Source organism: Mustelus asterias, chromosome 31 (assembly GCF_964213995.1).
Source record: "Mustelus asterias chromosome 31, sMusAst1.hap1.1, whole genome shotgun sequence".
Taxonomy (NCBI): Eukaryota; Metazoa; Chordata; class Chondrichthyes; order Carcharhiniformes; family Triakidae; genus Mustelus; species Mustelus asterias.
The window spans coordinates 3477008-3619268 of record NC_135831.1 but is presented as its reverse complement, the minus strand read 5'-3'; the positions used below and the strand labels follow the sequence as shown (position 1 = coordinate 3619268).

Below are 142261 nucleotides of genomic sequence, written 5' to 3'. Positions count from 1 at the left end.
GCGCTGCCGTTTAAAATAGTTCCTGAGTGAAGTTGCGATGTCTGTGTTCCTCTCCAGGTTGCGGAAGACCTCTCGCCAAAGAAACCTCAGGGAAGTGCTCGTGGAGAAAGCCCGCCGTTTAGACAAGCCCGTGGAACTCTCGGGGACGGGACAGGATTGGGTAAAGGAAGCTGTGATGTTTTACGTCGGAACTTTGCAAACAGGGCCAGAGTTAACTCCTGTAGAAACTTACTCAACTCGTACTTGTTCCCGAAGCGAGTGCATGATTTACACTCGGCTGCATTTCCTCCGCCTCCAGCCACGTTTCCACATCGTGGCCCCTTCGTCCTGCTATTTCTTTTCCCCTGTTCCAGCTTTCCCTTCAATGCCATTTATCTCAACCGCTCCTTATGGTCGCGGGCCCCACGTTCTCTCTGGGTAAAGGAGTCCCTTCAGGAATTCCTTTTTGGGTCCATGATGTGGGGGAGACGGGATCAGGATATTAAAAATGAACGGCCTTCTCCTGCTTCTATTTTCTACGATTCCATTAGTTACAGTCCGATATTTGTCTCTCTCTCTCTCTTCCCCCACCGCCGTTTCGAATGTCCCCGTCGGTGGAAAGGATTTCTCGAACTTTTTAAAATGGCTGCCATTTCTGTCAGCCAACAGCCAGTGCTAACATACTCGTCTCTGAATCTGAAGAGCTTGGGCTACAGAGTCCTGAGCGCAAAGTCTATCGTAGCGCAGGTCCCCTCCGCCCCGCCCCCACCCCCCGCCAAGAATCCATTCAGCCCATCGAGTCTGCACCGACCGCAGTCCCACCCAGGCCCTATCCCCGTAACCCCACGTATTAACCCGCTAATGTCCCTGAAACAAGGGGGCAATTTAGCACGGTTTCTTCCCACAGTCCAAACATGCTCTTTAGTGTCCAAAGATGTGTAGGTTAGGTGGATTGGCCATGCTAAATTGCCCCTTAGTGTCCAAAGATGTGTAGGTTAGGGGGATTGGCCATGCTAAATTGCCCCTTCGTGTCCAAAGATGTGCAGGTTAGGTGGATTGGCCATGTTAAATTGCCCCTTAGTGTCCAAAGATGTGCAGGTTAGGTGGATTGGCCATGTTAAATTGCCCCTTAGTGTCCAAAGATGTGCAGGTTAGATGGATTGGCCATGCTAAATTGCCACTTAGTGTCCAAAGATGTGCAGGTTAGGTGGATTGGCCATGTTAAATTGCTCCTTAGTGTCCAAAGATATGTAGGTTAGGTGGATTGGCCATGCTAAATTGCCCCTTAGTGTCCAAAGATGTGCAGGTTAGGTGGATTGGCCGTGCTGAATTGCCCTTAGTGTCCAAAGATGTGCAGGTTAGGTGGATTGGCCATGCTAAATTGCCCCTTAGTGTCCAGAGATGTGCAGGTTAGATGTATTGACCATGATCAATGTGCTGCTATGGGAATTGGGCAAGGATGTGGGCCGAGGTCAAGGTGCAGCCTTGATGGGCCGAATGGCTACCTTCTGCGCTGTAGGGATTCTGTGGATTTTTGTGAGGCTGCGAGGATTGAAATACTTCTCGGTGCCCTGGCAGGGAGGGCGTGACCCTCTGCCGGTCTGCACCTTCTAACGCAGGGAGATCGGTGAGCAAAAGTGGAGGACATCGCACCTGACGTCAAATCTTTAGACCGGGGGGAAAATATCATCGGAACGCTGAGCGCCGTACACTGGGCCTCGAGAATTGGAAGCAAAAAGTTTGTCTGCAACCGCGAGCTCGAACTTGTGCTTAATTTTTTTTTTAACTTAAATCCTCTTTGTTTGGGTAAATCGTTACCCTCCGAGAGGCTTGATGAGAAGTGACAGGTGCCAGTGTTGCATGTAACGCGGGATCAACTGAGCCTTAGTGTGGCCAGGTTTTCTGCGTCGCCGATTGGCTCAGGAACTGGGTGCGGCCAGGTCGTTGGAGCGTGTAATCGACCGCTGAGCCCCGAGGGGCCGTGCGACCGCATTTTAGGTTCGATAGAATGCGATGAGAACACGCGCTGGTCGGGCAAGGCACTTTATCCAAGGAGGATCGAGCTTGGGTTTGTTTTTTTCAGCGTCAAATCTGTTGCGAAATCAGGTTCCTCTGAGCAGGGTTAAGGCTGAAGCAGGATGCTGAGTATTACAACCCTCTCCTCTTCCTGATGTTTGCCGTGGGTGGAATAAGAATTAGGATTCCGCGCACTGACTGGAGGCTGTTTTTTGATGATTGCAGTGAGTGAGGTACCAGCTGGGATTCCGTGCGGCGATCGGAGCCTTGCCTGCGAAGCAATGTCTGGGAGACAGGAAGCGGAGGCTGCTCGACGCCCCGAGGAGGAAGCACCTCGTGGGGCTGGCGGCCACGAGGGCGCCTCGTGTCCTGGGAGCCCGCCCCCAGGATCTGAGCGGGGCGAGGCCCACCGCGGCCTGGCGAAGGAGCTGGCGAACGGAGAGGGGAGGCCGGCTCTGAGTCCCGGCGTGGCTGTCAGCCAGGAGGAAATCTCCTCCTCGCTCGGTGGAGCAAGAGGAAATGGAGAGTGCGTGGTGGAATGCGTGCAGTGCCCTGGGGGAACTGGAGCAGTCCTGACTGACGTGGCGACTGCAGCCGGCCCAGACAATGCCAGACCCGTCGCAGACGCAAGGCACCGTGAGAATGCCTCGCCGATTAAACGGGTAAATGAAAATGGGCTGGCCGGGCAGACGTCGCCAGCCTCCGAGATCAAAGCCGGGAGGACAGACGACCTCGGATCGCCAGCCTCCGAGATCAAAGCCGGGAGGACAGACGACCTCGGATCGCCAGCCTCCGAGATGGAAGCCGCGGCGACGAACCCTCCCGCCTCGCCCCTCCCTGACCCCGATTCTGGAGCAACCGGCCCACCCTCGGAGCTTCAGCCCGGAGGGACGGGTCTTCCTGGGTCGGGCGTCTTGGAGACGGGAGCTACGGGGACGGAGCTTCCCGGGTCAGCCGTGCCGGAAGCTGGAGGGACAGGCTTTCCTGGATCCTTCGTCTCGGAGGCCGTCGGCGAAGGGGCACACCTTCCGGGGGTGACCGTCTCCGAGACTGACGGAAGGGCAACCCTTCTCGCTTCCAAGCCGGAATCCGGAGAGGCAAATGGTCCGATGCCGGCCGTCTCGGGAAGCGAGCGCCCTCCGTCTTTGAACTTGGGACAGGGCCAGAAAATGGCAAATGCGGAAGGTCCGTGCGCGTCCCCGCAAGAACCTGCGCCTGGAAGCGTAGCGGCGTCAGTCACTTGCAGTTTAGAAAATGGGGGAGCTTCGCTGCCTCTAACTTCAGCCGAGTGCGCCGTTCGCGAACTGGAGGGAGCAGGAACTGATTTGGAATCCCTGGAGGAACCCTCCATCGGTACGGGAGCGACTGAAGCTTTAGATACCCGCGAGGACTCTGTGGCCCTTCCACCAGCGGGACGCGCGGAAGAGCAGACGGGCGCTCCGGCCAGTGAGCGCCGGGGCGCCAGCCTCGAAGCAGAGGGGGACACGGTAGGGGATCCCTCTCGAGTAGGAGAGCGGGACGGGAATGCCGAGTCGGAAGGCGCCCGGCCGGGAGTGCCCGCTTCCATTCCGACGGGAGAGCGGGCCACCCCAGCCGGGACGGGCGACGTGGCTGTCACGCCCGCTCCCTCGGCAGACCAGGCGGGGCCCGGGGACCCGGAGACCCACAGGCGATCGAGGCGGCGGAGGAGGAGAGGGAGGAAGTCCTGTTCCAGTGTCGAGGCAGACTGTGAATCGAGGGGTGCTGACGTTACGTCATCAGACCAGGGCCTCCAGGCCGCGGAGATGACGATCCCAGCGCCCCCTGTTGGTGTGGTACAGACCCCTCATAATGGAGTGAAGGAACCGTGGAGTGATGTTAGAGCAGGCGACAGCTACTCAGAGCGTGAGAAGATGATAGTGGGCTGTAATCACTCTGAAAGTAAGGATATTTTAACACCCCCAGTCAGTTTTGATTTTGACACCCAGAAATGTTGATTCAACTTTTGAAAATTTAGATTTTAACACACACCGATAGAAGAACAAGTCAACCATTCAACCCCTCAAGCTTGCCCCACTGTTCAGTAAGATCATAAGAACTAGGAGCAGGAGTAGGCCATCTAGCCCCTCGAGCCTGCCCCGCCATTCAATAAGATCATGGCTGATCTGAAGTGGATCAGTTCCACTTACCCGCCTGATCCCTATAACCCCTAATTCCCTTACCGATCAGGAATCCATCTATCCGTGATTTAAACATATTCAACGAGGTAGCCTCCACCGCTTCAGTGGGCAGAGAATTCCAGAGATTCACCACCCTCTGAGAGAAGAAGTTCCTCCTCAACTCTGTCCTAAACTGACCCCCCTTTATTTTGAGGCTGTGCCCTCTGGTTCTGGCTTCCTTTCTAAGTGGAAAGAATCTCTCCACCTCTACCCTATCCAGCCCCTTCATTATCTTATAGGTCTCTCTAAGATCCCCCCTCAGCCTTCTAAATTCCAACGAGTACAAACCCAATCTGCTCAGTCTCTCCCCATAATCAACACCCCTCATCTCCGGTATCAACCTGGTGAACCTTCTCTGCACTCCCTCCAAGGCCAATATATCCTTCCGCAAATAAGGGGACCAATACTGCACACAGTATTCCAGCTGCGGCCTCACCAATGCCCTGTACAGATGCTGATCCTTCACCTCAACTGTCCTTTCCTATCTGATCCCTATATCCCTTATTAATCTAAACATCTTCCATGCATTCCAGTTTAAAGTTTATTTATTACTCACAAATAAGGCTTACATTAACACTGCAATGAAGTTATTGTGAAAATGCCTTGTTGTCGCCCACACTCCGGCGCCTGTTCGGGTTACACTGAGGGAGAATTTAGCACGGCCAATGCACCCCTAACCTGCACGTTTTTCCGAGGGAAACTGGGAGGGAACCGGAGCACCCGGAGGAAACCCACGCAGACACGGGGGAGAACGTGCAAACTCCACACAGACAGTGACCCAAGCCGGGAATCAAACCCAGGTCCCTGGCGCTGTGAGGCAGCAGTGCTAACCATTGTGCTACCGTGTCGCCCCTCCTATATCCCTTATTATTCAGCTATTAATCTAAACACTTTTCAAGCTTCCAGTTTAAAATTTATTTATTCGTGTTGCAAGTCGGCTTACATTCACACTGCAATGAAGTTACTGTGAAATTCCCCTCGTCGCCACACTCCGGTGCCTGTTCGGGTCGATGCACCCTAACCTGCACGTCTTTGGAGTGTGGGAGGAAACCGGAGCACCCGGAGGAAACCCACGCAGACACGGGGGGAGAACGTGCAGACTCCGCACAGACAGTGACCCAAGCCGGGAATCGAACCCAGGTCCCTGGTGCTGAGAGGCAGCAGTGCTAACCCACTGTGCCATCGTGCCTCCCTTCAAACAAGAACAGGAGTCGACTCTGAATTGATCCAGCAATTTCTCTCTCTCTCGTAGACTTTAGGTACCAACTCACACTTAAAACAGTTGCAACTCAACTATTTTACTGAACTTTAACTCTCAACCGAAAAAGTTTTATAGTTTGTTTATTAGTCACAAGTAAGGCTTACATTAACACTGCAATGAAAATCCCCAAGTCGTCCAGCCCCTGTTCGGGTAACACTGAGGGAGAATTTAGCACGGCCAATGCACCCTAACCAGCAAGTCTTCCAGACTGTGGGAGGAAACTGGAGCACCCGGAGGAAACCCACGCAGACACGGGGGGGAGCTCCACACAGACAGTGACCCAAGCCGGGAATCGAACCAGGGTCCCTGGCGCTGTGAGGCAGCATTGCTAACCCGCTGTGCCATCGAACCGCCTAACAACAACTTCACTGAACTTAAACTCTTTACTAAACTTCTACTTTACTGAACATCATTTACTGAATTTTAACTCTTAACTCAACATTAACTTTAATCATTTAACTGAAAATAAATACCACCAGGTTTAGGAAAACCTTGACCAAGAAATATTCCCGATCTATCTCCTCTCTCTGAAGATTTCTTCAGGGCACACGACTGACGATGGTTAATCACTGCAGCGTTGTCGTTGGCAAACCAAGGACTGCGCATGTCTTTCAGAGGCTTCCAGAAGATTCTCTGCCATCCGGCCAATCGTGCAACCAGAAACCGGTCACATGGCTTAAATCCAAATGAAATTACTGGTGCACGACGCCATTATGCTTAGTTTTGATTGTATGTCCCTCACATAACGGGAATAAAATTGGATGCCATCGTGTCTACTCAAAAGTAAACGGCTTCCCTTATTTGGTCAACACAGGAAACTTCAGGCCACAGTTTCCAGACCAGGTCCCTGACTCAGTAACTTTGCCTGCATCTGGTTGTAACTATGAGTTGACCAAAAATCCCAGCATGCTTAACTCTCAGCCAGGATAGCCCTTTCAAAGCCGCTATTGTTGTTAAGTCATTGTTGTAATCATTCTTTCTTTATTTCCTTCGCAACCAAAAACCTTATCGATCCTTTGCCTTGTGCGTATACAATAACTGGACATCCACAACTTGTTGGGATAGTGGATGTCAAAGCTTCACAATCCTTTGAGTGGAGGAGTTGGGGGTGGGGAGAGAGGAATCTCCTTATCTCAGGCCTAAACGACCAACCTTTTTTAACCTGTGACCATGCGGCCTGTTTCTAGGCTCTCCAGCTGCGGGGAGCACGTCCTCCCAGCGTCTCCTCGGTTTTTCTTTTCTTGATTTGGAGTTTCAACGGGATCACATCTCTTCTGAACTCCAGAGACTACAGGCTCGATCTCTCCTCGTAGGACGGTCCTGTCATCCCAAAAAATTAACCCAGTGAGCCTTGATTGTGCTCCCTCTAAAATCAAGTATACCCCACTTGAAGCTGACCAGAGATGCACAGGCCACTCGAGGCGTGGCCTCACCATAGCCGCTGTATACCGACAGCAAGTCTTGCTTTTGATTCTTTTCCAAACCCTCTCCGTGCAATTGAGGCTTGCAAACTATTTTCCTTCCTACTTAGAATCATAGAATCCCTACATTGCAGATGGAGGCCATTCGGCCCGTAACACCTGTACAAACAACAATCCCACCCAGGCCCTGCCCCTATGTATTTGTCCTGCTAATCCCCTGACACAAAGGGGCAATTTAGCATGGCCAATCTACCCAACCCGCACATCTTTGGACACTAGGGGGCAGTTTAGCACGGCCAATCCACCTAACCTGCACATCTTTAGACACTAAGGGGCAATTTAGCATGGCCAATCCACCCAACCGGCACATCTTTGGACACTAAGGTTCAATTTAGCATGGCCAATCCACCTAACCTGCACATCTTTGGACACTAAGGTTCAATTTAGCATGGCCAATCCACCTAACCTGCACATCTTTGGACACTAAGGGGCAATTTAGCATGGCCAATCCACCTAACCTGCACATCTTTGGACACTAAGGTTCAATTTAGCATGGCCAATCCACCTAACCTGCACATCTTTGGACACTAAGGGGCAATTTAGCATGGCCAATCCACCTAACCCGTACATCTTTGGACACTAAGGTTCAATTTAGCATGGCCAATCCACCTAACCCGTACATCTTTGGACACTAAGGTTCAATTTAGCATGGCCAATCCACCTAACCCGCACATCTTTGGACACTAAGGGGCAATTTAGCATGGCCAATCCACCCTAACCTACACATCTTTGGGACACTAAGGGGCAATTTAGCATGGCCAATCCACCCAACCGGCACATCTTTGGACACTAAGGTTCAATTTAGCATGGCCAATCCACCTAACCCACACATCTTTGGACACTAAGGGGCAATTTAGCATGGCCAATCCACCTAACCTGCACATCTTTGGACACTAAGGGGCAATTTAGCATGGCCAATCCACCTAACCCGCACATCTTTGGACACTAAGGGGCAATTCAGCAGGGCCAATCCTGATCCATGTTGGCCCTTCCAGATAATGCAATCCGGTGGGTGAAAACACCGCCATTAAAATCTTCAGCGAGCGTAGAATATTTCCAAGTTAACGTCTACATACTATCACATCCCCGCTGTTTATTGTCAGTGTGCTGTGTAGTGGGGTCCCGTGGTGCGCTGCTCAAGGATTGCAGTTTGAATTACTTCAGTGAATTACTTTGTTTTCCATCTTTTTGTGTCCAGAAGCCGGGCAGTCAGAGGTGGACATAGAAGAAGACATCAGTGCGATGTGTCTTAAAGTGGACAAGGAGACCTGTGAAGTGATGGGAAAGCAGGAAATGGACAAGGTAAAGGGCCTAAAACGTGTTCGGTTCGCAACTGTATTTGCACTGTTAATAGAATCATAGAAGCCCGACAGTGCACACAGAGGCCATTCGGTCCATCGAGCCTACACTGACTACAATTCCACCCAAGCCCTATTGCCATAACCCTGGACGTTTATCCTAGCTAGTCCCCCCAACAGTAAGTGCCAATTTAGCATGGCCAATGCACCTAACCCGCACATCTTTGGACACTAAGGGGCAATTTATCATGGCCAATGCACCTAACCTGCACATCTTTGGACACTAAGGTGCAATTTAGCATGGCCAATCCACCTAACCTACAGATTGTACGATGGATAGAAACTGGAGTATCCGGCGGAAACCCACGCAGACACGGGGAGAACACGCAAACTCCACACAGACGGTGACCCAAGCCGGGAATTGAACCCGAGTCCCTGGCGCTATGAAGCAGCAGTGCTAACCACTGTGCCACCCTTCTGTTCTGATGTGAAATGCTCATTCCTAGGTATTGGTAACCAAAATCCTTTTTCTCTCTCACGTTTCTTTTTTCCTTCCTTCTCCACTCTCTCTGCCTCCCAGTCCCCACCCCTCCCAATGGCCTTGCCCCATCTCCCAAATCCATTCTGCCCCTCCTTGGGGCGGCACAGTGGTTAGCACTGCTGTCTCACAGCGCCGGGGTCCCGGGTTCGATTCACGTATCTGCGTGGGTTTCCTCCGGGTGCTCCGAGTTCCTCCCACAGTCCAAAGATGTGCAGGTTAGGTGGATTGGCCATGCTAAATTGCCCCTTCGTGTCCAAAGATGTGCGGGTTAGGTGGATTGGCCATGCTAAATTGTCCCTTGTTGTCCAAAGATGTGCGGGTTAGGTGGATTGGCCATGCTAAATTGTCCCTTGTTGTCCAAAGATGTGCTGGTTAGATGGATTGGCCATGCTAAATTGTCCCTTAGTGTCCAAAGATGTGCGGGTTAGGTGGATTGGCCATGCTAAATTGCCCCTTAGTGTCCAGAGATGTGCGGGTTAGGTGGATTGGCCATGCTAAATTGTCCCTTGTTGTCCAAAGATGTGCTGGTTAGATGGATTGGCCATGCTAAATTGCCCCTTAGTGTCCAGGGATGTGCGGGTTAGGTGGATTGGCCATGCTAAATTGCCCCTTAGTGTCCAGAGATGTGCGGGTTAGGTGGATTGGCCGTGCTAAATTGCCCCTTAGTGTCCAGGGATGTGCGGGTTAGGTGGATTGGCCATGCTAAATTGCCCCTTAGTGTCCAGAGATGTGCGGGTTAGGTGGATTGGCCATGCTAAATTGCCCCTTAGTGTCCAGGGATGTGCGGGTTAGGTGGATTGGCCATGCTAAATTGCCCCTTAGTGTCAAGGGGATTGGCAAGAGTAAATGCATAGGGTTTTGGGGATGGGGCCTGGGTGGGATTGTGGTCGGTGCAGACTCGATGGGCCGAATGGCCGCCTTCTGCACTGCAGGGATTCTTCACCTACTGCCTCTTCCACTCAGCTAATCTTTGCCCTTTGTCCCCATCGCCCTCTGTGGACAACCTTGTGCGCCAATAACATTTACCCAAACCTTTTTTGTTTGGTGGATTCATGAGTTCTCAAAATGACTTTTCTTTCCACTCTGCCTGTCTTGGCTTCAAGGCAGCGACGCAAGAAGCTGCTGAGGAAGTTGGAGGGGGGAATGACCAGGCTGAAGACGCTGCAACGAAACCGGAGCAGAAAGTGGAGGAACAGAATATGAAGGAACGTGAAAAGACACCCAAGCCAGGTAACCGAGCAGGTGTTGGGGGCTTTGGGAAGCTACTCCAAAGCAGGTCCACGTGTGGGGTGGGTGGCTGATTTCCACTTGCGTTTTTCCATTTTCTTCAGCTGTTTTTTGTTGTTCGTTCATGGAATCCCTTTAGTGTGGAAGGAGGCCATTCGGCCCATCGAGTCTGCACCGACCACAATCCCACCCAGGCCCTATTCCCTCCCGAAAGCTTTCGGCCTTACTTTCCTTCAGGAAGCCCCTGAAAAAACTCACCTCGTCTGATCATTGGTCCCAACATCTCATCAAGACTGAAGTGTCACGTTTTGTGTTAACATGTGAAGTGCGGGGAAACAGATTTAAGTTCCAGGTGTTGGGGGAGCGCCAGGGAAATTGGGAGCAATTAGTCACTCTCCGTCGGAATCCCCTTCCCCTGAAAGTCCTAACCTCACATATATACCCTGAGAACCCTCCTGACACGAAGGGTCAATTTAGCACGGACAATCAACCCAACCCACGCATCTTTCGGACTGTGGGAGGAAACCGGAGCGCCCGGAGGAAACCCACGCAGACACGGGGAGAATGTGCAGACTCCACACAGACGGTCACCCAAGCCGGGAATCGAACCCGGGTCCCTGGCGTCGTGAGGCAGCCGTGCTGACCACTGTGCCACCGTGCCGCATTCGTGGGACATGGGCGTCACTGGTTAGGCCAGCATTTATTGCCCATCTCCAGCTGCCCCTTGAGAAGGTGGTGGGGGAGCCGCCATCTTGAATCGCTGCAGTCCACCTGCTGTGGGTTGACCCACAATGCCGTTAGGGAGGGAACTCCAGGATTTTGACCCAGCGACTGCGAAGGAACGGCCGATATATTCCCAAGTCAGGACGGTGAGTGGTAACTTGCAGGTGGTGGTGTTCCCAGGTATCTGCTGCCCTTGTCTTTCTCAATGGAAGTGGTCATGGGATTGGAAGGAGCTGTCTAAGGATCTTTGGTGAATTGCTGCAGTACATCTTGTAGATGGTACACGTGGTTGCGTCGGTGGTGGAGGGAGTGAGTGTTTGTGGATGGGGTGCCAATCAAGCGGGGCTGCTTTGTCCTGGATGGTGTCGAGCTTCTCGAGTGTTGTTGGGAGCCGCGCTCATCCAGGCAAGAGGGGAATATTCCATCCCACTCCTGACTTGTGCCATGTATGTGGATGGTAATGCCACTAGGTGAAGGCCTCGTGGTATTATCGCTAGAATATTAATCCGCAAACTCAGCTAATGTTCTGGGGACCCGGGTTCGAATCCCGCCACGGCAGATGGTAGAATTTGAATTCAATTTTTAAAAAATCTGGAATTAAGACCATAAAACTATTGTCGATTATTGGGAAAACCCATCTGGTTCACTAATGTCTTTTAGGGAAGGAAATCTGCCATCCTTACCTGGTCTGGCCTCCATATGGATTCAACCCCGCAGCAATTTGGTTGACTCTCAACTGCCCTCTGGCAACTAGGGATGGGCGATCGATGCTGGCCCAGCCAGCGATGCCCATGTCCCACGAATAAATCATAACACCCCTGGCCCCTGTGTGCTTGATAATTACTTTCCTAAAGATAGCATTGGCGTTCAGGGGAAGGGGATTCCTAGGAAGAGTCAGTCATTGCTCTCAGTGTCCCTTGTGCTCCTCCAACACTTCGAACTTAAACCTGTTTCGCCGCATTTCACACGATAAAACAAAATGTGACACTTCAGCCAGAGGAAATATTGGGTCCAATGGTCAGACCCCGAGTCGAAGACGTGCATTTTTAGGAGCTTCATAAAAGGAGGATAGTGAGGCAGAAAGGTTTCGGCAGAGAATTCCAGAGAGTCGGACCCAGGTAACTGATAGCGGGAGGGTGGCACGGTGGTTAGCACTGCTGCCTCACAGCGCCGGACACCCAGGTTCAATGCCCAGCTCAGCACTGTTTGTGTGGAGTCTGCACATTCTCCCCATGTCTGCGTGGGTTTCCTCCGGGAGTTCCGGTTTCCTCCCACAGTCCAAAATGTGTAGGTTAAGTGGATTGGCCATGCTAAATTCCCCTTAGTGTCCAAAGATGTGCGGGTTAGATGGATTGGCCATGCTAAATTGCCCCTTAGTGTCCAAAGATGTGCGGGTTAGATGGATTGGCCATGCTAAATTGCCCCTTAGTGTCCAAAGATGTGCGGGTTAGATGGATTGGCCATGCTAAATTGCCCCTTAGTGTCCAAAGATGTGCGGGTTAGGTGGATTGGCCATGCTAAATTCCCCTTAGTGTCCAAAGATGTGCGGGTTAGGTGGATTGGCCATGCTAAATTGCCCCTTAGTGTCCAAAGATGTGCAGGTTAGATGGATTGGCCATGCTAAATTGCCCCTTAGTGTCCAAAGATATGGTTAGGTGGATTGGCCATGCTAAATTGCCCCTTAGTGTCCAAAGATGTGTAGGTCAGGTGGATTGGCCATGCTACATGTCTCTCAGCATCCAAAGTTTTTAAAAAGTTTTTTATTTATTAGACATAAGTAAGGCTTATATTAACACAGCAATGAAGTTACTGTGAAAAATTCCCCTCGTCGCCACAGTCCGGCGCCTGTTCGGGTCAGTACACCCTCACCTAGGGCGGCACGGTAGCACAGTGGTTAGCACTGCTGTTTCACAGCTCCAAGGACCTGGGTTCGATTCCCGGCTTGGGTCACTGTCTGTGTGGAGTTTGCACATTCTCCCCGTGTCTGCGTGGATTTCCTCCGGGTGCTCCGGTTTCCTCCCACAGTCCAAAGATGTGCGGGTTAGGTGGATTGGCCATGCTAAAATTGTCCCTTAGTGTCCTGAGATGCGTAGATTAGAGAGATTAGCGGGTACAATATGGAGGGATATGGGGGTAGGGCCGGGGTGGGATTGTGGTCAGTGCAGACTCGATGGGCCGAATGGCCTCTTTCTGCACTGTAGGGTTTCTATGATGTGGAGATGCCGGCGTTGGACTGGGGTCGGCACAGTACGAAGTCTCACAACACCAGGTTAAAGTCCAACAGGTTTATTTGGTAGCAAATACCATAAGCCTTCGAAGCAATGCTCCTTCGTCAGATGGAGTGGTCGGAGAACAGAGACCACTCCATCTGACGAAGGAGCATTGCTCCGAAAGCTTATGGTATTTGCTACCAAATAAACCTGTTGGACTTTAACCTGGTGTTGTGAGACTTCTTACTGGGTTTCTATGAACCAGTGCGTCTTTCAGAATGTGGGATGTGCGGGTTGGATGGACTGACCATGCTAAATTTCCCCTTAGTGTCCAAAGATGTGCAAATTAGGGGGATTAGCGGGGTAAATGCATGGGGTTACGGGGATGGGGCAGAGGGGAGGATCTGGGTAAGATGCTCAGTCGGAGAGTTGGTGCAGACCTGATGGGCCGAACGGCCTCATCCTGCGCTGGGAGGGAGCGGTTAGAATCGGGGATGCGGTAGAAGCCGGGACGGGTGTACAAGTTACGGTGTGAGCAGAAAAGGGAGTCCTCGGGCTTGTGCTGACAGATGTGTCGACTGATGTTCTTGTGTTTACCCTGTTCCCTCCCCGAACAGCGCATCACCTGATAGTGAGTAACCTGGATACTGTGAGGAATTTTGCAGAGCTGCAAATTGCGATCATCAGCTTCTTCATGGTGAGGAGGCTACTGGTCACTTCCATCAGGATGAAGAAATCCAGGTACGGCTCTGCCTGTCACCGTCATTCAGATAATGTGTCTCTTTCCACTTGTATCTGTTTCTTTATTCCCTCTACTTATTAGTACCCGGAGTGTCGCAGCTTCCTCGCTGGTTATTTTACTTTTAATGACAATCCAGCAGTGTTTTAGAATCATAGAAATCCCGACTGTGCTGAAAGAGGCCATTGGGCCCATCTAGTCTGCACCCAGGCCCTATCCCCATGCATTTACCCTAGCTAGTCCCCCTGACTCTAAGGGGCAATTTAGCATGGCCAATCCATCTAACCTACACATCTTTGGACACGAAGGGACAATTTAGCATGGCCAATCCACCTAACCTGCACATCTTTGGACACTAAGGGACAATTTAGCACGGCCAATCCACCTAACCTACACATCTTTGGACACTAAGGGACAATTTAGCATGGCCAATCCACCTAACCTACACATCTTTGGACACTAAGGGACAATTTAGCACGGCCAATCCACCTAACTTGCACATCTTTGGACACTAAGGGGCAATTTAGCATGGCCAATCCACCTAACTTGCACATCTTTGGACACTAAGGGGCAATTTAGCACGGCCAATCCACTTAACCCGCACATCTTTGGACACTAAGGGGCAATTTAGCACGGCCAATCCACCTAACTTGCACATCTTTGGACACTAAGGGGCAATTTAGCACGGCCAATCCACTTAACCCGCACATCTTTGGACACTAAGGGGCAATTTAGCACGGCCAATCCACCTAACTTGCACATCTTTGGACACTAAGGGGCAATTTAGCATGGCCAATCCACCTAACCTGCACGTCTTTGGACACTAAGGGGCAATTTAGCACAGCCAATCCACCTAACTTGCACGTCTTTGGACACTAAGGGGCAATTTAGCATGGCCAATCCACCTAACCTGCACATCTTTGGACAGAGGGGCAATTTAGCATGGCCAATCCACCTAATCTGCACATCTTTGGACACTAAGGGGCAATTTAGCATGGCCAATCCACCTAACCTGCACATCTTTGGACACTAAGGGGCAATTTAGCATGGCCAATCCACCTAACCTGCACATCTTTGGACTTTATTTGTTTGTTTGTCACCTGTTGTCGCCACACTCCGGCGCCTGTTCGGGTAACACTGAGGGCGAATTTAGCACGGCCAATGCACCCTAACCTGCACGTCTTTGGACTGTGGGAGGAAACCGGAGCACCCAGAGGAATCCCACGCAGACACTGGGAGAACGTGCAAACTCCACACAGACAGTGACCCAAGCCGGGAATCGAACCCGGGTTCCTGCAGGTGTGAGGCAGCAGTGAATCATAGAAGCCCTACAGTGCAGAAGGAGGCCATTCGGCCCATCGAGTCCGCACCGACCACAGTCCCACCCAGGCCCTACCCCCACATATTTTACCCGCTAATCCCTCTAACCGACACATCCCAGGACTCTAAGGGGCAATTTTTTAACCTGGCCAATCAACCTAACCCGCACATCTTTGGACTGTGGGAGGAAACCGGAGCACCCGGAGGAAACCCACGCAGACACGAGGAGAATGTGCAAACTCCACACAGACAGTGACCCGAGCCGGGAATCGAACCCGGGACCCTGGAGCTGTGCTACCGTGCCGCCCCGTGGCTAACCACTGTGCCGCCACTAAGGGGCAACTTGGCATGGCCAATCCACCGAACCGGCACATCTTTGGACATGAAGGGGCAACCTAGCATGGCCAATCCACCTAACCTACACATCTTTGGACACTAATTGGCAATTTAGCATGGCCAATCCACCTAACCTGCACATCTTTGGACACTACCTTGAATTCTGTGTTTCTTTTCGCTCTTCTCCACACCAGAAAACGTGGCTACGTAACCTTTCCCTCCCGGAAGGATGTCACCAGAGCGCTGAAGTACAACGGGGAACCGTTACTGGGCCGTGCCCTGCGCTTACGCAGACCGCAGAAGATTTCAAAACCCATGGCAAGTAAGTTGAGAGCCTGCCTGCTGCCTGAATTGCGTGCAGTCTGGTCCCCGGGAGTTATGATGTGGAGATGCCGGCGTTGGACTGGGGTAAACACAGTAAGGAGTCTAACAACACCGGGTTAAAGTCCCAACAGGTTTATTTGGTAGCAAACCAGAGATCTCCCACTCACCTGACGAAGGGGCAGCGCTCCGAAAGCTAGTGGTGTTTGCTACCAAATAAACCTGTTGGGACTTTAACCTGGCGTTGTTAGACTTCTTACAGCGTTTACCCCGGGAGTTAAGCATTGAGAATAAATGCATTGATTTCTTTTAAAAGTCATCGAGGGTGAGGGAACTAAAGCTGCAGGAGACTGAGGAGGAATTCACGATTCTGTCCTTCTCCAAGAAGAGGGAGGTCCAGAAAACATGTGCGTGGCTGCGTTTGGAATCTGTCAGGACGGTGCTGGAGTTGACAAACGCGTGTTGGAATTTGGTGGGCAGATTATGTGAGCCGCTGTTCCTCTTGTTGTGGGTCCCTGTAGACCGGGGCTCAGTGGGTAACTTCTCAGTAGCCCAGTCCCATCACGCAGTGGGGAAGCCCAGCGATTCCATTCAGCCCACAAACCTGGCCTGCTATCCAGTCTCATCGCTATCATTTGATTTCATCTGATTTATTATTGTCCCATGTATTGGGATACAGTGAAAAGTATTGTTTCTTGCACGCTATACAGACAAAGCATACCGTTCATAGAGTACATAGGGGAGAAGGATTTGATTTATTATTGTCACATGTTTGAGATACAGTGAAAAATATTGTTTCTTGTGCACTATACAGGCAAATTCCATTAATTCCCACGATTAATTCCATTAATTCCCACGATTAATTCCATTAATTCCCACCAGCAAAAAAAAATTCTACCACTGAGGCACTTTGGACATTTTGCATTGCTGCGTCTCCCCAGATTTCAAACTCTTGACATCCAGCCTTCCTTAATGTATCACAGCTTGGTGTGGCTCTGACCAAGTCTGCAAGATACTGCAAAGGGTTGTGAACATAGCCCAGTTCATCACGCAAACCAGCCTCCCATCCATTGACTCTGTCTACACTTCCCGCTGCCTCGGGAAAAGCAGCCAGCATAATCAAGGACCCCCCACGCACCCCGGACATACTAGCCTGAATTCTACCAGCACAATCTAGGTTCACTGGATTGTTTCCAGAGATGAGGGGTTTATCATATGAAGAGAGATTGAACGGTTTAGGCCTATACTCTGGAAGGGCGGTGGCACAGCGGTTGGCACTGCTGCCTCACAGTGCCGGGGACCTGGGTTCAATTCCTGGCTTGGGTCATTGTGTGGAGTTTCCATGTTCTCCCCGTGTCTGCGTGGGTTTCCTCCGGGTGCTCCGGTTTCCTCCCACAGCCCAAAGATGTGCAGGTTAGGTGGATTGGCCGTGATAAATTGCCCCTTAGTGTCAGAGGGACTAGCTAGGGTAAGTGCTTGAGGTTATGGGGATAGGGCCTGGGTGGGATTGTAGTCGGTGCAGATTTGATGGGCCGAATGCCCTCCTTCCGCACTGTAGGGATTCTATGATTCTATGAATTTAGAAGAATGAGGGGATATCAGGATGATGAACGGTGTGGGTAAAGTAGACGTGAGCGGATGCTTCTGCTGGTGGAACATTCTAGGATAAGAGGTGATAGTCTTAGGATAAAATGTACCCGCCTCTACTACTGCCTCTGGCAGCTCATTCCAGACACTCGCCACCCTCAGTGTGGAAAAATTGCCTCTCTGGATCCTTTTGTATCTCTGCCCTCTCACCTTAAACCTATGCCCTCTAGTTTTAGACTCCCCTACCTTTGGGAAAAGATATTGACTATCTGGTTGATCTGTGCCCCTCATTATTTTATAGACCTCTATAAGGTCACCCCTCAACCTCCTACGCTCCAGAGAAAAAAGTCCCAGTCTATCCAACCTCTCCTTATAACGCAAACCATTAAGTCTCGGTAGCATCCTAGTAAATCTTTTCTGCACTCTTTCTAGTTTAATAATGTCCTTTCTGTAATAGGGTGACCAGAACTGTACAACTTGCGGGGCAACTGGACAAAGGCAGAACTTAAGAACATAAGAAATAGGAGCAGGAGTAGGCCATCTAGCCCCTCGAGCCTGCCCCGCCGTTCAATAAGATCATGGCTGATCTGAAGTGGATCAGTTCCACTTACCCGCCTGATCCCCATAACTCCTAATTCCCTTACCGATCAGGAATCCATCTATCCGTGATTTAAACATATTCAACGAGGTAGCCTCCACCACTTCAGTGGGCAGAGAATTCCAGAGATTCACCACCCTCTGAGAGAAGAAGTTCCTCCTCAACTCTGTCCTAAACTGACCCCCCCTTTATTTTGAGGCTGTGCCCTCGAGTTCTGGTTTCCTTTCTAAGTGGAAAGAATCTCTCCACTTCTACCCTACCCAGCCCCTTCACTATCTTATAGGCCTCTATAAGATCACCCCTCAGCCTTCTAAACTCCAACGAGTACAAACCTAATCCTCTCAATCTCTCTCCTCATAATCTACACCCCTCATCTCCGGTATCAACCTGGTGAACCCTCTCTGCACTCCCTCCAAGGCCAATATATCCTTCCGCAAATAAGGGGACCAAAACTGCACACAGTATTCCAGCTGCGGCCTCACCAATGCCTTGTACAGATGCAGCAGGGGGAATAGGGCCAGCTGAGTTACTGCTGCAGATAGCGAGCACAAGTCCATTGGGCCTAAAAGCCTACTCCCGTTCTGCTATCAATCTATAAGTCACAGCTGGAGTACGGTGTGCAGTTCTGGTCGCCACATTATAGGAAGGACTTGAACACGCTGGAGGGGGTGCAGAGGAGATTCACCAGGATGCTGCCTGGGATGGAGCATCTAAGTTATGAAAGAGAGGCTTGGGTTGTTTTCTCTGGAGCAGAGAAGACTGAGGGGGCGACCTGATCGAGGTGTTCAAGATTATGAGGGGCATGGACAGGGTGGATACAGAGCAGCCGTTCCCCTGAGTTGAAGGGTCAGTCACGAGGGGACACAAGTTAAAAGTGAGGGGTGGGAGGATTTGAGGAAAATCCTTTTTACCCAGAGGGTGGTGAGGGTCTGGAATGCGCTGCCTGGGAGGGTAGTGGAGGCGGGAGGCCTCACATCCTTTTAAAAGTACCCGGATGGGTACTTGGCACGCCGTAACATTCAAGGCGATGGGTCAAGTGCTGGCAAGTGGGATGAGCTGGGCCATGCGTCGGTGCAGACTCGATGGACCGAAGGGCCTCTTCTGCAGTGTGGGATTCCGTGAAGTCTAGTCTTCTCCTGACTCTGCTCTCGATGTTTCTCAGCTCTTTATCTTCTTTCCCCGTCAGCCCTTTTAACTAAGAAAAGCAACAAGGAGCTCGTGTCGCTACTGAGGAAGAAAAAGAAGAAAAGGCAGGCGCAAGGTGTGTACCCACCATTTTAAAGTTGGTAGCACAGTGGTTAGCACTGCTGCTTCACGGCTCCAGGGCCCTGGGTTCGAATCCCGGCTCGGGTCACTGTCTGTGTGGAGTTTGCACATTCTCCTCGTGTCTGCGTGGGTTTCCTCCGGGTGCTCCGGTTTCCTCCCACAGTCCAAAGATGTGCGGGTTAGGTGGATTGGCCGTGCTAAAATTGCCCCTTAGTGTCCTGAGATGCATAGGCTAGAGGGATTAGTGGGTAAAATATGTAGGGATATGGGGGTAGGGCCTGGGTGGGATTGTGGTTGGTGCAGACTCGATGGGCCGAATGGCCTCTTTCTGTACTGTAGGGTTTCTATGATTAGGGTCACAAGTCGGCTTACACTAACACTGCAGTGAGTCACCACACTCCGGCGCCTGTTCGGGTAACACTGAGGGAGAATTTAGCACGGACAATGCACCCTAACCAGCACGTCTTTCAGACTGTGGGAGGAAACCGGAGCACCCGGAGGAAACCATAATGTCTGACTTAATATGCAAACCAATTGGAAGTAATTACATTTTAATTATCTAGCTCTTCTTAGTTTGCACTCAGATTATACTTGTTTTCAATTATTTTTCTGGTCGCTCCTTCATCAGGTGAGTGCAGGGTTGTGTTCACAAACATACGTAGACACAAACTCAATTTACAAGATAAAGGTTGAAATGCGAGTCTTTACAGGTAATCAAGTCTTTACAGGTACAGCCAGTGTGAGTGGAGAGAGGGTTAAGCACAGGTTAAAGAGGTGTGAATTGTCCCTGTCGGGGAGAAATACTTCAGCAGTCACGGGCATTCAGCCTCTGATCTTCGGGTAAACCTTCTCCAAGGCGGCCTTCACGACAACGCAGAATCGCTGAGCGAAAACTGATAGCCAAGTTCCCCGCACCCGAGGACGGCCTCAACCGGGATCTTGGGTTCATGTCACACTATCTGTAACCCCCACGACTTGCCTGGATGTGCAAAATCTCACTAACTGTCCTGGCTGGAGACAATACACATCTCTTTAACCTGTGCTTCACCCTCTCTCCACTCACATTGTCTGTACCTGTAAAGACTTAACTACCTGTAAAGACTCGCATTCCAACCATTATCTTGTAAATTGAGTTTGTGTCTGTATATGCCCTGTTTGTGAACACAACTCCTCACTCACCTGACGAAGGAGTGAGACTCTGAAAGCTCGTGCTACCAAATAAACCTGTTGGACTTTTACCTGATGTTGTGAGACTTCTTACTGTCCTCCCCAGTCCAACACCGGCAACTCTACATCATTCTGGGGAGGGCCAGGACTATCTACCGAAGCAATTTTTCCTCCTCCCTTTCCCCCCTCCTTCCAGTCGCACGGTTGTGTACTTTTATAGGCAGCTTTGGTGTAAAGGAGCCACCGTCTGTCTTTCTCAGGCAGTGAGGAGTCCGAGGTTTGCAGCATGGAAACAGGCCCTTCAGCCCAACTTGTCCATGCCGCTCCTTTTTTTTTTTAACCACTTAGCTTGTCCCAATTTCCCCGCATTTGGCCCATATCCCTCCAAACCCACCTTACCCATGTAGACGCTTTTTAAAAGACAAAATTGTACCCGCCTCTGCTACTACCCCTGGCAGCTCGTTCCAGACACTCACCCCCCTCTGTGTGAAAAGATTGCCCCTCTGGACCTCTTTGTATCTCTCCCCTCTCACCGTAAACCATCTAGTTTTAAACTCCCCCACCTTTGGGAAAAGGTTGACTATCTAGCTGATCTGTGCCCCTCATTATTTTATAGACCTCTATAAGGTCACCCCTCAGCCTCCTACGCTCCAGAGGAAAAAGTCCAAGTCTATCCAGTCTCTCCTTATAACTCAATCCATCAAGTCCCGGTCGCATCCTAGTAAATCGTTTCTGCACTCTTTCTAGTTTAATATCCTTTCTATAATAGGGTGACCAGAACTGTACACAGTATTCCAAGTGTGGCCTTACCAATGTCTTGTACAACTTCAACAAGACGTCCCAACTCCTGTATTCAATGTTCTGAGGAGTACCCTGAAGTTCGGTTGGCCAATTTGCCAACAGCCCGCAAATCGAATGTCTTTGCCACTTAAAATGACCAAAACCAATCCTTTGCCCGATGCCAGATTCCGTCCCCGATTGGCGTTGAGTTTCCTGAGTGGCCCTGGTGGCACAACAGTTGGCCTTGATGCCCCTGGGCTAGTGAGGCGGTCGGGGTTTTGGCTCCTGGCAACCAACCAGCGACCTCCCCACTGCTGGCAAAACGTGCGCGGATGGCAGATGAGGGCAAAGTTGGGACTCACTCGGGATCTTCCTCACCGCCCTGACTTCTCTTAATCGTATATTTATTCCCCAAAAGCCAGAAAAACCGAGGAAGAGGGAGCATCTCCGCTTCAGAGGGAAAAGGAAAGAATCCAGGAAATAAGTAAGTAAAGAAATTCCCTCTTTTATATTGCTGGGGTGGCGGGGGGGGGGAAATTAAATTATGGGTGGCACAGTGGTTAGCACCCACTGCCTCACAGTGCCAGGGACCCAGGTTCAATTCCAGTCCCGGGTCACTGTCTGTGCGGAGTCTGCACCTAACCTGCACATCTTTGGACTGTGGGAGGAAACCGGAGCACCCGGAGGAAACCCACGCAGACACGGGGGGAGAACGTGCAGACTCTGCACAGACAGCGACCCAAGCCGGGAATCGAACCCGGGTCCCTGGCGCTGTGAGGCAGCAGTGCTAACCCACTGTGCCACCGAGGAGCAATGGGCAAGTGGACCCGGAATGCCCCTTGCCCTGCAGAATTGTCACAAAACCCATTCTTTCTTCCTCAGTGGCCAGCGAGAAAAGCGAAGAGGATGAGCAGGAGGACCAGATGCCTTTGACAAAGAGGAAAATTGCAGAGATATGTAAGTAAATAAAATAAAATTTTCCTTCCTCCCTTGGTGCCATCACCCGTATCCGGTCAGTGGACAAAGGAGGTTGGCAGCCAGCGGGGGGTTCCCAGACTCCTCTTGTACAGCTCTGCTCACGTCAACCAGACTCACCCAGTGACGGTCAGCTGTGTGTGCGGAGGCTGCCCAGCTACACCACTCTCAGTGAGCCCCCAAGTCAAAGCAAGACACCTGCAGGGGCTGGAAATCTGTAGTGAAGACCCAGAACGCTGAAAAAACTCAGCAGGTCTGGCAGCATTGGGGTGGCACAGTGGTTGGCACTGCTCCCTCAAGGTGCCAGGGACCCGTGTACGATTCCCAGCTTGGATCACTGTCTGTGCGCAGTTTGCACATTCTCCCCGTATCTGCGTGGGTTTCCTTTGGTTGCTCCGGTTTCCTCCCACAGTCCAAAGATGTGCAGGTTAGGTGGATTGGCCATGCTAAATTGCCCCTTAGTGTCCTAAGATGTGCGGGTTAGGTGGATTGGCCATGCTAAATTGCCCTTTAGTGCCCAAAGATGTGCAGGTTAGGTGGATTGGCCATGCTAAATTGCCCTTTAGTGCCCAAAGATGTGCAGGTTAGGGGGATTGGCTATGCTAAATTGCCCCTTAGTGTCCAAAGATGTGCAGGTTAGGTGGATTGGCCATGCTAAATTGCCCCTTAGTGTCCAAAGATGTGCAGGTTAGGTGGATTGGCCATGCTAAATTGCCCCTTAGTGTCCTAAGATGTGCAGGTCAGGTGGATTGGCCATGCTAAATTGCCCCTTAGTGTCCAAAGATGTGCAGGTTAAGTGGATTGGCCATGCTAAATTGCCCCTTAGTGTCCAAAGATGTGCAGGTTAGGTGGATTGGCCATGCTAAATTGCCCTTTAGTGCCCAAAGATGTGCAGGTTAGGGGGATTGGCCATGCTAAATTGTCCCTTAGTGTCCAAAGATGTGCAGGTTAGGGGGATTGGCCATGCTAAATTGCCCTTTAGTGCCCAAAGATGTGCAGGTTAGGTGGATTGGCTATGCTAAATTGCCCCTTAGTGTCCAAAGATGTGCAGGTTAGGGGGATTGGCTGTGCTAAATTGCCCCTTAGTGTCCAAAGATGTGCGGGTTAGGTGGATTGGCCGTGCTAAATTGTCCCTTAGTGTCAGGGGGATTAGCTTGGATAAATGCATGTGGTTATGGGGATAGAGAGTGGGTGAGATTGTGGTCGGTGCAAATACAATGGGCCGAATGGTCTCCTTCTGTACTGTAGGACTCTGTGATTCTACAGACGCTGCAAAGTCTCAGCAGGTCGGGTGGCACAGTGGGTTAGCACTGCTGCCTCACAGAGCCAGGGACCTCGGTTCGATTCCCGGTAGCACAGTGGTTAGCACTGCTGCCTCACAGAGCCAGGGACCCGGGTTCGATTCCCGGCAGCACGGTGGCACAGCGGGTTAGCACTGCTGCCTCACAGAGCCAGGGACCTCGGTTCGATTCCCGGTAGCACAGTGGTTAGCACTGCTGCCTCACAGAGCCAGGGACCCGGGTTCGATTCCCGGCAGCACGGTGGCACAGCGGGTTAGCACTGCTGCCTCACAGAGCCAGGGACCTGGGTTCGATTCCCGGCGGCACGGTGGCACAGCGGGTTAGCACTGCTGCCTCACAGAGCCAGGGACCCGGGTTCGATTCCCGGCTTGGGTCACTGTCTGTGCGGAGTCTGCACATTCTCCCCGTGTCTGCGTGGGTTTCCTCCGGGTGCTCCGGTTTCCTCCCACACCCCAAAGATGTGCGGGTTAGGTGGGATTGGCCATGCAACTATGCCACTTAGTGTCGGGGGGGGGGGGGGGGGGGGGATTAGCAGGGTAAATATGTGGGGTTACAGGGATAGGGACTGGGCTGGGATTGTGGTCGGTGCAGACTCGATGGGCCGAATGGCCGCCTCCCGCACTGTCGGGATTCTCTGATTTCTCTGAGCATCTGCGGAGGGAGCAACAGAGGTAACCTTTCAATGTCGCCTGAGTCGTCTTGAGAGTGGGAGGGGGTCAGAAATGCGATGGGCTTTGAAGAGAGGTGGTGCTGGGTAGTTGGAGTGAAATAGGTCAGGAATAGGTAGCACTTGTGGGGGGGCCGGGATTCGACAACCTTTAAACCCTTTCTCTTCCTGGATAGTCGCCCTAAGCGAGGAAAGAGAAGGGAACAGCGTCTCTCCGCCCCAGAAGAAGAAGAGGAGAAAGAAGAAGAAACAACAACAACTGGAGATGGGTGAGAAACTTGTCTCTAAGGCCTGAATTTTGTTTGGGGCCTGGGCCCTGTCACTAAGGTCCATTACTCCTTTGAGAAGGGAGTCAGCGGAGCCACTGAGACACCATACTCGGGCCAGTCCAGCCTGGCCCGAAGGGACACAGATTAGAGAGTGACTCAATGACAAAGCATTATTAAGGCTTGTGAATAATCTGCATGTTATTGGACATATTAGAGTGGCGCAGCGGGTTAGCGCCGCTGCCTCACAGCGCCGGGGACCTGGGTTCGATTCCCGGCTCGGGTCACTGTCTGTGTGGAGTTTGCACGTTCTCCCCCCCCCCCGTGTCTGCGTGGGTTTCCTCCGGGTGCTCCGGTTTCCTCCCACAGTCCAAAGATGTGCGGGTTAGGTGGATTGGCCATGCTAAATTGCCCCGTAGTGTCCAAAAATATGTAGATTAGGTGGATTGGCCGTGCTAAATTGCCCCTTCGTGTCCAAAGATGTGCAGGTTAGGTGGATTGGCCATGCTAAATTGCCCCTTCGTGTCCAAAGATGTGCAGGTTAGGTGGATTGGCCATGCTAAATTGCCCTTTAGTGTCCAAGGATGTGTAAGTTAGTGGATTGGCTATGCTAAATTGCCCCTTCGTGTCCAAAGATGTGTAGGTTAGGTGGATTGGCCATGCTAAATTGCCCCTTCGTGTCCAAAGATGTGTAGGTTAGGTGGATTGGCCATGGTAAATTGCCCTTTAGTATCCAAGGATGTGTAAGTTAGTGGATTGGCTATGCTAAATTGCCCCTTCGTGTCCAAAGATGTGCAGGTTAGGTGGATTGGCCGTGCTAAATTGCCCCGTAGTGTCCAAAGATGTGCAGGTTAGGTGGATTGGCCATGATAAATTGCCCCTTCGTGTCCAAAGATGTGCAGGTTAGGTGGATTGGCCATGCTAAATTGCCCCTTCGTGTCCAAAAATGTGCTGGTTAGGTGGATTGGCTGTGCTAAATTGCCCCTTAGTGTCCAAAGATGTGCAGGTTAGGTGGATTGGCCATGCTAAATTGCCCTTTAGCGTCAGGGGGATTAGTAGGGTAAATACATGTGGTTAGCAGCAACGGAGATTCACTAGGTTGATTCCTGAGTTGAGAGAGTTGGCTTATGAGGAGAGACTGAGTAGACTGGGGCTATACTTACTGGAATTCAGAAGAATGAGAGGAGATCTTATAGAAACATATAAGATTATGAAGGGAATAGAGAAGATAGAAGCAGGGAAGTTGCTTGCACTGCCGGCGTTGGACTGGGGTAAGCACAGTAAGAAGTCTCACAACACCAGGTTTATTTGATAGCACAAGCCACAAGCTTTCGGAGCGCTGCCCCTTCATCAGGTGAGTGGGAGTTCTGTTCGCAAACAGGGCATATAAAGACACAAACTCAATTTACAAAATAATGGTTGGAATGCGAGTCTTTACAGGTAATCCAGTCTTAAAGGTACAGACAATGTGAGTGGAGAGAGAGTTAAGCACAGGTTAAAGAGATGTGTATTGTCTCCAGCCAGGATAGTTAGTGAGATTTTGCAAACCCAGGCAAGTCGTGGGGGTTACAGATAGTGTGACATGAACCCAAGATCCCGGTTGAGGCCGTCCTCATGTGTGCGGAACCTGGCTATCAGTCTCTGCTCAGCGACTCTGCGTTGTCGTGTGTCGTGAAGGCCGCCTTGGAGAACGCTTACCCGAAGATCAGAGGCCGAATGCCCGTGACAGCTGAAGTGTTCCCCAACAGGAAGAGAATACTCCTGCCTGGTGATTGTCGAGCGGTGTTCATTCATCCGTTGTTAGCGTCTGCATGGTCTCCCAAATGTACCCTGCCTCGGGACATCCTTTCCTGCAGCGCATCAGGGGGGCATGACCTCAAAACAAGGGGGAGCCAATTTAGGACTGAGTTGAGGAGGAACTTCTTCACTCAAAGGGTTGTGGATCTGTGGAATTCCCTGCCCAGTGAAGCAGTTGAGGCTACCTCATTGAATGTTTTTAAGGCAAGGATAGATAGATTTTTGAACAGTAAAGGAATTAAGGGTTATGGTGAGTGGGCGGGTGAGTCCACGAAAAGATCAGCCATGATCTTATTGAATGGCGGAGCAGGCTCGAGGGGCCAGATGGTCGTCTACTGCTCCTAGTTCTTAGGTCTTTCGTGGTCTCTCTACTGGCTGAGTTCAGCTGAGGGACACCCTGGAAAATTCCTTTTGCAGTCACTGGGGCGGCACAGTGGTTAGCACTGCTGCCTCACCAGGGAACCGGGTTCGATTCCCGGGCGTGAGGTCACCGTCTCTGTGGAGTTTGCACGTTCTCCCCGTGTCTGCGTGGGTTTCCCCCCCCCCGCCCCCCCGGGTGCTCCGGTTTCCTCCCACAGTCCGAAAGACGTGTTGGTTAGAGGTGCGTTGACCCGAACAGGCGTCGGGAGTGTGGGGCGACTAGGGGGAATTTCGCATTGCAGCGTTAATGTCAGCCTTACTTGTGACACCGAATAAATAAACTTTAAACGTTGTTTCTATTTCAGAAGGTGGTTTGACCGAGGAGCTGGTCGAGGAGTGGTCACGAGTTGGCTCTGCTGTTCTTCTTCAGAAGAAGAAGAGGCCAAAGAATGAGGAAGAACGTAAGTAGATTGAACCTTTTCTTTTTGGGAAACACGAATTGTCTTCCTACTTGGTCTCTTCCTCCCCATGGGGTGGTGGGCCATTGGCAAGAAGGCTAAGGTCCAAGGCTCTGCCAGTGAAGGTCACTGTGCCCTCTGTGGTTACCCCATGAATGTCACTAAACTCTTCATTGTCTTTCTCATAGTTGTTTTAAGTCAGCAAGGAGCGGAGGAGGAGGAGGAGCACGCCGCCTGTCCAAAGAAGAAAAAGAAGCAAACATTAAGTATGTCGGAGAAAAGAGCAGAAGAATGATTTTCCCCCTCTCCTGCCGGGCAGAGAAACGCGATATCAGGCCGCGCTGAAGGATGCCATTTGGCCCCTCTTGACTGGCATCTCCTTTGAAAGAGTCCACCTGGTTCGAATCATAGAATCCCTCCAGGGCAGAAAGAGGCCATTCGGCCCATCAAGCCTGCACCAATAACTATCCCACCCATGCCCTATCCCACGTTATTTACCCTGCTAATCTCCCAGACACTAAGGGGCAATTTAGCATGGCCAATCCACCTAACCTGCACATCGTTGGACACAAAGGGGCAATTTAGCACGGCCAATCTACCTAACCCGCACATCTTTGGACGCTATGGGGCAATTTAGCATGGCCAATCCACCTAACCTGCACATCTTTGGACGCTATGGGGCAATTTAGCATGGCCAATCCACCTAACCCGTACATCTTTGGACACTAAGGGACAATTTAGCATGGCCAATCCACCTAACCCGCACATCTTTGGACGCTATGGGGCAATTTAGCATGGCCAATCCACCTAACCCGCACATCTTTGGACGCTATGGGGCAATTTAGCATGGCCAATCCACCTAACCTGCACATCTTTGGACGCTATGGGGCAATTTAGCATGGCCAATCCACCTAACCCGCACATCTTTGGACGCTATGGGGCAATTTAGCATGGCCAATCCACCTAACCTGCACATCTTTGGACACTAAGGGGCAATTTAGCATGGCCAATCCACCTAACCCGCACATCTTTGGACGTTATGGGGCAATTTAGCATGGCCAATCCACCTAACCCGCACATCTTTGGGCGCTATGGGGCAATTTAGCATGGCCAATCCACCTAACCCACACATCTTTGGACGCTATGGGGCAATTTAGCACGGCCAATCCGCCTAACCCGCACATCTTTGGACTGTGGGAGGAAACCGGAGCAACAGGAGGAAACCCACGCAGACACGGGGAGAATGTGCAGACTCCACACAGTGACCCAAGTTGGGAATCCAACCCGGGTCCCTGGCGCTGTGAGGCAGCAGTGCTAACCACCGTGCTGCCGAGTGAGTTAGTCCAGCATCTTCCCCCTTCAAGTAGTTGCCCAATTCCCTTATGAAAATTGACGTGAATCTGCATACACCGCTCTTTCAGACAGTGCATTCAATGAGAACATAAGCAATCGGGATAGATGGAGGCCATTCAGCCCACTCCACCATCAGTGGGATCGTGGCTGATCTAACAACGCCATTTTCCTGCACTGTCCCTCGCTATTTTTAATGTGCCGGTATCTATCAACCTGGAACGTACTTAGTGACTGAGCCTCCACAGCCCTCGGGGATAGAGAATTCCGAAGATTCGCCACCCTCTGTCCCTTTAGAAGAATAGAATCTCTACAGTGCAGAAGGAGGCCATTTGGCCCATCGAGCCTGCACTGACAAAAATCCCACCCACCCTTAACCCCATGCATTTGCCCTGCTAATTCCCCTGACACTAAGGGACACATCTTTGGACACTAGGACAATTTAGCAGGGCCAATCCAGCTAACCAGCACATCTTTAGACACTAAGGGGCAATTTGCCATGGCCAATCCACCTAACCTGTACATCTATGGCGTGTGGGAGAAACTGGAGCACCCGGAGGAAACCCACGCAGACACGGGGGGGGGGGAACGTGCAAACTCCACACAGACAGTGACCCAAGCCAGGAATCGAACCCGGGTCCTTGGCGCTGTGAGGCAGCAGTGCTAACCCACTGTGTCACGGTGCCGGTCTAGGAGGGCAAGTTGACTTGGTGCTACCTTGATGTTGAGACTGTTGAGCGGTGGTCTGTCCGCTGATTCTCGAACCTTCGTGCTTTGAAGCCTGCGCTCGGCGCCCTCTGCTCGCGCGCTCTCGTCCCAGGTGAGGCAAGCTGGCCAGTCTGCGCTGCACATTGGGCAATGCAACTCCCGGCTCGCACGGGGCACCGCTCCAGCTACCGCGTCTCCCCGGCAACGGCGCAAGGGTTTACCAAGCCCCTTTTGAGAACCGAATCGCAATGTTTCAAACAGTTTTAGGGTCGGGGGGGGCAGATAGAAAGAAACCTTTTCCTTTGGGGGAATCGAGGTCCTGACACTTGTGTTAATTTTTTCTTCCCCCAGGTTCCTGGTGTCTTTGCATCCAGAAAGTAAAGTCTCAGGCAGCTCTGTCTGAGCTGAAGAAAGTCATCGGTGATTTTCTCACTGGCAGATCGGTGGCCTACAAAAAGATTGCGCTCTTTCCTGACAGGTATGGCTTTGGACTGCCCTTGTTGTGGGTCCACTTTGTATTGCAACAGGGGGCGGAGTCACTGCCCCAGGGGGAAGTGTTTCACCTCCACCTCTTGTCACCAAGAATCAAACACTTCCAGATAACACACAGCACGGGGTTAGATACAGAGTAAAGCTCCCTCTACACTGTCCCCCATCAAACACTCCCAGGACAGGTACAGCACGGGGTTAGATACAGAGTAAAGCTCCCTCTACACTGTCCCCCATCAAACACTCCCAGGACAGGTACAGCACGGGGTTAGATACAGAGTAAAGCTCCCTCTACACTGTCCCCCATCAAACACTCCCAGGACAGGTACAGCACGGGGTTAGATACAGAGTAAAGCTCCCTCTACACTGTCCCCCATCAAACACTCCCAGGACAGGTACAGCACGGGGTTAGATACAGAGTAAAGCTCCCTCTACACTGTCCCCCATCAAACACTCCCAGGACAGGTACAGCACTGGGTTAGATAGAGAGTAAAGCTCCCTCTACACTGTCCCACCATCAAACACTCCCAGGACAGGTACAGCACGGGGTTAGATACAGAGTAAAGCTCCCTCTACACTGTCCCACCATCAAACACTCCCAGGACAGGTATAGCACGGGGTTAGATACAGAGTAAAGCTCCCTCTACACTGTCCCCATCAAACACTCCAGGACAGGTACAGCACGGGGTTAGATACAGAGTAAAGCTCCCTCTACACTGTCCCCATCAAACACTCCCAGGACAGGGACAGGTACAGCACGGGGTTAGATACGGAGTGAAGCTCTGGGTACACGTGTTTTACAATACAACATGCAGTTCTCCTAACTCAGGTGCAGGGTGGATGGAATCGCAGTTAAATTCCTTCACAAAGGGCTTCTTGAACGTGCTGCCCACAATTTAGCCCGGGGAAATGGAATCTTCAATGTCTACCTGAGCCAGTGCGACTGGTGGTGAGGGCCTGGCTTCAACATCCCAATGGACAGAAACAGCATGTCCAGTAATGGTCTGGAACATGGGGCGGGCCGGGTTGGGGGGGCGTTGGAAGGGGTTGAAACAAGTGAGAATGGTTACCAGAGGCAATACTGCTGCCTGCACAGTGCTTGGAAGCTTGCTTCGTCTGATTTCCAATGGGACCCCAATGACATTGAGGTGACTTGAACATCACCCCGTAAGTGCTTTGATTTTGAACTAGGGGGCATACCAGAATTAGGGGGGCATGGCCTTAAAACATGGGGGGGGCACACTTAGGACTGAGTTGAGGAGGAACTTCTTCACACAAAGGGTTGTGAATCTGTGGAATTCCCTGCCCAGTTGAGGCTACCTCATTGAATGTTTTTAAGGCATGAAGGGTAATGGTGAGCGGGTGGGTAAGTGGAGCTGAGTCCACGAAAAGATCAGCCATGATCTTATTGAATGGCGGAGCAGGTTCGAGGGGCCAGATGGCCGACTCCTGCTCCTAGTTCTTATGTTCTTATTTTGATTTGATTTATTGTTGTCACATGTATTGGGATACAGTGAAAAGTATTGTTTCTTGCGCGCTGCACAGACAAAGCATACCATTCATAGAGTACATAGGGGAGAAGGATTTGATTTATTATTGTCACATGTATTGGGATACAGTGAAAAGTATTGTTTCTTGCGCGCTATACAGACAAAGCATACCGTTCATAGAGAAGGAAAGGGAAGGATTGCAGAATGTAGTGTTACAGTCATAGCTAGGGTGTAGAGAAAGATCAACTTAGTGCGAGGTAGGTCCATTCAAAAGTCTGATGGCAGCAGGGAAGAAGCTGTTCTTGAGTCGGTTGGTGCGTGACCTCAGACTCTTGTGTCCTTGTTCCGACGGAAGAAGGTGGAAGAGAGAATGTCCGGGGTGTGTGGGGTCCTTAATTATGCTGGCTGCTTTTCCCGAGGCAGCGGGAAGTGTAGACAGAGTCAATGGATGGGAGGCTGGTTTGCGTGATGGACGACCCTTTGTAGTTCCTTGCAGTCTTGGGCAGAGCAGGAGCCCAGACCAAGCTGTGATACAACCAGAAAGGATGCTTTCTATGGTGCATCTGTAAAAGTTGGTGAGAGTCGTAGCTGACATGCCAAATTTCCTTAGTCTTCTGAGAAAGTTGGTGGGGCTTTCTTAACTATAGTGTCGGCATGAGGGGGGGGACCAGGACAGGTTGTTGGTGATCTGGACACCTAAAAACATGAAGCTCTCGACCATTTCTACTTCGTCCCCGTTGATGGAGAACATGCCCCTGTCTACACTCCGCTTCCCGAAGTCGATGACAACCTCCTTTGTTTTGTTGACATTGAGGGAGAGATTATTGTCGCTGCACCAGTTCACCAGATTCTCTATCTCTTCTGTAGCTTCATATATTGATGTCGAATTTGAGAGGGGGCATAGTTCCCTCCCAAAATACTTCCTCCGTAAGTACAATCCGTCAGTTGTGGTATAATTACAGGAAGGACGTAATGGGTGTGGAGAGAGTGCGGAGGAGGGTTACAAGAATGTTGCCCGGGTTGGAAACGTGTAGTTGCAAGGAGCGATTTGATAGGTCAGGGTTGGGGTTATTTTCATCGGAGCAAAGAATGCTGAGGCGTGACTTGATCGATACAAAACTGAGGGGAAGAGATAGACCGCAAGAAACTACGAAGCGCTGTGTCCATCACGCAAACCAGCCTCCCATCCATTGACTCCGTCTACACTTCCCGCTGCCTCAGGGAAAAGCAGCCGGCATAATTAAGGACCCCCACGCACCCCGGACATTCTCTCTTCCACCTTCTTCCGTCGGGAAAAAGATACAAAAGTCTGAGGTCACGCACCAACCGTCTCGAGAACAGCTTCTTCCCTGCTGCCGTCAGACTTTTGAATGGACCTACCTCGCATTAAGTTGATCTTTCTCTACACCCTAGCTATGATATTGTTTCTTGCACGCGATACAGACAAAGCATGCCGTTCATTGAGTACATAAGGGAGAAGGAAAAGAGAGGGTGCAGAATGTAGGGTTACAGTCACAGCTAGGGTGTAGAGAAAGATCAACTTCTTATAAGGTAGCTCCATTCAAAAAGCCTGATGGCAGCAGCTATATGCTTCCATAGAGTGTTCACACAGCAGGTGTGATCTTATATCTGAGCTTTCCACTTCTGCTCCTATCAGAATTGAACCCACGGGCCCTGCTTTGTTTAATAACCTCGATAGCCGCAGCACAGGGATGCTAAAGTTCCTTCAACGTCATTGGAGCCCCGTCTAATAATCGGACCTCCGTGTGTGTGTGGTGCATATCTTTTAAATGATGATCTGTGTAAATATGGACATAGCGGCTTGGGGTTATTTACGGATGGATTGATTAGTGTCTGGTTCTCTTTTAGCTGCACTGCTTGTGTGGAGTTCTACGGTGAGAATGATCTGAATGAAGCGTTACAGTTTGGCCTGAGCAAGATCCTCGGACAGACAGCGAGGTTCAGCAAAGTGGAGAAACTGGGAGCTTCGGTTGACGGTAAGTGGCCTTTTCTACTGTCTCTTCGACTCTCGACACACACGCATGCAACGCACATGCATGCACACGCACTCTGTGGCACATGCATGCCCACATGCCATGTGCATATATGCATGCCCGCAAGCCCCATGGCGCAAGCCTGCACATGCGTCCCACCCACTTGCAAGCTCACATGCCCGCGCGCATGCATGCCCAAGTGCATATGCATGTCCGCACGCCCCGTGGCGCATGCATGCACGTGCGTCCCACGCACATGCATGCTTGGATGCACGTGCATGCCCAAGCACCCTGCGCACATGCATGTCCACGCACCCTGCGCACGTGCCTGCCCCGGGCGCCCTGCGCACATGCCTGCCCCGGCGCCCCTCGGCGTGCGCCTGCCCCGCGGCACGTGCCTGCCCCGGGCGCCCCTCGGCGCGCGCCTGCCCCGGGCGCCCCTCGGCGCGTGCCTGCCCCGGGCGCCCCTCGGCGTGCGCCTGCCCCGGGCGCCCCGCTCTATTCTCTCCCCGCAGATGCTGCCGAACCTGCTGAGATTTTCCAGCAGTTTCTGTTCATGTTTCCGATTGCGGCGTCTGCGATGGTTGGCTCGTTTTGCTGCAACTTGTCGCGTCTGTTTGCCTTGCAGCGAGCGACCCTCGGACGCTGTGCGTGAAAAACCTTCCGAGTGAAGTCCGTGCCAGGGACCTTAAAAAGCTGCTCGAGGGAGTGACTGGCGTTTGGGTACAAGAGTGTCAGGAACTGGAGAAAAGGTACGTAACGCAGCGCGTGGCTGTGATCAGGGGCGCACTGCCTGAAAGAGGGGCCGGGCGCAGATTCCACCCTGACTTTCTAAAGGGAATTCGGTGAATCCTGAGAAAGGAATAATTTGCAAGGGTTCTGGAGAATGGGTTCGGGGGGGGTGGTGGGGCAGCTTAACTGGACATCTCAGTGGACCAAATGCCTTCCTCCTGCGCTGTGTGATTGTACGATGGATGCCTCGGGCCACAGGCGCGTCCCTTCCACGGACAAACCAAAAGAAGTAATGGTGACATACCAACAAACATAGGAGCAGAAGGAGGCCATTCAGCCCTTCGAGCCTGCTCCGCCATTCAATCAGATCATGGCTGATCTCTCCCTGCTCTCAAATCCACCTCTTCCCCAAATCCCCTTTCACCCGTTTCTCAATCAGAAATCTATCCATCTCCTTCTTGAAACCATTCGACGATTCGGACTCCACCGCGCTGTGGGGCAGCGAGTTCCACAAATTCACCCCACCCTCTGCGAGAAGTAGTTCCTCCTCATCTAAACATCTGGGGGGGGGCGAGTGGAATCGGCTGCCGTCAGTGGTGGTGGAGGCAAACTCAATAGGGACTTTTAAGAGACTCCTGGATGAGTACATGGGACTTAATAGGATGGAGGGTTATAGGTAGGCCTAGAAGGTAGGGATGTGTTCGGCACAACTTGTGGAGCCGAAGGGCCTGTTTTGTGCTGTAGTTTTTCTATGTTTCTATCTCAGTTTGAAATCTACCGCCTCTCCACCTATACCCTGTGACCTCTTGTTCCAGATTGCCCCACACGGGGGAAACATTTGGTCTACGTTTACTCTGATCAATCCCTTTTAGAATTTTACATCCCTCGATCAGATCCCCCGCTCATCCTTCTAAACTCCAGCGAGTATAAACCCAAATTGTTTAATCCCTCCTTGTACGTCAACCCCTTCCATTCCCGGAATCAATCTGGTGGAACCTCCTCTGAACTGCCTCCGATGCCACCCCATCCTTCCTCTAATAAGGAGACCAAAGCTGGATGCCGTACTCCAGATGTGGCCTCACCAACGATTGCAGTGACACTTCTCGGCCTGGGAGTGTGGTGGAGTAACGGGTTAAAATGAGGCTTTTGATGAGGAATCGACTTGTTACTGGAAAAGGACGAATGTGTGCAGGGAGAGGTGGGGGGCGGTGTTAATATCGAATGCTAGTGTATGATGGAGAAATAAAATATTAACTTTTTACCGTCATCGAGTTTATTCTGCTTCCAGTTCAGAGATGTAAACTCCTTGTGGTTTCCCCCATAACAACTGTCCATTTATACTCTTTGGAGAATCACAGAATACCATCTAGGAGGCCGTTCAGCCCATCGAGCTTACACCGGCAACTATCCCACCCCAGGCCCTATCCCCGTAACCGCATGTATTTCATAGAATCAGGAGGAGGCCATTCAGCCCATCAAGCTTACACAGACGACAAGCCCACCCCAGGCCCTATCCCCATAACCCCACGTATTTCACAGAATCCCTACAGTGCAGAAGGAGGCCATTCAGCCCATCGCGCCTGCACCGACCACAATCCCGCCCTATCTGTTAACTGGTGATGAAATATTCGGCGTGTATTAAATCTGATCCGTGGGGTCACGGTGAGTGAACGAACCCCATTCCAATCTTGTGGCCTGCTGCAATGAAGGAGGGCCTCTTGTGAGGCCCACTCATCAGTCCAGCCTGCCCACCGCGAGCCGGGGAAGACAAATCGCCTTTAAAAATTGGTGGCGGTGGGAGTCGAACCCGCTCTTCTGCAGAGACTGAAGCCTTGGGGCGCTAGGCCACGCGACCACTCCACCAGCCCTCTGACGCAACCCAGTAAACAGGTCGATTGTTGAGCGACTATTGAGGAAAGCCCACCACTCCCGTCTTGGCGAGAGGGCTCGGCGCGGTGGCAGAGCGGGTCAGCGCCGCTGCCTCACAGCGCCAGGGACCCAGGTTCAATTCCGGCCTTGGGTCACTGTCTGTGTGGAGTCTGCACGTTCTCCCCGTGTCTGCGTGGGTTTCCTCCGGATGCTCTGGTTTCCTCCCACAGTCCAAAAGATGTGCAGGTTAGGGGGATTGGCCATGCTAAATTGCCCCTTAGTGTCCAAAGATGTGCAGGTTAGGGGGATTGGCCATGCTAAATTGCCCCTTAGTGTCCAAAGATGTGCAGGTTAGGTGGATTGGCCATGCTAAATTGCCCCTTAGTGTCCAAAGATGTGCAGGTTAGGTGGATTGGCAATGCTAAATTGCCCCTTAGTGTCCAAAGATGTGCGGGTTAGGTGGATTGGCCATGCTAAATTGCCCCTTAGTGTCCAAAGATGTGCAGGTTAGGTGGATTGGCCATGCTAAATTGTCCCTTCGTGTCCAAAGATGTGGAGGTTAGGTGGATTGGCCATGCTAAATTGCCCCTTAGTGTCCAAAGATGTGCAGGTTAGGTGGATTGGCCATGCTAAATTGCCCCTGAGCATCAGAGGGACTAGGAGGGTAAGTATATGGCGTGCGGGGATAGGACCTGGGTGTGATTGTTGTGGCAGCAGACTCGATGGTCCAAGTGAACGGTGGCACAGTGGGTTAGCACTGCTGCCTCACAGCGCCAGGGACCCGGGTCCGATTCCCACCTTGAGTCACTGTTCGTGTGGACTCGAGTGAGTTTGCACCTTCTCCCCGTGTCTGCGTGGGTTTCCTCCGGACGCTCCGGTTTCCTCCCACAGTCCGAAAGACGCGCTGGTTAGGGTGCATTGACCCGAACATGCGCCGGAGTGTGGGCGACTAGGGTAATTTCACCGTAACTTCATTGCAGTGTTAATGTAAGCCTTGCTTGCGACTAATAAATAAACTTTAACTTTAAAATGGCCTCCTTCTGCACCATAGATTCTGAGAGAGACCACACAGGAAGCTCACAAACAGCAAAGACCGGCTTGTCCCAGAGTAATGACCCTGTAAATGCATTTCAGGAGCAAGTGATGGAGGGGAGGGTTCAACCTGAAGCTTCCAAAGAGTTAGGCAAAGCATGTTACATTTATATAACCCTCTCAATTAAACAGTGCCGCAGTTAACCGCGCGAACTGTCGCGGCAGGTCCAGCAACTCTGGTTTTTTTTTTTTGACATCTATCTCTCGTTGGTCAGGTTTGCTTACGTTACATTAGAAAGTGAGAAGGCCACAGCAAAGGCTCTAACTGAAAGTGGCGTCGAATGCAAAGGGGTGCCGATCCAGCTGGAGCGGGTAGGCCAGAGGAGAAAAGGTATGTCTGTGGATGCGCGTGTAGTCTGCAAGAGCAGTCCCATTCCCGATCCGTCCAGCACGCTTCCCCTCACCGCTGCAGCAGTTAAATGTAGCCTCCTTCGACTGGGAGTCGCTGGCACGTGCTCATCATGGCATGTGAGGAACTTCCGGACATCTCCCAGACCTGGAGAGAGCGCGCAGTGTTGGCAGAATTGTTGGTGGCTGCTTAGCCTTGTGGGACAGCTGTCCCTGTCCTGGGAGTGTTTGATGGGGGACAGTGTAGAGGGAGCTTTACTCTGTATCTAACCCCGTGCTGTACCTGTCCTGGGAGTGTTTGATGGGGGACAGTGTAGAGGGAGCTTTACTCTGTATCTAACCCCGTGCTGTACCTGCCCTGGGAGTGTTTGATGGGGACAGTGTAGAGGGAGCTTTACTCTATATCTAACCCCGTGCTGCACCTGTCCTGGGAGTGTTTGATGGGGACAGTGTCGAGGGAGCTTTACTCTGTATCTAACCCCGTGCTGTACTTGTCCTGGGAGTGTTTGATGGGGGACAGAGTAGAGGGAGCTTTACTCTGTATCTAACCCCGTGCTGTACCTGCCCTGGGAGTGTTTGATGGGGGACAGTGTAGAGGGAGCTTTACTCTATATCTAACCCCGTGCTGCACCTGTCCTGGGAGTGTTTGATGGGGACAGTGTAGAGGGAGCTTTACTCTGTATCTAACCCCGTGCTGTACCTGTCCTGGGAGTGTTTGATGGGGACAGTGTAGAGGCAGCTTTACTCTGTATCTAACCCCGTGCTGTACCTGTCCCGGGAATCATTGTTACACACTCTGGGTACTAATATCTCATGTATATCCCATTTTGTGTGTCTCGCCTGAAGAACAAAATGTACTCACAAAAAGTATGAAATATTGTTTCAGCAGAGGAGAGGAAGATCCTATTGATGGAAAACCTTCCTTACCTGCTGAGTAAGAAATATCTGAGATCTGTGTTCCCGAATGCTGAAGCTATCCGCATGTGGCAGAATAGCCAATCGCAAAGGTGAGTGAAACAGTTCACTTGTCAACAACAACTTGCATTTATAGAGCAACTTGCACTTGGTGTATCTTTGACAACATTATTATCATAGAATCCCAACAAAGTAAAGTAAAAGTAAAGTTTATTTATTAGTCACAAGTCGGTTTACATTAACACTGCAATGAAGTCACTGTGAAAATCCCCGTGTCCCCACACTCCGGCGCCTGTTTGGGTAACACTTAGGGAGAATTTAGCACAGCCAATGCACCCGAACCAGCACGTCTTTCAGACTGTGGGAGGAAACCGGAGCACCCGGAGGAAACCCATGCAGACACGGGGGGAGAACGTGCAGACTCCACACAGACAGTGACCCGAGCCGGGAATCGAACCCGGGTCCCTGGCGCTGTGAGGCCACCGAGGGACAGTGTAGCCGCTGGGCCGTCCCAGTGCAGAAGCAGGCCATTCGGCCCGTCGTGCCTGACTGATCAGGGGCCCGGGGTATCGGTCCCCAGACCGGCGGGGGCCGGGGAATCCCAGGGTCAGGGTTGGGGAGCAGCAGAGTTTGCTCTGAGCCCCAACAAAGAACAGTACAGCACAGGAAACAGGCCCTTCGGCCCTCCAAGCCTGTGCCGCTCCTTGGTCCAACTAGACCAATCGTTTGTATCCCTCCATTTCCCAGGCTGCTCATGTGACTATCCAGGGACGTGAGGGAACTTATTTTTCACTCATGTCGAGTTGTGATCCGGAACGTGCTGCCCGTCTGGGCTGTGGAAGCAAATCTTCAGAGAATTGGGTACATGAGGGGGGAAGGTGGTTCCATCATTGGACTGGTAATCCAGAGGCCCCAAGATCTGGGGACATGGGTTCGAATCCCACCATGGCAGAAGTTAAATTCGGTAAATAACATCTGGAATACAAAGCTCGTCTCCGTAAAGGTGACCATTGAAACTACCATTGACTGGTCGCAGAGGTTTTCAACATGGAAACAGGCCCTTCGGCCCAGCTTGTCCATGCTACCCCTTTTTTTTTTAAACCACTAAGCTAGTCCCAATTGCCCGCTTTTGGCCCAGCTTACCCATGTGACACTTTTTAAAAGACAAAATTGTACCCGCCTCCACTACTACCTCTGACAGCTTGTTCCAGACACTCTCCACCCTCTCTGTGTGAAAACATTGCTCCTCTGGACACTTTTGTATCTCTCCCCTCTCACCTTAAACCTATGCCCTCTAGTTTTAGACTCCCCTACCTTTGGGAAAAGCTATTGACTATCTAGCTGATCTGTGCCCCTCATTATTTTACAGATCGCTGTAAGATCACTCGCAAGTCTCCCTACACGCGAGGGAAAATAGTCCCACTCGATCCAGCCTCTCCTTATAACTCAATCCATCAAGAACCAATAGCATCCGAGTAATTCTTTTCTGTCTCTTTCTGGTTTAATAATATCCTTTCTATAATAGGGTGACCACTATTCCAAGTGTGGCCTTACCAATGTCTTGTACAACTTCAACAAGACGTCCCAACTCCTGTATTCGATGTTCTGACCGATGAAACCAAGCATGCCGAATGCCTTCTTCACCACTCTGTCCACCTGTGACTCCACTTTCAAGGAGCTATGAACCTGTACCCCTTCGATCTCTTTGTTCTCTAACTCTCCCCGACCATTAACTTGAGTAAGTTAAAAAACAGGTTGACTAATGTCCCCTTCAGGGAAGGAAATCTGCCGTCCTTACCCCGGTCTGGCCTACATGTGACTCCAGAGCCACAGCCAATGTGGTTGAGACTCAACCGCCCTCTGGAATGACACGAGTGACCTCGCCTCTCAGTTTAAGGGCATTTGGGGAATGGCAGCAAAGGCTCTTCTGATGGTGACGTCCCATGAAAGAATTATGTTCTATATCTTGGTTTCAGATAAAGCTCGGCACAACATCGTGGGCCGAAGGGCCTGTTCTGTGCTGTACTGTTCTAATTAAAAGCAAAGCTAGCAGGAGATTGGGGGGGCAAACTGACCGAATGGCCCTCAGTTGTTCTGTGCTGTATGCCTACTCACGCTGCAAGAGACTTGGGAAGGGGGAAACAGAGCAGATTTCTCCATGGCAAACTCCCCCCTGCTGTGTCTCATGACTTAATTTCTCATTTCCCCCAGGGTTACTTACGTGGGATACAAGACGGTGAGAGAAGCCAGGGTCGCGTTGAAGGAATTCCGAGAGAGGGGTTTTCCGGGGCTGGTCACTCGAGTGGCTTCGATGGAGGAGAGGAAAGCAAAGCCAGAATCCAAATCGGGCAGTCCTGGTAGGTACTGGGCCCACCCGTTGCCCAAGTAGTCGACTTGGGTACAATCGAAACTCGGCTCTGGGAGCACTCAAAACTTCCGGATAAATGCGAAGTGATGCATTTTGGAAGAAATAATGTAGGGAGGAGTTATACAATAAATGGCAGAGTTATCAGGAGTATAGAAACACAGAGGGACCTAGGTGTGCAAGTCCACAAATCCTTGAAGGTGGCAACACAGGTGGTGAAGAAGGCATATGGTATGCTTACCTTTATAGGACGGGGTATAGAGTATAAAAGCTGGAGTCTGATGATGCAGCTGTATAGAACGCTGGTTAGGCCACATTTGGAGTACTGCGTCCAGTTCTGGTCGCCGCGCTACCAGAAGGACGTGGAGGCGTTAGAGAGAGTGCAGAGAAGGTTTACCAGGATGTTGCCTGGTATGGAGGGTCTTAGCTATGAGGAGAGATTGGGTAAACTGGGGTTGTTCTCCCTGGAAAGACGGAGAATGAGGGGAGATCTAATAGAGGGGTACAAGATTATGAAGGGGATAGATAGGGTGAACGGTGGGAAGCTTTTTCCCAGATCAGAAGTGACGTTCACGAGGGGTCACGGGCTCAAGGTGAGAGGGGCGAAGTATAACTCAGATATTAGAGGGATGCTTTTTTACACAGAGGGTGGTGGGGGCCTGGAATGCGCTGCCAAGTAGGGTGGTGGAGGCAGGCACGCTGACATCGTTTAAGACTTACCTGGATAGTCACATGAGCAGCCTGGGAATGGAGGGATACAAACGATTGGTCTAGTTGGACCAAGGAGCGGCACAGGCTTGGAGGGCCGAAGGGCCTGTTTCCTGTGCTGTACTGTTCTTTGTTCTTTCTTCCAAGCTTTATTTCTTGCTGGCAAGGAGAGCGGACATTCAGCGCCATGCACAGCTTGGTGTTCTGTCGATTCGCACAGACAATTAGCTGTTATCGTTAAACACAGCAAGCGAGAAACGAGCAACTTTCCAACCCTTCACTTGCCTACATCGCCCACCAATCATAGCATAGCTTTTTTTCCCCCCCTTTCTTATCCAATAGAAAACCATCTCCTTCATGAAGAAAGAGTGTGGAAAAGATTTACCAGGATGCTACCGAGACTTGATGGTTTGACTTATAAGGAGAGGCTGGATAGACTGGGACCTTATTTTCCTTGGAGCGTAGGAGGCTGAGGGATGATCTTATAGAGGTCTATAAAATAATGCGGGGCACAGATCAGCTAGATATCTTTTCCCAAAGGTCGGGGAGTCTAAAACTAGAGGGCACAGGTTTAAGGGGAGAGATACAAAAGGGGCAATTTTGTCACACACAGGGTGGTGAGTGTCTGGAACAAGCTAAGTAAGAAGTTTAACAACACCAGGTTAAAGTCCAACAGGTTTATTTGGTAGCAAAAGCCACACAAGCTTTCGGAGCTCCAAGCCCCTTCTTCAGGTGAGTGGGAATTCTGTTCACAAACGGGGCATATAAAGACACAGACTCAATTTACATGAATAATGGTTGGAATGCGAATACTTGCAGCTAATCAAGTCTTTAAGAAACAAAACAACGTGAGTGGAGAGAGCATCAAGACAGGCTAAAGAGATGTGTATTGTCTCCAGACAAGACAGCCAGTGAAACTCTGCAGGTCCAGGCAACTGTGGGGGTTACAGATAGTGTGACATGAACCCAATATCCCGGTTGAGGCCGTCCTCGTGTGTGCGGAAGTTGGCTATCAGTTTCTGCTCAGCGACTCTGCGCTGTCGTGTGTCGCGAAGGCCGCCTTGGAGAACGCTTACCCGAATATCAGAGGCCGAATGCCCATGACCGCTGAAGTGCTCCCCAACAGGAAGAGAACAGTCTTGCCTGGCGATTGTCGAGCGGTTTCTTACTGTGTTTACCCCAGTCCAACGCCGGCATCTCAACATCATGGAACAAGCTGCCAGAGGTAGGAGTAGAGGCGGGTACAATTTTGTCTTTTAAGAAGCGTTTAGACAAGTTACATGGGTATAGAGGGATATGGGCCAAATGTGGGCAGTCCCAGCTAGTGGCCATACACTCCCAGTGGCGCCCACTGGCACTCCAGTTGCCAAGACCCCCAGGCACTCATCACCCACCGTCCCGCCACCCCCGGTGCCTCGGCTGAGGTCTTGGCCAAAACACAGCAGACAAAGAAAAAATGGGAAGGTCTTACTGGCTTATATTCTCTCGTTTCAGGTGCCGTTCGTTCCTTGTTTATGTGGGGCATGTCAAGCAACACTACGGTGAAGACATTGAAATCAGCCTTCAAGGAGGCTGTGGATGCCAGGATATCACAGCTCGCCTTCAAGCGGTAAGCACTCCTGGCCCATCATCAACTGTCCTGATTCGATCTGATTTACTATTGTCACATGGATTGGGATACAGTGAAAAGTATTGTTTCTTGCGCGCTATACAGACAAAGCATACCGTTCATAGAGTACATAGGGGAGAAGGATTTGATTTATTATTGTCACATGTATTGGGATACAGTGAAAAGTATTGTTTCTTGCGCACTATACAGACAAAGCATACCATTCATAGAGTACATAGGGGAGAAGGATTTGATTTATTATTGTCACATGTATTGGGATGCAGTGAAAAGTATTGTTTCTTGCCCGCTATGCAGACAAAGCATACCATTCATAGAGAAGGAAAGGAGAGGGTGCAGAATGTAGTGTTACAGTCATAGCTCGGGTGTAGAGAAAGATCAACTTAATGCGAGGTAGGTCCATTCAAAAGTCTGACAGCAGCAGGGAAGAAGCTGTTCTTGAGTCGGTTGGCACGTGACCTCAGACTTTTGTATCTGTTTCCTGACGGAAGAAGGTGGAAGAGAGAATATCCGGGGTGCGTGGGGGTCCTTGATTATGCTGGCTGCTTTTCCCGAGGCAGCGGGAAGTATAGACAGAGTCAATGGATGGGAGGCTGGTTTGCGTGATGGATTGGGCTACATTCACGACCTTTTGTAGTTCCTTGCGGTCTTGGGCAGAGCAGGAGCCCCAGACCAAGCTGTGATACAACCAGAAAGAATGCTTTCTATGGTGCATCTGTAAAAGTTGGTGAGAGTCGTAGCTGACATGCCAAGTTTCCTTAGTCTTCTGAGAAAGTAGAGGCGTTGGTGGGGCTTTCTTAACTATAGTGTCGGCATGGGGGGGGACCAGGACAGGTTGTTGGTGATCTGGACACCTAAAAGCTTGAAGCTCTCGACCCTTTCTACTTCGTCCCCAGGGGCATGTTCTCCTTTACACTTCCTGAAGTCGATGACAATCTCCTTCGTTTTGTTGACATTGAGGGAGAGATTATTGTTGCCGCACCAGTTCACCAGATTCTCTATCTCATTCCTGTACTCTGTCTCGTCATTGTTTGGGATCCGACCCACTACGGTGGTGTCATCAGCAAACTTGAAAATCGAATTGGAGGGGAATTTGGCCGCACGGTCATAGGTGTATAAGTAGTACAGTAGGGGGCTGAGAACACAGCCTTGTGGGGCACCGGTGTTGAGGATGATCGTGGAGGAGGTGTTGTTGCCTATCCTTACTGATTGTGGTCTGTGAGTGAGGAAGTTCAGGATCCAGTCGAGAGGGAGGAGCCGAGGCCCAGGCCTCGGAGTTTGGAGATGAGTTTCATGGGAATAATGGTGTTGAAGGCTGAGCTGTTGTCAATAAATAGGAGTCTGACAGAGGTGTCCTTGTTATCTAGGGTTGAGTGTCTGATGTGGAGAGCGGGGGTTTGAGGGTGGCACAGTGGTTAGCGTGGCCGGGGAGATGGGAGGGAGATGGGTTCGATAAGGAGACGGCCTTGAGTCACTGTCTGTGTGGAGTCTACACATTCCCCCCCCCCTCCCCCGTGTCTGCGTGGGTTTCCTCCCACAGTCTAAAAGACATGCTGGTTAGGTGCATGGACCCGGACAGGCGCCAGAGTGTGGCAACTAGGGGACTTCCACAGTAACTTCATTGCAGTGTGAATGTAAGCCTACTCATGACACTAATAAATAAACATTATCTGACCAGTGAGGGAACTCTGCGGAGGAGATTCTGCTGCGTCCCCCACACCACCTTGATGCCACCTGGTATAGAATTCCTCCAGTGCAGAAGGAGGCCATTCAGCCCATCAAGCCTGTACAATCCCAACCAGGCCCTATCCTCATAACCTGACGTTTTTACTCTGCTAGTCCCCTGACACTAAGGGTCAGTTTAGCGCGGCCAATCCACCCAACCAACGTACCTTTCGGACTGTGGGAGGGAACCGGAGCACCCGGAGGAAACCCACGCAGACACGGGGAGAAGGTGCAGACTCCGCACAGACAGTGACCCCCAAGCCGGGAATCGAACCCGGGTCCCTGGCGCTTGTGAGGCAGCAGCGCTAACCACCGTACCGTCTTGGAACTAAACCTGGGCAAATACGGCAGGCAGTATCCTCACAGAATGAGTAGAAACATTGAGGCCGAACATCGGGTATTGACGGAGTTGGTCTGTTTGCTTTGTAGATTTGCAGTTGTTGACTTCAGGACAGCAGAGGAGGCTATGAGAGCGAAGGAGGTGATGCAGTACCGGACAATAGATGGCCATAGGTTGAACATCTACTTTTCCAAATGCGGACTGGGAGAACAAGAGTCCGTGAGAAGCACCCATGTGACTTAATCGAAGGAGGTAGGCACCAACGCACAGAGGGACAGGCGAGCGACAGAACCAAACAGGAGAGACGGTGATGGGTGCATGGGGAGACCAAACCCCGAGGCCGACAATTATTGGCTGATCGATGGCGAAGTGGGAATGCGGGAGAGATTTGGGGCGGCAGTGGTTAGCACCGCTGCCTCTCAGTGCCAGGGATCCGGGTTTGATTCCGGCCTCGGGTGACTGCACTCACTCTCCCCCCCTCCCCCCTCGCTCGCCCCCTCCCCCCTCGCTCGCCCCCTCCCCCCTCGCTCGCCCCCTCCCCCCTCGCTTGCCCCCTCCCCCCTCGCTCGCCCCCTCCCCCCTCGCTCGCCCCCTCCCCCCTCGCTCGCCCCCTCCCCCCTCGCTCGCCCCCTCCCCCCTCGCTCGCCCCCTCCCCCCTCGCTCGCCCCCTCCCCCCTCGCTCGCCCCCTCCCCCCTCGCTCGCCCCCTCCCCCCTCGCTCGCCCCCTCCCCCCTCGCTCGCCCCCTCCCCCCTCGCTCGCCCCCTCCCCCCTCGCTCGCCCCCTCCCCCCTCGCTCGCCCCCTCCCCCCTCGCTCGCCCCCTCCCCCCTCGCTCGCCCCCTCCCCCCTCGCTCGCCCCCTCCCCCCTCGCTCGCCCCCTCCCCCCTCGCTCGCCCCCTCCCCCCTCGCTCGCCCCCTCCCCCCTCGCTCGCCCCCTCCCCCCTCGCTCGCCCCCTCCCCCCTCGCTCGCCCCCTCCCCCCTCGCTCGCCCCCTCCCCCCTCGCTCGCCCCCTCCCCCCTCGCTCGCCCCCTCCCCCCTCGCTCGCCCCCTCCCCCCTCGCTCGCCCCCTCCCCCCTCGCTCGCCCCCTCCCCCCTCGCTCGCCCCCTCCCCCCTCGCTCGCCCCCTCCCCCCTCGCTCGCCCCCTCCCCCCTCGCTCGCCCCCTCCCCCCTCGCTCGCCCCCTCCCCCCTCGCTCGCCCCCTCCCCCCTCGCTCGCCCCCTCCCCCCTCGCTCGCCCCCTCCCCCCTCGCTCGCCCCCTCCCCCCTCGCTCGCCCCCTCCCCCCTCGCTCGCCCCCTCCCCCCTCGCTCGCCCCCTCGCTCGCCCCCTCCCCCCTCGCTCGCCCCCTCCCCCCTCGCTCGCCCCCTCCCCCCTCGCTCGCCCCCTCCCCCCTCGCTCGCCCCCTCCCCCCTCGCTCGCCCCCTCCCCCCTCGCTCGCCCCCTCCCCCCTCGCTCGCCCCCTCCCCCCTCGCTCGCCCCCTCCCCCCTCGCTCGCCCCCTCCCCCCTCGCTCGCCCCCTCCCCCCTCGCTCGCCCCCTCCCCCCTCGCTCGCCCCCTCCCCCCTCGCTCGCCCCCTCCCCCCTCGCTCGCCCCCTCCCCCCTCGCTCGCCCCCTCCCCCCTCGCTCGCCCCCTCCCCCCTCGCTCGCCCCCTCCCCCCTCGCTCGCCCCCTCCCCCCTCGCTCGCCCCCTCCCCCCTCGCTCGCCCCCTCCCCCCTCGCTCGCCCCCTCCCCCCTCGCTCGCCCCCTCCCCCCTCGCTCGCCCCCTCCCCCCTCGCTCGCCCCCTCCCCCCTCGCTCGCCCCCTCCCCCCTCGCTCGCCCCCTCGCCCTGGCACCCCAGCCAGTTGGTGCCTGTATGAACACTGGTCCCACCCTTTGCGAAGAGTCTATTAGACAGTAGTTTGAACGCTGTGTGGATTGTGGATGTTTTTTTTTTGCTCAGTCCTTGTTTTGTTCTGTTTCAGACGGACCTGAATCGAACAGCTCCAGAACCATCGAGTAAAGACGGAGAGCGAAGGGCAAATGAACGTGGGTCGGGTTTTCAAATACCCAACCCTCCAGTTACATTTGTGCAGTTCCGTGTCTTTTATATCGCTCTGCGTCGGCAGCCGGAATTCCCCCATTTGTTTCATTTCAAATTCAGGCCCCAGATAATTAAGTTTTAAATTTGTATTTCTTTCTCTCTCACGTTTGTGCGCAGTCCAAATTTGCGTTTTTCTGTCGAGTGTTCCGCTCTCGCCCTTTTTAACGAGTGCTGTTTGCCAAACTGACCAGCAGGGAGTAGCGTCCACAGAGGGTGGGGGTGGGGGCAGCTTGTCGCTTAACTCGGAGACCGGGGACGGGTGGGAGACAGTGTTGGATTGGCTGCAAGACCGTTGTACTTCCAAACCTGCTCCATGGAGTGCCAGCTTGCGCGGGTCTGTGGGAGGATCTGCCTCATTGAAGAGGAACCACAAAGCATTCCATCTCTGACCGACGGTGGCACAGTGCTTAGTGCCGCTGCCTCACAGCGCCAGGGACCCGGGTTCGATTCCAGCCTCGAGTCACTGTCTGCACATTCTCTTCCCCACCCCGCCCCCGTGTCTGTGTGGGGTTCCTCTGAGTGCTCCTATTTCCTCCCACAGTCTGAAAGATGTGCTGTTTGAGTGCATTGGCCATGCCAAATTGCCCCTTAGTGTCCAAAGATGTGCAGGTTAGGTGGATTGGCCATGCTAAATTGCCCCTTAGTGTCCAAAGATGTGCAGGTTAGGTGGATTGGCCATGCTAAATTGCCTCTTAGTGTCCAAAGATGTGCAGGTTAGGTGGATTGGCCATGCTAAATTGCCCCTTAGTGTCCAAAGATGTGCAGGTTAGGGGGATTGGCCGTGCTAAATTGCCCCTTAGTGTCCAAAGATGTGCAGGTTAGGTGGATTGGCCGTGCTAAATTGTTCCTTAGTATCCAAAGATGTGCAGGTTAGGTGGATTGGCCGTGCTAAATTGCCCCTTAGTGTCCAAAGATGTGCAGGTTAGGTGGATTGGCCATGCTAAATTGCCCCTTCGTGTCCAAAGATGTGCAGGTTAGGTGGATTGGCCATGCTAAATTGCCCCTTCGTGTCCAAAGATGTGCAGGTTAGGTGGATTGGCCGTGCTAAATTGCCCCTTAGTGTCCAAAGATGTGCAGGTTAGGTGGATTGGCCGTGCTCAATTGCCCCTTCGTGTCCAAAGATGTGCAGGTTAGGTGGATTGGCCGTGCTAAATTGCCCCTTAGTGTCCAAAGATGTGCAGGTTAGGTGGATTGGCCGTGCTAAATTTGGAAACCCACGTGTCTGCGTGGGTTTCCTCCGGGTGCTCCGGTTTCCTCCCACAGTCCGAAAGAGCGCGCTGGTTAGCGTGCGTTGGCTAAATTCTCCCGCAGTGTTACCCGAACAGGCGCCGGAGTGTGGCGACGAGGGGGGGGGGGGGGGTTGGTCACAGCAACTTCATTGCGGCGTTAATGTCAGCCCAACTCGCGACACGGATAAAATAAACTCCAACCTAGTCAGGTGCCCCTGTGCGAGAAAGGCAGTGCAGTTGACGACGCATCACTCGGGTAAAATCGCAGAGAGTTCGGCAAATGCTCAGCAGGTCTGGCAGCATCTGCAAGAGGGGGGGTAGCACCCGGAGATGTTCACAGTGTTTCTCTCTCTGACTCCCTCTGCCACAGATGTTGCCTGACACACTCTGAGCGTTTGCCGCCTTCGACATTTTTATTTCGAATTTCGCTTTTAGATTTAACAGCCGAAGCTTGCGACCCCGAAACACCAGCTGAGGCCAATCATTGAAGAGTTTATTGCTTTGACTGCGTGTCATGGGTTTAATTAGTCGGAAGCCACTGCAGCACTGTGTTAGCCTGCTGCGAATCCACGTCAGTTCGGTTGGTGGCAAGTTTTAAACCTTTACAGGTGGTTGTCTCCAGGCCGACGGAAACGCATTTTAACATTTGTTACTTCCCCCATGTTGAACATGGGAGGGCTTGGGATTAAGAGTCATTGAGAGCCAGCACTAAAAGCTTTATAATCGGAGATGTATTTTTATGTGTCTGTTCTGAAAAGCGTGCAACCTGGATTAGAAATGCTTTTTTCGACCTGTTCATGGAGGTTTGATTAAAAAGTTGATAACGCATCTGTCTTTACTCTCTTCCTTTCCAACGAGCGGTTGTGCGGGCGATATCGGCGAGCGCAGCGGGTTAGCACCGCTGCCTCACGGGACCCGGGTTCGATTCCCGGCTTGGGGGTCACTGTCTGTGCGGAGTCTGCACACTCTCCCCGTGTCTGCGTGGGTTTCCTCCGGGTGCTCCAGTTTCCTCCCACAGTCCGAAAGACGTGCTGGTTAGAGTGCACTGTCCGTGCTAAATTCTCCCTCGGTGTTACCCGAACAGGCACCGGAGTGTGGCGACTTGGGGAATTTCACAGTAACTTCATTGCAGTGTTAATGTAAGCCTTACATGTGACTAATAAATAAACTTTACTCCCCATGTCTGCGTGGGTTTCCTCCGGGTGCCCTGGTTTCCTCCCGCACTCCAAAGATGTGCAGGTTAGGTGGATTGGCCATGCTAAATTGTCCCTTAGTGTCCAAAGATGTGCAGGTTAGATGGATTGGCCATGCTAAATTGCCCCTTAGTGTCCAAAGATGTGTAGGTTAGGTGGATTGGCCATGCTAAATTGCCCCTTAGTGTCCAAAGATGTGCAGGTTAGGTGGATTGGCCATGCTAAATTGCCCCTTAGTGTCCAAAGATGTGCAGGTTAGGTGGATTGGCCATGCTAAATTGCCCCTTAGTGTCCAAAGATGTACAGGTTAGGTGGATTGGCCATGCTAAATTGCCCCTTAGTGTCCAAAGATGTGCAGGTTAGGTGGATTGGCCATCTAAATTGCCCCCTTAGTGTCCAAAGATGTGCAGGTTAGATGGATTGGCCATGCTAAATTGCCCCTTAGTGTCCAAAGAGGTGCAGGTTAGATGGATTGGCCATGCTAAATTGCCCCTCAGTATCCAAAGATGTGCAGGTTAGATGGATTGGCCATGCTAAATTGCCCCTTAGTGTCCAAAGATGTGTAGGTTAGGGGGATTGGCCGTGCTAAATTGCCCCTTAGTGTCCAAAGAGGTGCAGGTTAGATGGATTGGCCATGCTAAATTGCCCCTCAGTATCCAAAGATGTGCAGGTTAGATGGATTGGCCGTGCTAAATTGCCCCTTAGTGTCCAAAGATGTGTAGGTTAGGGGGATTGGCCATGCTAAATTGCCCCTTAGTGTCCAAAGAGGTGCAGGTTAGATGGATTGGCCATGCTAAATTGCCCCTCAGTATCCAAAGATGTGCAGGTTAGATGGATTGGCCATGCTAAATTGCCCCTTAGTGTCCAAAGATGTGTAGGTTAGGGGGATTGGCCGTGCTAAATTGCCCCTTAGTGTCCAAAGATGTGCAGGTTAAGGGGATTGGCCATGCTAAATTGTCCCTTAGCGTCAGGGGGACCAGCTCGGGTAAATACATGGGGTTGTGGGGATAGGGCCTGAGTGGGATGGTGGTCGGTGCAGACTCGATGGGCCAAATGGCCTCCTGCACTGTAAAGATTCTATGATATCACCTGTGGACACAGTAAGAGTTTTAACAACACCAGGTTAAAGTCCAACAGGTTTATTTGGTAGCAAATACCATTAGCTTTCAGAGCACTGCTCCTTCGTCAGATGGAGTGGAAATCTGCTCTCAAACAGGGCACAGAGACACAAAATCAAGTTACAGAATGCGAATATCGACAGCCAACCAGGTCTTAAAGATACAGACAGTGTGAATGGAGGGAGCATTAAGCACAGGTTAAAGAGATGTGTATTGTCTCCAGACAGAACAGCGAGTGAGATTCTGCAAGTCCAGGAGGCAAAGCTGTGGGGGTTACTGATAGTGTGACATGAACCCAACATCCCGGTTTAGGCCGTCCTCGTGTGTGCGGAACTTGGCTCTCAGTTTCTGCTCAGCGACTCTGCGCTGTCGTGTGTCGTGAAGGCCGCCTTGGAGAACGCTTAACCGAAGATCAGAGGCTGAATGCCCGTGACCACTGAAGTGTTCCCTGACTGGAAGAGAACACTCCTGCCTGGTGATTGTCGAGCGGTGTTCATTCATCCGTTGTACGTAGTGTCTGCATGGTTTCCCCCAATGTACCGTGCCTCGGGACATCCTTTCCTGCAGCGTATCAGGTAGACAACGTTGGCCGAGTTGCAAGAGTAGGTACCGTGTACCTGGTAGCAAATACCATTAGCTTTCGGAGCGCTGCTCCTTCGTCAGATGGAGTGGAAATCTGCTCTCAAACAGGGCACAGAGACACAAAAATCAAGTTACAGAATACTGATTAGAATGCGAATATCGACAGCCAACCAGGTCTTAAAGATACAGGGATAGGTGGAGTGTTGCTCACTTTCTTTCACGGGGACGTGGGCGTCGCCAGCTTTCGTCGCCCCCTCCCTAATTGCCCTCGAACTGAGCGTCTCGCTCGGCTATTTCGGAGGGGGAGGTGTTAAGAGTCATTGCGGTGATCCTGCAGTCAAATGTAGGCCAGACCGGGTAAGGACGGCAGATTCCCTTCCCGAAAGGGGGCACACTAGAGCGGCACAGTGGGGTTAGCGCTGCCGCCTCGCAGCGCCAGGGGCCCGGGTTCAATTCCCAGCCTTGGGTCACTGTCTGTGTGGAGTCTGCACGTTCTCCCCATGTCTGCGTGGGTTTCCTCCGGGTGCTTCGGTTTCCTCCCACACTCCAAAAGACGTGCTGGTTAGGGTGCATTGGCCGTGCTAAATTCTCCCTCGGTGTTACCCGAACAGGCGCCGGAGTGTGGCGACTAGGGGGATTTCACAGTAACTTCATTGCAATGTTAATGTAAGCCTTACATGTGACTAATAAATAAACTTCTCTAACTTCACTTCCTGTGTCTGCGTGGGTTTCCTCCGGGTGCTCCTGTTTCCTCCCACATTCCAAAGATGTATTGGTTACATGGATTGGCCGTCGTAAATTGCCCCTTGTTGTCCAAAGATGTGCAGGTTAGGTGGATTGGCCATGCTAAATTACCTCTTCGTGTCCAAAGATATGTAGGTTAGGTGGACTGGCCATGCTAAATTGCCCCTTGTTGTCCAAAGATGTGCAGATTAGGTGGATTGGCCATGCTAAATTGCCCCTTAGTGTCCAAAGATGTGCAGGTTAGGTGGATTAGCCATGCTAAATTGTCCCTTGTTGTCCAAAGATGTGCAGGTTAGGTGGATTGGCCATGCTAAATTGTCCCTTGTTGTCCAAAGATGTGTGGGTTAGGTGGATTGGCCATGCTAAATTGTCCCTTGTTGTCCAAAGATGTGCAGGTTAGGTGGATTAGCCATGCTAAATTGTCCCTTGTTGTCCAAAGATGTGTGGGTTAGGTGGATTGGCCATGCTAAATTGTCCCTTGTTGTCCAAAGATGTGCAGGTTAGGTGGATTGGCCATGCTAAATTGCCTCTTCGTGTCCAAAGATGTGCAGGTTAGGTGGATTGGCCATGCTAAATTGTCCCTTGTTGTCCAAAGATGTGCAGGTTAGGTGGACTGGCCATGCTAAATTGTCTCTTGTTGTCCAAAGATGTGTAGGTTAGGTGGATTGGCCATTGAAAATTGCCCCTTAGTCTCTGGGGATTAGCAGGGTAAATGCATGGGATTACGGGGATAGGGCCTGGGTGGGATTGTGGTCGGTGCAGACTCAATGGGCCGAATGGCCTCCTGCACTGTATGGATTCTGTGATTAGTGAACCAGATGGGCTTTTACAACAATAGATGTTGGTTTCATGCCCACCGTTACTGGGGCTCGCTTTTCAATTCCAGATTTTAACTAATTAAGTAGCAGCCGTGGTGGGATTTGAACCCGTGTCTCCCAGACCATCAGCCTGGGCCCAACGGATTACTAGTCCAGTGACACTACCTCTTCACCACAGTCCCCTCACGAGGTGAGACAGAGGATCAGCCTTTATCTTGTTGAATGAGGGGAGGCTCGAGTGTCTCCCTCACCCTTTGACAGGGTACATTCTTCTTCACGATTCCCATGCTATAAAGGGGGCGGGGGGGGCGATTGAGAATACGTCTCTCTGGAATGTTCACTGGAGCACTCTGATATCTCCCGATTTCCCATCTGCTCAATTCCCCCCTCGGGGAGCTGGAGACGAGTGAATAACACAAAAACACTGGTTGGACCTTGGATTTAATGAACTTACAACAGAATACAATCCCGACGGGTGCAGAAGGAGGCCATTCGGCCCACAGCTTTCACTGACAACAATCCCATCCAGGCCCTATCCCCATAACCCCCATGTATTTACGCTGCTCATCCCCCTGAGACTAAGGGGCAATTTAGCATGGCCAATCCACCTTACCTGCACATCCTTGGACACATAAGGGGCAATTTAGCATGGCCAATCCACCGAACCTGTACATCCTTGGACACTTAAGGGGCAATTTAGCATGGCCAATCCACCTCACCACATCCTTGGACACTTAAGGGGCAATTTAGCATGGCCAATCCACCTAACCTGCACATCCTTGGACACTAAGGGGCAATTTAGCATGGCCGATCCAACTAACACACACATTTTTGGATACTAAGGAGCAATTTAGCATGGTCAATCTACCTAATTCACACATCCTTGGACACTAAGGGGGAAATTAGCATGGCCAATCCACCTAACCTGCACATCCTTGCACACTAAGGGGCAATTTAGCATGGCCGATCCAACTAACACACATTTTTGGACACTAAGGAGCAATTTAGCATAGCCAATCCACCTAACCCGCACATCTTTGGACACTAAGGGGCAATTTAGCATGGCCAATCCACCTAACCTGCACATCTTTGGACACTAAGGGGCAATTTAGCATGGCCAATCCACCTAACCTGCACATCTTTGGACACTAAGGGGCAATTTAGCATGGCCAATCCACCTAACCCGCACATCTTTGGACACTAAGGGGCAATTTAGCATAGCCAATCCACCTAACCTGCACATCTTTAGACACTAAGGGGCAATTTAGCATAGCCAATCCACCTAACCTGCACATCTTTGAACACTAAGAGGCACTGGTGCCTCACACTGCCACAGGCCCATGTTCGATTCCGGCCTTGGATGACTGCGCAGTTTTGTCATGCTAAATTGCCCCGTAATGTCAGGGAGATTAACAAGGGTAAATGCTTGGGGGTTACAAAGATGGGGCCTGGGTGGGATTGTAATCAGTACAGGCTCGATGGGCCGAATGGACTTTCTGTACGGTACGGCACGGTAGCACAGTGGTTAGCACTGCTGCTTCACAGCTCCAGGGACCTGGGTTCGATTCCCGGCTTGGGTCACTGTCTGTGTGGAGTTTGCACATTCTCCTCGTGTCTGCGTGGGTTTCCTCCGGGTGCTCCGGTTTCCTCCCACAGTCCAAAGATGTGCGGGTTAGGTTGATTGGCCATGCTAAAATTGCCCTTAGTGTCCTGGGATGCGTAGGTTAGAGGGATTAGTGGGTAAATATGTAGGGATATGGGGGTAGGGCCTGGGTGGGATTGTGGTCGGTGCAGACTCGATGGGCCGAATGGCCTCTTTCTGTGCTGTAGGGTTTCTAAGTTCTAAGTTCTAAGTACTGTAGGGATTCTGATTCTGAATAAATAGCACCAGAAACTCTTCAGTCCTGGGTTATCCCTGCTGCTTCACAGCTCCAGGGACCTGGGTTCGATTCCCGGCTCGGGTCACTGTCTGTGTGGAGTTTGCTCATTCTCCTCGTGTCTGCGTGGGTTTCCTCTGGGTGCTCCGGTTTCCTCCCACAGTCCAAAGATGTGCGGGTTAGGTTGATTGGCCATGCTAAAATTGCTCCTTAGTGTCCTGAGATGCGTAGGTTAGAGGGATTAGCGGGTAAATGTGTAGGGATATGAGAGTAGGGCCTGGGTGGGATTGTGGTCGGTGCAGACTCAATGGGCCGAATGGCCTCTTTCTGTACCGTAGGGTTTCTATGAATGAATGAATCTATGAATCTCCACCGTCCACACTCCTCCCCCCCCCCCCCCCTAACCTCCCCTCACTCAAATGGGATTAACAAGTAAGGTGGAAGAATCATAAAGGCCAACCGAATACTGGTCTTAGAGTCCAGCACACTGCTTCCCAAACCTTTCCCCAGAATGACCCTATTGGTGTGATCTCCGAGCAGGTGGCAGAGAGAAGAATTGTTGAGGGGGGGAGGGGTTGTTGAGTGTGGTCCAATGGTTTTGTCTACTGGAAGAAATAATGTAGGGAGGAGTTATACAATAAATGGCAGAGTCATCAGGAGTATAGAAACACAGAGGGACCTAGGTGTGCAAGTCCACAAATCCTTGAAGGTGGCAACACAGGTGGAGAAGGTGGTGAAGAAGGCATATGGTATGCTTGCCTTTATAGGACGGGGTATAGAGTATAAAAGCTGGAGTCTGATGATGCAGAGTGTATGAATTTCTAAATGATTAATTAGCGAGAGAGAGAGACAGAGAGAGAGGGACGGACTTGTGGGTGCAACGTACTGATGGGATCACGGGGATCGGGGGTAGTGTACGAATTTCTAAATGATTAATTAGCAGTGGGAGAGAACAAGATAGAGAGAGGGAGAGAGACAGAGCAGTTAAAGCTGTAAAACTCAAGTCTTTTATTGTTTGGAATAAAGTTGCATCTTGGTTATCCACTATTGGTTTGTGTGTGTCGTCATTTTGTTTGATAAGTGCAGAGGTGTTTGAGTAAAATCCATTACACACAGCGCTGATTGAGTGAGTCTGCAGGATATTAAAAATACCCCGGACAACACTGCAGAACGTCAAGGCAGTTGAAGGGAATCACTTGACTCTACAAAACCTTTGGAAACGTCCACACAGGTACCGGATGTACACTTTTAAAGTATCAAAGTTCTCCCATTCTGCTTTGCAAAACGTCCTCGTCATATAGCAATTAAACTCTGAATGACCCCCGGGTTAAGTGTTTACAGCTTTATGACATTACGCAGGGTTGTGTAAAAATTAGCAAATCTTTTGTTTATTCATTTGTGGGACATGGGCGTCGCTGGCTGGCCAAGATTTATTGCCCATCCCTAGTTGCTCTGGAATCACATGTACCTTAACGTTTGTTTATTAGTGTCACAAGTAAGGCTTACATTAACACTGCAATGAAGTTACTGTGAGAATCCCCTAGTTGCCACACTCCGGCGCCTGTTCGGGTAACACTGAGGGAGAATTTAGCACGGCCAATCCACCCTAACCAGCACGTCTTTCAGACTGCGGGAGGAAACCGGAGCACCCGGAGGAAACCCACGCAGACACGGGGAGAACGTGCAAACTCCACACAGACAGTGACCCCAAGCCGGGAATCGAACCCGGGTCCCGGTCGCTTGCCACCGTTACCAAGCACAGAAAGTAGTTGAGGCCAAAGCATTGTGTGATTTCAAGAAGAAATTAGATATCGCTCTTGGGGCAAAAGGGGTAGCGCGGTGGCACGGCGGGTTAGCGCTGCTGCCCCCCAGTGCTAGGGACCCGGGTTCGATTCCCAGCTTGGGGTCACTGTCTGTGCGGAGTCTGCACGTTCTCCCCGTGTCTGCGTGGGTTTCCTCCGGGTGCTCCGGTTTCCTCCCACAGTCTGAAAGACGTGCGGGTTAGGGTGCATTGTCCGTGCTAAATTCTCCCTCAGTGTTACCCGAACAGGCGCTGGAGTGTGGCGACTAGGGGGATTTTCACAGTAACTTCATTGCAGCGTTAATGTAAGCCGGCCTGCAACACTGATAAATAAATTCAATGGCGTCTTGGTGTTAAATGCCAAGGTTCAGGGTTGGCAATTCCAGAGGGAAGGCACAAAGCAGGTGAAGGCTGGCATCCTCATCAATCTTTATCTCAGCCCCAAAAGCAACAGACCCGGTCAAATGGCAATGAACTGACTGTCTTAAAGTCCAATCTAACCCATCCCTCCCTGACGGGACAGAGGGTGTACGGAGAATTTAGTGTCTGCGTGCTAAATCCTCCCTCAGTGGGCAGAGAAGTGGCAGCTGGACTTCAACCCAGATAAATGCGTAGTGGTCCATTTTGGCAGGTCGAATGGGATGAAGGAGTACAATATAAAGGGAAAGACTCTTAGTACTGTAGAGGATCAGAAGGACCTTGGGGTCCGGGTCCATAGGACTCTGAAATTGGCCCCGCAGGTAGAGGAGGTGGTTAAGAAGGCGTATGGTGTGCTGGCCTTTATCAATCGAGGGATTGAGTTTAGGAGTCCGGTGATAATGATGCAGCTATATAAGACCCTCGTCAGACCCCACTTGGAGTACTGTGCTCAGTTCTGGTCACCTCATTACAGGAAGGATGTGGAAAAGATTGAAAGGGTGCAGAGGCGATTTACAAGAATGTTGCCTGGATTGAGTGGCATGCCTTATGAGGATAGGCTGAGGGAGCTCGGTCTTTTCTCCTTGGAGAGGCGTAGGATGAGAGGAGACCTAATAGAGGTATATAAGATGTTGAGAGGCATAGATCGGGTGGACTCTCAGAGGCTTTTTCCCAGGGTGGAAATGGCTGCTACGAGAGGACACAGGTTTAAGGTGCTGGGGGGTAGGTACAGGGGAAATGTTAGGGGGAAGTTTTTCACTCAGAGGGTGGTGGGCGAGTGGAATCGGCTGCCGTCAGTGGTGGTGGAGGTAAACTCAATAGGGTCTTTTAAGAGACTCCTGGATGAGTACATGGGACTTAATAGGATGGAGGGTTATAGGTAGCCCTAAATGGTAGGGATATGTTCGGCACAACTTGTGGGGCCGAAGGGCCTGTTTTGTGCTGTAGTTTTTCTATGTTTCTATGTTACCCGAACAGGCGCCGGAGTGTGGCGACTGGGGGATTTTCACAGTAACTGCATTGCAGTGTTAATGTAAGTCTACTTGTGACACTAATAAATTAACTTTAAGCCTGTAGCTGATGGGGCTAAAGGGGTCAAGGGATGTGGGGGGAAAAGGGGGAATCAGGATATGGAATTTGATGATCAGCCATGACGGTAATGAATGGCGGAGCAGGCTCGAAGGGCCGAATGGCCTCCTCCTGCATTGTCGGGATTCTATGATTCTATCGGGTGGGGGCGGAGGGATCAGGATGTTGAATTTGATGATCAGCCAGGAGGTGGCACAGTGGGTTAGCGCTGCTGCCTCACAGCGCCAGGGACCCGGGTTCGATTCCCGGCTTGGGTCACTGTCTGTGCGGAGTCTGCACGTTCTCCCCGTGTCTGCGTGGGTTTCCTCCGGCTGCTCCGGTTTCCTCCCACAGCCCCAAAGATGTGTGTGTGAGGGGGATTGGCCGTGCTAAATTAACCCTCGGTGTCAGGGAGATTAGGAGGGTAGATTTGTGGGGTTATGGGGATAGGGCCTGGGTGGGATTGTGATCGGTGCAGACTCGATGGGCTGAATGGCCTTCTTCTGCACTGTAGGGATTCTTTGACAAAATGAATCAGGGGGGAGATACAAAAGTCTGAGGTCACGTACCAACCCCTGACTCAAGAACAGCTTCTTCCCTGCTGCCGTCAGACTTTTGAATGGACCTGCCTCGCATTAAGCTGATCTTTTTGGAAGAAATAATGTAGGGAGGAGTTATACAATAAATGGCAGAGCCATCAGGAGTATAGAAACACAGAGGGACCGAGGTGTGCAAGTCCACAAATCCTTGAAGGTGGCAGCACAGGTGGAGAAGGTGGTGAAGAAGGCATATGGTATGCTTGCCTTTATAGGACGGGGTATAGAGTATAAAAGCTGGAGTCTGATGATGCAGCTGTATAGAACGCTGGTTAGGCCACATTTGGAGTACAGCGTCCAGTTCTGGTCGCCGCACTACCAGAAGAACTTTAGAGGCTTTAGAGAGAGTGCAGAGAAGGTTTACCAGGATGTTGCCTGGTATGGAGGGTCTTAGCTATGAGGAGAGATTGGGTAGACTGGGCTTGTTCTCCCTGGAAAGACGGAGAATGAGGGGAGACCTAATAGAGGTGTACAAAATTATGAAGGGTATAGATAGGGTGAACAGTGGGAAGCTTTTTCCCAGGTCGGAGGTGACGATCCTGAGGGGTCACGGGCTCAAGGTGAGAGGGGCGAGGTATAACTCAGATATCAGAGGGACGTTTTTTTACACAGAGTGGTGGGGGCCTGGAATGCGCTGCCAAGTAGGGTGGTGGAGGCAGACACGCTGGCATCGTTTAAGACTTACCTGGATAGTCACATGAGCAGCCTGGGAATGGAGGGATACAAACGAATGGTCTAGTTGGACCAATGAGTGGCACAGGCTTGGAGGGCCGATGGGCCTGTTTCCTGTGCTGTACTGTTCTTTGTTCTTTTGTTCTTTTTCTACACCCTAGCTATGACTGTAACACTACATTCTGCACGTTCTCCTTTCCTTCTCTATGAACGGTATGCTTTGTCTGTACAGTGCACAAGAAACAATACTTTTTCCCTGGGGTTTTTCCCAGGGCTGAAATGGCTGCTATGAGAGGACACAGGTTTAAGGTGCTGGGGGGGGTAGGTACAGAGGAGATGTCAGGGGTACATTTTTCACACAGAGGGTGGTGGGCGAGTGGAATCGGCTGCCGTCAGTGGTGGTGGAGGCAAACTCAATAGGGTCTTTTAAGAGACTTCTGGATGAGTACATGGGACTTAATAGGATTGAGGGTTATAGGTAAGCCTATATATCGGCCTAGGTAGGTAGGGACGTGACCGGCGCAACTTGTGGGCCGAAGGGCCTGTTTGTGCTGTAGCTTTTCTATGTTCTGTGTTCACTGTATCCCAATACATGTGACAATAATGAATCAAATCAAATCCTCCTCCCCTATGTACTCTATGAACGGTATGCTTTGTCTGTATAGTGCGCAAGAAACAATACTTTTCACTGTATCCCAATACATGTGACTATAATAAATCAAATCCTTCTCCCCTATGTACTCTATGAAAGGTATGCTCTGTCTGTTTAGCGCGCAAGAAACAATACTTTTCACTGCATCCCAGTACGTGTGACAATAATAAATCAAATCCTTCTCCCCTATGTACTCTATGAACGGTATGCTTTGTCTGTATAGTGCGCAAGAAACAATACTTTTCACTGTATCCCAATACATGTGACAATAATAAATCAAATCAAATCCTTCCCCCCTATGTACTCTATGAACAGTATGCTTTGTTTCGCGTGCAAGAAACAATACTAAGGGGCGGCACGGTAGCACAGTGGATTAGCGCTGCTGCTTCACAGCTCCAGGGACCCGGGTTCGATTCCTGGCTTGGGTCACTGTCTGTGTGGAGTTTGCACATTCTCCCCGTGTCTGCGTGGGTTTCCTCCGGGTGCTCCGGTTTCCTCCCACAGTCCAAAGATGTGCTGTTTAGGTCGACTGGCCATGCTAAAATTGCCCCTTAGTGTCCTGAGATGCGTAGGTTAGAGGGATTAGCGGGTAAATGTGTAGGGATATGGGGGTAGGGCCTGGGTGGGATTGTGGTCGGTGCAGACTCGATGGGCCGAATGGCCTGTTTCTGCACTGTAGGGTTTCTATGATTTCTTCTATGAAATCCTTCTCCCCTATGTACTCTATGAACGGTATGCTTTGTCTGTATAGCGCGCAAGAAACAATACTTTTCACTGTATCCCAATACATGTGACAATAATAAATCAAATCCTTCTCCCCTATGTACTCTATGAACGGTATGCTTTGTCTGGATAGCGCGCAAGGAACAATACTTTTCACTGTATCCCAATACATGTGACAATAATAAATCAAATCCTTCTCCCCTATGTACTCTATGAACGGTATGCTTTGTCTGTACAGCGCGCAAGAAACAATATTTTTCACTGTATCCCAGTACATGTGACAATAATAAATCAAATCCTTCTCCCCTATGTACTCTATGAATGGTATGCTTCGTCTGTATAGCGCGCAAGGAACAATACTTTTCACTGTATCCCAGTACGTGTGACAAGAATAAATCAAATCCTTCTCCCCTATGTACTCTATGAATGGTATGCTTCGTCTGTATAGCGCGCAAGGAACAATACTTTTCACTGTATCCCAATACGTGTGACAAGAATAAATCAGGTCAAATCAGGGCCGAATGGCCTACTCCTCCTATATATTCCCTGTGAAATTGTGTTGGTTGCCTAGTGCAGAGCTATCGAGAAGTCTTTTGGAAGGGGGAGAGAGTCTGTGGATGAAGGCAGCAGGGTTTGAAGATAAGATCTTGAGGATAAAATATCCTTGTGGTGTTTTGGATGAAGGTAGCACTCGCTCCTTTTCCCCCTTCCTCCCTCCCTCCCCTTCCTTTTCGGGTTCTGAGGTCGGAGCCGGTAACAAGATTCCCGGGACTGGGAGGGGTTAGAAAGGGGATGAAGACCAACCACAGCGAGTGAAAAATCACATGGGGGGTGGGGGGTGTAGTCATTATCTGATGATGCTGAACTGCAGGGGGAGAGGCAAGTTGCAACCGAGGATGGAGCTGTAGCAACACTGTGTCCCCCCCAGCTGCTGGTGTCTCATCGCGGCGCCTCTGAAATTGACACACTGTTCAGTTTCAGCAGGGGAATCCCTTCTCTCTCTCTCTCTCCCTGGCCTTTCAGAAGGGGGTTTCCCCCCCTCTCTCTTTTCCCCCTCCACCATGTCCAGCGAGACCTCCCCCCTCCTCAATTACCGCCTCTACAATGTGGCTGGGGGCTTTGCCGAGTCCTGCGCCGCCCCGCAGGACGAGGAGCTGCTGGCCGTCTCCAGCACCGGCTCCCAGCCGGACGACAGCAGGAAGCTGTGCACCTTCTTCGGGGTGGTGGTCCCTACCGTCCTCTCCATGTTCAGCATCGTGATCTTCATGCGAGTGGGTGAGTAGCCAGGTCCATTCCTTTTTTTTTTAGAACCCCACACACACACACACACCAGCTAGCTAGCTTGCTAACACAAATTTAATATTACTCTATTCCAATTCTTAACCCCTCCTCTTTGCCAATGGAAAATGTGTCTCACTTTGTTGCAGGGGTTAACAGTCTGAAGTTTGCCCCAATAATCTGATATTTGCCCTCTGTGTGTGAGACTGGATCATTTGCCCCATGCTGTGTGTGTGGGTCTCAGTCTGATGTTTACCCTCTGGTGAGAGACTGGGTCTGACATTTGCCCCATGCTGTGTGTGTGTGTGTGGGTCTCAGTCTGATGTTTACCCTCTGGTGAGAGACTGGGTCTGACATTTGCCCCATGCTGTGTGTGTGTGAGACACTGGGGTATAACAGTGACATTTGCCCCATGTGTGTGAGACATTGGGGTATAACAGTGACATTTGCCCCATGTGTGTGAGACACTGGGGTATAACAGTGACATTTGCCCCATGCTGTGTGTGTGTGTGAGACATTGGGGTATAACAGTGACATTTGCCCCATGTGTGTGAGACACTGGGGTATAACAGTGACATTTGCCCCATGCTGTGTGTGTGTGTGAGACATTGGGGTATAACAGTGACATTTGCCCCATGCTGTGTGTGAGGGTCTCAGCCTGATGTTTATCCTCTGTGAGAGAAACTGGGTCTGACATTTGCCCCATGCTGGGTGTGTGTGTGAGAGAGACTGGGGTATAACAGTGACATTTGTCCCACTGTGTGAGAGAGAAGGTCTCAGTCTGATATTTACCCTCCGACTGGGTCTGACATTTGCCCCATGTGTGGTGTGTGAGTCATGGGTGTCTCAGTCTGACAATTGCCCCATGTTGTATATGAGAGAGGCTGAGGCCTCAGTCTGATATTTGCCCTCTGAGAAAGACAGACTGGGTCTGACATTTGCCCCATGTTGTGTATATGTGTGACTGGGGGTCTCAGTCTGACATTTGCCCCCAGGTGTGGTGTGTGAGACTGGGGTAACAGTCTGACATTTGCCCCCAGGTGTGGTGTGTGTGACATGGGGTCTTGGTCTGACAATTGCCCCATGCTGTGTTTGTGTGTGTGTGAGAGAGAGACTGGGGTGTCTCAGTCTGAAATGAGAACAGGAATGCTGGGGAAAAACTCAGCAGGTCTGTCAGCATCCGTAGGGAGAGAGAGAAACATGAGTTCAGGTTTGGGTTCTTCTATCAGAACTAGAGAGGGAGGGAAAATGTGTTGAATATTAAACTGTGAGCGGTTATAGCAACCTTGATGGGTGGCAGATGTTTGGAGGGTGGTGATTGTATTAACACAATAAATGTGTGGGATATTTTTTTAAAGGGATGGAGGGGAAGGGTCACTGTTTAAAGTTGTTGACTTGAATATTGGGCTTCACTGGGCCACTGCAGCAAGTCAAGGACGTTGCCTTGCTGTTTATTGCAAGGTTACATTTTTATTTTTTTACCTGAGTTCCCTTTCAAATACTGGCAATTAAACTACCGCATTGAAATGCAGCAGTTAACACCTGCCTTCTGTTTTGATCCCCAATGCTTACTTGCAATGGAAGCTATAATGTTGACCCAGGTGACCTCTTCCTGCTCTTTCCTTCCTATCCTTTATTTGTGGGACATGGGCGTCGCTGGCTGGTCCAGCATTTATTGCCCATCCCTAGTTGCCCCTTGGAGGGCAGTTTGAGAGTCAACCACATTGGCTGTGGCTCTGGAGTCACATGTAGGCCAGACCGGGGTAAGGACGGCTGATTTCCTTCCCGAAAGGGAACCAGATGGGTTTTTCCGACGATGGAGTCATCAGTAGATTCTTAATCCCAGATTATATTTTATTATAGAATTCAAATTCCACCCTCTGTCGTGGCGGGGATTCGAACCCGGGTCCCCCCAGAACATTAGCTGGAGTTTCTGGATTAATAGTCTTTAACGATAATACCATTAGGCCATCGCCTACCCAATGTCCGTGTCTCTGTGTAGCTATACCCCCTGTCCTGTCAGGAAGGCAGTGGGTAGGGCTGTGGGTTGAATTGGGTTTTTAGACTGTCCAGTTCATTGCCATTTGACCGGGTCTGTTGCCTTTGGGGCTGAGATAAAGATTGATGAGGATGCCAGCCTTCACCTGCTTGGTGTGTCCCCCCTCTGGAATTGCCACACATAGAACATAGAACAGCACAGAACAGGCCCTTTGGCCCACGATGTTGTGCCGAGCTTTATCTGAAACCAAGATCAAGCTATCCCACTCCCTATCATCCTGGTGTGCTCCATGTGCCTATCCAATAACCTTGGCACTTAACACCAAGGTGCCATTGAGTTTATTAGAGTCACAAGTAAGGCTTACATTAACACTGCAATGAAGTTACTGTGAAAATCCCCTAGTCGCCACACTCCGGCACCTGTTCGGGTAACACCGAGGGAGAATTTAGCACGGACAACGGGCGGCAAGGTGGCACAGTAGTTAGCACTGCTGCCTCACAGCGCCAGGGACCCGCTCGGGTCACTGGAGTGGGACTTGAACACACAACCTCTGACTGACAAAGAGCAGAAAAATCAATGGGTGACACAGTGGGTTAGCACTGCTGCCTCAGTGCCAGGGACCTGGGTTCGATTCCCGGCTCGGGTCACTGTCTGTGCGGAGTCTGCACGTTCTCCCCGTGTCTGTGTGGGTTTCCTCCGGGTGCTCCGGTTTCCTCCCACAGTCTGAAAGACGTGCTGGTTAGGGTGCATCGGCCGTGCTAAATTCTCCCTCAGTGTTACCCGAACAGGCCCCGGAGTGTGGCGACTGGGGGATTTTCACAGCAACTTCATTGCAGCGTTAATGTAAGCCTACTTGTGACACTAATAAACTTTAACCAGCACGTCTCTCGGACTGTGGGAGGAAACCGGAGCACCCGGAAGAAACCCACGCAGACATGGGGAGAACGTGCAGACTCTGCACAGACAGTGACCCAAGCCGGGAATCGAACCCGGGTCCCTGGCGCTGTGAGGCAGCAGCGCTAACCGCTGTGCCACCCATTGATTTTTCTGCTCTTTGTCAATCAGAGGTTGTGGGTTCAAGTCCCACTCCAGTGACCTGAGGACTGGAGGGAGTAAAGTTTATTTATTAGTGTCACAAGTAAGGCTTACATTAACACTGCAATGAAGTTACTGTGAAAATCCCCCAGTCGCCACACTCCAGCTCCTGTTCGGGTTTGATTTATTATTGTCACATCATAGAATCATAGAAACTCAACAGTGCAGAAGGAGGCCATTCGGCCCATCGAGTCTGCACTGACCACAATCCCACCCAGGCCCTACCCGCTAATCCCTTTTTTTTACCCGCTAATCCCTTTTTTTTTACCCGCTAATCCCTCTAACCTACGCATCCCAGGACTCTAAGGGGCAATTTTTAACCTGGCCAATCAACCTAACCCGCACACCTTTGGACTGTGGGAGGAAACCGGAGCACCCGGAGGAAACCCACGCAGACACGAGGAGAATGTGCAAACTCCACACAGACAGTGACCCGAGCCGGGAATCGAACCCGGGACCCTGGAGCTGTGAAGCAGCAGTGCTAACCACTGTGCTACCGTGCCGCCCCATGTATTGGGATACAGTGAAAAGTATTGTTTCTTGCGCGCTCTACAGACAAAGCATACCGTTCATAGAGAAGGAAAGGAGAGAGTGCAGAATGTAGTGTTACAGTCATAGCTAGGGTGTAGAGAAAGATCAACTTAATGCGAGGTAGGTCCATTCAAAAGTCTGACGGCAGCAGGGAAGAAGCTGTTCTTGAGTCGGTCGGTGCGTGACCTCAGACTTTTGTATCTTTTTCCCAATGGACCACCAAGGAAGAATTTAGCATGGCCAATCCACCTAACCTGCATATCTTTCGGACTGTGGGAGGAAACCGGAGCACCCGGAGGAAACCCACACAGACACGGGGAGAACGTGCAGACTCCGCACAGACAGTGACCCAAGGCCGGGAATCGAACCCGGGTCCCTGGCGCAGTGAGGCAGCCGTGCTAACCCCACTGTGCTACCCTGAGTTGGGACTGGAGGGGGGGTATGGAAGCTTTGCCCAAGCTTGTCGCTGTCCTCACAGCCCCTTTTTTTCCCCCCTTCTGTTGTCCCATCTGGTTAAGCAGCCCATCCCAGTGATTCTCTTGGTGGTTTGGGACTTGACCTTTGAGCCTCTGCTCCCCACCCCATTTTTCTTTTTCCTGCCTCATTGGTAGGTTTACAGAGAGCAAAGAACAGTACAGCACAGGAACAGGCCCTTCGGCCCTCCAAGCCTGTGCCGACCACATTGTCCTGTCTAGACCAACCACCTGTATCCCTCTAGTCCCCGTCTGTTCATGTGTCTGTCCAGATGAGTCTTAAATGTGGCTAATGTGTCCGCCTCAACCCCCTCACTTGGCAGCGCATTCCAGGCCCCCACCACCCTCTGTGTAAAAGAACTTCCCCCACACATCCCCACTGAACCTTCCCCTTGAACTTGTGCCCCCTTGTAATTGTTATTTCTGCCCTGGGGAAAAAAGCTTCCAACTGCCCACCCTGTCCATACCCCTCATAATTTTATAAGCCTTCTATCAGGTCGCCCCCTCGGCCTCCGTCTTTCCAGGGAGAACAACCCCAGTTTATTCGATCTCTCCTCATAGCTAATACCCTCCATGCCAGGCAACATCCTGGTAAACCTTCTCTGCACTCTCTCTCCAAAGCCTCCACGTCCCTTCTGGTAGTGTGGTGACCAGAACTGGACGCAGTATTCCAAATGTGGCCTAACCAACGTTTTGTACAACTGTAACGCAATTTGCCAACTTGGTGCCCTATCCGATGAAGGCAAGCACGCCACACGCTTTCTTCACCACCTAGTCCACCTGTGCTGCCACTTTTAAGGAGCTGTGGACCTGTACTCCCAGATCTGTGTCTAGGCTCCTGATTTTGTTTTATAGCTCCCACCTGAATTGGATCTACCAAAAACGCATCACCTCACATTTGTCCAGATTAAGTTCCATCTGCCATTTCTCCGCCCAGTTTTCCAGCCTATCTGTATCCCGCTGTATCCTCTGACAATCTTCGTCACTATCCACAACTGAGTTTTCCCCTTTTTTTTTTTTTCCTTCACAATCCCAAACTCTTCCAGCCAGGGAATGTTCTTGGATGCAATAATGCACAAATGAAGTTTTGTTCTGTGCGGTAGCAATAGCCCGTACACAAAGCTTCCTTGTGTGTCCCCTCCATTGCTCTCTTAATGCAGAGCACGAGATGGTACTAAGAGCTTCAGTTGTGTGGGGAGCCACCGATGACGGTGGTTAGCACTGCTGCCTCACAGCGCCAGGGACCCGGGTTCAATTCCGTCCTCGGGTGACTCTGTCTGTCTGTGTGTGTGTGTGTGTGTGGAGTCTGCACCTTCTCCCCCCATGCCTGCATGGGTTTCCTCCTACAATCCAAAAGATGTGCGGGTTAGCTGGATTGGCCGTGCTAAATTCCCCTTGGTGTCAGGGGGACGAGAAGGGTAAATATGTGGGGTTACGGGGATAGAGTCTGGGTGGGGTTGTTGTCAATGTAGACTAGATGGGACAAATGGGTTATGGGAATAGGTCCAAAGTGGGACGCTCTGAAGCATCTATGCAGACTTGATGGGCTGAATGGCCTCCTTCTGCACTGTAGGGGATACCTCAGTAAGAAATCCGGTTACCTCAGTTAGAAACACCAGGTTAAAGACCAACAGGCTTATTTGGTAGCACTAGCTTAATCAGATGATTCCTAGGGATTCCTATGACTCTAATATCATAAGTAGGCTTACATTAACACTGCAATGAAGTTACTGTGATGGATTGGCCATGCTCAATTGCCCCTTGGTGTCATAAGATGTGCAGGTTAGGTGGATTGGCCATGCTAAATTGCCCCTTAGTGTCCAAAGATGTGCAGGTTAGGTGGATTGGCCATGCTAAATTGCCCCTTAGTATCCAAAGATGTGTAGGTTAGGTGGATTGGCCATGCTAAATTGCCCCTTGGTGTCCAAAGATGTGTAGGTTAGGTGGATTGGCCGTGCTAAATTGCCCCTTGGTGTCCAAAGATGTGCAGGTTAGGTGGATTGGCCATGGTAAATTGCCCCTTAGTATCCAAAGATGTGCGGGTTAGGTGGATTGGCCGTGCTAAATTGCCCCTTAGTGTCCAAAGATGTGTAGGTTAGGTGGATTGGCCATGCTAAATTGCCCCTTGGTGTCCAAAGATGTGCAGGTTAGGTGGATTGGCCATGCTAAATGGACCTTGGGGGGCTTATGGGAATAGGTCCAAAGTGGGACACTCAAGCATCTATGCAGACTCAATGGGCTGAATGGCCTCCTTCTGCACTGAGGGGTTCCTATGAAAACGGTGGGTTCCAAATATCTGTCTGGCTCTAATTCCAGGACTGACATCAAGGATTGCTAATGATTGCATAGCAAGCTCCAACAGACCACTGGTAATGGGGTGGCTCATTGGATGTTGTAGGAGGGTTGAATGTGGGCATGGGGGGGGCACTGTGCTCAATAGGGCAGAGGGTCCTTATTGCATTGGGCTGCGGGGTCCTGGTACATCTGACACTGCAGCACTCCCTCAGTGCTGTACTGGGACCTGTGCTCACGTCTTTCGAGGAGGACTTTGAGATTCTCTGACCAACCAGAAAGAATACTTTCCATGGTGCATCTGTCAAAATTGGTGAGAGTCGTAGCTGACATGCCAAATTTCCTTAGTCTTCTGAGAAAGTAGAGACGTTGGTGGGGCTTTCTTAACTATAGTGTTGGCGTGGGGGGGGACCAGGGCAGGTTGTTGGTGATCTGGACACCTAAAAACTTGAAGCTCTCGACCCTTTCTACTTTGTCCCCGTTGATGTAGACAGGGGCATGTTCTCCTTTACGCTTCCTGAAGTCGATGACAATCTCCTTCGTTTTGTTGACATTGAGGGAGAGATTATTGTTGCCGCACCAGATCACCAGATTCTCGATCTCATTCCTGTACTCTGTCTCCCTCATTGTTTGAGATCCGACCCACTACGGTGGTGTCATCAGCAAGCTTGAAAATGGAGTTGGAGGGGAATTTGGCCGCACAGTCATGGGTGTATAAGCAGGGGGCTGAGAACACAGCCTTGTGGGACACCGGTGTTGAGGTTGAACATGGAGGTGACGTTGTTGCCTATCCTTACTGATTGTGGTCTCAAAGTCAGAGGTTTACAGCATGGAAACGGGCCCTTCGGCCCAACTTGTCCATGCCGTCTCTTTTAACCCCTCAGCTAGTCCCAGTTTCCTGTGGGTTGGGAAGTATGGGATCCAGTCGTAGAGGGAGGAGCCGAGGCCCAGGCCACGGAGTTTTGGAGATAAGTCTCGTAGGCATAATGGAGGGATGAAGATAGCAAAGTAAAACTTTTGGTCACCAAATTCCATGTTTGGCTTTGGGATTAATTAGTGTTGCTAATTCCAGCAACGCTGTCCAAAATCTGCCTCATACAGTGTCGTCAATGGGTCCTTTTGTTCGTTTTTTTTTTTCCCCCCTGGGCATGTGATATGTCACGTTGTGTCTGGCCTGTCAGAGCTGTTATCGGATGGGCAGCCGTTTGGATTTGAAAGCTGAGTACTGGAACTCTGGGGTTTCCGATTATAGGAGGTGGCTGGATCTCCAAAGCATCTTGTCCTGCTCTCCTTTTCACTACCTGGGGCGGCGCAGTGGTTAGCGCCGCTGCCTCTCGGCGCCAGGGACCCGGGTTCAATTCCCGGCTTGGGTCACTGTCTGTGCGGAGTCTGCACGTTCTCCCCGTGTCTGCGTGGGTTTCCTCCGGGTGCTCCGGTTTGCTCCCACAGTCCGAAAGATGTTGGTTAGGTGGATTGGCCGTGCTAAATTGCCCCCTTAGTGTCAGGGAGACTGGCTAGGGTAAATGCATGGGGTTATGGGGATGGGGCCTGGGTGGGATTGTGGTCGGCGCAGACTCAATGGGCCGAATGGCCTCCTTCTGTTCCGTAGGCATTCTACTCTGTTGCAAATTCTAACAACAATAACCAGGTGGCATTCATATTTTATAACCACCTACTTTGGACTTTGATTTATTGTCACGAGCTGGGATACAGTGAAAAGTATTGTTGGACAAAACCTACCGTTCATACGGGACATAGTGGCAAGGGAAAGGGTGCAGAATGTAGTATTAGTCATATCTACAAAGAACAAAGAACAATACAGCACAGGAACAGGCCCTTCAGCCCTCCAAGCCCGCGCCGCTCCCTGGCCCAAACTAGACCATTCTTTTGTATCCCTCCATTCCCACTCCGTTCATATGGCTGTCCAGATAAGTCTTAAACGTTCCCAGTGTGTCCGCCTCCACCACCTTGCCTGGCAGCGCATTCCAGGCCCCCACCACCCTCTGTGTAAAATACGTCCTTCTGATATCCGTGTTAAACCTCCCCCCCCCCCCCCCCCCCCCTTCACCTTGAACCTATGACCCCTCGTGAACGTCACCACCGACCTGGGGAAAAGCTTCCCACCGTTCACCCTATCTATGCCTTTCATAATTTTATACACCTCTATTAAGTCTCCCCTCATCCTCCGTCTTTCCAGGGAGAACAACCCCAGTTTACCCAATCTCTCCTCATAACTGAGCCCCTCCATACCAGGCAACATCCTGGTAAACCTCCTCTGTACTCTCTCCACAAAGCCTCTAGGGTGCAGAGAAAGAGCAGCTTAATGTAGAAAAGCAAAATACCACGGATGCAGGAATCTGAAACCAAAACAGAAAATGCTGGAAAATCTCAGCAGGCCTGGCGGCATCTGTGGGGAGAGAATAGTCAACTTTCTAGTCTAGATGACCCTTCGTTTTAGCTCTGACAAAGGGTCATATAGATTCGACATTTGCTCAATTCTCTCCCCCCATGAGAGATGCTGAGTTTTCCAGCATTTTCTGTTTTTGTGTCAACTTAATGCGAGGTAGGTCCATTCAAAAGTCTGACGGCAGCAGGGAAGAAGCTGTTCTTGAGTCGGTTGGTCCGTGACCTCAGACTTTTGTATCTTTTTCCCGAAGGTGGAAGAGTAACTAGTTTAAAGAAATCCCACCTGGGTTCACTAATGTCCCCTTTTCTTTTGTCACATGTATTGGGATACAGTGCAAAGTATTGTTTCTTGCGCGCTATACAGACAAAGCATACCGTTCATAGAGTAGAACATAGAACATAGAACAGTACAGCACAGAACAGGCCCTTCGGCCCACGATGTTGTGCCGAGCTTTATCTGAAACCAAGATCAAGCTATCCCACTCCCTATCATCCTGGTGTGCTCCATGTGCCTATCCAATAACCGCTTAAATGTTCCTAAAGTGCCTGACTCCACTATCACTGCAGGCAGTCCATTCCACACCCCAACCACTCTCTGCGTAAAGAACCTACCTCTGATATCCTTCCTGTATCTCCCACCACGAACCCTATAGTTATGCCCCCTTGTAATAGCTCCATCCACCCGATTATTGTCACATGTATTGGGATACAGTGAAAAGTATTGTTTCTTGCGTGCTATACAGACAAAGCATACCGTTCATAGAGAAGGAAAGGAGAGTGCACAGAATGTGGGGGTAGGGCCTGGGTGGGATTGTGGTCAGTGCAGACTCGATGGGCCGAATGGCCTCCTTCTGCACTGTAGGGTTTCTATGATTCTAATGTAGTGTTACAGTCATAGCTAGGGTGTAGAGAAAGATCAACTTAATGCGAGGTAGGTCCATTCAAAAGTCTGACAGCAGCAGGGAAGAAGCTGTTCTTGAGTCGGTCGGTACGTGACCTCAGACTTTTGTACCCTTTTCCCGATGGAAGAAGGTGGAAGACAATGTCTGGGGTGCGTGGGGTCCTTGATTATGCTGGCTGCTTTTCCCGAGGCAGCGGGAAGTGTAGACAGAGTCAATGGATGGGAGGCTGGGTTTGAGTGATGGATTGGGCTACATTCACGACCTTTTGTAGTCTCTTGCGATCTTGGTCAGAGCAGGAGCCCAGACCAAGCTGTGATACATTAAGGAAGGCTGGACGTCAAGGATTTGAAATCTGGGGAGACGCAGCAATGCAAAATGTCCAAAGTGCCTCAGTGGTAGAATTTTTTTGTTGGCGGGCATTCGTGGAATTCTGTTAGCGATGGGACTGGATAGCAGGCCAGGTTTGTGGGCTGAATGGACTCGCTGGGCTTCCGAGGAAGACTTGCATTCAACCATTGGATGTTTCCCAGGGCTTGGTGGTCCGGTGAAATACTACTTTGGGAGCGTGGTCACTAATGCGTGAAAGCCAGCAGCCAGTTTGTGCACAGCAAGATCCCACTGGCAGCGTTTTGCTTTCGGTGAAGTGGGGTTTGGAATGTGGCTGGGTTGGCAAGGTGACAACTGGACCCAACAGCAATGTCCACATCATTTCATAGAATCGCAGCAGGAGGCCATTCGGCCCACTGAGTCTGTACCGACCGCAATTGTTTGGTGATTTTCAATTTTTGACTTGAGGGACACGTGCTGGACACCATGGGGCAGTGGTGAGGGGGAACTCCCACTGCCTTTCAGTTTAAATATTGGGTGGTACAGTGGTTAATACTGCTGCCTCACAGCACCAGGGACCCAGGTTCGATTCCGGCCATGGGTGACTGTGTGAAGTTTGCACGTTCACCCCGTGTCTGCGTGGGTTTGCTCCGGTTTCCTCCCACACTCCAAAGATGTGCGTGTTGGGTGGATTGGCCATGCTAAATTACCTCTTGGTGTCCAAAGATGGACGAGTCAAGTTTTCTAGAGGGTGGTGGGTGCCTCTCTGCCGGGGGAGGTAGTGGAAGCAGATACGGTAGTGACTTTTAAGGGCTTAGATAGGATGGACGTAGGGAAGTTGTTTCCATTAACAGGGGAGACTAGGACGCGGGGGCACAGCCTTAGAATAAAAGGGAGTCACTTTAGAACAGAGATGAGGAGAAATTTCTTCAGCCAGAGAGTGGTGGGTCTGTGGAATTCATTGCCACAGAGGGCTGTGGAGGCCGAGACGTTGAGCGTCTTCAAGACAGAAATTGATCAATTCTTGATTTCTCGAGGAATTAAGGGCTATGGGGAGAGAGCGGGTAAATAGAGTTGAAATCAACCATGATTGAATGGTGGAGTGGACTCGATGGGCCGAATGGCCTTACTTCCGCTCCTATGTCTTATGGCCGTCTTGACAAATACATGAATAGGATGGGGAATAGAGGGATATGGTCCCCGGAAGGGTAGGGGGTTTTAGTTCAGTCGGGCAGCATGGTCGGTGCAGGCTTGGAGGGCCGAAGGGCCTGTTCCTGTGCTGTAATATTCTTTGTTCTCTTTGGAGGTTAGGGGGATTGGCCATGCTAAATTGCCCCTTTTAGTGTCAGGGGGAGTAGCAGGGTAAATACATGGGGTTATGGGGAAAGGGCCTGAGTGGGATTGTGGTTGGTGCAGACTCGATGGGCCAAAGGTAGGGATTCTTGGTGACGTCCACCCAGGTGCAAACTGTTAAAGCCACAATTCAACACCTCCCCTGAGGAGATGGCACCTCTGGCAGTGTGGTGCTCCCTCGGTACTGCACTGGCCAGTGTTGTCTTTTGGGTTTTTATTTTTGGGTAAGTGAGACTTGAACCTTGTGACTTCAAGCCCCTCCACACCGAGTCATGGGTACTGAGACTCATAGAAATCATCGAACCCCTACAGTACAGAAAGAATCCACTCAGCCCATCGAGTCTGCACCGACCACAATCCCACCCAGGCCCCACCCCTCTATCCCCACATATTTTACCTGCTAATCCCTCTAACCTACGCATCCCAGAACACCAAGGGGCAATTTTTTAGCATGGCCAATCGACCTCACCCGCACATCTTTGGTCTGTGGGAGGAAACCGGAGCACCCGGAGGAAACCCACGCAGACACGAGGAGAATGTGCAAACTCCAGACAGACGGTGACCCAAGCCGGGAATCGAACCCAGGTCCCTGGAGCTGTGAAGCAGCAGTGCTAACCACTGTGCTACCGTGCCGCCCACTGAAGGGAAGTATTTGTTAAATTAATTTTTGAGTTCTTATCGATTGGAACATGGATGTGGCTTAAGTGGGTGTTTTTTTTTCTTGAGGGGGAGGGAGAAAAAGTCGATGTGTTGTGTAACTTGGTTAATCACTCTCTCCTTCTGCAATGCACGGGGTCAAATGTTTGACTTTCCTTGTGTGGGGATGTCAAATTCTTCTCCCTCGATCACATCACAGTGAACGCACTGGAGAGTGAGCAGAGGAGATTCACCAGGATGTTGCCTGGGATGGGACATCTTATGAAGAGAGGTTGGGTAGACTTGGGTTATTTTCTCTGGAGCAGAGAAGACTGAGGGGCGACCTGATCGAGGTGTTCAAGATGGAGGGGCTTGGGCAGGGTGGATAAGGAGCAGCCGTTCCCCTGAGTTCAAGGGTCAGTCACGAAGGGTTCACGGTGAGGGGCAGTAGGTTTACAAAAACGAAGAAAATGACAGCACAGGAACAGGCCCTTCGGCCCCTCCAAGCCTGCACCGACCATGCTGCCCCGACTCAACGAAAACCCCTTACCCTTCCGGGGACCATATCCCTCTATTCCCATCCTATTCATGTATTTGTCAAGACGCCCCTTAAAAGTCACTATCGTATCCGCTTCCACTACCTCCCCCCCGAGTTCCAGGCACTCACCACCCTCTGTGCAAAGAACTTGCCTCGTACATCTCCTTTAAACCTTGCCCCTCGCACCTTAAACCTGTTCCCCCTAGTAATTGACTTTCACCCTGGGGGGACAAAGCTTCTGACTATCCACTCTGTCCATGCCCCTCATAATCTTGTAGACCTCTATCAGGTCTCCCCTCAACCTCCGTCGCTCCAGTGAGAAAAAACCAAGTTTCTCCAACCTCTCCTCATAGCTAATGTCCTCCATACCAGGCAACATCCTGGTAAATCTTTTCCGTACCCTCTCCAAAGCCTCTACATCCTTTTTAGGGGGGATGTGAGGGGGAAAAACCTTTTTTACCCAGAGGGTGGTGAGGGTCTGGAATGTGCTGCTTGGGAGGGTGGTGGAGGCGGGATGCCTCCTCATCCTTTAAAAAGTACCCGGATGGGTACTTGGCACGGCGTAACATTCAAGGTTATGGGTCAAGTGCTGGCAGATGGGATTAGGTGGGCAGGTCAGGTGTTTCTCATGCGCCAGTGCAGATTTGATGGGCCGAATGGCCTCTTGTAATTTGGACCAGCCTTCTGCTTTCACTAGTCAATCAGTTCGATACATAGAGCTAATGAGAGAAAGGGGAAAGATCTTCCTGTTTGGGTGTTATCTTTTGCTACACGTTGGAGCTGACTCTCCAGTCCCAGGAGGTTCCAGTACCAAAGACCTTGCCCTCTTGCCCTCCCCGGCATCTCCCAACCCAAGCGGGGTGTGGCTTTTACAGCCCGACAGATTATACATTAACAAAGAATCTGTCTGTCTCGCCAAGCGGCTGTGATCGCGATCGGTGGTTAGCGCTGCTGCCTCACACAGGGACCTGGGTTCGATTCCCGGCTCGGGTCACTGTCCGTGCGGAGTCTGCACGTTCTCCCCGTGTCTGCGTGGGTTTCCTCCGGGTGCTCCGGTTTCCTCCCACACTCCGAAGGACGTGCTGGTTCGGGTGCATTGGCCGTGCTAAATTCTCCCTCAGTGTTACCCGAACAGGCGCCGGAGTGTGGCGACTGGGGGATTCTCACAGTAACTTCATTGCAGAGTTAATGTAAGCCGACTTGTGACACTAATAAATAAGCTTTAAACAATGATTCAGAAGCCATTTATTTATCCCACTGTCAACAGATCGTTCCGTTCACCCTAATGTCCTTTGGGGAAGGTCATCCTTGCCCAGTCTGGTTTACAAACAAAGAACAGTACAGCACAGGAAACAGGCCCTTCGGCCCTCCAAGCCTGTGCCGCTCCTTGGTCCAACTAGACCAATCGTTTGTATCCCTCCATTCCCAGGCTGCTCATGTGACTATCCAGGTAAGTCTTAAACGATGTCAGCGTGCCTGCCTCCACCACCCTACTTGGCAGCGCATTCCAGGCCCCCACCACCCTCTGTGTAAAAAAACAGCCCTCTAATATCGGAGTTATACCTCGCCCCTCTCACCTTGAGCCCGTGACCCCTCGTGAACGTCAATTCTGATCTGGGAAAAAGCTTCCCACCGTTCACCCTATCCATACCCTTCATAATCTTGTACCCCTCTATTAGATCTCCCCTCATTCTCCGTCTTTCCAGGGAGAACAACCCCAGTTTACCCAATCTCTCCTCATAGCTAAGACCCTCCATACCAGGCAACATCCTGGTAAACCTTCTCTGCACTCTCTCTAACGCCTCCACGTCCTTCTGGTAGTGCGGCGACCAGAACTGGACGCAGTACTCCAAATGTGGCCTAACCAGCGTTCTATACAGCTGCATCATCAGACTCCAGCTTTTATACTCTATACCCCGTCCTATAAAGGCAAGCATACCATATGCCTTCTTCACCACCTTCTCCACCTGTGCTGCCACCTTCAAGGATTTGTGGACTTGCACAGCTAGGTCCCTCTGTGTTTCTATACTCCTGATGACTCTGCCATTTATTGTATAACTCCTCCCTACATTATTTCTTCCCAAATGCATCACTTCGCATTTATCCGGATTAAACTCCATCTGCCACCTCTCCGCCCAATTTTCCAGCCTATCTATATCCTGCTGTATTGCCCGACAATGCTCTTCGCTATCCGCAAGTCCAGCCATCTTCGTGTCATCCGCAAACTTGCTGATTACACCAGTTACACCTTCTTCCAAATCATTTATATATATCACAAATACATGTGACTCCAGACTTGTGTGGTTGACTCTCAACTGCCCCCTCTGAGTGAGGGGGTAATTAAGGATGGCAAACAAAATCTGGCCCCTCCCACAACCCATAAAGGGGGAAAATAATCTTTGATATTGATTTGAGGGACGAGTTTTCAGGCTCGCATTAACACTGCAATGAAGTTACTGTGAAAATCCCCTCGTCGCCACACTCCGACGCCTGTTCGGGTAACACTGGGGGAGAATTTAGCACAGCCAATGCACCCTAACCAGCACGTCTTTCAGACTGTGGGAGGAAACCGGAGCACCCGGAGGAAACCCACGCAGACATGGGGAGAATGTGCAGATTCCGCCAAGAATCAAACCCGGATCCCTGGCATTGAGAGGCAGCAGTGCTCACCACTGCCATCCCAACGGGCTGTCCTGATTTGTGGGGTTCAACATCACACAGCCCCACGCCATCCAGGACAAAGCAGCCCCACTTGATTGACACCCCATCCACAAACATTCACTCTCTCCACCCCCGACGCAGCCGTGTGGACCGTCTACAAGATGCACCGCAGTGACTCACCAAGGCTCCTTCGACAGCCCCTTCCAAACCCACGTCCTCTACCATCTAGAAGGACAGGGGCAGCAGATAACTGGGCAATTCCACCACCTGGAAGTTTCCCCCTCCAAGTCACTCACCATCCCGACTTGGAAATATATCGGGTGCCCCTTCTGTGTTGCTGGGTCAAAATCCTGGAACGGCCTCCCTAACAGCACTGTGGGTGTACCTACACCTCCTGGGGCTGCAGCAGTTCAAGAAGGGAGCTCCCCACCACAAGGAGCATCTCGGGATGGGCAATAAGGATTATAAGAGATAGGATTTATAATCACCTGGAAAGGAATAATTTGATTAGGGATAGTCAGCACGGTTTTGTGAAGGGTAGGTCGTGCCTCACAAACCTTATTGAGTTCTTTTGAGAAGGTGACCAAAGAGGTGGATGAGGGTAAAGCGGTTGATGTGGTGTATATGGATTTCAGCAAAGCGTTTGATAAGGTTCCCCACGGTTGGCTTTTGCAGAAAATACGGACACATGGGATTGAGGGTGATTTAGTGGTTTGGATCAGGAATTGGCTAGCTGTAAGAAAACAGAGGGTGGTGGTTGATGGGAAATATTCATTCTGGAGTTCAGTTACTAGTGGTGTACCGCAAGGATCTGTTTTGGGGCCACTGCTGTTTGTCATTTTTATTAGTGACCTGGATGAGGGTGTGGAAGGATGGATTAGTAAATTTGCGGATGACACTAAAGTCGGTGGAGTTGTAGACAGTGCGGAGGGAAGTGGCAGGTTTCAGAGGGACATAGATAAGCTGCAGAGCTGGGCTGAGAGGTGGCAAATGGAGTTTAATGCGGAAAAGTGTGAGGTGATTCACTTTGGAAGGAGTAACAGGAATACAGAGTACTGGGCTCATAGAACATAGAACATAGAACATTACAGCGCAGAACAGGCCCTTCGGCCCACGATGTTGCACCGACCAGTTAAAAAAAAACTGTGACCCTCCAACCTAAACCAATTTCTTTTCGTCCATGAACCTATCTACGGATCTCTTAAACGCCCCCAAACTAGGCGCATTTACTACTGATGCTGGCAGGGCATTCCAATCCCTCACCACCCTCTGGGTAAAGAACCTACCCCTGACATCGGTTCTATAACTACCCCCCCTCAATTTAAAGCCATGCCCCCTCATGCTGGATTTCTCCATCAGAGGAAAAAGGCTATCACTATCCACCCTATCTAAACCTCTAATCATCTTATATGTTTCAATAAGATCCCCTCTTAGCCGCCGCCTTTCCAGCGAAAACAATCCCAAATCCCTCAGCCTCTCCTCATAGGATCTCCCCTCCATACCAGGCAACATCCTGGTAAACCTCCTCTGCACCCTCTCCAAAGCCTCCACATCCTTCCTGTAATGTAATGGTAAGATACTTGGTAGTGTGGATGAACAGAGGGATCTGGGTGTCCATGTGCATAGATCCCTGAAAGTTGGCACCCGGGTTGATAGGGTTGTTAAGAAGGCATATGGTGTGTTAGCTTTTATTGGTAGAGGGATTGAGTTTCGGAGCCAGGAGGTCATGCTGCAACTGTACAAAACTCTGGTGCGGCCGCACTTGGAGTATTGCGTACAGTTCTGGTCGCCGTATTATAGGAAAGATGTGGAAGTGTTGGAGGGGGTGCAGAGCAGATTTACCAGGATGTTGCCTGGTATGGTGGGAAAATCGTATGAGGAAAGGCTGAGGGGCTTGAGGTTGCTTTCGTTAGAGAGAAGGTGGTTAAGAGGTGACTTAATAGAGGCGTACAAGATGATCAGAGGATTAGATAGGGTGGATAGTGAGAGCCTTTTTCCTCGGATGGTGATGGCTAACACGAGGGGACATAGCTTTAAATTGAGCGGTGAGAGATATAGGACAGATGTTAGAGGTAGGTTTTTTACTCCGAGAGTAGTAAGGGCGTGGAATGCCCTGCCTGCAGCAGTAGTGGACTCGTCAACATTAAGAACATTCAAATGGTTATTGGATAAACATATGGATGATATTGGAATAGTGTAGATTAGAGGGGCTTCAGATTGGTTCCACTGGTCGGCGCAACATCGAGGGCCGAAGGGCCTGTACTGCGCTGTAATGTTCTATAAATTGTGGCCTTGACAGTGAGGCCTACACTCCTAAGATCAGCCCTCATTATCCTGCACCGTATATCATAGCAACCAGCATCCTAGCGGGGCCCTAGTGTGACACCACAGTGAGTGTAATGGCTGTTGCCATGGCAAACATGGACGGTAGACTTTCAAACTCTGCAATGCCCTAATTACAGGAAATAGGCAGAAGACGAGTTATTTTGGGTGAGGTTTTCACACACTCGCAGGTAGAAGCCATCAACGCATCTGTAAATTCTTCAGCCATGTCGCTGCTTTTATTTCTGTGGGTTGCAGTTTTCTGCACAGACTTCGATTGTGTCGAGAACATACTTCCTGTTAAAATTAGAACCACAGCGAGTCGGCCTGGTCGCCATTTTTGTGACGAGTTTTTAAAAATTTAATTGAATTTAAATTCCACCAGTGGGATTTAAACTAGTGTTGGTGGTTGGATTTGATTTATTATTGTCACATGTATTGGGATACAGTGAAAAGTATTGTTTCTTGCACGCTATACAGACAAAGCATACCGTTCATAGAGAAGGAAAGTAGAGGGTGCAGAATGTAGTGTTACAGTCATAGCTAGGGTGTAGAGAAAGATCAACTTGATGCGAGGTAGGTCCATTCAAAAGTCTGACAGCAGCAGGGAAGAAGCTGTTCTTGAGTCGGTTGGTACATGACCTCAGACTTTTGTACCTTTTTTCCCGACGGAAGAGAGAATGTCCGGGGTGTGTGGGGTCCTTGATTATGCTGGCTGCTTTTCCCGAGGCAGCGGGAAGTGTAGACAGAGTCAATGGATGGGAGGCTGGGTTTGCGTGATGGATTGGGCTACATTCACGACCTTTTGTAGTTTCTTGCGGTCTTGGGCAGAGCAGGAGCCAGACCGAGCTGTGATACATCCAGAAAGAATGCTTTCTATGGTGCATCTGTAAAAGTTGGTGAGAGTCGTAGCGGACATGCCAAATTTCCTTAGTCTTCTGAGAAAGTAGAGGTGTTGGTGGGGCTTTCTTAACTATAGTGTCGGCATGGGGGGGACCAGGACAGGTTGTTGGTGATCTGGACACCTAAAAAACGTGAAGCTCTCGACCCTTTCTACTTCGTCCCCCGTTGATGTAGACAGGGGCATGTTCTCCTTTACGCTTCCTGAAGTCGATGACAATCTCCTTCGTTTTGTTGACATTGAGGGAGAGATTATTGTTGCCGCACCAGTTCACCAGATTCTCTCTCTCATTCCTGTACTCTGTCTCGTCATTGTTTGAGATCCGACCCACTACGGTGGTGTCATCAGCAAACTTGAAAATCGAAATGGAGGGATATTTGACCGCACAGTCATGGGTGTTGTCAAGCACAAGGTAAGACTGGGGGCCCCGTTACCACCATCGCTGCATGTGGGATCATGCTGTGCAGAAATAGGCTGCCATGTTTCCTCACCCGCCAGTGTCATTCGAGGAGAGCAGAATCTGCCCCCTTGAGGATTAATTGCTTTCTTTATTGAATAAATGGCCTTGCCCTGAAAGCTTATTCCTAATCTACGGGGGAGGGTCTGCAAAATGGCTGCCTTCACTACAGCAGACAATGGGGTGGGCTATTTAATCCCGTCTCTCCAAACATACCACGTTGCCTTTCAGATCCTGCATAGGACCCGATAGTCTGATTTTAATGGGGCTCCAGTAAATATGGTAGCTATGCACCAGCTGGTCCTGGATTCTAAATGGGGCCCAGTACTCCAGTAACTATGGTAGATATGGACCAACTGGCCCCTGATTTTAATGGGGGGGGGGGGCAGTACTCCAGGCTAGACAGGGTAGATGCAGGGAGGATGTTCCCGATGGTGGGGGGAGTCCAGAACCAGGGGTCACAGTCTGAGGATTCGGGGTAGACCATTTAGGACGGAGATGAGGAGACATTTCTTCACCCAAAGAGTGGTGAGCCTGTGGAATTCATTACCACAGGAAGTAGTTGATGCCAAAACATTGAATGTATTCAAGAGGCGGCTGGATATAGCACTTGGAGCGAACGGGATCAAAGGTTATGGGGAGAAAGCAGGATTAGGCTATTGAGTTGGATGATCAGCCATGATCGTGAATGGCAGAGCAGGATCGAAGGGCCGAATGGCCTCCTCCTGCTACTATCTTCTATGTAAATACAGTAGTTATGGATCAACTAGACCCTGATTTTGATAGGGGGCCTGTACTCTAATAAATACAGTAGATCTGGACCACCATGTCTGACATCCATGGGAGGCCCAGTACTACAGTAATTATGGTAGTTATAGACCAGCTTGTCCCTGTTTTAATGGGGGCCCAGTATTCCAGTAAATACAGCAGGTTGGAGTTTACTCACCTGGGGTACAGTACTGGTGGGGACGGGTCTGTCACTGTATAACACTGGGGTACAGTACTGGTGAGGACGGGTCTGTCACTGTATAACACTGGGGTACAGTACTGGTGGGGACGGGTCTGTCGCTGTATAACACTGGGGTACAGTACTGGTGGGGACGGGTCTGTCGCTGTATAACACTGGGGTCCAGTACTGGTGGGGACGGGTCTGTCGCTGTATAACACTGGGGTACAGTACTGGTGGGGGCGGGACTGTCGCTGTATAACACTGGGGTACAGTACTGGTGGGGATGGGTCTGTCGCTGTATAACACTGGGGGTACAGTACTGGTGGGGACGGGTCTGTCACTGTATAACACTGGGGTACAGTACTGGTGGGGACGGGTCTGTCGCTGTATAACACTGGGGTCCAGTACTGGTGGGGACGGGTCTGTCGCTGTATAACACTGGGGTACAGTACTGGTGGGGACGGGTCTGTCACTGTATAACACTGGGGTACAGTACTGGTGGGGACGGGTCTGTCACTGTATAACACTGGGGTACAGTACTGGTGGGGACGGGTCTGTCGCTGTATAACACTGGGGTACAGTACTGGTGGGGGCGGGACTGTCTCCAGGAACCTGAAGTGTGTAGCAAGGATGGTTCGATCCACAAATCCAAGACCTACCTTTCAGGGATGTGACACGGACTAGATTTGGACAACAGTTCCTACCCCCCAAGGATGCCAACTAACTGTCCTTTCTTTCTCTTTCTCTCTAGGTTTTGTCATTGGCCAGGCTGGATTCCTGCAATCGCTTGTCATGCTTGTTGTGGCGTACATCATCGTCAGCCTAACAGTATTATCCGTGTGTGCTATCTCCACCAATGGAGCTGTGAAGGGTGGTGGAGCTTACTGTATCCTTTTAACACCCGGCAACCCTTGCTTGCATGCTGCCTTCTCCCCCCTCCGGGTTCTGTCACCTTCTCCCCCCTCCGGGTTCTGTCACCTTCACCTTGTCCCTGTCCCCCTCCAAACCAAAGCGATTCCAAGAGTTTTGATTTTCTTCAACTCCGTCCAGCAAGACATTCTCCCCTAAAAATTCTGGTTGCCTCAAGGATTGGCAACTGAAACGTTTCCTTGCCTGAGACCACCTTGTTGCCAAGGGTTGAGAAGGGGTGTCTATCCTTCAGAGCTGGACAATAGATGGACGGCACGCTGGTTAGCACCGCTGCCTCACAGCGCCAGGGACCCGGGTTCGATTCCCGGCTTGGGGTCACTGTGTGGAGTCTGCACGTTCTCCCCGTGTCTGCGTGGGTTTCCTGCCACAATCCAAATGACGTGCTGGTTAGGTGCTAAATTTTCCCTCCGTGTTACCCGAACCAGTGTGGGCGACTAGGGGATTTTCACAGTAAAGTTTATTTACTAGTTAGAAGTAGGCTTGCATTCACACTGCAATGAAGTTACTGTGAAAGTCCCCTTCATTGCAGTGTTAATGTAAGCCGAGGTGTGAGACTAATAAATAAACTTTAGGTTGGATGTATCGGCCGTGCTAAATTCTCCCTCGGTGTTACCCAAACAGGCGGCAGAGTGTGGCGAGTAGGGGATTTTCACAGTAACTTCATTGCGGTGTTAGTGTAAGCCGACTTGTGACACTAATTGACACTAAACTGGGATTTTCTTCCGAGAAAGACGGAGGCTGCGGGGGCGACCTGATAGAAGTTTATAAAATTATGAGGGGCATGGATAGGGTGAACAGTTGGAAGCTTTTTCCCCAGGGCAAAAATGGCAATTACAAGGGGGCAGAATCTCAAGATAAGGGGGGAAAGGTTCAGTGGGGATGTGCGGGGGAAGTTTTTTTACACGGAGGGTGGTGGGGGCCTGGAATGCGCTGCCAAGTGAGGGGGTTGAGGCAGTTACGTTAGCCACATTTAAGACTTACCTGGATGGACACATGAGCAGACAGGGTACAGAGGGATACAGGCGGTTGGTCTCGATAGGACAACACGATCGGCGCAGGCTCGGAGGGCCGACGGGCCTGTTCCTTTTTTAATAAATAAACACCTTTCTTGCTACACCCACAAGAGAAAATTATAAAACGGGAAACCTGCCCTCTGGGTTAATTTTCATCTCTTGAGGATTCGGATAGTTTTGGTTTTGCGATTGATAATCTTGAACCTTGACTAGGCCCCTGGATTTATAGCCCTTTGTTTCTCCTCCTTCCCCGCTCTCTCCCTCGCGCTCTCTCTCTCTCTCTCGCTCATGCGCTCTCTCTCTCTCTCTCTCGCGCACTCTCTCCCTCTCTCTCCTTTTTCCTTCACAGCGAACTCCCAGTTATGATTAGTCGCACGTTGGGCCCTGAGTTTGGAGGGAGCATCGGCCTCATGTTTTTCCTCGCCAATGTCTGTTCCTGTGCGGTTTACATTCTGGGCCTGGTGGAAGCCATTCTTGACATGTTTGGAGAGCTTCCGAGTGCAGGTGAATCCACCCTCCCCTTCTCCCTTTCTTTCCCCCCCCCCCCCCCTCACTGCAGAGTGGGGGCCAATCAAGTCTTGGTTATATCTAAGGATGGGGTTAATTAGGTTTTGTATATCCCCCCCCAAACAAAACCTGTGAAGTATGATCTCGGGCTGTCGAGTTTGTTCCTTTTGACCCTTGGACTATGGGGTGGCTCAGTGGGTTAGCAGTGCTGCTTCACAGCGCCAGGGACCCGGGTTCGATTCCCGGCTTGGGTCACTGTCTGTGCAGAGTCTGCGCATTCTTCCCCCGTGTCTGTGTGGGTTTCCTCCGGGTGCTCCGGTTTCCTCCCACAGTCCAAAGATGTGCAAGTTAGGGTTGGGGCAGCACAGTGGTTAGCACTGCTGCTTCACAGCACCAGGGACCCAGGTTCGATTCCCGGCTTGGGTCACTCTCTGTGTGGAGTCTGCGCATTCTCCCCCGTGTCTGCGTGGGTTTCCTCCGAGTGCTCCAGTTTCCTCCCACACTCCGAAAGACGTGCTGGTTAGGGTGGACTGGCTGTGCTAAATTCTCCCTCAGTGTTACCCGAACAGGCGCCAGAGTGTGGCGACTCGGGGGATTTCCACAGTAACTTCATTAGTGTTAGACCATAAGACATAGGAGCAGAATTAGGCCACTCGGCCCATCGAGTCTGCTCCACCATTCAATCATGGCTGATATTTTTCTCATCCCCATTCTCCTGCCCTTTCCCCCATAACCCCTGATCCCCTTATTAAATGTACTGTGTTAACACGTTGTGTTAATGTAAGCCTACTTGTGACACAAATAAACTTTAATCACCTGACAGAGTAGGGCTAGGAGCTCCGATATCCCAACCCACACAGATATCCCTTGTGGATTGTCAAGGTTTGTCTTTAAAAGTGGGGCCCCCTCTTTCCCAAACAAGAAAAGCAACTATAGGGTCTCGAGGGGGTGGGGTGTTACTGAAGATTGAATTTGGGGGGATTACTGAAGACTTAACAGGCAATTTGTTTAAAAATTGGGAGCCTCTGGTCTTTCCCAACTGGAATTGGGAAAGCAATCCATCTGGGGATTCATGGAGCCTTCTCCTGAAGGGGTTTGGGGCTTAATCGGAGCTTTTGTGATAGTTTCCTGGTTAGTGTAGAGGTGAGTATTCTCACCTGTCACACAGGGGACCAGGGTTCAATTCCCCGACGGGGGGAGTTTGCCAAGTTCTGTGACTCGGGGGGTGGCACAGCGGGTTAGCTCTGCTGCCTCACAGCGCCAGGGACCCAGGTTCGATTCCTGGCTTGGGGTCACTGTCTGTGCTGAGTCTCCCCGTGCCTGTATGGGTTTCCTCCCACAGTCTGAAAGATGTGCGGGTTAGGTGGATTGGCTGTGCCAAATTGCCCCTCGGCGTCGGGGGACTAGCTCGGGTAAATGGTAGGGTTATGGGGATAGGGCCTGGGTGGGATTGTGGTTGGTGCAGCCCCAATGGCCTCCTGCACTCTTAGGATTCTATCGGGGAAGAGTCTCAGACAGAGACTATAGGGCTATGAAGAGGGTGGCACTGACTAAATTGCCATGAGTCAGCACAGATGGGGTGGGCTGAATGGCCTCTCTGTTCGGTGAGGGCAAAGGCGGAGTGAGTTGGCCGTAATCCTAATAGAATGCTGGGAGAAAGGGGCTGAATGGCCTTCTCCTGTTCCTCAGTAACGGCTTGCTCTGTGTTTATCCACCCCCTCAGCAGATACTGAACCCAAGGGAATCCACGTGCTTCCCCAGAGCTACCTGTACGATGTCCTGTACACCTCCAGCATCCTCCTCCTCTGCCTCCTGATCTGCCTGGTTGGCGCCCAGATCTACGCCAAGACCAGCTTTCTGATTTTCCTGGTGGTGCACCTCGTTCTGATCACCATCCTCGTAAGCTTCTTCGCTGTGAAGCCCAGGACCATCCCGATCGTCAAGCAAGCTGGGAACGAGAGCCTGGCCATCGATACCAACTACACCGGCTTCAGCACCGCGACATTGAAGAAAAATCTCATGGGTGAGCTCTGAGCCGCTTCCCCCTCTACCTTCACCTCAGGGTGGGGTGGCACAGTGGGTTGGCACTGCTGCCTCACAGCGCCAGGGACCCGGGTTCGATTCCCGGCTCGTGTCACTGTCCGTACAGAGTCTGCACGTTCTCCCCGTGTCTGCATGGGTTTCCTCCGGGTGCTCCGGTTTCCTCCCACAGTCCAAAAGATGTGCAGGTTGGGTGGATTGGCCGTGATAAGTTGTCCTTGGCCAATCCTCCTCATCGGCACATCTTTGGACACCATGTTAAATTGTCCAAAGATGTGCGGGTTAGGTTGATTGGCCAGGTAAAAAATTGCCCCTTAGAGTCCTGAGATGCGTAGGTTAGAGGGATTAGCGGGTAAATATGTGGATATGTCGGGGTAGGGCCTGGGTGGGATTGTGGTCGGTGCAGACTCGATGGGCCGAATGGCGGCCTCCTGCACTGTAGGGTTTCTATGATTTCTTGTCCCTTCCTTTGATTTGATTTATTGTTGTCACATGTATTGGGACACAGTGAAAAGTATTGTTTCTTGCGCACTATACAGACAAAACACACTCTTCTTAGAGAAGGAAAGGAGAGAGTGCAGAATGTAGTGTTACATTCATAGCTAGGGTTTAGAGAAAGATCAACTTAATGGTCCATTCAAAAGTCTGATGGCAGCAGGGAAGAAGCTGTTCCTGAGTCAATTGGTCTGTGCCCTCAGACTTTTATATCTTTTTCCCAGCGGAAGAGAGAATGTCCGAGGTGTGGGGGTTCCTTAATTATGCTGGCCGCTTTTCCCAAGGCAGCAGGAAGTGTAGACAGAGTCAATGGATGGGAGGCTGGTTTGCGAGATGGATTGGGCTACATTCACAGTCCTTTGTAGTTCCTTGCGGTCTTCGGCAGAGCAGGAGCCCATACCAAGCTGTGATACAACCAGAAAGGATGCTTTCTATGGTGCATCTGTAGAAGTTGGTGAGAGTCGTAGCTGACATGCCAAATTTCCTTAGTCTTCTGAGAATGTAGAGGTGTTGGTGGGGCTTTCTTCACTATAGTGTCGGCGTGGGGGGGACCAGGACAGGTTGTTGGTGATCTGGACACCTAAAAACCTGAAGCTCTCGACCCTTTCTACTTCGTCCCCATTGATGTAGACAGGGGCGTGTTCTCCTCTACGCTTCTTGAAGTCGATGACAATCTCCTCCGTTTTGTTGACATTGAAGATGTGCAGGTTAGGTGGATTGGCCATGCTAAATTGCCCCTTAGTGTCCAAAGACATGCTGGTTAGGTGCATTGGACGTACTAAATTCTCCCTCGGTGTTACCCGAACAGGTGTCAGAATGTGGCGACTAGGGGAATTTCACAGTAACTTCATTGCGGTGTTAATGTGACACTGATAACCTTGAAGCATGGTACAACCCCTAACTACAGGCCTACGCTGGACTTCATTTGTCAAGGGCAGGTCGTGCCTTACAAGCCTGGTTGAGTTCTTTGAAAATGTGACCAAACACATTGACGAAGGAAGAGCGGTGGATGTGGTCTATATGGACTTCAGCAAGGCGTTCGATAAGGTCCCCCATGCAAGACTTCTTGAGAAAGTGAGAGGGCATGGGATCCAAGGGGCTGTTGCCTTGTGGATCCAGAACTGGCTTGCCTGCAGAAGGCAGAGAGTGGCTGTGGAGGGGTCTTTCTCTGCATGGAGGTCAGTGACCAGTGGAGTGCCCCAGGGATCTGTTCTGGGACCCTTGCTGTTTGTCATTTTCATAAATGACCTGGATGAGGAAGTGGAGGGATGGGTTGGTAAGTTTGCTGACGACACCAAGGTAGGTGGTGTTGTGGATAGTTTGGAGGGATGTCAGAAGTTGCAGCGAGACATAGATAGAATGCAAGACTGGGCGGAGAAGTGGCAGATGGACTTCAACCCGGATAAGTGTGTGGTGATCCATTTTGGCAGATCCAATGGGATGAAGCAGCAGTATAATATGAAGGGTACCATTCTTAGCAGTGTAGAGGATCAGAAGGACCTTGGGGTCCGGGTCCATAGGACTCTTAAATCGGCCTCGCAGGTGGAGGATGCGGTCAAGAAGGCGTACAGCGTACTGGCCTTCATTAATCGAGGGATTGAGTTTAGGAGTCGGGAGATAATGCTGCAGCTTTATAGGACCCTGGTTAGACCCCACTTGGAGTACTGCGTGCAGTTCTGGTCACCTCATTACAGGAAAGATGTTGAAGCCATTGAAAGGGTGCAGAGGAGATTTACAAGGATGTTGCCTGGATTGGGGGGCATGCCTTATGAGGATAGGTTGAGGGAGCTTGGTCTCTTCTCCCTGGAGAGACGAAGGATGAGAGGTGACCTGATAGAGGTTTACAAGATGTTGAGAGGTCTGGATAGGGTAGACTCTCAGAGGCTATTTCCAAGGGCTGAAATGGTTGCTACGAGAGGACACAGGTTTAAGGTGCTGGGGGGTAGGTACAGAGGAGATGTCAGGGGTAAGTTTTTCACTCAGAGGGTGGTGGGTGAGTGGAATCGGCTGACGTCGGTGGTGGTGGAGGCAAACTCGTTGGGGTCTTTTAAGAGACTTCTGGATGAGTACATGGGATTTAATGGGATTGAGGGCTATAGATAGGCCTAGAGGTAGGGATGTGATCAGCGCAACTTGTGGGCCGAAGGGCCTGTTTGTGCTGTGGCTTTCTATGTTCTATGTTCATTCTCCACCCAAGCCTCTTCCCCCTTGCTCTATCAACATCACGTCCTCCTTTTATCCTTCCTATCTCACTAGTTCTTCCTTCAGTCTATCTATCCTTTGGGCAGAGGCGATGTTGTATTAATGTCATTGGTCTAGTCATCAAGAGCCCCCAGGCTAATATTCTGGGCGACACCTGGTTCAAATTCCACCTTGGCAACTTGGTGGATCCAAAATCTAATCTTGGCCATGGCAACTATCGTAAATTTGTCTGGGGTGAGGGGGGGATTCACTGTCAGCAAAGGAAATCTATTGTCCTTACCCAGTCTGGCCTACATTTTAACTCCAGACCCACGGCACAATGGTTAGCACTGCTGCCTCACTGCGCCAGGGACCCGGGTTCGATTCCCGGCTTGGGTCACTGTCTGTGCGGAGTCTGCACGTTCTCCCCGTGTCTGTGTGGGTTTCCTCCGGGTGCTCCGGTTTCCACCCACAGTCCGAAAGACGTGTTGGTTTGGGTGCATTGGCCGTGCTAAATTACCCCTCGGTGTCCAAAGTTGGGTAGGTTAGATGGATTGGCCATGCTAAAGTGCGTCTTAGTGTCAGGGGAGTTAGCAGGGTAAATACGTGGGGTCACGGGGATAGGGCCTGGGTGGGATTGTTATCAGTGCAGGCTCGATGGGGTCAGGCGGCCACCTTCTACACTGTAGGTACACGGTTGACTCCTAACTGTCCTCTGAAATGGCCGAGCAAGACACTCAGATGAAGGAGTAATTAGGAATGGGTAACAAATACAGGACTCGCCAACAACGCCCGCATCTCCATTTTAAACAAAATACGCTCTGTGGTAGCGGGTTCCCCACTCTCTGGCTCAAGAAGTTTCTCCTGAATTCCCGATTTGGATTTATTAGTGATCAACTTGTATTTTTTTTTTGATGGCTAGTTTTGGACTCCCTTAATTGCGTGCAATCTTCTCTCCATCCCAATCTGTCGAACTCTAGTTCCCAAAAGGCCCCCTTGGGTCAGCCTGGTCTTCGGTCATGGCCTAGTCAGTCCTGCTGCAGGACGGAAATCTCTCGGATTCCACTCGATGTTGACAAGATTTTGTTTCTGAGCCCTGAACTTTTCCACACTCTTGTCACTTCACAATACTGTTCAACATGGTGGAATCTCTCCTTTTGACACCTCTGGGACTGATATCTGAACTCCTTTTTACACACACTTTCCCCCCTCTTTTTGCCGTAAACTTGTCATTGTTAACCCCAAAATAGATCATTGGCCAGGACTGGTATTGTGGCTCGAGTCTAAGATCTTTTGGTCTCCAAACTGGTCAAGTACATATGAGAGTAGGGTGTCCTCATAATTTAATGTCCAGTTTAGTGTTTCGTTACATTATTTTGGAAATTTGTGTATGCACTGAACCCCTGAGGCCTAGTTACAGAGCAGCCCGGGAGTAGATTATTATCTGAGGCCTAGTTACAGAGCAGCCTGGGAGTAGATTATTATCTGAGGCCTAATTACAGAGCAGCCTGGAAGTAGATTATTATCTGAGGCCTAATTACTGAGCAGCCCGGGAGTAGATTATTATCTGAGGCCTAATTACTGAGCAGCCTGGGAGTAGATTATTATGAGGCCTAATTACAGAGCAGCCTGGGAGTAGATTATTATCTGAGGCCTAGTTACTGAGCAGCCCGGGAGTAGATTATTATCTGAGACCTAATTACTGAGCAGCCTGGGAGTAGATTATTATCTGAGGCCTAATTACAGAGCAGCCTGGGAGTAGATTATTATCTGAGGCCTAATTACAGAGCAGCCCGGGAGTAGATTATTATCTGAGACCTAGTTACAGAGCAGCCTGGGAGTAGATTATTATCTGAGGCCTAATTACAGAGCAGCCTGGGAGTAGATTATTATCTGAGGCCTAGTTACTGAGCAGCCTGGGAGTAGATTATTATGAGGTCTAGTTACAGAGCAGCCTGGGAGTAGATTATTATCTGAGGCCTAATTACAGAGCAGCCTGGGAGTAGATTATTATCTGAGGCCTAGTTACAGATCAGCCTGGGAGTAGATTATTATCTGAGGCCTAGTTACTGAGCAGCCTGGGAGTAGATTATTATGAGGTCTAGTTACAGAGCAGCCTGGGAGTAGATTATTATTTGAGGCCTAGTTACAGATCAGCCTGGGAGTAGATTATTATCTGAGGCCTAGTTACAGAGCAGCCTGGGAGTAGATTATTATCTGAGGCCTAGTTACAGAGCAGCCTGGGAGTAGATTATTATGAGGTCTAGTTACTGAGCAGCCTGGGAGTAGATTATTATGAGGTCTAGTTACAGAGCAGCCTGGAAGTAGATTATTATCTGAGGCCTAGTTACTGAGCAGCCTGGGAGTAGATTATCTGAGGCCTAGTTATGGAGCAGCCTGGGAGTAGATTATTTTGAGGCCCAGTGGGACTGTCAGATGGGGCTCGAATTTTTTGCACAGTATTTTTTTGGAGAGGGGAGGGATCTGAAATGGGGTGTGGATGAGGCCAGCACTGTGTGAATCTTTATTGAGTAACGTTTGTTCTCCACTTTTCTAGATGATTATTCCGTGGATTACACCACCAACTACATGATGACGTTCGCGACAGTGTTTGCTGTCATGTTTAATGGCTGCACTGGCATCATGGCAGGCTCCAATATGTCTGGTAAAGATCTCCGTCTCTTCCCCCCCAATCCCAGAGATTGTGTCTGTCTCGTGTGTGAGGAGTGTCGAGAATAGTGGTGATAACTGGACTTGTAATCCAGAGGTCTAGACTCCGACATGGAAGCTTCTGGGATTAAATGTTTGTCCCATGAGTAATATTGTAAAAACCTATCTGGGTTCACTGATCCCTTTAGAGAAGGAAATCTGCTGTCCTTACCCGGCCTGGCCTACATGTGACTCCAGAGCTCACGGCCAATGTGGTTGACTCTCAACTGCCCTCTGGAATGGCCCAGCGTGCCACTTCGTATTAAATTGCTACTGGGTGTGTCTGAGCCACGTGGATGAAGGTGGTGGCTAGATCAATGCTACCCTCTCGAGGGCAGTTGGGGGGTGAACTTTGGGTTTGTTGTTGTGATCTCAGATGAACATCAAATGTGGATCGAACTCTGGGCCTCGCCCCTGAACTCATTCCAGCTGGCACCTCAACACATTCCAGGTCTCTGACCTAGATTGGCTCCCAGTCCATCTCCACCTCAAATTCACACCCGTCCCGACTTCGTCTGTAGCCTCTAACCACCTCCTCCAGCCCCCGAACCCCTCCATCTCTGTAACTTCCTCCAGTCCCCCCGCACCCCTCCTGACCCCTGTGACCTCCTCCAGCCCATAAGACGTAGGAGCAGAATTAGGCCACTCGGCCCATCGAGTCTGCTCCGCCATTCAATCATGGCTGATACTTTTCTCATCCCCATTCTCCTGCCCTTTTCCCCATAACCCCTGATCCCCTTATTAATCAAGAACCTATCTATCTCTGTCTTAAAGACACTCAATGACCCAGCCTCCACAGCCTTCTGCGGCAAAGAGTTCCACAGATTCTGGCTGAAGAAATTCCTCCTCATCTCTGTTTTGAAGGATCGTCCCTTTAGCCTGAGGTTGTTCCCTCTGGTTCTAGTTTTTCCTACTAGTGGAAACATCCCCTCCACGTCCACTCTATCCAGGCCTCGCAGTATCCTGTAAGTTTCAATAAGATCCCCCCTCATCCTTCTAAACTCCGAGTACAGACCCAGAGTCCTCATACGACACTCCCCTCCTGACCTCGGCCTCCTCCAGCCCCCCCCCACACCCACTTTGTCTCTTGCGCACACCCTGGTTTTTAACATCTCCACATTTGTTGGCCTAGTCTCCCAAAAAGCCTGGGCCCGAAGCTCTGAAATTCCACCCCAAACACCAACTTTTTTCAGTGGTCCTATTTAAGACGGCATTGCAAGTATAAGAACAACAGTCTTCATTGGTGTTTTAAAAGAGTCTTTTATTCGACTGGTCTTTAAGATGGCTGCCTCATGGCACAGTCACGACTGCAGGAAGCCCAGGTGGCAATTGGAGTGGTTACTTTGAAAAACTGAAATGGGGGAACTTTTTTTTTTTTTAAAACGCAAAACAAGGATGGGGCGGAGAGGGTTAGGTGCAGATTCGATGGGCCAAATAGCCTCACAGGTTGTTGAAGATGGCACGGTGGTTGGCACTGCTGTCTCTCAGTGCCAGGGACCCAGGTTCAATTCCCGACTTGGGTCTCTATCTGTGCAGAATTTGCACATTCTTCCCCCCGCCTCTCCCCCACCCCATCCCCGTGTCTGTGTGGGTTTCCTCCGGGTGCTCCGGTTTCCTCCCACAGTCCAAAAGACGTGTGGGTTAGGTACTAAATTCTCCCTTCGTGTGACCCAAACAGGCACCAGAGTGTGGCGACTAGGGGATTTGCACAGTAACTTCATTGCAGTGTTAACGTAAGCCGACTTGTGACAACTTTTAAATAAAAAGATATTACTACTTCTCTCGCTCTTTTTTTTAAAACAGGTTATAAAGGGAAGTACATCTCTTTGAGTGGTCAAGCGTCAATTCTCAACCTCCCCTTCCTAACAGGATGAATAATCCGATGACTGGGAGGTCTCCCCTGTGGCCCTCTGTAAATGTTAACCATTCTCCGGTATTCGTGCTACTGACATTCCTTCTCTCTCTCGCACTCTTCTCATAAGAAGATAAGAAATAGGAGCAGGAGTAGGCCATCTAGCCCCTCGAGCCTGCTCCGCCATTCAATAAGATCATGGCTGATCTGATGGTGGTTTAGTTCCACTTACCCACCCACTCCCCATAACCCTTAATTCCCTTAATGGTTAAAAATCTATCTATCTGTGACTTAAACACATTTAACGAGGTAGCCTCTACTGCTTCATTGGGCAGAGAATTCCAGAGATTCACTACCCTCTGGGAGAAGAAGTTCCTCCTCAACTCTGTTCTAAACTGACTCCCCCTTATTTTGAGGCTGTGTCCTCTAGTTCTTCCTAAAATTATGAAAGGCATAGATAGGGTGAACGGTGGGAAGCTTTTCCCCGGGTCGGTGGTGACGTTCACGAGGGGTCATAGGTTCAAGGTGAAGGGGGGGAGGTTTAACACAGATATCAGAAGGACATATTTCACACAGAGGGTCGTGGGGGCCTGGAATGTGTTGCCGGGCAAGGTGGTGGAGGCGGACACACTGGGAACGTTTAAGACTTATCTAGACAGCTATATGAACGGAGTGGGAATGGAGGGATACAAAAGAGTGGTCTAGTTTGGACCAGGGAGCGGCGCGGGCTAATTGTTCCTTGTTTCTCGTTTCAAGGCTTCATTCTATGATCATCTTGCTGGTGCCAGTACAGAACGAGACTGCGGATAGTTGGGAACCTGTCTCGGGGGCAGGGAATTCATATGGTGTTCGTGGAAGTGGAAATGACTAGGGTTGGGAAGCATTTTTCGATCAGGGCCATTGTGATCTCCTGGACTCGTTTCGATCGCCTCAGGGGGTCGGAGAGGAATTTCCCAGATTTTTCTCCCCATATTGGCCCTGGGGTTTTTCACTCTGGGTTTTTGCCTCTCCCTGGAGATCACATGGTCTGGAATGGGGGGGTGGGGGTGAGTTAATAGGTTGTAATGAACAAAGCATCGTAGCTGTAGGGGACAGCTCGGTGGATAGGATATTGGTATGTAGATAGGCTGGAAAATTGGGCCGGGGAGCGGCGCGGGCTTGGAGGGCCGAAGGGCCTGTTCCTGTGCTGTATTGTTCTTTGTTCTTTGTTGTAAGTGGAAAGAATCTCTCTGCCTCTACCCTGTCTCGCCCCTTCATTATCTTGTCTCTCTCTCTCTCTACAGGGGACTTGAAGAATCCGAGCTATTCCATTCCTAAAGGTACAGTTATCGCCGTCATCTACACCTTCCTGGTCTACCTGTTGCTCTTCTTCCTGGTCAGTTTCACCTGTGACAGGTGAGTTCCCAACGCATCCTGAACTCCTGCCTCCGTGAGGGGTGGTTTTGGGGGGAGGGGTGGATTATTGTGGGCTGCCTGGCGAAAGGGACCCTCCCCACTATTCTCCTCCACTCCTGTGGGAATACGTTCCACATCACCACTCGATTTGGAATTAAGAATCTACTGATTTTCCATTGTCGGGAAAAACCCATCTGGTTACTTTAGGGAAGGAAATCTGCTGTCCTTACCCGGTCTGGCCTACATGTGACTCCAGAACCAATGTGGTTGACTCTCAACTGCCCACCAAGGACAGCTAGAATCATAAAATCCCTACAGTACAGAAAGAGGCCATTTGGCCCATCGAGTCTGCACCGACCACAATCCTATCCCCATGCGTTTACTCTATCTAGTCCCCCTGACACTAAGGGGCAATTTAGCACGGCCAATCCAGTTGAGATTGGCTGTGGCTCTGGCTCTGGAGTCGCATGTAGGCCAGACCGGGTAAGGGTGGCAGATTTTCTTCCCTAAAGGAACCAGATGGGTTTTTCCGACCAACAGGATATCTTTCGGACTGTGGGAGGAAACCGGAGCTCCCGGAGGAAACCCACGCAGACACGGGGGGAGAATGTACAGACTCCGCCCAGACAGTGACCCAAGCCGGGAATCGAACCCGGGTCCCTGGCGCTGTGAGGCAGCAGTGCTAACCACTGTGCTATCCTAGGGATGGGCAGTATATACTGGCCAGCCAGCAATGCCCATGTCCCTCAAATGAATAAAATGTATAGCTACAATATTAACTGAGCTCCCATTGCACATTCCAACAGTACACTCCTACATCACACTCCATAATTCCGCATACCTCAAGCTTGTTAAAACCATTCAGTCACTACAGTGCAGAAGGAGGCCATTCAGCCCATCCGGTCTGCACCGGCTCTCCGAAAGACCACCTTACTCAGGCCCCCTGTGCATTTACCCTGCTAATCTTCCTAACCTACTGCACCGTAAGACCTCCATGTATTGGGGTAGTGTGCAGAAAATGTGAAGAGCGAATAAGTAGGGCTGCCAGTGGCACAGCGGTTAGCACTGCTACCTCACAGCGCCAGGGGACCCGGGTTCGATTCCCGGCTTGGGTCACTGTCTGTGCGGAGTTTGCACGTTCTCCCCATGTCTGCATGGGTTTCCTCCCACAGTCCGAAAGATGTCTAGGTTGGGTGGATTGGCCGTGCTAAATTGCCCCTTAGTGTTAGGGGGGGTAAATGTGGGGTCACAGGTGGCACGGGTAGCACAGTGGTTAGCACTGCTGCTTCACAGCTCCAGGGACCTGGGTTCGATTCCCGGCTCGGGTCACTGTCTGTGGATTCTCGTTCATTCTCCTCGTGTCTGTGTGGGTTTCCTCCGGGTGCTCTGGTTTCCTCCCACAGTCCAAAGATGTGCGGGTTAGGTTGATTGGCCATGCTAAAATTGCCCTTAGTGTCCTGGGATGAGGGGTTAGTGGGTAAATATGTAGGGATACGGGGGTAGGGCCTGGGTGGGATTGTGGTCGGTGCGGACCCAATTGGCCGAATGGCCACCATCACCACTGTTGGGATTCTATGATCTAAGCCGTTGCCATGGTTGTATATGGTAGCCATGATGTGGAGATGCCGGTGTTGGACTGGGATAGGTGAGTAGTCTCACAACACCAGGTTAAAGTCCAGCAGGTTTATTTGGTAGCACGAGCTTTCGGAGCGCTGCCCCTTCATCAGGTGAGTGGTTATATAGTTCACCGAAGCACTTCCTATTGTCGCTGTATCAGGACATTGGGGTTCATCAGCCTTTGGACTGCTTCACCAAAGGAATCCCTGTCCACGGAAAGCTGGTTTCACCCATTTGTGTACCAATCCTGCAAACGGCTAAGGAGTATCGGCAACGGAGTAAGTTGGGCCAATTTTCCCACCCCCACTCTTCCCACTGCAGTATCCGCCTCCCTGTGGAGCACAGTACAGGAATGAGATAGAGAATCTGAACTGGTGCGATGACCATCTTTCCCTCTGTCAACAAAACAAAGGAGATTGTCATCGACTTCAGGAAGCGAAAAGGAGAACATGTCTACATCGTAAGAGTTTTAATAACACCAGGTTAAAGTCCAACAGGTTTATTTGGTAGCAAATACCATTTGCTACCAAATAAACCTGTTGGACTTTAACCTGGTGTTGTTAAAACACTTGCTGTGTTCACCCTAGTCCAACGCCGGCATCTCCACATCCTGTCTACATCAACAGGGATGAAGTAGAAATGGTCGAGAGCTTCAAGTTTTTAGATGTCCAGATCACCAACAACCTGTCCTGGTCCCCCCCACGCCGACACTATAGTTAGGAAAGCCCCACCAACGCCTCTACTTTCTCAGAAGACTAAGGAAATTTGGCATGTCCGCTACGACTCTCACCAACTTTTACAGATGCACCATAGAAAGCATTCTTCCTGGTTGTATCGCAGCTTGGTCTGGGGCTCCTGCTCTGCCCAAGACCGCAAGGAACTACAAAAGGTCGTGAATGTAGCCCAATCCATCACTCAAACCAGCCTCCCATCCATTGACTCTGTCTACACTTCCCGCTGCCTCAGAAAAGCAGCCAGCATAATCAAGGACCCCATGCACCCCGGACATTCTCTCTCCCGTCGGGAAAAAGATACAAAAGTCTGAAAACTTGTACCAACCGACTCGAACAGCTTCCCTTTGCTTTGATTTATTATTGTCACAGGTGTGGGCGGTACGGTGGCACAGTGGTTAGCACTGCTGCCTCACAGCTCCAGGGACCTGGGTTCGAATCCCGGCTCGGGTCACTGTCTGTGTGGAGTTTGCACGTTCTCCCTGTGTCTGTGTGGGTTTCCTCCGGGTGCTCCGGTTTCCTCCCACAGTCCAAAGATGTGCAGGTTAGGTTGATTGGCCATGTTAAAATTGCCCTTTAGTAACCTGAGATGCGTAGGTTAGAGGGATTAGTGGCTAAAATATGTAGGGATATGGGGGTAGGGCCTGGGTGGGCTTGTGGTCGGTGCAGACTCGATGGGCCGAATGGCCTCTTTCTGTACTGTAGGGTTTCTATGGTTTCTATGTATGGGATACAGTGAAAAGTATCGCTTCTTGCGCAATATACAGACAAAGCATACTGTTCATAGAGAAGGCAAGAAGAGTGCAGAATGTAGTGTTGCAGTCATAGCTAGGGTGTAGACTTTTGAATGGACCTACCTTGCATTAAGTTGATCTTTCTCTACACCCGAGCTATGACTGTAACACTACATTCTGCACTCTCTCCTTTCCTTCTCTATGAACGGTATGCTTTGTCTGTATAGTGCGGAAGCAACCATACTTTTCACTGTATCCCAATACATGTGACAATAATAAATCAAATCCTTCTCCCCTATGTACTCTATGAACGGTATGCTTTGTCTGTATAGCGCGCAAGAAACAATACTTTTCACTGTATCCCAATACATGTGACAATAATAAATCAAATCAAATCCTTCTCCCCTATGTACTCTATGAACGGTATGCTTTGTCTGTATAGCGCGCAAGAAACAATACTTTTCACTGTATCCCAATACATGTGACAATGATTTAAATTAATATTCATCTTGAATTTGGTGAACTATCTAAAATGTGTTGCTCTGTTTACCTCCCCGCGCCTTAATGTCTCATTGTCTCTGTGTGTCTGTCTCTCTGTCTCTCTCTGCTATTTAGGGCACTGCTAAAGGGGGATTATGTCTTCTTCCGGCAAATCAACGTCTGGCCCCCGTTTGTGGTTATTGGTGTTTATGCAGCCTCTCTCTCTGCGGCGATGAGCACTCTAATAGGTGCCTCCCGTATCCTACATGCCCTGGCCAGGGATGACCTGTTCGGTAAGTTAACCCAAGTGTTTTATTGAAAAATCCATCTTTATCGGTGCATGAACAGAACCAGTAATCATTCCGACCAGATCAAAGCGCAGGAACAGGTCCTTCAAGGATGCAAAGCTGGGCTGAAAAATGGCAAATGGAGTTTAACCCTGATAAATGTGAGGTGATTCATTTTGGTAGGACTAATTTAAATGTGGATTACAGGGTCAAAGGTAGGGTTCTGAAGACTGTGGAGGAACAGAGAGATCTTGGGGTTCATATCCACAGATCTCTGAAGGTTGCCACTCAAGTGGATAGAGCTGTGAAGAAGGCCTATAGTGTGTTAGCTTTTATTAACAGGGGGTTGGAGTTTAAGAGCCGTGGGGTTATGCTGCAACTGTACAGGACCTTGGTGAGACCACATTTGGAATATTGTGTGCAGTTCTGGTCATCTCACTATAGGAAGGATGTGGAAGTGCTGGAAAGCGTGCAGAGGAGATTTACCAGGATGCTGCCTGGTTTGGAGGGTAGGTCTTATGAGGAAAGGTTGAGGGAGCTAGGGCTGTTCTCTCTGGAGCGGAGGAGGCTGAGGGGAGACTTAATAGAGGTTTATAAAATGATGAAGGGGATAGATAGAGTGAACGTTCAAAGACTATTTCCTCGGGTGGATGGAGCTATTACAAGGGGGCATAACTATAGGGTTCATGGTGGGAGATACAGGAAGGATATCAGAGGTAGGTTCTTTACGCAGAGAGTGGTTGGGATGTGGAATGGACTGCCTGCAGTGATAGTGGAGTCAGACACTTTAGGAACATTTAAGCGGTTATTGGATAGGCACATGGAGCACACCAGGATGATAGGGAGTGGGATAGCTTGATCTTGGTTTCAGATAAAGCTCGGCACAACATCGTGGGCCGAAGGGCCTGTTCTGTGCTGTACTGTTCTATGTTCTAAGCCCGTGCCGATTTATGATACCCTAATTACATTCTTAATAAAAGTTCTGTCCTTACTCGGTCCCTTTCCCTCTATTCCCTCCCTATTCACGTATGAGAGGCATGGACAGAGTGGATAGTCAGAAGCTTTTTCCCCAGGGTGGAAGAGTCAATTACTAGGGGGGCACAGGTTTAAAGGAGATGTACGAGGCAAGTTTTTTTTTAGTGGGGGGTGCCTGGAACTCGCTGCCGGGGGAGGGAGTGGAAGCAGATACGATAGTGAGTTTTAAGGGGCGTCTGGACAAATACATGAATAGGATGGGAATAGAGGGATACGGTCCCCGGAAGGGTAGGGGGTTTTAGTTCAGTCGGGGCAGCATGGTCGGTGCAGGCTTGGAGGGGCCGAAGGGCCTGTTCCTGTGCTGTAATTTTCTTTGTTCATCCAGATCCCTCTTAAATGTTGCTAATGTACCTGCTTCCACCACCTCCTTCTGGCAGCGCGTTCCAGGCACCCACCACTCTCTGCGGGAAAAGCCTCCCCCTTAAAGATCCCCCCTCTCTGAGTGGGTTTCCTCCGGGTGCTCCGGTTTCCTCCCACAGTCCGAAAGACGTGCGGGTTAGGGTGCATTGGCCGTGCTAAATTCTCCCTCAGTGTTACCCGAACAGGAGTGTGGCGACTAGGGGATTTTCACAGTAACTTCATTGCAGTGTTAATGTAAGCCGACTTGTGACACTAATAATCTGTACCCCACTTGTAACTGATCCTTCCACCCCTGGGGAAGAAGCCTCTGACTATCTGTCCTGTCTACGCCCCTCCATAATTTTGCATAGAAACTAGAAGCAGGAGGAGGCCATTCGGCCCTTCGAGCCTGCTCCGCAATTCATTTTGATCATAGCTGATCATCCAATTCAATATCCTGATCTCCACCCCCCCATATCCCTCGATCCCTTTAGCCCCAAGAGCGATATCTAATTCCTTCTTGAAACTGCGCAACGTTTTGGCCTCAACTACTTTCTGTGGGAGTGAATTCCATCACCCTCTGGGTGAAGAAATCTCTCCTCACCTCAGTCCTAAAAGGTTTCCCCCTTATCCTCAAACTATGACCCCCTAGTTCTGGACTCCCCCCACCATCGGGCACATTCTTTCTGAATCCACCCTGTCTAACCCTGTTAGAATTTGATAAGTTTCTATGAGATCCCCTCTCGCTCTTCTAAACTCCAGTGAATATAATCCTAACCGACTTAGTCTCTCCTCATATGACAGACCTGCCACTCCAGGAATCAGCCTGGTAAACCCTCGCTGCGCTCCCTCGAGAGCAAGAACATCCCTCCTCAGATCAGGACAGAAACTGTACACCTCTATCTGGTCTCAGCCTCTCCAGTGACAACAATCCTAGTTTATCCAACCTCTCCTCGTAGCCAACACCCTCGAGACCAGGCAACATCCTGGTGAAACTTCTCTGCACTCTTTCCAAAGCTTCCACGCCCTTCGGGTAGTGTGGCGAGCTGGAGGGTGAGGGGGGCAGAGTACAGGAAGGTGAGATTAGAAAGGGCACCTGGGTGTCCTTGGGCTGGCATGGACAAGATGGGCCGAGTGGCCGCTGCCTTCTGTGCTGTAACTTTTCTATGAGGCGGGTGGTGGAAGGGAAACCAATCTGATAACTGGGAGATGGCACAGGGCTGGAGTTTTGAGGGTGGATTGGGCAAGTTTCTATCCCCCCCCCCCCCCCCCCCCTTCCCCCAGCCAAATTCAAAAATGTGTGTACAATTTAACAGGCCACTCTGCTCTCTGTTGGTGGCTTTGCTCCATGTGAGCCTTGTGTCTAATCCCTGTTGGAGGGGAAGAGTGGGTTTTAGGAAGGGATTTCTGGAACTTTTGGGTGGGTGGTGGTGGTTGATTTGTGTCCTGGTGGCTTGAGACTTGGCCACCATTGGGGAGGTCCCAGATACTGGGGGAGCCCGGGGTTCTGGAGGTGTTAAGCGAGGGTTGGAGGTGTGGAGGGCCGGAGGGGTGAGAATCCTGGTCCAGCGATGCCCCCCAGCCTCGCTCAGTGAGCACAGCATGGGGGGGGGGGGGGTTTAAGAAATGGGCAATAGTGATCACCCCGATTTTTAAGCTGTTTGCTTCTCTTGCGCAGGAATAATACTGACCCCTGCGAAGAGAACCTCCAAAACAGGAAACCCCTGGGTTGCTGTCCTCTACACGTGGTTACTGGTACAGGTAAGACTCGCTGAAGGATCTATATGGGACAGGAGGGTGGCCATTCATCCCCCTCCTTTGGGCCTATCCCATTGATCATGACTGATCATGCAGGTCAGTGGGACTAGGCAAAAAATGGTTCGGCACAGACAAGAAGAGCCATAAGGCCTGTTTCTGAGCTGTAATTTTCTATGGTTCTATAACTGAACTGTGTCTCTCTGTTGGGAGGGGAAATGTATGGAATTTATTTCTAAAGGGGAGTTTAAGACCATAAGAGCGGAAGTAAGGCCATTCGGCCCATCGAGTCCACTCCACCATTCAATCATGGTTGATTTCAACTCCATTTACCCGCTCTCTCCCCATAGCCCTTAATTCCTCGAGAAATCAAGAATTGATCAATTTCTGTCTTGAAGACGCTCAACGTCTCGGCCTCCACAGCCCTCTGTGGCAATTAATTCCACAGACCCACCACTCTCTGGCTGAAGAAATTTCTCCTCATCTCTGTTCTAAAGTGACTCCCTTTTATTCTAAGGCTGTGCCCCCGCGTCCTAGTCTCCCCTGCTAATGGAAACAACTTCCCTACGTCCATCCTATCTAAGCCGTTCATTATCTTGTAAGTTTCTATCAGATCTCCCCTCAACCTCCTAAACTCCAATGAATATAATCCCACGATCCTCAGACGTTCATCGTATGTCAGGCCTACCATTCCCGGGATCATCCGTGTGAATCTCCGCTGGACCCGCTCCAGTGCCAGTATGTCCTTCCTGAGGTGTGGGGCCCAAAATTGCTCACAGTACTCCAAATGGGGCCTAACCAGTGCTTTATAAAGCCTCAGAAGTACATCCCTGCTTTTGTATTCCAAGCCTCTTGAGATAAATGACAACATTACATTTGCTTTCTTAATTACGGACTCAACCTGCAAGTTTACCTTTAGAGAATCCTGGACTAGGACTCCCAAGTTTAAGATGGAGGCAACGGGTTACAATCTAAAACCCAGCATCAAGTTCACCCCCCTAAGTGGGCATCGCTTGTAGAGTCGTGAGGCCCTTCAGCCCATCGAGTCTGCACCAACCCGCCTGACCCGCCCATCGAGTCTGCACCCACCTCACCTGCCCACCTAATCCCATTTCCCAGCCCTTGGCCCCATAGCCTTCAATGTTACGCCGTGCCAAGGGCTCATCCGGGTACTTTTTAAAGGATGTGAGGCCTCCCGCCTCCACCACCCTCCCAGGCAGCGCCCTCACCACCCTCTGGGTAAGAGTTTTCCCTCATGTTTTCCCCCCCCCCCCCCCCACCTTGAACCTGTGTCCCCTCGAGACAGTTGGCCAAGGACAGATGTGGGCAAGAGGTAGAATTGGGGCTCACCTGACTGAGTTGAAGAACCTCAGATTTGGGGACGCCATCCTTTATTTTTCCTTGCCCTCTTTCCCCGCCCCCTCCCCCCCCCCCCCCCCCCCCCCCCCCCCTTCCCTACATCTGACCAGTGTCCCATCGGTCCCCAGAATTGTTGAGTCACATAGAAATCATAGAAATCCTACAGTGCAGAAGGAGGCCATTCGGCCCATCGAGTCTGCACCGACCACAATCCCACCCAGGCCCTACCCCCACATATTTACCCACTAATCTACGCATCCCAGGATTCTAAGGGGCAATTTTTTTTAACCTGGCCAATCAACCTAACCTGCACATCTTTGGATGCCATCAACTTGACGAGAGTGGGTGCATGCAGAGTCCCCTCTTGGGAGGTAGGGGCCCATCCAAAGGACCATGCCCTCTTGAGGGATCTTGGCAGGATGATTGGGGAAGTTGTTTTGTAGTTTATTCATTTGTGGGACAAGGGCGTCGCCGGCTGGGTAGCATTTATTGCCCATCCCTAGTTGGCCGAGGGCAGTTGAGTGAACCTGGGGTGGCTCTGGAGTCACATGTAGGCCAGACCAGGTCAGGACAACAGATTTCCTTCCCTAAAGGAAGCAGATGGGTTTTTTTTCAACAATGGGTAGATTCTTAATTCCAGATATTTTTTAAATTGAATTTGTAATCGGTCTTTGGAGACACCAGTCTCTCCACCGCAATCCTGTTGTTTACAGTTCCAACAGCAATACAGAGTGCTCGCAGTCAGCAGTCTACCTTCAGGAGTGCCAGAGGAACTGACACGCCCAGTCAAACACAAGGAAAAGACTTCCTGGCCCATCAATTGGCTTCTTAAGCAGGGACCTCGTATTCCAATAGGTGGCACGGTAGCACAGTGGTTAGCACTGCTGCTTCACAGCTCCAGGGACCTGGGTTCGATTCCCGGCTCGGGGCACTGTCTGTGTGGAGTTTGCACATTCTCCTCGTGTCTGCGTGGGTTTCCTCCGGGTGCTCCGGTTTCCTCCCACAGTCCAAAGATGTGTGGGTTAGGTTGATTGGCCAGGTTAAAAATTGCCCCTTAGTGTCCTGCGATGCGTAGGTTAGAGGGATTAGTGGGTAAATATGTAGGGATATGGGGGTAGGGCCTGGGTGGGATTGTGGTCGGTGCAGACTCGATGGGCCGAATGGCCTCTTTCTGCACTGTGTAGGGTTTCTATGATTTCTAGGCCAACTTCAATGGCCCGATTTGAAGTCTTGCTTAAAGGGGACGTGAGTGAACCAGATGGGTTTTTCCGACAATGGGTCATCAGTAGATTCTTAATTCCAGATATTTCTATTGAATTCAAATTCCACCATCTGCCGTGGCGGGATTCGAACCCGGGTCCCCCAGAACATTAGCTGAGTTTCTGGATTGATGATCCAGCGATAATACCACTAGGCCAGAGCCTCCCCCTATCTTGGACCAAGCAATGTTGGCATTGTCTTGGCAGAGAGATGATTGGGGAAGTTGTTTTGTATCTTCATTAATTACGTGCCTCTTTCTCTCTCTCCTTCTAGTCCGTGTTGTTTGCTGGAAAGCTGAACACCATTGCTGGCATTGTCACTATCTTCTTCCTGATGGCGTACGCCGCGGTTGACCTGGCCTGTTTGGCACTAGAATGGGCCTCTGCACCCAACTTCAGGTAGCTTACCACGTTCCACCCTGTCCTTGCGTGCCATTGGGTGTGTTACAAGTCCGCTTGGATACTCCCAAGGTGTTCTACGAAGCTCGCCTGACCTGTAACTTTTCGTTGAATTTGGCTAGACAGGTTTCACCTCAACTGAACCACGAGGAGCTTTTTATCAAAAGCAAAGTTTAATTAAGAATATCGTTGATGTGTGGAGTGAGACACGTAGCAAGAACTTTTAACAATTACAAGAAACACCACAATCGTGATAATGTACAACTCTTAAGGAAATATTTGTGTTCCAACATGCACAACCTAGGTGGCACAGTGGGTTAGCACTGCTGCCTCTCAGCGCCAGGGACCCGGGTTCGATTCCAGCCCTGGATCACTCTCTGCGGAGTCTGCACGCTTTTCCCGTGTCTGGGTGGGTTTCCTCCCACAGGCCAAAAGGCGTGTTGGTTAGGGTGCATTGTCCGTGCTAAATTATCCCTCGGTGTTACCCCAACAGGTGCCGGAGTGTGGCAACTAGGGGATTACCCTATGACCCCTCAACCAAAGGGAAGTTGCCCCGTCCATGTCCCTCAATCTTATACACCTCAATCATGTCCCCCCTCAGCCTTCTCTGCTCTGGAGAAAACAGTCCCAGTCTATCCTTATAGCTCAAATGTTCCATCCCAGGCAACATTCCTGGTGAATCTTCTCCAGTGTTATCACATGTTTAGTTTTTAATGCATGGGCGTCGCCGGCTGGGCCCAGCATTTATTGCCCATCCCTAGTTGCCCCTTGGAGGGCAGTTGAGAGTCAACCACATTGGCTGTGGCTCTGGAGTCACATGTAGGCCAGACCGGGTAAGGATGGCAGATTTCCTTCCCAAAGGAACCAGATGGGTTTTTCCCACAATGGGTCATCAGTAGATTCTTAACTCCAGATTTTTTTTTTTAGAAATTGAATTCAAATTTCACCATCTGCTGTGGTGGGATTCGAACCCGGGTCCCCCAGAACATTAGCTGAGTTTCTGGATTAATAGTCTAGTGGTGATATCACTAGGCCATCGCCACCCCATTGTGATGCAGTGAAAAGTATTGTTTCTTGCGCACTCTACAGACAAAACATACCGTTCATAGAGTACATAGGGGAGAAGGATTTGATTTATTATTAAGAACATAAGAACATAAGAAATAGGAGCAGGAGTCGGCCATCTAGCCCCTCGAGCCTGCCCCGCCATTCAATAAGATCATGGCTGATCTGAAGTGGATCAGTTCCACTTACCCGCCTGATCCCTATAACCCCTAATTCCCTTACCGATCAGGAATCCATCTATCCGTGATTTAAACATATTCAACGAGGTAGCCTCCACCACTTCAGTGGGCAGAGAATTCCAGAGATTCACCACCCTCTGGGAGAAGAAGTTCCTCCTCAACTCTGTCCTAAACCGACCCCCCTTTATTTTGAGGCTGTGCCCTCTAGTTCTAGCTTCCTTTCTAAGTGGAAAGAATCTCTCCACCTCTACCCTATCCAGCCCCTTCATTATCTTATAGGTCTCTATAAGATCCCCCCTCAGCCTTCTAAATTCCAAGAGTTCAAACCCAATCTGCTCAGTCTCTCCTCATAATCAACACTCCTCATCTCCGGTATCAACCTGGTGAACCTTCTCTGCACTCCCTCCAATGCCAATATATCCTTCCGCAAATAAGGGGACCAATACTGCACACAGTATTCCAGCTGGGGCCTCACCAATGCCCTGTACAGATGCAGCAAGACATCTCTGCTTTTATATTCTATCCCCCTTGCGATAAAGGCCAACATCCCATTTGCCTTCTTGATCACCTGTTGCACCTGCAGACTGGGTTTTTGCGTCTCATGCACAAGGACCCCCAGGTCCCTCTGCACAGCAGCATGTTGTAATTTTTCTCCATTTAGATGATAATCCAGTTTGCTATTATTTCTTCCAAAGTGAAAGTGGAGCGGAGGAGGCTGAGGGGAGACTTAATAGAGGTTTATAAAATGATGAAGGGGATAGATAGTGAACATTCAAAGACTATTTCCTCGGGTGGATGGAGCTATTACAAGGGGGCATAACTATAGGGTTTGTGGTGGGAGATACAGGAAGGATATCAGAGGTAGGTTCTTTACGCAGAGAGTGGTTGGGGTGTGGAATGGACTGCCTGCAGTGATAGTGGAGTCAGACACTTTAGGAACATTTAAGCGGTATTGGATAGGCACATGGAGCACACCAGGATGATAGGGAGTGGGATAGCTTGATCTTGGTTTCAGATAAAGCTCGGCACAACATCGTGGGCCGAAGGGCCTGTTCTGTGCTGTACTGTTCTATGTTCTATGAATAACCTCGCATTTGCCGAAGTTATACTCCATCTGCCAGATCCTCACTCAGCCTGTCCAAATCTCTCTGCAGACCTTCTACGCCCTCCACACGATTCACTTATTGTCACATGTATCGGGATACAGTCTGAGGATCGTGGGATTATATTCATTGGAGTTTAGGAGGTTGAGGGGAGATCTAATAGAAACTTACAAGATAATGAACGGCTTAGATAGGATGGACGTAGGGAAGTTGTTTCCATTAGCAGGGGAGACTAGGACGCGGGGGCACAGCCTTAGAATAAAAGGGAGTCACTTTAGAACAGAGATGAGGAGAAATTTCTTCAGCCAGAGAGTGGTAGGTCTGTGGAATTCATTGCCACAGAGGGCTGTGGAGGCCGAGACGTTGAGCGTCTTCAAGACAGAAATTGATCAATTCTTGATTTCTCGAGGAATTAAGGGTTATGGGGAGAGAGCGGGTAAATGGAGTTGAAATCAACCGTGATTGAATGGTGGAGTGGACTCGATGGGCAGAATGGCCTTACTTCCGCTCCAATTTCTTATGGTCTTAAAGCATACCGTTCATAGAGAAGGAGAGAATGTAGTGTTACAGTCATAGCTAGGGTGTAGAGAAAGATCAACTCAATGCGAGGTAGGTCCATTCAAAAGTCTGACGGCAGCCGGGAAGAAGCTGTTCTCGAGTCGGTCGGTGCGTGACCTCCGACTTTTCCGAATACCACCTGGGCCTTCGACTGTCCCGAAATGGCCAAGCGAGAAGTTTCAGTGGAAGGGGCAACTGGGAGTGAACAACAAATGTTGGCTTTGTCTCTAACACGCACATCTCCTGGAAAGAATTGGAAACCCCCCCCCCCCCCCCCCGCCCCTCCCTCTTTTTTCTTGCTCCTGCTCTGCCCCTCCTCGCTCACTTGGCATTTTTCCTCTTCCTCCAGGCCCACCTTCCAGCTCTTCAGTTGGCACACCTGTCTCCTGGGCATCGTGGGTTGCCTGGTGATGATGTTCCTCATCAACCCGGCCTACGCCTCGTGCGGGATCGTGCTGATGCTGCTTCTCTTGGTTGTCATCCACTATCGCTCGCCCACCAGCAGCTGGGGGTACATCAGCCAGGCGCTCATATTCCATCAGGTGAGTGCGGCCCTTCCGATTTTTTTTTTTTTTTTTTGGTCTATGGTCGCCTATTCGGGGCGGTGTCGGCAAGTCTCCAGAACGGGACGCGAACCCCCTCACGACCTTCTCCTGACTGGATACTGCCCATCGGACTAATGAACCGCGTGGTAGTTGTGTTCGCGCAGGCAAATCACTCCACACTCGTAATATGTGGAGGGAGAGCTTCTGGTTTAATCCCAATGCTTTCTCCGAGTCAGTGGAAAGGTCTCAACATTTTGTTGGAAGATACATTCACGCAGTTTGATTTGGCACAATGTTACCCAGGCAAAGATAATCACTACTGTATTACAAAGAAAATTACAGCACAGGAACAGGCTCTTCGGCCCTCCAAGCCTGCACCGACCATGCTGCCCCGACTGAACTAAAACCCCCTACCCTTCCGGGGACCGTATCCCTCTATTCCCATCCTATTTATGTATTTGTCAAGACGCCCCTTAAAAGTCACTACCGTATCTGCTTCCACTTCCTCCCCCGGCAATGAGTTCCAGGCACCCACCACCCTCTGTGTAAAAAAACTTGCCTCGTACATCTCCTTTAAACCTTGCCCCTCGCACCTTAAACCTGTGCCCCCTAGTAATTGGCTCTTCCACCCTGGGAAAAAGCTTCTGACTATCCACTCTGTCCATGCTCCTCATAATCTTGTAGACTTCTATCAGGTCGCCCCCCTCAACCTCCGTCGTTCCAATGAGAACAAACCAAGTTTCTCCAACCTCTCCTCATAGCTAATGCCCTCCATACCAGGCAACATCCTGGTAAATCTTTTCTGTACCCTCTCCAAAGCCTCCACACATCCTTCTGGTAGTGTGGCGACCAGAATTGAACACTATATTTCAAGTATGGTCTAATATTAACATTCTATAAAGCGTCAGCATGACTTGCCAATTTTTAAACTCAATACTCCAGCTGATGAAGGCAAGCATGCCGTATGCCTTCTTGACTACCTTCTCCACCTGCGTTGCCACTTGCAGTGACCTGTGTACCTGTACACCCAGATCCCTCTGCCTATCAATACTCTTCAGGGTTCTGCCATTTACTGTATATTTCCTCTCTGTATTAGACCTTCCAACATGCATTACCTCACACTTGTATTGTAATTTGTGGTATTTCTTTGCCAAGACATCACAACCCATTTCCACGTAATCTTAGATTGCAAAGACATCATAGAATCCCGACCAGTGCAGGAGGAGGCCATTCGGCCCATCGAGCCTGCACCGACCACAATCCCACCCAGGCCCTATTCTCTTAACCCCACATTTACCCTGGTAATCCCCCTGGCGCTATGGCCACGCTAAATTGACCCATCAACCTAACCCGCATATCTGTGGACTGTGGGAGGAAACCGGAGCACCCGGAGGAAACCCACGCAGACACGAGGAGAATGTGCAAACTCCGCACAGAGTGACCCAAGCCGGGAATTGAACCTGAGTCTCTGGCGCTGTCAGGCCACCATGCCACCCCAAAAAAACCCATTCCATATAATAACCTGAAACTGTCTTCGTGAAACCAGCCAGAGACATTGAAATATATCTCGACCAATGGGGTGAGCCTTGTTCTTTACTATTCCTGATTTCGTATGGTCATAGAATCCCTACAGTGCAGAAGGAGGCCGTTTAGCCCATCAGGTCTGCACTGATCACCATCTCTCCCAGGCCCAATCCCCATAACCCCATGCATTTACCCTAGCTAGTCTCCCTGACACTAAGGGGCAATTTAGCATGGCCAATCCACCCTAACCTACACAACTTTGGACTGTGTATTTGATTTCTGGCAATTATCAAGGTCTCATTCTGTGATTTTGTCTGGTGCATCTTTGTGTATCCGCTAATGTCTCTAAGTTGGTGGGCTGGCTCCGATTGTACAGACAGCACATTCCGCAGTGTCAGTTATCAAGCTGTAAGATTTTTAACCCTGTCCTATCACAAAATGGCTGCTAGCCGCCATCTTGTATACCCGAGCTAAGGGAGCTGATTTTGTTCCTGCTTCAGCCATTGTTTTTTTTATTTGTTCCTCCTCTTTCTCCCCCTCTTTTTCCCCCTGCCCCCTCCCCCTCCCCAGGTGAGGAAGTATCTGCTGCTACTTGACATTCGCAAGGAGCACGTCAAATTCTGGAGGCCTCAGATTCTCCTCATGGTAGCCAATCCGAGGACCAGTGCTCAGCTAATCACCTTCATCAACGACTTAAAGAAGGGGGGGCTTTTCGTGTTGGGCCATGTGGAACTCGGGGACCTCGGTAAGGTGGCCTCCGGCTTTTTTTTTTGGGGAGGTGGGGGTGGAAAAGGGGAGGGAGTGATCGCACTAAGTAGCACCTGGAACATTTGAGGCCTACCAACAGGCTGAGGCGCCAAGCAGGCCTGCTTCCTGTTCCCAGCCTGACGTAGATAACTCCTAACTTCCTATTTCCAAACACGCATCATAGATTCCCTACAGTGCAGGAGGAGGCCCTTTCGGCCCATCGAGTCTGCACCAACCAGGCCCTATCCCTGTAACCCCATGCATTTACCCTGTTAATTCCCCTGACACTAAGGGGCGATTTAGCATGGTCAATCCACCTAACCCACACATCTGGTCAGAGCCCATTCGGAGTATTGTGAGCAGTTTTGGACCCCGTATCTAAGGAAGGATGTGCCGGGCTTGGAAAGGGTCCAGAGGAGGTTCACAAGAATGATCCCTGGAATGAAGAGCTTGTCGTATGAGGAACGGGTTGAGGACTCTGGGTCTGTACTCGGTGGAGTTTAGAAGGATGAGGGGGAGGGATCTTATTGAAACTTACAGGATACTGCGAGGCCCGGATAGAGTGGACGTGGAGAGGATGTTTCCACCAGTAGGAAAAACTAGAACCAGAGGGCACAGCCTCAGGCTGAAGGGACGATCCTTTAAAACAGAGATGAGGAGGAATTTCTTCAGCCAGAGAGTGGTGAATCTGTGGAACTCTTTGCCGCAGAAGGCTGTGGAGGCCGGGTCATTGAGTGTCTTTAAGACAGAGATAGATAGGTTCTTGATTAATAAGGGGATCGGGGGTTATGGGGAAAAGGGCAGGAGAATGGGGATGAGAAAAATATCAGCCATGATTGAATGGCGGAGCAGACTCGATGGGCCGAGTGGCCTCATTCTGCTCCTATGTCTTATGGTCTTTGGACACTAAGGGGCAATTTAGCATGGCCAATCCACCTAACCCTGCACATCTGTTCCTGCAAAGCCCAATACCACAGAACAGAAATTAAGACAAACTTGTAGACCCAACGGTGGACAGCCTGAGGCCTAGCAGACATTTTGTTGACCGTTGCCCACGTGTAGTTTAAGTTTATTTATTCATCACAGGTAAGGCTGACATTTACACTGCAATGAAGTTACTGTGAAATTTCCCTAGTCGCCCCACACTCCGGCGCCTGTTCGGGTAACACTGAGGGAGAATTTAGCACGGCCAATGCACCCTAACCAGCACGTCTTTCGGACTGTGGGAGGAAACTGGAGGAAACCCACGCAGACACGGGGAGAACGTGCAGACTCCGCACAGACAGTGACCCGAGCCGGGAATTGAACCCGGGTCCCTGGCGCTGTGAGGCAGCAGTGCTAACCACTGTGCTGCCCATGTAGGGTTGTCACGTTCTGCAGATTTCCATCCGCGTAGTTTTTTCCTGCCAGTCTGACATGGCACACACTTGGGAATGTGGGCATCACTGTTTGGACTGGCATTTATTACCCATCCCTAATTGCCTCCTGAACATTTGTCTCTGGAGTCACATGTAGGCCAGACTGGGTAAGGATGGCAGATTTCATTGAAACATAGAAGATAGGAGCAGGAGGAGGCCATTCGGCCCTTCGAGTCTGCTCCCCCATTCATCACCATCATGGCTGATCGTCCAACTCAATAGCCTAATCCTGCTTTCCCCCCATAACCTTTGACCCCGTTCGCCCCCAAGTGCTATATCCAGCCGCCTCTTCAATACATTCAATGTTTTGGCTTCAACTACTTCCTGTGGTAATGAATTCCACTGGCTCACCACTCTCTGGGTGAAGAAATGTTTGGTTTGATTTATTATTGTCACATGTATTGGGATACAGTGAAAAGTATTGTTTCTTGCGCGCTAGACAGACAAAGCATACCGTTCATAGAGAAGGAAAGGAGAGGGTGCAGAATGTAGTGTTACAGTCATAGCTAGGGTGTAGAGAAAGATCAACTTAATGCGAGGTAGGTCCAGTTAAAAGTCTGACGGCAGCAGGGAAGAAGCTGTTCTTGAGTCGGTCGGTGCGTGACCTCAGACTTTTGTATCTTTTTCCCGACGGAAGAAGGTGGAAGAGAGAATGTCCGGGGTGCGTGGGGGTCCTTGATTATGCTGGCTGCTTTTCCCCAGGCAGTGGGAAGTGTAGACAGTCCTTCTCCCCTATGTACTCTATGAACGGTATGCTTTGTCTGTATAGAGCGCAAGAAACAATACTTTTCACTGTATCCCAATACATGTGACAATAATAAATCATTTGTGGGATTAATAACAAAGAACAGTACAGCACAGGAAACAGGCCCTTCGGCCCTCCAAGCCTGTGCCGCTCCTTGGTCCAACTAGACCAATCGTTTGTATCCCTCCATTCCCAGACTGCTCATGTGACTATCCAGGTAAGTCTTAAACGATGTCAGCGTGCCTGCCTCCACCACCCTACTTGGCAGCGCATTCCAGGCCCCCACCACCCTCTGTGTAAAAAAACGTCCCTCTGATATCTGAGTTATACTTCGCCCCTCAGCTTGAGCCCGTGACCCCTCGTGATCGTCACCTCCGACCTGGGAAAAAGCTTCCCACTGTTCACCCTATCTATCCCCTTCATAATCTTGTACACCTCCTATAATCTAGTGTCTACCTTGAACCTTCTCTCCTGGGGCAAGAATGGTTTGTATTTGTAACAGTTGGAGCTGGGATGTTATTTGGGGAATATGTTTGGTGTGAGGGTGTTGTCTCTCTGACTGGGCCATGCTGATGTCTCTCATCTTCTCTCTCAGACACCCTGCCAACCGACCCCATCCAGCCACAGTACAACTTCTGGCTCAGCCTTGTGGACAAGTTGAATGTCAAGGCCTTTGTGGATCTGACCCTGTCTCCCACCGTCCGCCAGGGAGTGCAGCACCTCCTCCGCATAACAGGACTGGGTAAGGGCCAGCGGGAATCGTTACAGCATCGGGGGTGTGGCCATTCAGCCCATTGAAACCCTCCCCACCCGTCCCGTGGTCCAACTAATTTCACCCATCCAATTCCCTTTGGACAACCCCTCCGCTTCCCCTCCCCTCTATCTGAATCCTGAGGATTGTGCATTGGCATCAGATGCCATGAGGGTGTTGGCGAGGCAGGTAGGCAATGGTACATCCGAAATGGGAGGAGTAGGCCATTCAGCCCCACGAGCTCTGCTCTCCCATTCGATAAGGTCATGGCTGACCCAAGTGTTCCTGTCTGCCCTAGACTCCTTTGTCAATCAAATCCCTCTTGACTCCATCTCCAGTATGTTCAATGATCCTCCCAATCTCCAATGGTCCCCAGGGTGGGGAGAGATTACCTCACACCAGTGTCCCTCAAAAGAAATTCCTCCATCTTAAATGGAAGATCATAGAATCTCTACAGTGCAGAAGGAGGCCATTTGGCCCATCAGGTCTACCCACCACAATCCCACCCTGGCCCTATCCCCATAACCCTATGAATTTACCCTAGCAAGTCCCCCTGACACTGAGGAAATTTGGCATGGCTAATCCACCTAACCTGGACATCTTTGGATGCTATGAGATAATTTGGCATGGCCAATCCACCTAACCTGGACATCTTTGGATGCTATGGGACAATTTGGCATGGCCAGTCCACCCAACCTGGACATCTTTGGATGCTATGGGACAATTTGGCATGGCCAGTCCACCCAACCTGGACATCTTTGGACTGCCCCACATGACTATAGCAACACTTCCTGACTCTCCACCCCCACCTTTGCAATAAGGGCCAGCATTCTCATAGAAACCCTACAGTGCAGAAACAGGCCATTCGGCCCATCGAGTCTGCACCGACCACAATCCCACCCAGGCCCTACCCCCATATCCCTACACATTACCCACTAATCCCTCTAATCTACGCATCTCAGGACATTAAGGGGCAATTTAGCTTGGCCAATCAACCTAACCCGCACATCTTTGGACTGTGGGAGGAAACCGGAGCACCTGGAGGAAACCCACGCAGACACGGGGAGAATGTGCAAACTCCACACAGACAGTGACCCGAGCCAGGAATCGAACCCAGGTCCCTGGAGCTGTGAAGCAGCAGTGCTAACCACTGTGCTACCGTGCCGCCCCTTTACTTGCTGCACCTGCGTTGTGTGATTCATGCACAAGGACACCCAGATCCCTCTACTGCTACATTCTTCCATTTAAACTGTTTTTCAATATAAAGTTTATTTATCAGTGTCACAAGTAAGGCTTACATTAACACTGCAATGAAGTCACTGTGAGAATCCCCTAGTCGCCACACTCCGGCGCCTGTTCGGGTAACACTGAGGGAGAATTTAGCACGGCCCAATGCACCCTAACCAGCACGTCTTTCCCCGGACTGTGGGAGGAAACCGGAGCACCCGGAGGAAACCCACGCAGACACGGGGAGAATGTGCAGACTCCACACAGACAGTGACCCCAAGCCGGGAATCGAACCCGGGTCCCTGGCGCTGTGAGGCAGCAGTGCTAACCACTGTGCCATCGTGCTGCCCGACAGTCTTTAACATCTAGCTGAGAGGTTGGACTGGTGCCTCGGATGGTGTCCCATCCAGAAGACAGCTCCTCTGACAATGCGGCCCTCCCCAAATCGGGTGCAAGGCTTTCAATCCTAGAGGCTGTTAAATGTTAACGTTTATTTATTAGTCACAAGTAAGGCTTACATTAACACTGCAATGAAGTTACTGTGAAATCCCCCTAGTCGCCCCATACTCCGGCGCCTGTTCAGGTAACACTGAGGGAGAATTTAGCACGGCCCAATGCACCCTAACCAGCACGTCTTTCGGACTGTGGGAGGAAACCCACGCAGACATGGGGAGAATGTACAAATTCCACAGTGACCCCAAGCTGGGAATCGAACCCGGGTCCCTGGCGCTGAGGCAGTGGTGCTAACCACTGCCACCATGCTGCCATGAATCTAACCCGGTTCCCTGGCGCTGTGAGGCAGCAGTGCTAACCACTGTGCCACCGGGAATCGAACCCGGGTCCCTGGCGCTGTGAGGCAGCAGTGCTAAACACTGTGCCACCAGGAATCGAACCCGGGTCCCTGGCGCTGTGAGGCAGCAGTGCTAACCCACTGTGCCACCGGGAATCGAACCCGGGTCCCTGGCGCTGTGAGGCAGCAGTGCTAACCCACTGTGCCACCAGGAATCGAACCAGGGTCCCTGGCGCTGTGAGGCAGCAGTGCTAACCCACTGTGCCACCAGGAATCGAACCAGGGTCCCTGGCGCTGCGAGGCAGCAGTGCTAACCCACTGTGCCACCCATGTAGGCTGCAGTGCATCTTGCAGAGGGTACACCCTTAATTAAAGGGGAGAGGTGCCCAGTAACTGGAACATTGGAGTGAGTATTGAGAGAATGTACGGTCAATAGGAAGCTAAATGTGTCATAGCTCCGGCCCACTAAGTGTTGGGGGCGAGGCGCGGTGGGCCTGGGGAACTGGTTAACTTTGTCCTTTGTGTCGTGCAGGTGGCATGAAACCCAACACACTGGTCCTCGGTTTCTATGACAACTGCGTGCCCGAGGACTACTTCCTGTGTGACCCGGCCTTCAGGGATGCCAAGGAGAATGATCACTTTGGTGTGGACACGGCCTCCCTGCAGGCCCACTTCCCGCCCGTCCGCGACGGGGAGACCAGCCGCAGCCTGACGGAGGCCGAGTACGTGGCCATCATCTCGGATGCCCTCAAGATGCAGAAGAACGTCTGCCTGGCCCGATACTTGCACACCATGGACAGGCAGGACCTGTTGGCCAAGAAGCGGCAGGAGCGAGTCTCCATCGACGTCTGGCCCCTCAACCTCCTGCAGCCCGACAGCACCCACTACGTGGACATGTGTAGCCTCTTCCTCTTGCAGATGGCCTGCGTCCTCACCATGGTGGCCTCCTGGAAGTGCGCCCGGCTCCGCATCTTCCTCTGCATCGAGTCCGGCGATGACAGCTGGGTCAAGAAGGAGGAGAAGCTGCGGGAGCTCCTGGACAAGCTACGCATCAAGGCCACCATCAAGATCGTCACCTGGGACGACGTCCTCGCCTTGCACGGGCTGTCCCGCGAGGCGCCCGAGGCCAGCCCCGGCGATTCCACCCTGATCTCGGACGAATACCTCCGGGCGGCCAACCACATGGTGCTGGACCAGGGCTTCCACACGGCCGTGCGGTTCCTCTACCTTCCCCGGCCCCCCGTCGGCCCTGCCCGCTCCCAACGCTACCTGGAACAGTTGGACATCTTGACCGAAGGCCTGGGGCCTACCTTGCTGATCCACGGCCTGACTCCAGTCACCTGCACTGACCTGTAAGGGCTGATTGCCCCCAACCCCCCTCCCCAACTTCCTGTTTTATATGGGGGGGGGGGGGAAGGATAGCCAATCTCTGAACGCTAAAGGTCAAAATGGCCGCCTTGTATGGACCGTAAGCCTTAGAGACTTTGAGAGGATTGGTTCACTTTGCCATTATTTATATTTAACAGAGGGGGGGAGGACTTTAATGGGAAAAGATTGTGTAATTGGGATTTGAATAGCATTTTTCGGGGGGTTAGGGGGGGATGGCCAATCTCTGAACACTAGGTCAAAATGGCCGCCTTGTATGGACCATAAGCAACAAGCCTTGGAGACTGAGGATTGGTTCACTTTGCTATTTATTTATATTTGACAGAGGGGGAGGGAGGAAGGGTGGGAATTTAACCGGAAAAGATTGTGTGTAATTGGGATTTGAATGTTTTTTCTGGGGGGGTGGGAGGGATGGGGACTAACTTATTAAAATGGTCGCACCATGTTTTTCCTGTGTTGTTGAACAGTTTCTCCTTGGGTTGGGATTGTGATGGCTTTTATTTGAGTGCGGGGGTGAGGGAGGGAGAGGAGTGTCCGTTTGTGGCAGATCCCTGGACCGCACAGCCCTGCTTGAGCGCTGTCCGACACACTTTTTCCCCCACCCCCCCCCAGTCTACCATCTGCAAAGGTGCACTCCAGCGACCGAGTCAAGGCCCCTTGAGGTGGTAGTGGTCGCCGTGCTGTCAAAGGAGGAGCCCTTGGGTGAGTTCATAGTATCGCCACGGTGCAGGAGGAGGCCATTCAGCCCATCCAGTCTGCGCTGTGTGTGGGGGAGGAAACCGGAGCACCCGGAGGAAACCCGGGGAGAACGTGCAAACTCCAAGCCGGGAATTGAACCCAGCTCCCTGGAGCTGTGAGGCAGCAGTGCTAACCACTGTGTGCCCATAATGCTCTGGGGGACATCGGGTTCAAATGCCACCACAGTGACCGGTAGAATTTAAATTCGATTTAAAAATATTTGGAATGTAAAACTACTTAGTAACGGTGAACATGACAACTACCATGAATTGTCAGGGGGGGAAACCCATCTGGTTCTTTTAGGGAAGGAAATCTGCCGTCCTTACCCCGGTCTGGCCTACATGTGACTCCAGAGCCACAGCCAATGTGGTTGACTCTCAACTGCCGTCTGAAATGGCCGAGCAAGACACTCGGTTCAAGAGACAATTGGGGCTGGGCAACATGCCTGGCCCAGTCATGTCCACATTCCCCATTGGAGGGGGGGACGTTCCCTGTTTTGGGTGGGGGGACATGGATTTGGATACTTCACTAGAGTGAGTCCAATTGACGGGGAATGACCCCGGATTATCCTGGGATTTGATGGGGCACACTCTCTCCCAATTTTGGGAATGGCCAGGGGAGGATTGCTGGCTCACCTTGGGAATAGTGAGGAGATCCAGATTGAGAGTGATTCTGGGGATGAGGAACTCCAGTTGCGTCGTTGGATAGGACTGTTCTGCTTGGAGGAGAGGTGGTCGGGCGGGGATTTGAGAGACTCGAAATCAGCAGGGGGTCCAGGACGGAGTTGACCGGGGGAGGAGAAACTGTTCCCATTGGTGGAAGGATGGAGAACGATTGAAGGTGATTGGATAAAAGAAGCAATGGCGACATGAGGCGAAACTCTCTCCCTCAGCGAGGGGCTAGGATCTGGAACGCACTGCCCAAGTGTCCAATTTTTAATTGGTGGCATTTGAGAAAGGACCAGGGTTAATATGTGAAGAGAATTTGCTGGGATACTGTTGTGAGGAGAGGGGGGGGGGGGTGCGAGGAGAGGTGGTAAGAGTCTTGTACAGAGCCAGCCCACTACACAATGGGCCAAATGGCCGCCTGTTTTTGCATTGTGCCCATTCTAAGGGAAAGCTGGTTAGGGAATAACAGGGAATAAAAGCAAGTGTGTGCGTGGACTTCTATCGCAATGGTTAAAACCTGAAATTAAATTAGAAAATGGCTAAATCTCAGCAGGCCTGACAGCACCACTGGAGGGAGAATAGGACCAATGTTCCGAGCCTGGATGAGAGCTCTGACACGGTCATCCATGGCCTCCTGCACTGCAGGGATTCTGTTCGGCCCATCGAGTCTGCACCAACCACAATCCCACCCAGGCCCTAACCCCCCACATTTACCCTGCTAATCCCCCAGACACCAAGGGGCAATTTGATTTATTGTCACATGTATTGGGATACAGAGAAAAATATTGTTTCTTGCTCGCTATACAGACAAAGCATACCATTCATAGAGAAGGAAAGGAGAGAGTGCAGAATGTAGTGTTACAGTCATAGCTAGGGTGTAGAGAAAGATCAACTTAATGCAAGGTAGGTCCATTCGAAAGTCTGGTGGCAGCAGGGAAGAAGCTGTTCTTGAGTCGGTTGGTGCGTGACCTCGGACTTTTGTATCTTTTTCCCGATGGAAGAAGGCAGAAGAGAGAATGTCCGGGGGTGTGTGGGGTCCTTGATTATGCTGGCTGCTTTTCCCCGAGGCAGCGGGAAGTGTAGACAGAGTCAATGGATGGGAGGCTGGGTTTGCGTGATGGACTGGGCTACATTCACGACCTTTTGTAGTTCCTTGCGGTCTGGGGCAGAGCAGGAGCCCATACCAAGCTGTGATACAACCAGAAAGAATGCTTTCTATGGGGCATCTGTAAAAGTTGGTGAGAGTCGTAGCGGACATGCCAAATTTCCTTAGTCTTCTGAGAAAGTAGAGGCGTTGGTGGGGCTTTCTTAACTATAGTGTCGGCATGGGGGGGACCAGGACAGGTTGTTGGTGATCTGGACACCTACAATCTTGAAACTGTCGACCCTTTCTACTTTGTCCCCATTGATGTAGACAGGGGCATGTTCTCCTTTACGCTTCCTGAAGTCGATGACAATCTCCTTCGTTTTGTTGACAATGAGGGAGAGATTATTGTTGCCGCACCAGTTCACCAGATTCTCTATCTCATTCCCGTACTCTGTCTCGTCATTGTTTGAGATCCGACCCACTACGGTGGTGTCATCAGCAAACTTGAAAATGGAGTTTGAGGGGAATTTGGCTGCACAGTCATAGGTGTATAAGCAGGGGGCTGAGAACACAGCCTTGTGGGACACCGGTGTTTTTTTTTAGCATGGCCAATCAACCTAACTCTCACGTCCTTGGACTGTGGGAGGAACACAGTAAGAAGTTTAACAACACCAGGTTAAAGTCCAACAGGTTTATTTGGTAGCAAAAGCCACACAAGCTTTCGGAGCTCTAAGCCCTTTCTTCAGGTGAGTGGGAATTCTGTTCACAAACAGAGCTTATAAAGACACAGACTCAATTTACATGAATAATGGTTGGAATGCAAATACTTACAACTAATCAAGTCTTTAAGAGACGAAACAATGTGAGTGGAGAGAGCATCAAGACAGGCTAAAAAGATGTGTATTGTCTCCAGACAAGACAGCCAGTGAAACTCGGCAGGTCCAGGCAACTGTGGGAGTTACAAATAGTGTGACATGAACCCAATATCCCGGTTGAGGCCGTCCTCGTGTGTGGGAGGAAACCAGAGCACCTGGAGGAAACCCGTGCAGACTCCGCACAGACAGTGACCCAAGCCAGGAATCGAACCCAAGTCCCTGGCGCTGTGAGGCAGCAGTGCTAACCACTCTGCCACTGTTCCGAAACATGGGCTCTATTCTATTCTCCACGGATGCTGTCAGACCTACTGAGATTTTTCCAGTGTGTTTTTCTTTTGGTTTCCGATTCCAGCATCTGCAATACTTTGCTGCTTATACCTCAGCGCCAGGGACCCGGGTTCAATTCCCCGCTTTGGGTCACTGTCTGTGCGGAGTCTGCGCGTTCTCCCCGAGTCTGCGTGGGTTTCCTCCGGGTGCTCCGTTTTCCTCCCACAGTCCGAAGATGTGCGGGTTTGGTGGATTGGCCAGGCAAAATTGCCCCTTGGTGTCAGGGGGACTAGCTGGGGTAAATGCATGGGGTTATGGGGATAGGGCCTGGGTGGGATTGTGTTTGGTGCAGATTCGATGGGCCGAATGGCCTCTTGCACAGTAGGGATTCTGATTCCAACAGAACCCTACCCTAGTCTTTTTGTCCACCTTACTTTCTCTTGTACAATTTCCCCCTTTTTAACTGACCAGGTCTTGAAGTTCTGATCAAGAAGCTGTCTCTCTGAAGGTAAGATGCCTCTTTTTTTGTAAAGAGTTCCCATGTTTCTAAATTTCCCCAAGTATTGGGAATTAAGTCACTTGAACTGTGGGCAGAATACAAGGTATTGGGCAAACCCTTCTTCTATATTGGCTAGACTGGCATTTAGTGCCCTAACACTTGAGGTTAACATGCAGGTTCAGTCAGCAGTTAGGAAGGCAATGTTAGCATTCATGTTGGGAGGTCTAGAACATGAGCAGGGATGGACTTCTGAGGCTGTATAAGGCTCTGGTCAGACCCCATTTGGAATATTGTGAGCAGTTTTGGGCCCCGTATCTAAGGAAGGATGTGCTGGCCTTGGAAAGGGTCCAGAGGAGGTTCACAAGAATGATCCCAGGAATGAAGGGTTTGTCGTATGAGGAACGGTTGAGGACTCTGGGTCTGTACTCGTTGGAGTTTAGAAGGATGAGTGGGGGGATCTTATTGAAACTTGTAGGATACTGCGAGGCCTGGATAGAGTGGACGTGGAGAGGATGTTTCCACTAGTAGGAGATGGCACAGGGGTTGGCACTGCTGCCTCACAGCAAGAAGTTTAACAACACCAGGTTAACAACACTCGATGGGCCTCACAGCGCCAGGGACTTGGGGTTCAATTCCAGCCTTGCGTCACTGTCTGTGCGGAGTCTGCACATTCTCCCCGTGTCTGTCTGGGTTTCCTCCGGGTGCTCCGGTTTCCTCCCACAGTCCAAAGATGTGTAGGTTAGGTTGATTGGCCGTGCCAAATTGGCCCTAGTGTCAGGGGATTAGCAGGGTAAATGTGTGGGTTTATGGGGATAGAATCTGGGTGGGATTGTGGTCGGTACAGACTCAATGGGCCGAATGGCCTCCTTCTGCACTGTAGGGATTCTGAGGACAGGATGTTTCCCATCAGTAGGAGAGGCTGGAACCTGAGGGCACAACCTCCGTGAAGAGACACTCCTATAAAACTGAGATGAGGAGGAATTTCAGCCAGAGGGTGATGAATTTGTGGAGTTCATTGCCACAGAAGGCTGTGGAGGCCGGGTCATTGAGTGTCTTTAAGACAGAGATAGGTTCTTGATCAATAAGAGGATCCAGTGATACGGGGAGAAGGCAGGAGAATGAGGATGAGAAAAATATCAGCCATGATTGAATGGCAGAGCAGACTCAATGGGCCGAGTGGCCTAATTCTGCCCCATGGTCTAACTGCCCCTTCAGATGATGGTGGATGAGCTGTCCTCTTGTAACAGCTGCAGTCCCGTGCAGTGTAGGTACACCCACAGTGCTGTTAGGGAGGGAGTTCCAGGATTTTGACCCAGCCACAGTGAAGGAATGGCCAATGGGTACGTGAATCGAGGGGTACGGACCGAGTAAGAGCAGAAGATCTTTAGTTTAGGTCGGGCATGGTGAGCAGCAGAGGCTTGGAGGGCTGAAGGGCCTGTTCCTGTACTGTATTATTCTTTGTATTTGAGTCAGGATGGTGTGCAGCTCAGTGTAATCAACCTCTGACTTAAAGTTGGACAACTTAAAGCCTGTGGATGTGGCAGATGGGAGTATAACGTGGATAAGTGAGGGGTTATCAAAGAACAAACAAAGAACAGTACAGCACAGGAACAGGCCCTTGGGCCCTCCAAGCCCGCGCCGCTCCCCGGTCCAGGATTGAATCCTGAATCCAGGATCCCCGCCCAATTTTCCAGCCTATCTACATCCTAATATCCTATCCACCGAGCTGTCCCTCACAGCTACGATGCTTTGTTCATCACAACCTATTAACTCACCCCCACCCCCCCCCCCCATTCCAGACCATGTGATCTCCAGGGAGAGGCGAAAACCCAGAGTGAAAACCCCAGGGCCAATATGGGGAAAAAGAAATCTGGGAAATTCCTCTCCGACCCCCTGAGGCGATCGAAACGAGTCCAGGAGATCACACTGGCCCTGGTCGGAAAATGCTTCCCAACCCTATTCATTTCCACTTCTGCTTTACGAACACCATCTGAATTCCCTGCCCCCGAGACAGGTTCCCAACTATCCGCAGTCTCGCTCTGTACTGGCACCAGCAAGATGATCATATCCATTTTGGTGGGCAAATTATTACTTAAAAGCAGAGAAACTTCCCAGTGTTTTGGTGCAGAGGGATCTGGGTGTCCTGCACTGGAGGAGAAATTCTAGTTGGATCTGGTTGACAGACAGATCTAACACTCAGAGCATCAAGAGATGTTCCAGGTTCTCAATAGTCTTGAGGTTCTGACAAAGAGAGAGCCCCTTCGGTACATGGAATCCTTCTAGGTCAATATTGCTCCTTCTAGTGTCCTAGCCCTCTGCCCAAATGTGTGCTACCATCGTGATACAGCACGAGATCCCAACTCGAGGGTCAAAATCTATCGAGTGGGATCGGGCCCTCTGCTCAATTTCACACCAGTGTGTACCCTTGGCATCACTGAGGGAGCGGACAGTGCTCCTCCAAATGAGCGCAATGATCTTATCTCAGCAACAATGGTGTCGCTAAAAGTAAGGTGGGTGACAAGACTGTATTGCTGTGCATAATGTATTATTCTGCTGAATAAGGTCAGTTAGAGAGCAATTGCCACCTTTTCGGCTTAATCATTTTCTTTCTTTAAAAAAAAATGCATGCATATTGGTCGTATAAAACACCAATCGCAATGGAATAACAGCCAGAAGAAACGTTTTGCTACCCTTGACATTAGACTTGGTGTTAGTGCAATCCTCCACAAATTTAGTGGGGTTTGTTTTTAGCTCCTTTGGAAGTTAACTGTATTCCCCACAACTTTCAACTCCCAATGTATTTTCTCTCGTGACTTTTCTTTGCTGTTTCCAACTTGTCCACCACGTGAGATGGCTCACTTACCCCCCCCTCCCCCTGATCCACACATTGCCTGCAGGATCTTTGGGGGGTGGGGGGGGGGGAGATCCGCTTGCCTGTCCAACCCCTCCTACTTTCTCTCTCACCCCCCCCCCCCCTCCCCCACCCAAAGCAACAAAGTGTCATGATATTCACATCTACTTGGGGGCCCTTGGTCTAACATCTCAAAGGGGGAGGTGATAGTGCAGTGGTATTATTGCTAGACTATTAATCCAGAAACTCTGCTCTGGTCACCCTGTTATAGAAAGGATATTATTAAACTAGAAAGAGTGCATAGAACATAGAACAGTACAGCACAGAACAGGCCCTTTGGCCCACGATGTTGTGCCGAGCTTTATCTGAAACCAAGATCAAGCTATCCCACTCCCTATCATCCTGGTGTGCTCCATGTGCCTATCCAATAACCGCTTAAATGTTCCTAAAGTGTCTGACTCCACTATCACTGCAGGCAGTCCATTCCACACCCCAACCACTCCCGTAAAGAACCTACCTCTGATATCCTTCCTATATCTCCCACCACGAACCCTATAGTTATGCCCCCTTGTAATAGCTCCATCCACCCGAGGAAATAGTCTTTGAACGTTCACTCTATCTATCCCCTTCATCATTTTATAAACCTCTATTAAGCCTCCCCTCAGCCTCCTCCGCTCCAGAGAGAACAGCCCGAGCACCCTCAACCTTTCCTCATAAGACCTACCCTCCAAACCAGGCAGCATCCTGGTAAATCTCCTCTGCACTCTTTCCAGCGCTTCCACATCCTTCTTATAGTGCAGAAAAGATTTACTCGGATGCTACTGGGACTTGATGGTTTGAGTTATAAGGAGAGGCTGGATAGACTGGGAATTTTTCCCCTGGAGGGTAGGAGGCTGAGGGGTGATCTTATAGAGGTCTATAAAATAACGAGGGGCACAGATCAGCTAGATACTCAACATCTTTTCCCAAAGGTAGGGGAGTCTAAAACTAGAGGGCCTAGGTTTAAGGGGAGAGATACAAAAGTGTCCAGAGGAGCAATTTTTTCAGAGGGTGGTGAGTGTCTGGAACGAGCTGCCAGAGGTAGTAGTAGAGACGGGTACAATTGTCTTTTTAAAAAAGCGTTTAGACAGTTGCACGGTTCTAGAGGGATATGGGACAAATGTGGGCAATTAGGACTAGCTTAAGGGTCTTTAAGAAAAAAAAAGGGGCGGCATGGACAAGTTGGGCCGAAGGGGTTTACAGCACGGAAACAGGCCCTATGACTCTCCTCGTGGCTGTACTTTTCCAGCCCTGCCAACAGTCTTGGAAACCTCCTTCACACTCACTCACTCTCTCTCCAGCGCCATTAAGTCCTCCCTGTAAGACGGTGACCAAAAGGACACGCACAATCCTCCAGTTGTGGCCTGACCAGTGTTTTACACAATTCCAGCACATTATCCTGGCTTGTATTCTGCACCTCTGTCAACGGAGGAGAGCATTCTCAGGTGTCACTTTTACCACCTTGTCCACTTCTACCTTTCTTAGGGACCTGCGTGCTTGGTACACCAAGATCTCTCACTTCATTGCCCCCGTCTTAGTATATTCCTGTTTATTTTGTATTCCCCGAGGACTGATTTCCCTACAAATGCAAGACCCACTTAACTGCCCACTCCACCAAACCATCTGTATTGTTTGGGAGATTATAACTATTCTCTGCACTATCCACAACTCCGGCCAACCGTTGTGTAGTCTACAAACTCCCTAATGGGCCCAGCCCCCTCGTGGTAATATATAACGCAAGCCAGTAAGGGTCCCAACCGTGAGCCCTGTGGAACACCCCTTCAATGATGAAGGGGATAGATAGAGTGAACGTTCAAAGACTATTTCCTCGGGTGGAGGGAGCTGTTACAAGGGGGCATAACTATAGGGTTCGTGGTGGGAGATACAGGAAGGATATCAGAGGTAGGTTCTTTACGCAGAGAGTGGTTGGGGTGTGGAATGGACTGCCTGCAGTGATAGTGGAGTCAGACACTTTAGGAACATTTAAGCGGTTATTGGACAGGCACATGGAGCACACCAGGATGATAGGGAGTGGGATAGCTTGATCTTGGTTTCAGATAAAGCTCGGCACAACATCGTGGGCCGAAGGGCCTGTTCTGTGCTGTACTGTTCTATGTTCCAAATGTCTTTCCATTTGCAAGGGCATCTATCGACTATTTACCCCAGGTGGCACTGGTTAGCACTGCTGCCTCACAGCACCAGGGACCTGGGTTTGATTCCTGGCTTGGGTCACTGTGGAGTCTGCACGTTCTCTTTCTCTCTCTCTCTCTTTCTCACACACACACACACACACACACACACACACACACACACAGTGTCTGCGTGGGTTTCCTCCGGGTGCTCCGGTTTCCTCCCACACTCCAAAAGACGTGCCAGTTAAGTGCATTGGCCGTGCTAAATTCTCCCTCAGTGTTACCCGAACAGGCGCTGGAGTGTGGCGCCTGGGGGATTTTCACAGTAACTTCATTGCAGTGTTAATGTAAGCCGGCTTTTAACACTAAGAAATAAAGTTTGTTTCCTGTCTCCGAACCGTTCACGATCCCTCCCACTCCTCCACTGCCAATCCTGTGCACTTTAATTGTTCGTGCTAATCTCTTGCATGGGACCTTGTCATAAGCCTTCTGAAAGTCCAAATAAACCACATCCACTGGTGCTCCCCCTCATCAACTCTACTTGTATAAAATTATGAAAGGCATAGATAGGGTGAACGGTGGGAAGCTTTTCCCCGGGTCGGTGGTGACGTTCACGAGGGGTCATAGGTTCAAGGTGAAGGGGGGGAGGTTTAACACAGATATCAGAAGGACATATTTCACACAGAGGGTCGTGGGGGCCTGGAATGTGTTGCCGGGCAAGGTGGTGGAGGCGGACACACTGGGAACGTTTAAGACTTATCTAGACAGCTATATGAACGGAGTGGGAATGGAGGGATACAAAAGAGTGGTCTAGTTTGGACCAGGGAGCGGCGCGGGCTAATTGTTCCTTGTTTCTCGTTTCAAGGCTTCATTCTATGATCATCTTGCTGGTGCCAGTACAGAGTGAGACTGCGGATAGTTGGGAACCTGTCTCGGGGGCGGGGAATTCATATGGTGTTCGTGGAAGTGGAAATGACTAGGGTTGGGAAGCATTTCCCGATCAGGACCATTGTGATCTCCTGGACTCGTTTCGATCGCCTCAGGGGGTCGGAGAGGAATTTCCCAGATTTCTTTTCCCCCATATTGGCCCTGGGGTTTTTCACTCTGGGTTTTCGCCTCTCCCTGGAGATCACATGGTCTGGAATGGGGGGGTGGGGGTGAGTTAATAGGTTGTAATGAACAAAGCATCGTAGCTGTGAGGGACAGCTCGGTGGATAGGATATTGGTATGTAGATAGGCTGGAAAATTGGGCGGGGATCCTGGATTCAGGATTCAATCCTGGACCGGGGAGCGGCGCGGGCTTGGAGGGCCGAAGGGCCCGTTCCTGTGCTGTTTTGTTCTTTGTTTGTTGTTGTTGTTGTTGTTATATTCTCCAAGAATTCCAGTAGATTTGTCAAGCACAATTTCCCTTCAGTAAATCAGTGCGGACGCTGTCCGAAAATGCGGAAAAACCGCAACGGGTCCGACGGCATCTGAGATAAGAGAATAGAACCAACGTTTTGAGTGTGAATGACCCTGCGTCTGCTTCAGATTCCAGCATCTACGGTATTCTCCTTGTCTCTGTCCAAACCTGCCACTGTATTCCAAGTGTCCCTCTTATAAAATCTTGGATAACTGACTCTAAAATTTTCCCCACTACTGACATAACATAAGAAATAGGAGCAGGAGTAGGCCATCTAGCCCCTCGAGCCTGCCCCGCCATTCAATAAGATCATGGCTGATCTGAAGTGGATCAGTTCCACTTACCCGCCTGATCCCCATAACCCCTAATTCCCTGACCGATCAGGAATCCATCTATCCGTGATTTAAACATATTCAACGAGGTAGCCTCCACCACTTCAGTGGGCAGAGAATTCCAGAGATTCACCACCCTCTGAGAGAAGAAGTTCCTCCTCAACTCTGTCCTAAACTGACCCCCCCTTTATTTTGAGGCTGTGCCCTCTAGTTCTAGTTTCCTTTCTAAGTGGAAAGAATCTCTCCACCTCTACCCTATCCAGCCCCTTCATGATCTTATAGGTCTCCATAAAATCCCCCCTCAGCCTTCTAAACTCCGAGTACAAACCCAATCTGCTCAGTCTCTCCCCATAATCAACACCCCTCATCTCCAGTATCAACCTGGTGAACCTTCTCTGCACTCCCTCCAAGGCCAATATATCCTTCCGCAAATAAGGGGACCAACACTGCACACAGTATTCCAGCTGCGGCCTCACCAATGCCCTGTACAGGTGCAGCAAGACATCTCTGCTTTTATATTCTATCCCCCTTGCGATATAGGCCAACATCCCATTTGCCTTCTTGATCACCTGTTACACCAGGTCATCAGGCTGACTGATCTATGAAGTTAGAAGTTCATTTATTAGTCACATTTCATTAACACTGCAATGAAGTCACTGTGAAATTCCCCTAGTCGCCACACTCTGGCCTCTTTGTCAGTGGGTGTTGGAGATCCTGGCCAGAGTTTTACCGTCCCAACCGCCACGGAAATCGGGCATGGAAAGGTCCGTTGACCACGACAGGGATTTTGTGGTTTCGGGACGAGTAAGGCTGTAGAATGCCACCCGCGTCGATATTTCGGGGAGGGGGAAGGGTAATGATCTCCCCGATTGCTGGCCTGGTAAATATTCGCGCCTCAACCATGCTCGCTGGGGAAAAGCAGGCGATCTTGGCCTTGGGATCTTGCTGTGCACCAGTTGGCAGCTGTGTTGGCTCACTGCCAATGCCAGCACGCTGCCAGTAACTGGCTAAATGTTAAGTGGAATATTTATTAGCTAATGCTGATTCTTTTCAAATCTGAATGCACACCCCTCCCCCCCCCCCCCATCATTTATTGGCTTGCCATTCTGGCTGAACACCAGTAGATGTCGCTGTTTCCATCAGCACCTAAACCGTGACTCCAACTCAACAAATAAAGTTTAGCCTCACGTGTAGATATACATTAACACCGCGGTGAAGTTACTGCAAAAAATTGCCTGGTCGCCACACTCCGGCGCCTGTCCGGGTAAGACCGAGGGAGAAGTTAGCACGGCCAATCCACCTTTTGGTGGGGGGGAAGGTGGGGAGTGAAAGTTCGGGAAGAGGAATGGATGGGATTGATGCGGTTAAAGGTTCAGGAAGAGGGGAAAGGGTGGGTTGGAGATTCAGGAAGAGGGGAACGGTGGGTTGGAGGCGCAGGTAGAGCGGAATGGGTGGGCTGGGGGGGGGTGTTGGAAGTTCGGGAAGAGGGGAATGGGAGGGATGGGAGTTCAGGAAGAGGGGAATGGATGGGGTTAAAGGTTCAGGAAGAGGGGAACGGTGGGTTGGAGGCGCAGGTAGAGCGGAATGGGTGGGTTGGGGGGGTGTTGGAAGTTCGGGAAGAGGGGAATGGGAGGGATGGGAGTTCAGGAAGAGGGGAATGGATGGGGTTAAAGGTTCAGGAAGAGGGGAATGGTGCGTTGGAGGTGCAGGTAGAGCGGAATGGGTGGGTTGGGGGGGGTGTTGGAAGTTCGGGAAGAGGGGAATGGGAGGGATGGGAGTTGAGGAAGAGGGGAATGGATGGGATTGATGCGGTTAAAGGTTCAGGAAGAGGGGAACAGTGCGGTGGAGGTCCAGGTAGAGCGGAATGGGTGGGTTGGGGGGGGGGTGTTGGAAGTTCAGGAAGAGGGGAATGGGTGGGTTGGAGATTCGGGGAGAGGGGCATGGGTGAGTTGGGCAGGGGGGGTTGAAGGTTCAGGAAAAGCAGAATGAGTGGGTTGGGGGGTTTGGAGGTTCAGGAAGAAGGGAACAGGTGGAATTGTGGGTTGGGGAAGTGGGGGGGGGGAATGGGTGGGTTGGGGAAGTGGGGGGGGGGAATGGGTGGGTTGGGCGGAGGTTTAGGAAGATGGGATTGGGTGGGATTGTTGGGTAGAGGTTTGGAGAAGAGGGGAATGGGTGCCTTGGGGATTCAGGAAGAGGGGAACGGGTTGGGTGGAGGTTAAGGTGATGATGGGAAGCCCTCGGAACCAAGGCCCTAGCCCCTCACTCCATCACTGACCTCGATGATGCTCGCGAAACCCTTGCCTTTGTTTAACTACAGGGGGGGCGCGGGGGGAACGCCCCCACCCCCCGACACAGCACCATGGAGCTATTGATTCACCTTGGGCCCTAACTGCACCCCAGTACTGTTCCCCTCCCCCTCAAACAAGCCAAAATCACCAACTGCACAATGGGGAGCAAGGCAATCTTGGTACCCCCCCCCCCCCTGCCGCCCGCCCGCCCGCTGCAACCACTCATCCCTCTAAGCTGTATAAAAGTTTATTTATTAGTCACAAGTAAGGCTTACATTAACACTGCAATGAAGTTACTGTGAAAATCCCTTGACCCAAACAAGCACGGGAGTGTGGGCGACTAGGGAATTTCACAGTAACTTCATTGCAGTGTTAATGTAAGCCAACTTGTGACACTAATGAATAAACTTTACTTTTGGTCGCCACACTCCGGCGCCTGTTCGGGTAACACTGAGGGAGAATTTAGCGCGGCCAATACACCCTAACCCGCATGTCTTTCAGACTGTGGGAGGAAACCGGAGCACCCGGAGGAAACCCACGCAGACACGGGGAGAACGTGCAGACTCCACACAGACAGTGACCCAAGCCGGGAATCTACTTAGAAACCCTACAGCACAGAAAGAGGCCATTCGACCCATCGAGTCTGCACCGACCACAATCCCACCCAGGCCCTACCCCCATATCCCTACATATTTACCCACTAATCCCTCTGACCTACGCATCCCGGGACACTGAGGGCAATTTTTAGCATGGCCAATCAACTTAACCTGCACATCTTTGGATCGAACCTGGGTCTCTGGCACTGCGAGGTAGCAGTCCTAACCCACTGTGCCACCCTATATCTGTGTTCTGGGAGTGACAACCCAAAGTTCTGGCACGCAGCGCGGTGGCACAGTGGTTAGCGCTGCTGCCTCACAGCGCCAGGGACCTGGGTTCGATTCCCGGCTCGGGTCACCGTCTGGGTGGAGTTTGCACATTCTCCCCGTGTCTGCGTGGGTTTCCTCCGGGTGCTCCGGTTTCCTCCCACAGTCCGAAAGACGTGCTGGTTAGGGTGCATTGGCCATGCTAAATTCTCCCTCAGTGTTACCCGAACAGGCGCCAGAGTGTGGGGCGACTAGGGGGATCTTCACAGTAACTTCATTGCAGTGTTAATGTGGAGCTATTGGCAACGCCAATAAATAAACTTTAAAAGCGGGGCTTAAAGAGTGTCGGTGTGCCAGCCTCTGATTCCCCCACTCCCCAAACCCATGGCTTGACCGCTCCTTTGGTGCTGTGACCATTTCTTGGGGCGGGGGGGACAGGTTGCCACGGCGACTGCAAAAACATGGCGGCAAGTAGCGAAAGTGCATCTATCGAGGCCACAGCAGAATTCAAAAGGAGGAGATGTCACGATGGGACTTTGAGGCAGGAGACAAGGCTTCTTCGACCGGCCCCCCGCCCCTTCTCCAGGGGCAAGGGGGGGGCGAAGACAGTAGCCCCCTTGTCTAACCCAGGAATCAAATGCTCATTCAAGCATCTGCAAGCCAGTTGTGCCCGTCTCCTAGTGTCCTAGCCCTCTGTGCCCAAACTTGTGCACTGGCGACCGTGGCAATACTTGCACTGCACGAGATCCCCAGCTCGAGGGCCTAATCTATTGAGTGGAATCGAGCTCCCCCACTCAACTTCACACCAGTGTGCACCCTTGGCGTCACAGAGCGCAGATAGTGGTCCTCCAAATGAGTGCAATAATCTTATCAGAGCAACATCACAGCTGAAAGTAAGGTGGGCCACAAGACTGTGTGTTGCTGTGTGTAATGTATCATTCTGCTGAATAAGGTCAGTGAGAGAGCAATTGCCACCTTCCAGCTTAATAATTTTCTTTTTAAAAAAAACATACATGGATACATAATAGTGGTATAAAACACCAATCGCAATGGAATAACAACCGGAAATGTTGCATAAATCACAATAAACATTTTTCGATCCGTGACATTAGACTTGGTGACGGTGCAATTAGTGTTTTGTTTTGTTCCCTCGGAAGTTAACTGTATTCCCCACAACTTTCAACTCCCCAACATTTTTTTCTCTCTCGTGTCTCTCGCCCGTTTCCGACTCGACCACCACGTCAGACACATTTTGGGGTGGCGCAAATTGAACCCGCCGCTCGCTTGCCCAACACTGACCCATCCACCCCCAAATCGGTGACGGGATCCCAATAACCCAACCCGGGACGGGAACTTTGCTTCGAGGGAGGGTCCCGAGACTGAGGTTCCTGGTGCTCAAATCTGACAAGCCAAGTCGTGGGGTAAAGTGAGGTAAATCCATATCGTAGTGCTTTGGCCCTTTCGAAGCCATCCAGATGTGCAGCGTTGTAGTATCTCCCAGAAGCCACGGCGTCTCGGCCTGCCAAAAGCCTCCCAAACTAGGCCGCGGAGGAGGAGTAGGCATCCATTCCTCTTGCGAACCGCTCGATTGTCCCACCCCCCCCCTTCCCCGCCCCTCTTCAGAAGGGCACGTCAGCCTTCTTGGAAGCCTCGCTGTCCCGCGTCTGGTGCTGAGCCGCCTGCAGGAGGCGGTAGCGCTCCCTCAGGTTGCGCCGGCGGACATGCTCATTGGTGATCTCCTGCACATTGGCACTGGGAAACCAGCCCCTCCGCCCGGTGGACAACTTGCAGCCTTCGTACCAGCCTGGCAAAATAAAAAGGGGGACAGAGCGTCGCAATCAGAGCCCGGTGAACCAGGAGGTGTCTCGGCCAATCCCTCAAGCCATCCCGCCGGAGAGACTCACCACGTTCCTCGTTCCCCCAAAATCCCTCAAATTTCTCCCCTCCCCTCCCTTTTTTTGGAAGGGCCACAATTTAACCTCTCTCCCCTACACTCCCTGGGGAGGCGATGGCCTAGTGGTATTATCGCTAGACTATTAATCCAGAAACTCAGTTGGGAGACCCAGGTTCGAATCCCGCATTTGGTGGAATTTGAATTCAATTAAAAAAACATCTGGAATTAAGAATCTATTTTGATTTTATTCATTCGTGAGACATGGGCGTCGCTGGCTGGTCCAGCATTTATTGCCCATCCCTAGTTGCCCTTGGAGGGCAGTTGAGAGTCAACCACATTGGCTGTGGCTCTGGAGTCACATGTAGGCCAGACCAGGGTAAGGGCGGCAGATTTCCTTCCCGAAAGGAACCAGATGGGTTTTCCCGACAATGGGTCATCAGTAGATTCTTAATTCCAGATATTTTTTTTAAAAACTGAATTCAAATTCCACCATCTGCCGTGGCGGGATTCGAACCCGGGTCCCCCAGAACATAGAATCATAGAATCCCTACAGTGCGAAAGGAGGCCATTCGGTCCATCGAGTCTGCACTGACAACAATCCCACCCAGGCCCTATTCCCGTAACCCCACGTTAAAAAGTAAAGTGAAGTAAAGTTTATTTATTCGTCACAAGTAAGGCTTACATTAACGCTGCAATGAAGTTACTGTGAAATTCCCATTGTCGCCACATTCTAGCACCTGTTCGGGTCAATGCACCTAATCTCACGTATTTACCCCGCTAATCCCTCTGACCTACGCACCCTGGGACACTGAGGGGCAAGTTAGCATGGCCAATCCACCTAACCTGCACATCTTTGGACACTAAGGGACAATTTAGCATGGCCAATCCACCTAACCTACACATCTTTGGACACTAAGGGGCAATTTAGCATGGCCAATCCACCTAACCTGTCCATCTTTGGACACTAAGGGGCAATTTAGCATGGCCAATCCACCTAACCTACACATCTTTGGACACTAAGGGACAATTTAGCATGGCCAATCCACCTAACCTACACATCTTTGGACACTAAGGGGCAATTTAGCACGGCCAATCCACCTAACCTGTCCATCTTTGGACACTAAGGGGCAATTTAGCACGGCCAATCCACCTAACCTACACATCTTTGGACACTGAGGGACAATTTAGCATGGCCAATCCACCTAACCTACACATCTTTGGACACTAAGGGGCAATTTAGCACGGCCAATCCACCTAACTTGTCCATCTTTGGACACTAAGGGGCAATTTAGCATGGCCAATCCACCTAACCTACACATCTTTGGACACTAAGGGACAATTTAGCATGGCCAATCCACCTAACCTACACATCTTTGGACACTAAGGGGCAATTTAGCACGGCCAATCCACCTAACTTGTCCATCTTTGGACACTAAGGGACAATTTAGCAGGGCCAATCCACCTAACCTACACATCTTGGGACACTAAGGGCAATTTAGCACGGCCAATCCACCTAACCTGCACATCTTTGGACTGTGGGAGGAAACCGGAGCACCCGGAGGAAACCCACGCAGACACGGGGAGAATGTGCAGACTCCACACAGACAGTGACCCAAGCCGGGAATCGAACCCGGGTCCCTGGCGCTGTGAGGCAGCAGCGCTAACCACTGGGCCACACGAGCTGAGTTTCTGGATTAGTAGTCTAGCGAAAGTACCACTCGGCCAACACCTTCCCTAAAATGACAGCCATGAAACAAACCATTTGGAAAAACCCATCTGGTTCCTTCAGGGAAGGAAATCTGCCGTCCTTACCCCGGTCTGGCCTACACGTGACTCCAGAGCCCACAGCCAATGTGGTTGACTCTCAACTGCCCACCAAGGGGCAACTAGGGATGGGCAATAAATGTTGGCCCAGCCGGCGACGCCCGTGTCCCACGAATGAATATAAAAAAAAACTCGGGGCAAACCCGAACTGTCCGCTACCTGAAGTAAAGTTATTTTTCCTCCCGTCCCCATTAGCCCCTTCCATCGGCCTCTGGGTCTGATCCGCATGAATGAGGAGCAAGGGAGTTAAAGTTTATTTATTAGTCACAAGTTAGGCTTACATTAACACCGCAATGAAGTTACTGTGAAAATCCCCCTAGTCGCCACACTCCGACGCCTGTTCGGGTAACACTTCGGGAGAATTTAGCACGGCCGATGCACCCTAACCAACACGTCTTTCGGACTGTGGGAGGAAACCGGAGCACCCGGAGGAAACCCACGCAGACACGGGGGGAGAATGAAGTGGGCCGCTCGGTCTCCCAAGCTTGTTCCCCCGTTCAGTAAAGCCACAACTGATCTGTTTGTGTCCTCAACACTTCTCTCTCTTGCCCCTGGAGCCCCCTCCCCCCGCCAATCGATCAAAGATCTGACCAACTCGACTTTGCATATACTTGAATGGCCCACCGCCTTCCCGTGCTCTCTGGGGGAAGGATTCCACAGATTAGCCACCCGCAGAGAGGGGAAATTCATCCTCGTGTCCATCTTTCGTTAGCACGGCTGCCTCACAGCGCCGGGGGACCCGGGTTCGATTCCCGGCTTGGGGTCACTGTCTGTGCGGAGTCTGCACGTTCTCCCCCCGTGTCTGCGTGGGTTTCCTCCGGGTGCTCCGGTTTCCTCCCACAGTCCGAAAGATGTGCAAGTTAGGTGGATTGGCCATGATAAATTGCCCCTTAGTGTCCAAAGATGTGCAGGTTAGGTGGATTGGCCATGATAAATTGCCCCTTAGTGTCCAAAGATGTGCAGGTTAGGTGGATTGGCCATGATAAATTGCCCCTTAGTGTCGGGGGATTAGCTAGGGTAAATACGAGGGGTTACAGGGATGGGGCCTGGGTGGGATTGTGGTCGGTGCAGACTCAATGGGCTGAATGGCCTCCTTCTGCACTGTAGGGATTCTATTCTATGATTCTATACGAAAGACCCTTTCATTTTTAAACTGAGAGTCTCTTCACATGAGGGGTGGGAGAAACATCCTCGCAAGGCCCAGCACCCCACCCCCCTGCAAAGCCGAAGACCAGCAAGGCCCAGCCCAATGGACAGGCCCGGCCCCCCTGGCAAGGCCCAGCACCACCCCCCACCCCCCTCAGCAAAGCCCAGGCCCAGCAAGGCCCAGCCACAGCGAGGCCCAGACCCAGGTCCCAGCTAGGCCCAGGCCCCCTGGCAAGGCCCGGCCCCCCCTGGCAAGGCCCAGCACCACCCTCCATGCCCCTCGGCAAGGCCCAGCCCCGTGGACAGGCCCAGGCCCCAGCAAGGCCCAGCCATGCGATGAGGCCCAGGCTCCAGCTAGGCCCAGGCCCAGGCCCCCCCCCCCCCAACCCTCCTCAGCAAAGCCCAGGCCCAGCAAGGCCCAGCCCCGTGGACAGGCCCAGCCCCGCGATGAGGCCCAGGTCCAGGCCCCAGCTAGGCCCAAGCCCACCACCCTCCCGGCAAAGCCCAGGTCCAGCGAGGCCCAGGCTCCCCGGCAAGGCTCAAGCCCCAGCAAGGTCCAGGCCACCCCCCCCCCCACCCCGGCAAGACACAGCAGCACCACCCTCCACTCCCCCAAGCAAAGCCGAGATCCAGCAAGGCCCAGGCCCCCCCTGGCAAGGCCCAGTCCCTTCCCATAAGGTGCAGCACCCCAGCAAAGCCCAGCCCCCGCAGTGAGGACCAGGCCCCAGCAAGGCCCAGCCCCCCCCCTCCTTAACAAGGCTCGCTCCCTGGCAAGGCCCAGCACCCTCCCGGCAAGGCCCAGGCCCTGTTGAGGCCTACCTCAGGCTCTTGACGCTGTTTCAGTCCTGAACTGAATCTTTAAAAGGAAACAGGGAGCGGCTGTTTGTTTTATCCAAAAAAATTGCCTTCAGAATGCTTGCCTTTATTAAATGTTTGAACAACAGATTATGCAGACTCCCTTATCAAACCCTGGCACAATATCAAACATATTGCCAGGTGCAACAGCAGAAAATGCTGCAAATTAATGTTTAAAGTTTAGACTGTGGGGCAAACCCTTCTTAAGGTAACTCCTCAAACCCTCTGTCTCACATCTTGCAAAAGAATCTCCAGACCAATGCATGTTCCGCTTAAAAATTTCCTCGTACAGGGCACTTTCCCTGATCTCTGCTTCCCTGCAAATCCCAATTGCTTTAATCGTTCTTGCAGAGGGTCCCCAGGGGGAATGCGTCAGTATTTACAGGGAGACCCCGAGGGGGAGAGTGTGTCAGTATTTACAGGGGGGTCCCCGGGGAGAGAGTGTGTCAGTATTTACAGGGGGGGTCCCCGGGGGAGAGAGTGTGTCAGTATTTACGGGGGGTCCCGGGGAGAGTGTGTCAGTATTTACAGGGGGGTCCCCGGGGGGAAAGTGTGTCAGTATTTACAGGGGGGTCCCGGGGAGAGTGTGTCAGTATTTATGGGGGGTCCCGGGGAGAGTGTGTCAGTATTTACAGGGGGTTCCCGGGGGGAGAGTGTGTCAGTATTTACAGGATGTCCCCAGGGAGAGTGTGTCAGTATTTACAGGGGGGTCCCCGGGGGGAAAGTGAGTCAGTATTTACAGGGGGGTCCCCGGGGAGAGAGTGTGTCAGTATTTACAGGGGGGGTCCCCAGGGGGGAAGAGTGTGTCAGTATTTACAGGGGATCCCCGGGGAGAGTGTGTCAGTATTTACAGGGGGGGGTCCCCGGGGAGAGTGTGTCAGTATTTACAGGGGGGTTCCCAGGGGGGAGAGTGTGTCAGTATTTACAGGGGGATCCCCGGGGGGAAGTGTGTCAGTATTTACAGGGGGGTCCCCGGGGGGAGAGTGTGTCAGTATTTACAGGGGATCCCCGGGGGGAGAGTGTGTCAGTATTTACAGGGGATCCCTGGGGAGAGTGTGTCAGTATTTACAAGGGAGGGGGTTTCCCAGGGAAAGTGTGTCAGTATTTACAGGGGATCCCCGGGGCGGAGAGTGTTTCAGTATTTACAGGGGGTCCCCGGGGGAGAGTGTGCCAGTATTTACAGGGGGTCCCCGGGGGGAGAGTGTGTCAGTATTTACAGGGGGGGGTCCCCGGGGAGAGTGTGTCAGTATTTACAGGGGGGTTCCCAGGGGGGAGAGTGTGTCAGTATTTACAGGGGGATCCCCGGGGGGGGGAGTGTGTCAGTATTTACAGGATGTCCCCAGGGAGAGTGTGTCAGTATTTACAGGGGGGTCCCCGGGGGGAAAGTGTGTCAGTATTTACAGGGGGGTCCCCGGGGAGAGAGTGTGTCAGTATTTACAGGGGGGTCCCCGGGGGGAGAGTGTGTCAGTATTTACAGGGGGATCCCCGGGGGGAGAGTGTGTCAGTATTTACAGGGGGATCCCCGGGGGAGAGTGTGTCAGTATTTACAGGGGGATCCCCGGGGGGAGAGTGTGTCAGTATTTACAAGGGGGGGGTGTTCCCAGGGAGAGTGTGTCAGTATTTACAGGGGGTCCCCAGGGGGAGAGTGTGTCAGTATTTACAGGGGGGTCTCCGGGGGGAGTGTGTCAGTATTTACAGGGGGACCCCGGGGGAGAGTGTGTCAGTATTTACAGGGGGGTCCCCGGGGAGAGAGTGTGTCAGTATTTACAGGGGGTCCCCGGGGGAGAGTGTGTCTGTATTTACAGGGGGATCCCCGGGGAGAGTGTGTCAGTATTTACAGGGGGTCCCCGGGGGAGAGTGTGTCAGTATTTACAGGGGGTGTCCCTGGGGGAGAGTGTGTCAGTATTTACAGGGGGTCCCCGGGGGAGAGTGTGTCAGTATTTACAGGGGGTCCCCGGGGGGAGAGTGTGTCAGTATTTACAGGGGGGGTCCCCGGGGGGAGTGTGTCAGTATTTACAGGGGGTCCCCAGGGGAGAGTGTGTCAGTATTTACAGGGGGTCCCCGGGGGAGAGTGTGTCAGTATTTACAGGGGGTCCCCGGGGGGAGAGTGTGTCAGTATTTACAGGGGGTCCCCGGGGGGAGAGTGTGTCAGTATTTACAGGGGGTCCCCGGGGGGAGAGTGTGTCAGTATTTACAGGGGTTCCCCGGGGGGAGAGTGTGTCAGTATTTACAGGGGGTCCCCGGGGGGAGAGTGTGTCAGTATTTACAGGGGGATCCCCGGGGGGAGAGTGTGTCAGTATTTACAGGGGGTCCCCGGGGGGAGAGTGTGTCAGTATTTACAGGGGGTCCCCGGGGGGAGAGTGTGTCAGTATTTACAGGGGGATCCCCGGGGGGAGAGTGTGTCAGTATTTACAGGGGGTCCCCAGAGGAGAGTGTGTCAGTATTTACAGGGGGTCCCCGGGGGGAGAGTGTGTCAGTATTTACAGGGGGGGTCCCCGGGGGGAGTGTGTCAGTATTTACAGGGGGTCCCCGGGGGGAGAGTGTGTCAGTATTTACAGGGGGTCCCCGGGGGGAGAGTGTGTCAGTATTTACAGGGGGTCCCCGGGGGGAGAGTGTGTCAGTATTTACAGGGGGTCCCCGGGGGGAGAGTGTGTCAGTATTTACAGGGGGTCCCCGGGGGGAGAGTGTGTCAGTATTTACAGGGGGTCCCCGGGGGGAGAGTGTGTCAGTATTTACAGGGGGTCCCCGGGGGGAGAGTGTGTCAGTATTTACAGGGGGATCCCCGGGGGGAGAGTGTGTCAGTATTTACAGGGGGTCCCCGGGGGGAGAGTGTGTCAGTATTTACAGGGGGATCCCCGGGGGAGAATGTATCAGTATTTACCAGGTGACCCTGTGGTCAGACACCAATTTCTATCCAAAGCTGCTGAGTTCCTGACCATTGAGGAAATGTAAAGTGATTTTACCCTCTGGTGATTTCCGAGTGATGTTAATGATGTCGGCTGGATCCAAACTCAGCTCATCAGCTTGCTGGGCGCTGTACGCTATCAGGCACTGCATCTGGGGACAGTCTGTTTCGAGAGAGAGAGAGAGACAGATAAATAGGCCTGCTGCCAAGTGACTCCCAATCGCTGCTACTCCGTAGACATCGCAAGACACCCACTGATGTGTTGCTGCTATGGCACTATCTCCACCGAGCCGCCTGGGATTGGATTTATTATTGTCACATGTATTGGGACACAGTGAAAAGTATTGTTTCTTGCGCGGTATACAGGCAAAGCATACCGTTCATAGAGTACATAGGGGAGAAGGATTTGATTTATTATTGTCACATGCATTGGGATACAGTGAAAAGTATTGTTTCTTGCGCGCTATACAAAGCATACCGTTCATAGAGAAGGAAAGGAGAGAGTGCAGAATGTAGTGTTACAGTCATAGAACAAAGAACAGTACAGCATAGGAAACAGGCCCTTCGGCCCTCCAAGCCTGTGCCGCTCCTTGGTCCAACTCGACCAATCGTTTGTATCCCTCCATTCCCAGGCTGCTCATGTGACTATCCAGGTAAGTCTTAAACGATGTCAGCGTGCCTGCCTCCACCACCCTACTTGGCAGCGCATTCCAGGCCCCCACCACCCTCTGTGTAAAAAACGTCCCTCTGATATCTGAGTTATACCTCGCCCCTCTCACCTTGAGCCCGTGACCCCTCGTGATCGTCACCTCCGACCTGGGAAAAAGCTTCCCACTGTTCACCCTATCTATCCCCTTCAGAATCTTGTACACTGATTTGGGTGCAGAGAAAGATCAACTTAGTGCGAGGTAGGTCCATTCAAAAGTCTGACAGCAGCAGGGAAGAAGCTGTTCTTGAGTCGGTCGGTCCGTGACCTCAGACTTTTGTATCTTTTTCCCGACGGAAGAAGGTGGAAGAGAGAATGTCCGGGGTGCGTGGGGGGGGCCTTGATTCTGCTGGCTGCTTTTCCCCGAGGCAGCGGGAAGTGTAGACAGAGTCAATGGATGGGAGGCTGGATGGGACGTCCACTCATTGCAACACCAATGGGATACACCAAGAGTAGGTAATGCCAGTCCTGGTTGTGTGGCACCTGGGAATTGGGAGGGCTGGGCCCCACGACAAGCAACCAGGTCAAGCCCACGGTCCAGGTTGGCACTCCCCATTGTTGTAAAAGTTTATTTATTAGTGTCACAAGTCGGCTTACATTAACACTGCAATGAAGTTACTGTGAAAATCCCCTAGACGCCACACTCCGGCACCTGTTCGGGTAACACTGAGGGAGAATTTAGCACGGCCAATGCACCCTAACCAGCACGTCTTTCAGACTGTGGGAGGAAACCGGAGCACCCGGAGGAAACCCACGCAGACACGGGGAGAACGTGCAGACTCCACACAGACAGTGACCCGAGCCAGGAATCGAACCTGGGTCCCTGGCGCTGTGGGGCAGCAGCGCTAACCACTGTGCTACCGTGGCACTGAGGGAGTGCTGCACTGCCACAGATGTCAATCTTTTGGATTAAACATTTAAACCCTTCCTCAAAGATGGACGTGAGCATCCCCAGAGCTACCCTCCTTAGACAGCACCTTCCAAACTGACCACCATCTGTGTCTGTGTGGGTTTCCTCCGGGTGCTCCGGTTTCCTCCCACAGTCCAAAGATCCGCAGGTTCGGTGGATTGGCCATGCTAAATTGCCCCTTACTGTCCAAAGATGTGTAAGTTAGGTGGATTGGCCATGCTAAATTGCCCCTTAGTGTCCAAAGATGTGTAGGTTAGGTGGATTGGCCATGCTAAATTGCCCCTTAGTGTCCAAAGATGCGTAGGTTAGGTGGATTGGCCATGCTAAATTGGTTACAGAGATAGGGAGAAGATTTGGATAGTCAGAGAGGCGGTACAGGCGATGGGCTGAATGGCCTCTCCTGCAGTGTAGCGATTCTGTGATTCCATCTAGAGGAAGGGCAGCAGACCCGTGGGACCACTACCACCTGGAGGTTCCCCCTTCGAGCCACTCACCATCCCGACTTGGAAATATATCGGCTGTTCCTTACTGGGTCCAAATCCTGGAACTCCCTCCCTAACAGCACTGTGGATGTACCCACACCAGATGAATGGCGGCGGGTTCAAGATGGCGGCTCACCCACCACCTTCACAAGGGGCAATTAGGGATGGGCAATAAATGCTGGGCCCGGCCAGCGACGCCCGTGTCCCATGGAAGATTTACAAAGAAGGCATTTTGTGGGGTTCTGGACCACTCAGCTCCGTCACAGATCGCCGTGTGTGGGATCTTGCTGTGCACCTTCTGGCTGCTACATTCCCCCCCAAGTGATGACGCTCAGTACTTCTTTGGCTGTTGAGTGCTTGGGGAGGGAGGGTGGGGGGGGGGAGGGAGGGTGGTGGGGGGAGGGAGGGTGGGGGGGGGGAAAGTGGGAGAGTGTAAGGGACAAAACTAGGGACTGTAAGCATAACGAGACTCCAAGGAATGAATCCTTGACGGATCCAGGAGAACGTGACCCAGGGAGTTGGGAGAATGTGGAACCCTCTCAACCCCAGTCAGTGGCTGAGGCGAAGAGTGAGGATGGGGCACCTCGATAGATGGAGGGATGGAGAGAGAGTGGGTTGCGGCCCAACAACACCAGTATGGATCAGACGGTCCAAAGGGCCTGTTTCTGGGCTGTACATTCAATGGCGGCTCCGTAAGACCAGAATTAGGCCACTCGGCCCATCGAGTCTGCTCCGCCATTCAATCATGGCTGATATTTTCCTCATTCCCATTCTCCCCATAACCCCTGATCCCCTTATTAATCAAGAACCTATCTATCTCTGTCTTAAAGACACTCAATGACCCGGCCTCCAAAGCCTTCTGCGGCAAAGAGTTCCACAGATTCACCACTCTCTGGCTGAAGAAATTCCTCCTCATCTCTGTTTTAAAGGATTGTCCCTTTAGCCTGAGGTTGTGCCCTCCGGTTCTAGTTTTTCCTACTAGTGGAAACATCCTCTCCACGTCCACTCTATCCAGGCTTCGCAGTATC

At 51.2% G+C, this 142261-nt stretch overlaps 3 protein-coding genes across 5 annotated transcripts in view; 2 read left to right on the top strand and 1 right to left on the bottom strand.

Moving 5' to 3' along the window:
• Positions 1–48761, top strand: part of LOC144481689 (uncharacterized) — a 97233-nt gene extending 48472 nt beyond the window's left edge. The window contains exons 15-35 of the mRNA XM_078200824.1: positions 58–160; positions 2221–3915; positions 8134–8237; positions 9878–10004; positions 13552–13675; positions 15524–15651; positions 19022–19096; positions 21467–21532; positions 21931–22005; positions 24168–24260; positions 26780–26875; positions 27061–27138; positions 29282–29408; positions 32779–32906; positions 33532–33655; positions 36812–36927; positions 37831–37951; positions 40071–40216; positions 42427–42541; positions 44714–44876; positions 46587–48761. Coding sequence (XP_078056950.1) covers positions 58–160; positions 2221–3915; positions 8134–8237; positions 9878–10004; positions 13552–13675; positions 15524–15651; positions 19022–19096; positions 21467–21532; positions 21931–22005; positions 24168–24260; positions 26780–26875; positions 27061–27138; positions 29282–29408; positions 32779–32906; positions 33532–33655; positions 36812–36927; positions 37831–37951; positions 40071–40216; positions 42427–42541; positions 44714–44867 — 3795 coding nt within the window. The 3' untranslated portion in view covers positions 44868–44876; positions 46587–48761. The remainder of the gene's footprint in view (positions 1–57; positions 161–2220; positions 3916–8133; positions 8238–9877; positions 10005–13551; positions 13676–15523; positions 15652–19021; positions 19097–21466; positions 21533–21930; positions 22006–24167; positions 24261–26779; positions 26876–27060; positions 27139–29281; positions 29409–32778; positions 32907–33531; positions 33656–36811; positions 36928–37830; positions 37952–40070; positions 40217–42426; positions 42542–44713; positions 44877–46586) is intronic.
• Positions 48762–61256: 12495 nt separating this feature from the next.
• On the top strand, positions 61257–116520 carry slc12a9 (solute carrier family 12 member 9). Of its 3 annotated transcripts, none has more exons than XM_078200830.1 (13): positions 61257–61470; positions 82067–82201; positions 83619–83756; positions 85492–85788; positions 91039–91146; positions 94326–94437; positions 98135–98292; positions 101339–101421; positions 104308–104432; positions 107687–107879; positions 109977–110151; positions 112912–113058; positions 115617–116520. In XM_078200830.1, the coding sequence occupies exons 1-13, from the start codon at positions 61257–61259 to the stop codon at positions 116438–116440; spliced, it is 2709 nt and encodes a 902-aa protein (XP_078056956.1). In that variant the 3' UTR covers positions 116441–116520. The 3 variants fall into 3 exon arrangements, with proteins under 3 accessions (XP_078056956.1, XP_078056955.1, XP_078056954.1); XM_078200829.1 differs by having other exon boundaries at positions 83619–83762; XM_078200828.1 differs by having other exon boundaries at positions 83619–83762; positions 85489–85788.
• Positions 116521–131487: 14967 nt separating this feature from the next.
• The window catches only part of LOC144481723 (ephexin-1-like), a 17474-nt gene continuing 6700 nt past the window's right edge, over positions 131488–142261 (bottom strand). The window contains exons 6-7 of the mRNA XM_078200872.1: positions 139194–139298; positions 131488–132315 (exon numbers count right to left, since the gene is read on the bottom strand). Coding sequence (XP_078056998.1) covers positions 132131–132315; positions 139194–139298 — 290 coding nt within the window. The 3' untranslated portion in view covers positions 131488–132130. The remainder of the gene's footprint in view (positions 132316–139193; positions 139299–142261) is intronic.

Excerpts from the sequence above, each read along its gene's own strand:
- slc12a9 (XM_078200828.1), top strand. The coding sequence starts at position 61,257 with ATGTCCAGCGAGACCTCCCCCCTCCTCAATTACCGCCTCTACAATGTG. Across the intron at positions 85,789-91,038 it reads ATTGAAGAAAAATCTCATGG|ATGATTATTCCGTGGATTAC; the intron begins GTGAGCTCTGAG and ends CCACTTTTCTAG. Across the intron at positions 98,293-101,338 it reads GGCCAGGGATGACCTGTTCG|GAATAATACTGACCCCTGCG; the intron begins GTAAGTTAACCC and ends TCTCTTGCGCAG.